This window comes from Zychaea mexicana (genome assembly GCF_025766255.1).
Source record: "Zychaea mexicana strain RSA 1403 chromosome Unknown BDB00scaffold_117, whole genome shotgun sequence".
Classification (NCBI taxonomy): domain Eukaryota; kingdom Fungi; phylum Mucoromycota; class Mucoromycetes; order Mucorales; family Lichtheimiaceae; genus Zychaea; species Zychaea mexicana.
Window position 1 is genome coordinate 245 of NW_026516780.1, and position 133,557 is coordinate 133,801.

The 133,557-nt window shown below is 41.4% G+C and overlaps 32 protein-coding genes across 32 annotated transcripts; 19 read left to right on the top strand and 13 right to left on the bottom strand.

Moving 5' to 3' along the window:
* The first annotated feature begins 1,056 nt into the window (after positions 1–1,056).
* On the top strand, positions 1,057–1,791 carry BDB00DRAFT_849915 (uncharacterized protein). Its single transcript, XM_053125397.1, has 2 exons — positions 1,057–1,119; positions 1,264–1,791. The coding sequence occupies exon 2, from the start codon at positions 1,385–1,387 to the stop codon at positions 1,652–1,654; it is 270 nt and encodes an 89-aa protein (XP_052974351.1). The 5' UTR covers positions 1,057–1,119; positions 1,264–1,384; the 3' UTR covers positions 1,655–1,791.
* Positions 1,792–2,509: 718 nt separating this feature from the next.
* On the top strand, positions 2,510–3,388 carry BDB00DRAFT_849930 (uncharacterized protein). Its single transcript, XM_053125398.1, has 4 exons — positions 2,510–2,613; positions 2,681–2,729; positions 2,836–3,065; positions 3,120–3,388. Exons 1-3 carry the CDS (start codon positions 2,520–2,522, stop codon positions 2,897–2,899), a joined length of 207 nt encoding a protein of 68 aa, XP_052974352.1. The 5' UTR covers positions 2,510–2,519; the 3' UTR covers positions 2,900–3,065; positions 3,120–3,388.
* Positions 3,234–6,784, top strand: BDB00DRAFT_884959 (uncharacterized protein; the record flags this gene model as incomplete). The annotated part of the gene is given in 10 exon segments (XM_053128373.1): positions 3,234–3,394; positions 4,701–4,977; positions 5,171–5,544; positions 5,637–5,698; positions 5,790–5,846; positions 5,954–6,009; positions 6,087–6,233; positions 6,353–6,382; positions 6,492–6,644; positions 6,662–6,784. 10 exon segments carry the CDS (start codon positions 3,234–3,236, stop codon positions 6,782–6,784), a joined length of 1,440 nt encoding a protein of 479 aa, XP_052974353.1.
* A 4,310-nt stretch (positions 6,785–11,094) lies between these two features.
* Positions 11,095–12,675, bottom strand: BDB00DRAFT_849943 (uncharacterized protein). The gene is made up of 5 exons (XM_053125399.1): positions 12,555–12,675; positions 12,197–12,452; positions 11,912–12,116; positions 11,691–11,842; positions 11,095–11,635 (listed from the first exon to the last, which is right to left on the bottom strand). Exons 1-5 carry the CDS (start codon positions 12,597–12,599, stop codon positions 11,415–11,417), a joined length of 879 nt encoding a protein of 292 aa, XP_052974354.1. The 5' UTR covers positions 12,600–12,675; the 3' UTR covers positions 11,095–11,414.
* BDB00DRAFT_849944 (uncharacterized protein) lies at positions 12,670–13,846 on the bottom strand. The gene is made up of 5 exons (XM_053125400.1): positions 13,790–13,846; positions 13,679–13,721; positions 13,565–13,591; positions 13,011–13,448; positions 12,670–12,937 (listed from the first exon to the last, which is right to left on the bottom strand). Exon 4 carries the CDS (start codon positions 13,375–13,377, stop codon positions 13,144–13,146), a length of 234 nt encoding a protein of 77 aa, XP_052974355.1. The 5' UTR covers positions 13,378–13,448; positions 13,565–13,591; positions 13,679–13,721; positions 13,790–13,846; the 3' UTR covers positions 12,670–12,937; positions 13,011–13,143.
* Positions 13,847–17,400: 3,554 nt separating this feature from the next.
* On the top strand, positions 17,401–19,386 carry BDB00DRAFT_849955 (uncharacterized protein). The gene is made up of 6 exons (XM_053125401.1): positions 17,401–17,609; positions 17,677–17,725; positions 17,778–17,814; positions 17,885–18,061; positions 18,116–18,612; positions 18,673–19,386. Exons 1-6 carry the CDS (start codon positions 17,516–17,518, stop codon positions 19,166–19,168), a joined length of 1,350 nt encoding a protein of 449 aa, XP_052974356.1. The 5' UTR covers positions 17,401–17,515; the 3' UTR covers positions 19,169–19,386.
* Positions 19,387–26,455: 7,069 nt separating this feature from the next.
* Positions 26,456–28,383, top strand: BDB00DRAFT_849973 (uncharacterized protein). The gene is made up of 6 exons (XM_053125402.1): positions 26,456–26,606; positions 26,674–26,722; positions 26,775–26,811; positions 26,882–27,058; positions 27,113–27,609; positions 27,670–28,383. The coding sequence occupies exons 1-6, from the start codon at positions 26,513–26,515 to the stop codon at positions 28,163–28,165; spliced, it is 1,350 nt and encodes a 449-aa protein (XP_052974357.1). The 5' UTR covers positions 26,456–26,512; the 3' UTR covers positions 28,166–28,383.
* Positions 28,384–37,308: 8,925 nt separating this feature from the next.
* Positions 37,309–39,992, bottom strand: BDB00DRAFT_792133 (Presenilin-domain-containing protein; the record flags this gene model as incomplete). The annotated part of the gene is made up of 8 exons (XM_053121099.1): positions 37,309–37,586; positions 37,666–38,370; positions 38,451–38,517; positions 38,605–38,755; positions 38,840–38,907; positions 38,997–39,186; positions 39,256–39,493; positions 39,560–39,992. 8 exons carry the CDS (start codon positions 39,990–39,992, stop codon positions 37,309–37,311), a joined length of 2,130 nt encoding a protein of 709 aa, XP_052974358.1.
* Positions 39,993–40,703: 711 nt separating this feature from the next.
* Positions 40,704–44,253, bottom strand: BDB00DRAFT_877796 (potassium/sodium efflux P-type ATPase; the record flags this gene model as incomplete). Its single annotated transcript, XM_053127659.1, has 6 exons — positions 40,704–41,304; positions 41,394–41,976; positions 42,057–43,130; positions 43,210–43,364; positions 43,445–43,701; positions 43,786–44,253. The coding sequence occupies 6 exons, from the start codon at positions 44,251–44,253 to the stop codon at positions 40,704–40,706; spliced, it is 3,138 nt and encodes a 1,045-aa protein (XP_052974359.1).
* A 4,544-nt stretch (positions 44,254–48,797) lies between these two features.
* Positions 48,798–51,856, top strand: BDB00DRAFT_849999 (uncharacterized protein). Its single transcript, XM_053125403.1, has 9 exons — positions 48,798–48,834; positions 48,933–49,058; positions 49,397–49,582; positions 49,684–49,753; positions 49,911–50,352; positions 50,472–50,861; positions 50,953–51,279; positions 51,351–51,401; positions 51,481–51,856. Exons 1-9 carry the CDS (start codon positions 48,819–48,821, stop codon positions 51,571–51,573), a joined length of 1,701 nt encoding a protein of 566 aa, XP_052974360.1. The 5' UTR covers positions 48,798–48,818; the 3' UTR covers positions 51,574–51,856.
* A 1,439-nt stretch (positions 51,857–53,295) lies between these two features.
* BDB00DRAFT_748812 (uncharacterized protein) lies at positions 53,296–54,015 on the top strand (the record flags this gene model as incomplete). The annotated part of the gene is made up of 2 exons (XM_053118581.1): positions 53,296–53,729; positions 53,829–54,015. Coding segments are annotated over 2 exons (621 nt in total), but the record flags the coding sequence as incomplete, so codon positions are not given.
* A 1,671-nt stretch (positions 54,016–55,686) lies between these two features.
* On the bottom strand, positions 55,687–57,147 carry BDB00DRAFT_942507 (sister chromatid cohesion protein Dcc1; the record flags this gene model as incomplete). Its single annotated transcript, XM_053129403.1, has 4 exons — positions 55,687–56,431; positions 56,498–56,594; positions 56,679–56,940; positions 57,044–57,147. 4 exons carry the CDS (start codon positions 57,142–57,144, stop codon positions 55,779–55,781), a joined length of 1,113 nt encoding a protein of 370 aa, XP_052974362.1. The 3' UTR covers positions 55,687–55,778.
* A 3,599-nt stretch (positions 57,148–60,746) lies between these two features.
* BDB00DRAFT_850019 (pyridoxine biosynthesis protein pyroA) lies at positions 60,747–62,440 on the top strand. The gene is made up of 5 exons (XM_053125404.1): positions 60,747–60,895; positions 61,002–61,113; positions 61,243–61,751; positions 61,869–61,947; positions 62,026–62,440. The coding sequence occupies exons 1-5, from the start codon at positions 60,797–60,799 to the stop codon at positions 62,154–62,156; spliced, it is 930 nt and encodes a 309-aa protein (XP_052974363.1). The 5' UTR covers positions 60,747–60,796; the 3' UTR covers positions 62,157–62,440.
* A 208-nt stretch (positions 62,441–62,648) lies between these two features.
* Positions 62,649–65,222, top strand: BDB00DRAFT_850022 (thiolase-like protein). Its single transcript, XM_053125405.1, has 8 exons — positions 62,649–63,170; positions 63,248–63,355; positions 63,430–63,501; positions 63,574–63,660; positions 63,729–63,880; positions 63,965–64,284; positions 64,356–64,504; positions 64,583–65,222. The coding sequence occupies exons 1-8, from the start codon at positions 62,952–62,954 to the stop codon at positions 64,745–64,747; spliced, it is 1,272 nt and encodes a 423-aa protein (XP_052974364.1). The 5' UTR covers positions 62,649–62,951; the 3' UTR covers positions 64,748–65,222.
* On the bottom strand, positions 64,708–66,687 carry BDB00DRAFT_66798 (uncharacterized protein). Its single transcript, XM_053118159.1, has 9 exons — positions 66,277–66,687; positions 66,134–66,179; positions 65,950–66,044; positions 65,769–65,836; positions 65,532–65,669; positions 65,388–65,419; positions 65,200–65,301; positions 65,032–65,108; positions 64,708–64,912 (listed from the first exon to the last, which is right to left on the bottom strand). Exons 1-9 carry the CDS (start codon positions 66,587–66,589, stop codon positions 64,848–64,850), a joined length of 936 nt encoding a protein of 311 aa, XP_052974365.1. The 5' UTR covers positions 66,590–66,687; the 3' UTR covers positions 64,708–64,847.
* Positions 66,688–69,038: 2,351 nt separating this feature from the next.
* On the bottom strand, positions 69,039–70,534 carry BDB00DRAFT_850026 (uncharacterized protein). The gene is made up of 3 exons (XM_053125406.1): positions 70,402–70,534; positions 70,114–70,310; positions 69,039–70,047 (listed from the first exon to the last, which is right to left on the bottom strand). Exons 1-3 carry the CDS (start codon positions 70,477–70,479, stop codon positions 69,255–69,257), a joined length of 1,068 nt encoding a protein of 355 aa, XP_052974366.1. The 5' UTR covers positions 70,480–70,534; the 3' UTR covers positions 69,039–69,254.
* Positions 70,535–71,648: 1,114 nt separating this feature from the next.
* BDB00DRAFT_932974 (histone-fold-containing protein) lies at positions 71,649–72,471 on the top strand. The gene is made up of 3 exons (XM_053129104.1): positions 71,649–71,881; positions 71,967–72,051; positions 72,155–72,471. Exons 1-3 carry the CDS (start codon positions 71,711–71,713, stop codon positions 72,451–72,453), a joined length of 555 nt encoding a protein of 184 aa, XP_052974367.1. The 5' UTR covers positions 71,649–71,710; the 3' UTR covers positions 72,454–72,471.
* A 49-nt stretch (positions 72,472–72,520) lies between these two features.
* Positions 72,521–75,417, bottom strand: BDB00DRAFT_773163 (U3 small nucleolar RNA-associated protein 6-domain-containing protein; the record flags this gene model as incomplete). The annotated part of the gene is made up of 12 exons (XM_053120081.1): positions 72,521–72,636; positions 72,723–73,005; positions 73,092–73,243; positions 73,338–73,427; positions 73,498–73,618; positions 73,696–73,776; positions 73,872–74,143; positions 74,242–74,610; positions 74,692–74,783; positions 74,853–75,033; positions 75,123–75,261; positions 75,337–75,417. The coding sequence occupies 12 exons, from the start codon at positions 75,415–75,417 to the stop codon at positions 72,521–72,523; spliced, it is 1,977 nt and encodes a 658-aa protein (XP_052974368.1).
* Positions 75,418–75,959: 542 nt separating this feature from the next.
* BDB00DRAFT_66965 (uncharacterized protein) lies at positions 75,960–76,571 on the top strand. The gene is made up of 2 exons (XM_053118160.1): positions 75,960–76,215; positions 76,382–76,571. The coding sequence occupies exons 1-2, from the start codon at positions 76,031–76,033 to the stop codon at positions 76,452–76,454; spliced, it is 258 nt and encodes an 85-aa protein (XP_052974369.1). The 5' UTR covers positions 75,960–76,030; the 3' UTR covers positions 76,455–76,571.
* BDB00DRAFT_850036 (uncharacterized protein) lies at positions 76,193–79,447 on the top strand. The gene is made up of 14 exons (XM_053125407.1): positions 76,193–76,509; positions 76,582–76,770; positions 76,854–77,031; positions 77,109–77,212; positions 77,281–77,415; positions 77,499–77,680; positions 77,784–77,886; positions 77,962–78,173; positions 78,260–78,374; positions 78,443–78,495; positions 78,560–78,638; positions 78,751–78,866; positions 78,965–79,056; positions 79,125–79,447. Exons 2-14 carry the CDS (start codon positions 76,689–76,691, stop codon positions 79,300–79,302), a joined length of 1,629 nt encoding a protein of 542 aa, XP_052974370.1. The 5' UTR covers positions 76,193–76,509; positions 76,582–76,688; the 3' UTR covers positions 79,303–79,447.
* A 341-nt stretch (positions 79,448–79,788) lies between these two features.
* BDB00DRAFT_773196 (isocitrate dehydrogenase [NADP]) lies at positions 79,789–81,543 on the top strand (the record flags this gene model as incomplete). Its single annotated transcript, XM_053120082.1, has 6 exons — positions 79,789–79,947; positions 80,050–80,149; positions 80,239–80,399; positions 80,495–81,043; positions 81,172–81,362; positions 81,456–81,543. 6 exons carry the CDS (start codon positions 79,789–79,791, stop codon positions 81,541–81,543), a joined length of 1,248 nt encoding a protein of 415 aa, XP_052974371.1.
* Positions 81,544–83,912: 2,369 nt separating this feature from the next.
* On the top strand, positions 83,913–85,994 carry BDB00DRAFT_67212 (immunoglobulin E-set). Its single transcript, XM_053118161.1, has 8 exons — positions 83,913–83,981; positions 84,078–84,548; positions 84,687–84,715; positions 84,900–84,969; positions 85,098–85,173; positions 85,310–85,374; positions 85,463–85,581; positions 85,669–85,994. Exons 2-8 carry the CDS (start codon positions 84,398–84,400, stop codon positions 85,741–85,743), a joined length of 585 nt encoding a protein of 194 aa, XP_052974372.1. The 5' UTR covers positions 83,913–83,981; positions 84,078–84,397; the 3' UTR covers positions 85,744–85,994.
* Positions 85,995–86,051: 57 nt separating this feature from the next.
* BDB00DRAFT_67339 (ribosomal protein L7/L12 C-terminal domain-containing protein) lies at positions 86,052–87,238 on the bottom strand. Its single transcript, XM_053118162.1, has 4 exons — positions 87,139–87,238; positions 86,966–87,030; positions 86,689–86,857; positions 86,052–86,569 (listed from the first exon to the last, which is right to left on the bottom strand). Exons 1-4 carry the CDS (start codon positions 87,139–87,141, stop codon positions 86,246–86,248), a joined length of 561 nt encoding a protein of 186 aa, XP_052974373.1. The 5' UTR covers positions 87,142–87,238; the 3' UTR covers positions 86,052–86,245.
* A 322-nt stretch (positions 87,239–87,560) lies between these two features.
* Positions 87,561–90,633, bottom strand: BDB00DRAFT_877809 (Not1 N-terminal domain, CCR4-Not complex component-domain-containing protein; the record flags this gene model as incomplete). Its single annotated transcript, XM_053127660.1, has 13 exons — positions 87,561–87,591; positions 87,701–87,874; positions 87,948–88,185; positions 88,260–88,377; positions 88,473–88,636; positions 88,727–88,894; positions 88,978–89,013; positions 89,092–89,149; positions 89,229–89,338; positions 89,440–89,545; positions 89,633–89,680; positions 89,801–90,372; positions 90,612–90,633. 13 exons carry the CDS (start codon positions 90,631–90,633, stop codon positions 87,561–87,563), a joined length of 1,845 nt encoding a protein of 614 aa, XP_052974374.1.
* A 2,089-nt stretch (positions 90,634–92,722) lies between these two features.
* BDB00DRAFT_773208 (P-loop containing nucleoside triphosphate hydrolase protein) lies at positions 92,723–94,698 on the top strand (the record flags this gene model as incomplete). Its single annotated transcript, XM_053120083.1, has 6 exons — positions 92,723–92,951; positions 93,096–93,253; positions 93,356–93,645; positions 93,725–94,040; positions 94,114–94,218; positions 94,315–94,698. Coding segments are annotated over 6 exons (1,482 nt in total), but the record flags the coding sequence as incomplete, so codon positions are not given.
* A 619-nt stretch (positions 94,699–95,317) lies between these two features.
* On the top strand, positions 95,318–97,134 carry BDB00DRAFT_889298 (ras-related protein rab-4B-like protein; the record flags this gene model as incomplete). Its single annotated transcript, XM_053128460.1, has 8 exons — positions 95,318–95,336; positions 95,404–95,449; positions 95,581–95,615; positions 95,711–95,834; positions 96,021–96,083; positions 96,164–96,318; positions 96,421–96,516; positions 96,604–97,134. 8 exons carry the CDS (start codon positions 95,318–95,320, stop codon positions 96,714–96,716), a joined length of 651 nt encoding a protein of 216 aa, XP_052974376.1. The 3' UTR covers positions 96,717–97,134.
* On the bottom strand, positions 96,939–99,791 carry BDB00DRAFT_850094 (uncharacterized protein). The gene is made up of 4 exons (XM_053125408.1): positions 99,101–99,791; positions 98,206–98,952; positions 97,979–98,101; positions 96,939–97,811 (listed from the first exon to the last, which is right to left on the bottom strand). The coding sequence occupies exons 1-4, from the start codon at positions 99,519–99,521 to the stop codon at positions 97,261–97,263; spliced, it is 1,842 nt and encodes a 613-aa protein (XP_052974377.1). The 5' UTR covers positions 99,522–99,791; the 3' UTR covers positions 96,939–97,260.
* A 673-nt stretch (positions 99,792–100,464) lies between these two features.
* Positions 100,465–102,672, top strand: BDB00DRAFT_942520 (uncharacterized protein; the record flags this gene model as incomplete). Its single annotated transcript, XM_053129404.1, has 2 exons — positions 100,465–100,517; positions 100,833–102,672. A coding segment is annotated over exon 2 (1,782 nt), but the record flags the coding sequence as incomplete, so codon positions are not given.
* Positions 102,673–102,980: 308 nt separating this feature from the next.
* BDB00DRAFT_850100 (uncharacterized protein) lies at positions 102,981–104,014 on the top strand. The gene has a single exon (XM_053125409.1). The coding sequence runs from the start codon at positions 103,086–103,088 to the stop codon at positions 103,818–103,820; it is 735 nt and encodes a 244-aa protein (XP_052974379.1). The 5' UTR covers positions 102,981–103,085; the 3' UTR covers positions 103,821–104,014.
* Positions 104,015–104,488: 474 nt separating this feature from the next.
* BDB00DRAFT_850102 (COPI associated protein-domain-containing protein) lies at positions 104,489–105,798 on the bottom strand. Its single transcript, XM_053125410.1, has 6 exons — positions 105,655–105,798; positions 105,490–105,523; positions 105,266–105,397; positions 105,135–105,144; positions 105,005–105,059; positions 104,489–104,876 (listed from the first exon to the last, which is right to left on the bottom strand). The coding sequence occupies exons 1-6, from the start codon at positions 105,736–105,738 to the stop codon at positions 104,631–104,633; spliced, it is 561 nt and encodes a 186-aa protein (XP_052974380.1). The 5' UTR covers positions 105,739–105,798; the 3' UTR covers positions 104,489–104,630.
* A 117-nt stretch (positions 105,799–105,915) lies between these two features.
* Positions 105,916–107,938, bottom strand: BDB00DRAFT_850103 (uncharacterized protein). Its single transcript, XM_053125411.1, has 4 exons — positions 107,656–107,938; positions 107,283–107,546; positions 106,659–107,183; positions 105,916–106,547 (listed from the first exon to the last, which is right to left on the bottom strand). Exons 1-4 carry the CDS (start codon positions 107,849–107,851, stop codon positions 106,126–106,128), a joined length of 1,407 nt encoding a protein of 468 aa, XP_052974381.1. The 5' UTR covers positions 107,852–107,938; the 3' UTR covers positions 105,916–106,125.
* Positions 107,939–115,944: 8,006 nt separating this feature from the next.
* BDB00DRAFT_850108 (component of IIS longevity pathway SMK-1-domain-containing protein) lies at positions 115,945–120,955 on the top strand (the record flags this gene model as incomplete). Its single annotated transcript, XM_053125412.1, has 15 exons — positions 115,945–116,176; positions 116,265–116,349; positions 116,468–116,544; positions 116,621–116,796; positions 116,883–116,979; positions 117,079–117,156; positions 117,255–117,325; positions 117,419–117,738; positions 117,796–118,081; positions 118,176–118,293; positions 118,375–118,554; positions 118,643–118,809; positions 118,921–119,075; positions 119,176–119,719; positions 120,760–120,955. The coding sequence occupies 15 exons, from the start codon at positions 115,945–115,947 to the stop codon at positions 120,859–120,861; spliced, it is 2,688 nt and encodes an 895-aa protein (XP_052974382.1). The 3' UTR covers positions 120,862–120,955.
* Between the last annotated feature and the right edge of the window lie 12,602 nt (positions 120,956–133,557).

Genomic DNA, 133,557 nt, shown 5'->3' on the forward strand with positions numbered 1-133,557 from the left:
GATCAAAACTACTCTGTCAACAGCCGATATGAAGAAAAAAAGAGATGAAGCTCGTTCTGCCCTTGGTGCTTTGATGAATTGCAAAACTGTCGTTGAATTTGTGCATGCATGAGATTAATTTGGTAAAAAATGGCGAGATACATATGAGCATTTTAAACTTTATGGCTATGTGTTGGACTATTGGTATCCTAAGCATCATCTTTGGTGCAAGGCTTGGAGAGAGGTACATTTTGGGCTCGTTTTAGCTTTATTTTGCGCTTCAATATTATTTAAGGTTGTATGTTAGAATGCGTCCTTTCATACAAATAATCTGATCGAAAGCTGGCATTCCAAACTTAAACGCAAATATCTTCCATACAGTCGCAATCATCGTGCTGATCGTATGATCTATGTGTTGACGCAGTTAGTCGAAAATGATTACCGTGCTCAAGTACTGCGTGTTTTTGCTGGTGTTGAAGAAACAACAGCGACTAGAGAAGCTCAACAAAGGAAAAAAGAAGCTTGCAAAAAATCACCAGATGAAGCTGACCGTATGATAACTATCTATGATGATCGTGTATGTATCATTTCTGTATGTGTGCGTTTACTTTTACAATTGCTGATTGTACTATGGCAATAGGTTACCTGTCAATCTTTTACTAGTTCTGCTTTGTATACTTTAAAATTTGAAGAAACCGATAGCAATGGCGTTATTGGTTCTTGTAGTTGTGAGGACTTTAAAAAGCGTAACCAGCCATGCAAGCATATATATCTTATCGCATATCACACCACCATTCCAGTAATCATAATTTAAAGTTTGAGAATTAGTACGCGGGCTGAAAAATCGAGACCAATCGGACTGAAAAATTTCCGGCATTTTAGTAGTATTCAGCCCGCTTTGTTAATGTGAAGGGCTCGAGCACTACACGGGCTGAATAGTTTGGTACTCTACTCACATCCATTTCTGTGACATATTCCATATTTAATAGTAGAATATGTAGCACCTATTCACGCTTACTCAAAGTGTGTGTCCTATGTCCAGCAACTCTGATTTGATAGTACATCTCTTATTATCCAATAATTCTCAATGGAATGCACAGCCAGAACGCTCAATAATATATGTTACGCTAGATAAATAATGTATGTTTAGAGATAAATCTGATAGCTCGTAAAGTACTGGCATCGGGTAACACCACAGTAGGTTCAAATCAATGGATGTAATCATACACCAGCACCTAACGTCTCCTTCATTACTGTTCTTTCGCATGTCCCTTTTCAATTAAGTCTTGATAGACCGCTAAACGCTCATTACATATTGGCATTTTTCTTTTCTCTGATGAACTTGATCACTGTTGATACGATCAAATTGCTCCAGTTAGAAGTGCAGTGGCTAAGTATATACTGGATGCATTCACTGCCAAGTGTCACATTCAGCTGGTCATCGCAATGCTTCTTTATTAAAAGATTGCTCTCATTACTAAAATTACATTGGCCAAGTAGAATTACTGTTGGCCATCCACTACTTTTTTTTATAAGCTTGCTCTCATTGCTATTACGGTGGCCCAGACCAGAATCGCCTTGGCCACATAAATTTGTCCTTTGCATGACTGTAAGCTATAAGTTTATTTTCATTGAGATATATATCTGTATCACATATCAAGGTGGGGTAGCTTGAAGACAATACATCATATATAAGATCCTTCAGCCCGCGTATAAGTGCTCGAGCCCTTCACATTAACAAAGCGGGCTGAATACTACTAAAATGCCGGAAATTTTTCAGTCCGATTGGTCTCGATTTTTCAGCCCGCGTACATAAATCTCTAAAGTTTTCCTCGCCATTCAACAACAACAACAGCATCATCATCATAAATACCAGCATCGTCATTACCAGCATCACCATTATCATCTACGTTGTCAACAACATTAACAGCATCAGTACAACTACCACCACCATCCTTACAGCAGCAGCAGCAGCGTAGAAACGATCTGCTCGCTGAATATGAACGCTCGAAAAATCAACTTGATAATTTATTTGCAAAAAACAAATACAACACAAATAGAGAATATGCTTGTTCTACAAAAAAGGCTATGCACAGACATAGAAAAAAACATTAGTCGAATAAAGATTATAACAAATATTTAGCAGAGATACTTATCACATGTATTCTGTTTGGTTGGACTTCGCATATTTTTTTTTGGATACAGTTGTGCAGTTGTTGGACTTGCAATATGGGACTTGGAATTTCTCCATGCTTGTGACTGACTATCCTCTGACGTAATTTTTCTTGATGAATAGAGCGACTCGCCCAAAAACTGGAAGTGCACATAATGTCGACAAGACCATTTGGACGATGGAAGGTGTAGACGAAAGCGAGTTGGAAGACGTATCACATCGTACGGGTGAACTGGAGAAAACAAGGTTGATTTGCTGCCAAGGTCAATACGTTGTTTGAACGTAAACTCATGGCAAAATTGGAAGAACGTCGTGATGCTGTCAAGTTCTTGAGCAAGGAAAAGTCTCGCAACCTGCACACATATCCATGGAAAACGCCAACATGGTTCATGCCTGTCACTCGTGTCAAAAGGAATTGTCTTCCTGTCGCAGCCTACGCGATCATCTTATAAAAGTCCACAGTATGTTCTTTTGTTTTATTGAGGTTTACTTTAAAAAGAAATATGTTGAATTAACCATCTCCTGTAGAGCTCAACTTTGAAATCGAACAAATTTATCAAAAGCGTGGCAAGAACTTGTAAGTAGCTGGTAATGCTGAGAAATTCCTTTGTACTAACCACGTTTTACAGTGACAATTTCATTTCAAAAAAGTATATTGATACTCACGTAAGTCTTATTTAAAGTGTTTCTCGCACACATACGTTCTTTTTCGATATTGAACTAACACTACTTCTAGCCAGAACTTGAGTATACTCGCCGCTTTGAGTGTTCCAGTTGTCGGGAACTATTTGGTTGTATCGAAGAACTGGGAGAACACTTTTGCAAACATATCCAACCAAAAAATCCCAAGAAAAGACCGGTTAAAGAAGGCACAAGTAGCAACAGCAGTAGCAGCAACAGCAGCAAAAAAAAGGTAAGCTTGATTGAATCAACACATAGGCTGTTCGTGCTAAAATGTGAATCATAGGTTTCTTTGAACAAGGGCAAAAAGTTGCACACGTTTGACTGCCAGTTAATTTCAAAAATAAATATACAAAACGGCCCAAAATTCACATTGGAGGATATGAAAAGACTATCACCAATGTACTCGTTTCGATTCCAAGGCGCACGTTATCCCGCGAGCGGTGATGTTGATGTAGTCGGCTACTGCCGTTCCACCCATGCAGCCATTCCAACGCCGCCCATGATGTCTCTGGATGCAGCAGTTATCAAGCCGGACAATCACAAAGCCAAAAACACAAGGTAAACGAAAACAAGCTCATTTATCGCCATCTTTTTTTTTTTTTGGGGGGGGGGGGTTTCTTGACAGATTTTACAACTATTGCCATGTTTTATATATAGTGGCGGCATGCAAATCAGAGTGCTCGGTGTACCTCAACAGGGCGCAAAATCACGTGTCGAGACACAAATCAAGCTATGCATCCAGCTTGTAACCGATGACGGCGATAAGGCACAATGGTGGTCACACCTTAAACTTCCCGAGCACAAGGTCGCGAAGGATAAACTCAAGCGCCAGATCATGCTGTCAACCGCTCCCAATGGCACCTGGATCGCCAACGTCGCCGGCCTTGATAGCAACAACATGCCGATGAGTCCAGAGAAGATACTCTTTTTGAGTGCTCGTGTGATCTGCGCTAGTGATACATCCAGGAAAATCGTTACTTGTTTGGGATGCATTCACCGAGAGGTAAGAGCTCTTGATAGCCGTTTAAAAGGGGGACTATGACCCGATTAACTTGCCAATAACCAACAAGAACAGCGCCTTCTAACGTCTTTGAATCTACACCTTGAATCTTTACGCATCCTCCGCCTGGCCCTTAATTGCAAAGATGTCGATGAACTAGAGGATTTTCATTTTCATTTTGGGAAAGTGCCCGTTACTGCAAGTAAGGAAGAAAGAGGTTTATTCCTCTGTATCCGTCACACACTGCAAGACTTTGTATCCAAGTGCAGACGTAAGGCGGCTACTGTCCCTACCAACCACGAACGCACCTTTTTTTTCGACCGAGTCATGCCTATCATCAATTATTTTGCAGACAACAGCGGTGCTGTTTATTTCGAATGGTGAGAATAATCACGTAGCATATTGAATATGAAGAATCATAATTAACTACTCTTACTTAGGGGTGAAAAAAAAATTATTAGTCGCCAAGCTGTAACGCTATCTGTGGCTCTATCACAAACCTCAAGTCCCAATTACGCTGATGGTATTGGATACTCGACGACTGTTGATGTCTTGGATGAGGAACGCATAATGATCGAGTGTTCATCTGGTGGCCGAGAAGAAAATATCCAGCATACCTACGGCGATAGCTTGAAGCTCGTCGAATCTCTTACCAGTATGCTGGTTCTAAAAGCATACAGACGATGTAATGCAAATTTCGAGACATTTATCAAGTTCAAGACCGTTGGCATCCAGTGTGTCAAAAGAACGTTGACGCTGTTCATTTGGAACTTTGGTTGCTGGTACGTACTATGAAGTACATTTTTAGAGTATCATAGAAATCATGTTATATTGTTTCCCCTGAATTGCAGGTGGAACTGTGAGTCCTGCGAATCCATCATATACCAAGGACGAACTGGCGCATCAGCTCCGTGAAACGAAAGCCAAGGTTCTTGTGGCTCACTCGTCCAACGTGGACACGGCTTTTGAAGCGGCCGACATTGTCGGCTTGGCCCGGTCAAGCATTTTTGTATTTGGAAAGGGGATAGTCAAGGGTGTGCGGCCATACGTTAAGATATTGCTTGGTGGCCGTCTTGCCAGAACGGTCGAATTCAAGTTCGAGAAAAGCTTGCGTTCCTTTGCTTTTCCTCAGGAACAACAGGTACACATTGCTGCACGGCTAATTATTACTAAGAGATATAAAACTAGCGTTTAAGCAAGTACAAAACAAATAACTAATAATTCCACAAACGCTTTTTTTGTAAATCTCGTAGGCAAAAGTAAAGGTGTTATGACGACGTACGTAATAACAGACGGACAAAGGAAGGCAAACCCGTACTCTGTGGATATCTCAGAATACTGCAATACGAAATAATATCACGGCAATATGGTCTCCAACATCTGAAAGCGAAGCAGCACGTATTTTGGCAGTACTCCCCTTTTTCCACATTTATGGCTTGATGGTGGTTTTGCATGCACCCTTCTATATGCAGCGCCCTGTGTACATTCTGCCGCGTTTCGACCTGGAGCAATTCTGTACCACGGTCCAAAAGTACAAGATCTCCTTCGGATGTGTTGTGCCACCAATTTTGCTTTTATTAGCAAAATCGCCTGCTATTGACAAATATGACCTGTCGTCGCTAAAGGTGGTTGTGTCTGGCGCAGCTCCTTTGGACGCAGCTTTGGCAGACGAGGTACAAAAGCGGTTGAATTTGAAGGTGAAGCAAGCGTAAGGATCCAATATCTAGAGGGTTACAGGGATCTTGTGAGGGTAATGTTCGTAAAAGTGTAGAGCTTCTTTAAACAAAATGTATTTTTTAGGTATGGCCTCACCGAGACAACTCCAGTCGTTTGTATCCAGCCTAATAATAACATCGTTCCAGGTATGATATGAAAATTTCTTATACACAAATTTGAGAGAAAAGGAACGGTAGTATTAGACTTGATGGTTAATAATTCATCTTTGTGAATAAGGCTCATCGGGTGTACCTGACATGTTTGCCAAGGTCGTGGATGCCGAAAATGGAAAAGGTTAGCTATAAACGCGAAATCTTTTAACTCATAGGCGGGGAGGAACTGGAAAATAGGTAAAATAATCGTGGTGCTGACTACTGGGCGGTTGCTACTGCTCATGCTAGAAATGGGGGTCGGTGAACGTGGCGAGTTGTGGCTGAAAGGACCGAATATCATGAAGGTTTGTTGTTATGCCTATCTGTGCTTCATATTTTTTAGTTACTGATGAATAACGATTCTCGATAAATTAATTAACAGGGCTACCTTAACCGTCCGAAAGAAACTGCCAATTGTATTGACTCTGAAGGCTACTTCCACACTGGGGATGTCGCTATAATCGATTCAGCCGGTCATATTTATATCGTTGATCGTATAAAGGAGCTAATCAAATATAAAGGTTTTCAGGTATGTACTTACTGAGTTTTAGTCAGTACAGTGACACGGCGTGTGCTGAGGAAAGAGGCTTTTTCAATAACAATCATGAACATATGTCTTATTTTTTTTGCTTGTAAAATATTGTGTAGGTTGCACCTGCTGAATTGGAAGGCATACTGGTAAGTAGGTTATCATTCACAAAACCAAAGGGATGAAAAATTGTTTTTTTTTCTCACTACATACTCTCGATGTGCAAGCTAACCTAAAGATCATGTATCTATATAATAGCTTAAGTACGCAGACGTTGCTGATTGTGCCGTCATTGGCGTATACGATCATGAACAAGTCACTGAAATACCACGTGCCTATATCGTTCTCAGACCAGGTGTACAGCAGGGCGAAAAGGTCGCGGAGGATCTTAAAAAGTTTGTGGCAGACAAGGTGATTCTAGCTACAAGCAAATCCAATCCGTGATTTTCCGTGATCAAATCCCCAAGAGTGCTACTGTAAAAATTCTGCGAAATGTTCTGAGAAATGAGGTCAAGGCCGAAGAGGACGCGAAGCGAGCATCCAAGTTATGATAGAAAGACACAAGCAAAGCATATATGATATATTATAGATAATGCAGTAATTGTCTAGAATCTTTACGCAGATCACAACATCTGCATATGAATAGACCTATCCATCATGAGGCAAAGATTTAGTCAGTAGGAAACTTGATCAAAAATACACATCTCATTTGGATTATAACAAAGTAAAAGGATGACAAAAACCAATACTTTTCGGTTACACCTTAGGTAGAAGAGTTATAGCATCATTGAGGAGAATCCGTCGTTTAGCTCTTTTCTATTTTGGGGTGCGAACCTTGATATTACTTCTCGGTTATACTAGTCAGAACTTGATAGTCATAATTTTGCTCTTTTGCGACCGTTGAATGATACCGAAAGTTCACCAATATGTGTTTTCCGCGGCCACGACCACTAGTTACTGTCAGCATCCCCGCAACAGCAGCAGGAACCGAGGCTCGGCGTCATTATCGTTGCAATCAACATAACATGTAGCAGACAAATATGGAGGCCAGCATTGTAGCAACTGTTGTTCCTATTCTACAAAAACCTTCATTTCGCACTCGCAGATGACGCATGTAGTGTTAGGTTACACCATTGCTCCGGATCAAAAACACAACCACGCCTATTACGCCTGTTCCCTGCTGCATAAAACCCAGTTACGAGAAGTGGCGTGTGAGTCCTACAAAATAAGGGTGGGTTAATGAACACAAAAGAACAAGTTTTGCAAATTACACTCATCCTCATCCGTTAATACCCCACTGTGTATGATTTTTCAGGCACATAATTATTGTTGTTACGGTGTGTGGGAGCAATGGGTTTCGATGCGTATCCATGTATAAGAAGAAATAAGTTGTGAGAGAGAGAAAGAAATATGTGGTTGATTTACTATAAAATTGAAAAGAAAAGTATAATGAGTTAAACTATATGTGGCAAAAGAAAAAGACTTATACAAAGACCAAATAATCAATAACAACATCGACTTACCAGCTTCTCTTCCTTAAGGCCATCTCTCAAGAAGGTGAAGTAGGGGTGACACCATCCTCACGGAAGTTCAACAAGGCAACCATGCCTTCGGGATCCATGGACTCGGATGACCAAAAGTTTTGCTTGATGTGCATATTGAGTCCGACTTCATCAACAAATACGCACTTGTAGTAGTTGATACCGCTGGATTCGAATGCTTTGGGCCAGTTGATCCTGGCGCCGATCGTTTCGTCAGAGTTTCGATACTGGAAAATATGCTCCAGTTCTTCATTGTAAGCCAACATTTCTCGGCGAGGCTCTCGAAATTCATGGCGTCAGACTTGGTATCATAGTATCATTGAAGGAACTGGGAATGTTCGGCGGTCAGGGTAGAAGGACAACCAGGGGACTTGCCCATGGTACTCGGATTTACGCTTCACCGTTGACAAAGCGTTCCAGTAACGTTGGGAAGCTTGTTCAGGGATCAGTAGGTCGCATTTAGCTTCTGCTGCATTCAATGTGACGTTTTGGATTCTGTCAATCAGTTGGATAATTTTTACTTCTCGGTACACTAAATGTGCCCATAGAGCAATTAGCAATTTTATGTTGGATAGCAAAAGATCGGAAAAGTGTTTTATTACGACGGATACAGTGAACGGATATCAAAAGCTATTGAAGGGTATGACAACATTGGATAACATACTTTTTCGAACAATGGTTTCTTGCTGAGGACTTTTGCGAGGCCTTCCCCTGCCCTTTTCCACTGGTACTGTCGCATTTTAAGTGGCCACGGTCGCAGTACAGTGCCCGCTCGCTATAACGATACACCCTGTGGACCGAAAAACCGATCGTTACATCGAATTATCGTTATATCGAATTAGCTCTCAGAGTAGATGAGCTCGGAATAACATTTATCCATAGTCTACTTAGATATCCTCTGCAAAAGAAGAAGGAAAAGAATGTGCTGGAAACATAATTCAGCTAGCATCCATCATTAGCTTAGCAATAATCAATGAAAAGAGAGGAAAACATCACTTCTTTATCCCCAAAACGTCCTCTCACTTACCACTGCTGACAGAATCGCAACTGCCTCCTCTCGCATTATCAGTGAATTGAAGGAGAGTTGGGTACATTATTTATTTTTTTTATCAAATACTAAAGTTATGCTGGCTAATTGTTCCTGATATGTAAAGGTAGTTGAAGATCCTGAAGAAGACAAGTAGTAGAGAAAACAACATGAAGAACAAGAGCAACAACATTCTTTGTTCTCCATAAGAGAGCATATATAAGTGTCATATGGTCGAATTCCTAAAAGATATGGTAGTAGCTGATTATGAAAGTGACGCTGGAATTATCTCTCATCTAAGAAAAAAGTTGAAAACGCTGGGTGCTGAAGAGCTAAAACAGCTAAACAAGCAGATATTCTATCTTAATATGAAAAATAGAGTGCATTATTTACCGCTCGATAAACCGATATTCTCGAAAATTGTATCGTTCATCGTTATATAAAAATACCGATATTTTACTAAGTAATCGGCCTTGCACCTGAGAATCCTATCGTTATATCGAATTATCGTTATATCGAATATCGTTATAGCGAGCAGGCACTGTAGTCGAGGTCGAGGTGGAGGTTGGAGGATCGGTTACCTAGGGTGTGGAAGCAGCCTGATACATATTATGAACTAGCAATTAGTAAAAAGTCTGGAATACAAGTCAAATATTATAAATTACCCTTGGTGTAATTTTTATTTTGGCCATTTGACACAAGTGATTGCACGTCAACTGTAAATCCACTACATTTGTGGGATACAATTTATACATATCACCGACTTCTACAGTATAGTATCCCATCTTCACACATAGCAACGTCGGTATCGTACATAATCAAACATCATTGTTTAATTGAACCAGCAACCAGCAAAAAAAGATTTACTAAAAATAAAAAAAGCTATCGCCTTAAAGCAACTTTCAGAACATCACTGTGCACTCTAGTGATCCTGCTTGGCTGAGGAGGGGCACGAGATCGTCTGGGTCTCGGAGGTGGTGCTGGCATCCCGGTCGGTAGGTGCGCATTAATTTTCGAGGCCGTTGCCTCGGGCATATCCACGGTTCGGCCAGCATCCTCGACAGTACGCCCTTCAAAGAAGTACACCTTAACACCGTAACGATTTCCTCAACGATATATCGACGGCTTGTCCTTGTTTATTGCTGTTGCTTTTAAGGTCCCCGTTCCCGTTCTGGTTCCGGTTGCAGTTCCCTTTGTTGTTGTTGTTGTGGAGGTGAATATGGTGGTGGAGGGGAGGGGGCATATGGAAGACCATCGTCAAAATAATCCGTGGTTCCTGGTGCGTCTCCTCAATTTGTTACTAGCGACTGAAATACGGCCACAGCCTTTTAAATATATTTTCGTAGACATATGATTTGAGTAAGATCGATCGAATAGGCAATAAAGGTCTCATGTAATAGTTGATGATCCGTCACGTTGTACAGAGCCGCTGCATAAGGAAAGCACATTATAGTAAAAGTCTACAGTCAAGGACCATAAGCTAGAGTCGCACAGGACAGCTGCAAAGTAAAAGTCCACAGTGGAGGTCTATAACCTACGATCATATTGACCAGTCACTTATGGAGAATACTCAACCCACAGTGGAATAGAGCCAATCCGCAATGGGACTTTTTCGTTTGACCACCAGTGTCAAACACCATGGGAAATTTTCTGAACAATCTGAACAAATATTGTCACACAAATCTCCACATTGGGACATTTTCTGAACAATCTGAACAAAATAATCTGAACAATCTGAACATTTCCTGCAACACAAGGCTTCTATATTCGTACAGTAGAGGATAAACATCTGAACAACCTGAACAAACTGAACAATCTGAACATTTCCTGCAACACAAGGCTTCTATATTCGTACAATAGAGGATAAAACATCTGAACAAACTGAACACTTCCAGTAACACAAGGCTTCCATATTTGTGCAGAAGAGGATAAAACATTTAAGAGAAAATATTTATTTACAAGAAACCTTTTTTAAACTCTTGCAAGATCTGTAAGACTAATGTCTCCCGGAACTATCGAAGGATGAATCAAGTAGTATCTATCATCGACCAGCGATGATTTGATCATTCCAGCAGGATTCAAGATGTTCTCTATTTCAGTAACATACAACTTATCGGAAGGCGTGGAACCATCTAGTCTACGATGTACATGTGGAATTCCGTTGTATTGTCGTTTTACTCGTCTTGCACCTGGTCTTGTGGTTACTGGACCATATTGATCAACAGTAACACCACCATAAAGTTTCACCGAGCAAAGCGGACGTTCATCACCTGTTGAAACATAATTAGCATTCGTGTAAGTATAGCACTCAAGGGGAACAGATAAATTATTATACTCAAAACCGTACCTTCAAATTTGTGTGCGAAAAATAAAATGACCTCACGAAAATAAGTACCGGTTACGCCAGGCGTCCGTGTGGGAAGAGATAATGCTACCAACGTGTCAAGTTTCGAAGAAGTGGATGGATATGCCACACACCTGTATATGGTATGTCCAAAGGTGAACAACCGTTTTCCAATCACAATTTCGTCGGTCATTGGAGAAGAAATTGCATGGTCATCTTCGAATTGATTGTTCCAGAACCTCCTCAGGTAGTGCTCCATATTGTATTGTTCACCGAAATTGGCTATGGATCCTGGATGACATTCCCAAAGCTCTATAATCGGATAGCTTGGGACTGTCGGTATAGTAGGAGCTTTCTTGTGGCTGGTCCTGCAAAAAGTCTTCCGGGTTGTACACGCGCTCAAAGTTTCGCATAAGGAGTTGTCGTTTTATAATATTGCCTGCGTTGGCACCAGGAGAAACTCTCGATTTTACGTGTTTTTCGAAGAAACCTAAAAAAAATGGTAAGTTGATTGTACTTTCATCATACGTTATTTTGGATATTACCAATTGCGCGTTCGGCAGACCTTGTGCTATACCCTCTGAGAGGTCCGAGAGCTTCTATGGTCGCAGGAATATGACGAAGGAGATGAAAATTGACAGTGTACATATTATGCGTGACTTTGGTCTTCAAATGCATATGCCAAGTGTCCAAGTTTCTATCGTGAACATCTTGTTAGTGATATCTCCTTCCGCATTCAGGGTATGTTTAATAATGTATAACTTACGATCTAATTCTATCTAGATCATCCTGATCAATTTCCCAGCGAAGAGCTAAAGAGCATCCAATCACATACGACATAATGGCAACAACCTGTGAGGAATCGGCACCATATGTTGATACTAACTGCTCGAATACAAGTGTTGGCAGAACAAATTGCATAAATACCACCCAGTCGACTGCTCGCATGAACTTCCCCTTTTTGTCGACATCTGATAAACCAAAAAAAACTGTGAGTTAATGTTATATAAATGATGGCCTTATGTAATAAGTAATGTTAATGTATACTGACTAGAGAAGCTACCCTCAAATTCAGATGATGGTATTGTGGATAGCGAATTGACAATGGAATCACCAGCAATGGCCGAACACGCTTGCTTGGATAGTTCAATAGTACAATCAACGTTTGCATATTCACGCGAAATCATTGACCATATTTTTCTTGTGCAATTTGCTCCAATAAGATGCAGTTCGTCCAAGCCGAAAAATGTATGTCCATGGAAAGACTTTAACAAGCTAAACTCGGTTGCTTTTATGATTCCAAAGCCCTGTAAGTGGAAGAGGATATGAATTGAAATGGGCAGTAAGAAAAGGTTTTGTGAGAAACAAATTGCCTGGTTTTTTTGCATAAAAAATAGAATCCAATATACCTTATCACCCTCAGTGAATTCCTCGATCTCTCTTGGGGTAGGCATCTCATCATTATCGATATCTCCAGGGTAATAACGACCATTTCCTCTACCAGCTGGGCTGACTTGCGATATAGTTGTTATCCGGCATTGACGGCAGCCATACAAAGCACTGTGTCCCGCATGATGACAAATCTCTTCGACCCCAATGATATCACCACTGGTTAACATCAGATGTACGTTGAGCTCGAACACGCCACTTGGACAAGTAACCCTCATTCCAGCGTCTTGAAGGATTCGAAGCTCGTTTAACAAAGGCCTGAGAAAACTGTACAAGTTTCCAGTGTGATCGGCCGGGATGATTGCAACTTGCAGCATATTTTTTGTTTTGTACCTATAGTTAAGTACTCATGAATAACAGATATAGAAGTATATACACGTTTGATTCTAATTATATAAACATTTACCTTTCTAGAGGCGGTAAGCTCATGATGACAATATGTAATATTGTCATTTTCGAGTTATTACTGCCTTTGAATGCGGAAACCCCATCTATGAACATTGAAATAGCAATGTCATTTGCATTTGGGAATAGCTCTTGTTTGCGATCTTAGTACACTGATCCGTCAAAGATGTCAGTTGACACGCCTTCCTCAGTTTCTTGTGGAGTTTCTGACAGAAGTGCGCGGGTACGATCATCTGCAACAAATGCTGATAGTTGCTTCGCGAACGGGAAATACGACATAGTCTTGATAGGGGATCCATTACTTTTAAATTGTGTGGCTTCGCATGAACAAGGATCCCTTGAGCCTAGTGGAAAAAGTCGACAGCCTTTCGGGCACATATGATACTTGATTTCTTGGAGGGTAAACAAGTTACCTAACCGCGATTCACTCTTCTGGGGGGAAAACAAAGGTTCAGTACCTATTTTATTCTATTAGTAATGATTGCTTGTAAATAACTATGAATTGTCGTCATTCGAATAACTTACCAAGTCCATCACCATCTGTACAACATTTAAGAATCAACAGGAGGTTGGATGCCATCTATTTGCACATGTAAGAAACTAAAATATTTTTATGCATAGTAATATGTAACTCAACTTACTACATCTTCGAACATGGTTATCAATGTCTTTACGATAGTATGAGAGAAAGCACTTGGGGCTAGTTTGTAACTTAAGCAAAGGCATGGTGGAAATAAATGAAATTGGATGAAGAAAATACAAAGGATAATGAACTGATAGACTGTAATAGTGTCGGCCCAGATACCTACAATCGGGAACGTGAATGGGTAGACAGTGTCAATCAATAAATAAGGTGAGACTCGGATATATCAAAGGATAAAACGATAGGGATCCATATAACTCAGGATCCCGTCTTTATATATACGTTGAGTAATAGGGGGCTAGCTATCGTCTAAGTATTGATCTACATCATACTGTTGTATCCAACATGATCAATAACACATATTCTTTAATCGGTCATTAACGATTGCTGTTATTTCCCTCATAACCTCACGCAAGCCTTGAATTGTTCGCCCATAAACCTCAAATTTTATTGGCCAGATATTTTGCCTAGTTAAAAATACCACTTGGACTGCTATTTCCTGATTTGAGTTCATTATTTTGAAGTTTTTGTTGGCACTTGTTTTTATTTGTTGTCCCTGGATCTTGTATCTTATACCATGGAAAATTATCTTACCACTACCTTTATCACTCGCCCAGCAAATGATGATGCGCCTGCAACATTATTTATTTCGAGATCAGAATATCGCAACTGGATCGAAGCTCAAGAGACGCAATACAACTGCAAGTTTTATAATAAAACGAAAACTGAACGTGGACGCAAAGAGAAGAACGAAGAGTATCTTCAAAATGGATACACATCTCCTCCACCCGGTCAAAAGCGCAGCAGAGGAAGAGAAGCATTCTACTTCAATGAAGTAAACCTTTCGGAAAATTTTATTGTAAACATAAAAAACATTTGTGTGATACTTATTAGATGACTTCTACTTCTGCTTTGTGTATAATCCATCTGCGATAGTACTACACGTGCCAACGGGCTGGTCCTCCTCGTGGAACGAACTCATTTTGTTGCAATTGCCAAGCAGGATTTACTGCCTTTGTCAACCAAGACAGTGAAAACAAGGACATGATCACGGTACAATACCGGCGTAAGCATACTGGTCATGAACCTGGCAGCAACATAGATACAACATCCGGTACACTTCCTCGCTTTGTGATGCAATTCATTCAAGAGCAAGTGGAGAAAAGTCTTACCTGGAGAAATATCAAACATATGCTTCGTCTCGACAAAGATGTTCTTGATAAAATCTTGGTTGACGAAACATATGATAACATACCTCAATCCATTCGAGTCAATTATCACCATGTCTATTATGCAATGAAAGTGCATCTTCGACGTCAATCCCAACTTGATCCTTCGATGGCAATCAGTCTTGGTAAATGGGGTGACAAAATAGAACAAGAGAAAGGACATTTTACTTCAAAAAATCTTGATAGATATGAAGAGGGAATGTTCTTTTTCGCGTTCATGTCACAATGGCAATTAAAGGTACAACAATCGATCCAAATGGATATACATTATACACGTACGTAATCATATATATATTCCTTGTTATATAGCAATTGAAAGAGGACGGAGACCTTGTTTGTCTTGATTCAACCCATAAGACTTGTGTGGATGGTGCCAATCATGACTGTTATCTCTATACACTTGTAGCAAGATGCAGGACTACCGCAAAGGGCAAGCCATTGGCGTGGATGATCACAAATTCACAAGCTCAATATCCTATTTTGTATTGGCTTCAATGGCTGAAGGATGAGCATGAATATATACCACCCCGTGTTATAATCGACGATTCTGATACAGAAATTATTGCTATTAATAAGGCGTATAACTATGTAAATGATGATCCGTCCACTAACACATTTACTGACAAAGTGAAGATACTTATCTGCCACTGGCATGTCCTTAGAGCATGGAAGAAGAACATTCTTTCCAAACTCACCGCAAAACCGTCCACTCCATCGAAGACTCTGAAGGAGAAGAAAGACATGCGTGAACATGCACTTTCCCTAATGATGAATATGATGAAAGCTGAGGTACCAACGGATTTCGATCTTGAACATGAACGATTCGAAACTTGGTCCATTGATAGTGAGGATGAATGGGAAAGTGCTCGTTTGTATTTGTACTTTGAGAGGGAGTTTCTTCCTAAACGTGAGAAATGGAGCCAAGCATGGCGCAGTGTAAGTTTTTGCTTCATCTTATATTTTCATGTCATTTTTCGACGAATTCTGTTACTAACCACGAATAAAAGCACCATCATCACATAAACACAAACAACTACATAGAGAGCTGGCATCGTCACCTCAAAGAAGTTTACCTACCAAGCTTGCGAAGACAACGTGTTGACGTGCTTGTCTATATCCTTTAGAGCCATGTTCTTCCAGATATAATGCAAGATCATGTTTGTACGGTAGCCAACTTTAGGCTTCGTACAATGAACAAGGCAGAAAGAATGAGACTTGCAAGAGTCAATGAATTGAACGGTAAGTATCTCTTTCGCCATTTAATATAATATTATTTCATATATACTATTATACAAACCTTTTTGCGCACATCATAGATGAAGAAGCCGCTGCCAAAATTGTTGGTCAAGAAGGGAACGTTTACAAAGTACTTTCTTTCACTGACCCGGAAGAAAGTACTACATATGATGTTTCGGTCAATATCGACGAAGATTATCTTGTGTCGTGCACTTGTGTCGATCACCAGACAAACGGTTCACCATGCAAACATATGTATTTGGTATGTAAATACATGAAGGACTTGAGCGATCATTAACCTTTGTTTATATAAAGATCAATCATGTCCTTGGAATCAGTTTGATCCGTCCACTATCACCACCACCATCATCATCATCATCATCGTCACAGCAAGAGCAACAGCCAATACAACAACCACAACATAGCATCATGGAAACTGATGAAGCTGCATCCACAGCATCCGAAACTCTTTCTGAAGAAGCTATGGATAGGTAAAATATAAAAAAAAAATTATCAGATTAATAATAGTACTTGAAATAATGCTTATGTTTTTGTAGATTTATGGATTCTTTTGAACGACTGAAGATTGAAGTCGAAAAAACAAAAACAAAAAAACGCGTATCTGTTCCTGTTCTTGGCCGACTTGCAACAATGTTCAACGATCAAACAAACGAGTTGAAAAGCTGGAACAGCTCAAGAACCGGTCCTTCAAAAAATCAGCCTCGCCATTAAAAGTATTTCATAATTATCAACGTTAATATTAAGATGTTAGATGTGTGGCATGGTCGTGAAGGTTTTTGTTTTGGTGAGATATGTGAGAGACGGAAAGAAGAAAAAAACAATCGGCAAAAGAAATTACGTCACAAGATTTTGTTAGATTTAAATGGGGTTGATTGGTTGCTGAGAAAGAATGAGCGGCAGCCAATGGAAACTAAGGTTTATGGGCGAACAATTCAAGTTTTCGTCGATTCTGATGCAGATCCAGTAGGCCTGGTCAAAGGCCGCTGAAGCTTCAAATCTGAAGGTCGTACAATAAAAACATTCTAGCCAATTATCACACTGATTACTTAAAAAGGTAGCTTCAGCTGTGATCATTCAACTCCAAGGCCAAAGGACCTTCAGCCTCGCGCTCTTTACTTTTTAGGTAAAGAAATATTTGTACGACCTTCAGATTTGAAGCTTCAGCGGCCTTCGATTGTGAAATTTTGCCCACGCAACCGATTACCCGCTATATGAGGAAGGCAATCGGCTGTGAAATTTTGCCTACGCAACCGATCACTTGCTATATAAGGAAGGCAATCGGTTGTCAACGCAACCGATTACCTGCTATATGAGGAAGGCAATCGGTTGTTTACCTGCTATATAAGGACAGCCTTAGCAACTGTGACAGCCTTCGCAACACATAACCATGGAAAACGTTAACATAGTTTATGCCTGTCACTCCTGTCAAAAGGAATTGTCTTCCTGTCGCAGCCTACGCGATCATCTTATAAAAGTCCACAGTATGTTCTTTTGTTTTATTGAGGTTTACTTTAAAAAGAAATATGTTGAATTAACCATCTCCTGTAGAGCTCAACTTTGAATTCGAACAAATTTATCAAAAGCGTGGCAAGAACTTGTAAGTAGCTGGTAATGCTGAGAAATTCCTTTGTACTAACCACGTTTTACAGTGACAATTTCATTTCAAAAAAGTATATTGATACTCACGTAAGTCTTATTTAAAGTGTTTCTCGCACACATACGTTCTTTTTCGATATTGAACTAACACTACTTCTAGCCAGAACTTGAGTATACTCGCCGCTTTGAGTGTTCCAGTTGTCGGGAACTATTTGGTTGTATCGAAGAACTGGGAGAACACTTTTGCAAACATATCCAACCAAAAAATCCCAAGAAAAGACCGGTTAAAGAAGGCACAAGTAGCAACAGCAGTAGCAGCAACAGCAGCAAAAAAAAGGTAAGCTTGATTGAATCAACACATAGGCTGTTCGTGCTAAAATGTGAATCATAGGTTTCTTTGAACAAGGGCAAAAAGTTGCACACGTTTGACTGCCAGTTAATTTCAAAAATAAATATACAAAACGGCCCAAAATTCACATTGGAGGATATGAAAAGACTATCACCAATGTACTCGTTTCGATTCCAAGGCGCACGTTATCCAGCGAGCAGTGATATTGATGTCGTCATTGCCAATAACCAGCAAGAACAGCGCCGTTTGACTTCTCTAAATCGACATCCTGAATCCTTGCGCATCCTCCGCCTGGCCCTAAATTGCAAAGATGTCGATGAGCTAGAGGATTTCCATTTTGGGAAAGTGCCCGTTACTGCAAGTAAGGAAGAAAGAGGTTTATTCCTCTGTATCCGTCACACACTGCAAGACTTTGTATCCAAGTGCAGACGTAAGGCGGCTACTGTCCCTACCAACCACGAACGCACCTTTTTTTTCGACCGAGTCATGCCTATCATCAATTATTTTGCAGACAACAGCGGTGCTGTTTATTTCGAATGGTGAGAATAATCACGTAGCATATTGAATATGAAGAATCATAATTAACTACTCTTACTTAGGGGTGAGAAAAAAATTATGAGTCGCCAAGCTGTAACGCTATCTGTGGCTCTATCACAAACCTCAAGTCCCAATTACGCTGATGGTATTGGATACTCGACGACTGTTGATGTCTTGGATGAGGAACGCATAATGATCGAGTGTTCATCTGGTGGCCGAGAAGAAAATATCCAGCATACCTACGGCGATAGCTTGAAGCTCGTCGAATCTCTTACCAGTATGCTGGTTCTAAAAGCATACAGACGATGTAATGCAAATTTCGAGACATTTATCAAGTTCAAGACCGTTGGCATCCAGTGTGTCAAAAGAACGCTGACGCTATTCATCTTATCGATGAATGAGCAGAAAAAGCTAGTGGTTGAGGAGCGTAGAAGTGCAAACGTACCGATCAGCTTTAACGAGATATTCGACTGGATGCAAGTTTTCGAACTAGTGGCCCATTTGCAGGTTAGTATTTTCCCTATTCATTGGGCGGAAAGAAAACTAACTTTTCTTTAATTTACTCAGGAGTTGGTGTTGGAGCAGCAGCATGTCGATCAAGAATTGCATGCAGAACATGCGGGAATCACGGCAGTCGAGAACGAAGACACAATAGGAAAAGCATTCGAAGACTGCGAAATGGATTTTGATGTTGACCTCGAAGCTACCGAACCAGAATGCGTTGAAGAGCAATAGTGCCCTTGTTATTGTATACCGTTACCCTTTAGCCAACCTTTGTTTTATCCAGTTGTATTTGACGAGTCATGACCCTTTGCCCCTCTACCATTTTCAAAATAATTATTAAATACAGTATGTCGTTGTGCAAGGCGATTATCAACTTGTTTCTTTGATCTGCGGCGTCACGTATTAAATATTTGTCATATTTATCTACTTTATACCTTACACTTTGATTTCCCTTGCTCCAATAGCAACTTTGATATGTGATGATTTTTTTTTACCGAACTACATGATAAAAGCGATAGCCTCTTTTTATACACTATATCGAAGATATCACAGGTTAGTTAACATCTCTTCAATATAATAATCTGCAACAATACAGTGCCAACGCGATAACTTGATACGTGATCACTCTTTCATATTTATATTGAGTTATCAAGTACTGCTATAACTGAAAACTTGATTGGCTAAAAAAATTGGTAATTGGAGCTTATCGAGAGTTTTCTAGCTATTTTGTAGTGAGCATTCTGATGCGCCTTTTAGTGCACCCGAGTATTACAGCATCTTGCTCATCTACAACTACTAGACCGTCAATAAAATTTTGACAATAGCATTTCCGATGGCTGATGGAGAGCAAAGGCGATACTTGCTCGTCAAGTTTATCGCTATATATTCTGTTTTCATCGGCGTGATCGACATCAGATGAGCTGTTGGAAGCTTGTTGCAAAACTCCTTTTCCTATAGGAAATAACAGTGGTTAGTTTATTGTTATCCACACTGCCAATACCGGCTCAAATATATACTCACCTTTGTCCTTTCCTATGTCTTCCAGCGCGCGTTGAGACACATCCGCTTCTACGACTTTCTGTACACATATTTCGAATTTTTGTTGGTGGGAAAGTTGGACTGGAGGAGATTTAGTTATAACGAAAAGTAAGCACGCACCAATAACTCTGGTAAATTCTTCTCTTCATATATTCTCTTAACTCTCGGTCAAATGTTTGCAATAACTGTAAGCAAATTTGTTAAAGGGTAAATACTAGCGTTACACAAGGCTACAACTCGATAATTCGATAACTCGATCACATTTGGGCGTCACCGAGGTTATCGAGTTATCGCGTGGGCACTGTACATTTCTATCGAAGATATAGTTGTGAGGTTATATAGTCCGAAAGTCTAACCGAATCTGAGCCGATAGAAAGCTGCCTCACACAAAGAGCAGCGACAAGGAGCAAAGAGAAAGAAGACATTTAAAGTTTGCAAAGAAGCAGAGCCTCTGGAGCACGCGTTGAGTGAAATATATTCGCCTTGCACAACGACATACTGTATTTAATCATTTTAATAATGGTAGAGGGGCAAAAGGTCACGACTCGTCAAATACAGCTGGATAAAAAAAGGTTGGCTAAAGGGTAACGGTATACAATAACAAGGGCACTATTGCTCTTCAACGCATTCTGGTTCGGTAGCTTCGAAACAGCTCATGATGTCTGGATGGATGCACAATGGCCCAGCCTGGGTATGAAAATCAGACAGATGTACAGCATAAGCGGTTCGTTGGTAGTGCTTAAACTTCAGCGTGTGCCAAAGACAGAAAGTTAATGAGATCGTCAACCACAAAGCTGTTGATATCCACATTGATGTGCTGGCACAAGGCAACAAAGCGGATTCCACCAGGTAAATATGTTTGAATTGTGCGCGTTCTGGCCAACAAAGGCGCACAAAGAGCTCTGATAGAGAAGACGAGAGGCCGCGTCCGACAAAGTGGCGCCTGATAGCGTTCATACGGAGAGTTGCCAATGCGGGTTCGTCCATGGCGACGTCGCGTAAGGTGAAGTCGTCTCGATGTGAAGAGCGGGGTCTAGCAGAAGAGGCGCAGCTGTGGCCATCCGAAAAAGCATAATGGATACCAAAGGGCTGACGGCCAATGTGGAATTATCAGAATGGCGTTCACCTTCTCTTGCTGAATCTTGTGTAGGCATTGTAAAATTAATGGCCAGGGCGAATGGATCCAGGCCAACGAAAGGAGCCCCAACATAGACTCATCGCGTCGGTGGCTAGAGCATGAAGGTCTATCCTCGAAGAGACATACTGCAGAAGGAAATGGGTCATTCGGTCTGCGAACAGATACATGTCGTGCTTGCCGATCGCCTGTTAGATGTGCCGAAACGTCGATCGTTTGTGCAAACAATAGCCGATCTAATGTGGGCATCCACTCGAGAAGAGCAGGGAGGTTTTCCACTCAAATTGGGGGGCGAGTAGGAAGGTCGTGCAGTGAGAACGGTAACCTTGGGTTTGACCACCTGCCGGCGTTGAATTAGGTTTGCAAGAGCGCCTGTTGCTGAGCAATTTGTTCTGCTAGATCCTGTGGTTTTGTATCGTAGTATTAAATAAGCAACAGTAATTTTAATGATCATTGCTCTTCTGTGGAAAATACAGCCCATGTGCATCATTCACTTTAAAAAAATAATATTTTCTAGTATCAAGAATGCTGAACAGATCATATCATTTTATACACCTGTTGTGTGAAATTGCCTTCCTTATATGGCAGGTATCATATACGGTTGCGTTGGGAAGATGCACCATATACATTCAGATTCTATAGTCACCACCATAAAAACCCCATAGCAGGTATGATGACTACTGCTAAACACTGTAAAGTTACATTGATCACTCTCAAATGCACTTTCGTACAACGTGTCTTAACATGGATAGAATATAACACATAGTAGACATAGTTTATATGGTGCAAGACAGCTCAAACCGTCCAAATTAAAAAAGTATCCAGTCACCAAAAGTTGACGATATGAAACGAAATAGCATTGCTAATGCAATTTCACTGAGAGGTATTGGGGGTGCCGCTAAGTGAGAGGTGCGGAAATGATGTGATTACTCGTTCAAAAGCTTGCAAGTAACTGTCCCGAAAGTCCTTGATGAGATCCCGTTGACTATAATACGTAACTTTGAGGAAAAGTCTTGGCGCTACATCGACGCGTATACCCAAGGGTACCAAAATCGTGAGGCTCTGCAAATTATGAGAAAGTACAAGTCTCAACGTAGGGTTGGAGTACATGATTAGGGCTCGGTGGCCATCTATCGGTCACAAGAAACAATTTTAAGAAAGGAAAAAAATACGTAGACGCCATTTTGACAAGTCTGGGAATACTTTTGTCGTTTTTTTGGTGGTAGGTTTTTAAAACCTCCGTACAGCTTATGCTGCTTGATGGTGATGATGCTCTAGGTTGCGTTTGCCGTATGTATTGCTGTTGGCGTTGTGGGTGGATTGCTTGTTGCTGAGGTGTAGGACTATAGAGCATATGCTGTTGTTATTGTTGCTGCTTCAATGAATGTGGCTGCACTTGGAATGCTGGATATAATTGCGGCGGAGGCAGTTGTGGCTGTAGTGTAGATGTAGTAGGCGGTGGCAGTAATGCTAACATGGGTGGGCGTACAAAGGAATACAAATCAGATTGGCTTTGAACTTGTTGCTGTTGCAGTGGTCGTGGAGCAAGCGGTTGGTAGACAGAAGATCTAGATTGCAAACGTCTGGATGTACTACGTTGTATTGAGGATGGCAGTGTCGGTGCTGGCAGAATCGATCGAGGCTCCAAAACTTGAGCAGTACCATCAGAGTTATCACGTATTTGGGATCGTGGGCGAGCTGTACCTTCCAAGCTGTTCGTTCCTTATCACCGCGTTCAGACTCCATTTGAAAAATGTGCGCAGATACTGTGGGTACTTATAGAAAATATATTGCGCCCGTCAGTATGTGTCGAGTTCCATGACTTGGCAAAAACGGTCCACCTCGTTGAGTTCGGTTGCTGACTGTTGTAGAATTGAGATATCTGTCGGTTGAACAAAGCTACCTCTTCTTTAGTATGTACAGATAGTATTGGATACCGGGTGCCTTGACGAGATGCTAAATATGCTGCTCTCACAGCTGCACTGTCTCCTTAGTTGGCCTGTTCAATTGATAGTCTGTAACGCTGCATGCCATATGTATCCAAGCTTTCGTCGCTCGTCTTGCAAATGTCGAACTTTTCTTCAGTCGAGGCTAACAGATCCGTGTTCTGCCAATCAAGCCAATGTTTTGGTAGCTGCAATTCGCGTCGCAAGTATGCAAGCTGGATTCTGTTTTTCATCCAAATATCGTAATGTCCCTTGTACTGCTTGCCTGTGCGATCAGCGTATCAACCTGCCACACAAAAAAATGTATTGAGTTGTTCAGTAAATTGGTCACTTTTTTCATGCTATGAGATACAAATTATGTTGAGTTCGATATTCGAAAGCAAACTAACCGCAAATCTCGGACTCGCATTTAAAGCTCCAAAATGCCTCTTTATATTCTGGTGCACACCGCCCTCAAGAGAGTCTGTTACCCTCAGGCATTGGTATACTGCCAAACCATTTTCATCCCGTCGTCGAAACAAGTACAATGATGTTCCAGGTGGATCGCTCAAATATCCTTTGCCAATAAGCTGTAGCAATTTTCGTGCATCTTTCCAGGCCTGTTTGTCAAATAATGGTCGACCACTTGAGGCGCATTTTAGAAGTCCAAACGTCATGAATAAATCGTACTATTTTGAAGGGTGGTGGGACAACGCGGCGAATTCGCTCGTTAATCAAGATTTGCGACGCCAACGAACTAAAGTAACATGGTTTTGATAAATCAAATTAAGCTTGTTGTCGCCCACAATAAAAGAGAATCATATAGATATATACCCATTTCAAATCTCTCTCCTTTTTCATGCAAACCCGGGTAACAGCTGCAACATCTCCAAAATCCATCCACAAAATTGCGTCAGTTAATTTACGCTAAATTCTATGTGTAACCCATGCTCCTTTGGTATTGAGATTCTCTTGAGCGCATGCCAAGCATTTTGGACGATTCTGGTGTGGTAGGCGTTATCTTGCTCCAAGCGTTGCGGTCGATACTTTTGTAAATTAAAATCGAGGAGGCGACTTTCATAAATCTTGGGGCTCTCGTCGATAGCTAAAGTGTTTGGCGCTGGTACCGGTATATCATCGTCACTGTCGTCTTCCGAGTCAGTTTCATATTTATCCCATGCTTGCACGTCATTGTCGCTGCTATGATCAGTTTGACCAGCTTGCAATTCCGGATGATCCACGCTCTGCGATATGTTTAGTGTTTCCTCATCGTGCACGGTGGCGACAGGCTCAATAAGTTGATAACAAGGACGAGGTGACAACAAACGCACTAATATACAAAACGGAGCAGCACCAAATGACGAAAGTGGCTGGCTATCACATAATGGCAACTTTGCCACAGGGACCAAGACATTAGTAACTTCAACCAGAGCACGATTTTCCGTTATCGTCCGCTTATTGAAGACTCTAGAAAAAAGTCAGGGTTAGCTTAATATTAGTAATATGATTTGACTTATTAAGTCATTCCTACTACGAAATGGAGCAAGCAAGGAATAAGTAAGGGAGCGAATATGCACATACCCGCTTTCTCTAGCATCGCTAATTTTCCCGCGCGCCACCTCCACAATATCATCGTCGCTAAGTACTGTTACAAGTACACCAGCTCGTCGACTTATGATGTCGTTTCTAGGCGATGTCGCTTGGAGATAAATTTGCCGACTACTCCAGGCATCCAAAGCTGCATAGTGTGCTTGCTCGTCAGTAAGTCGACCTTCCTAGTTGCCTTGTTGTCAACCCTTGGATAGACGATGTTGTAGAAATATCTGCCAGACTTGATCCAGTAATTGGTTTGCATTTGTACTCGTTGCATCTTGTCAACAGGTTCACGACTTGGATGCTTGAATCTTATCGGATTGTTGAGGAAAAGATCGTGAAAGCCGAGTGATATCATTTGCGTTGTTACGTCCAAACCTTGATGATATCTTTGCGATTAAGCAGCGTCCAGATAGCGTGTGGCAATGATATAACTTCTCCAGCTTTAATATTTATACTCAGTCGTCGTATACAAATTGTATTATTGATATATATACACAAAAAGCAAATAGATCAAACTCACCTTATGGCTGTGGTCAATGTTGATTATGGTGGCTGGTGGAGAGCTCATGTGGTTGTAGTGGTCGTTTATATGCATTTCAGCAAATGCACTGTACATTTTTGGGAGATACTTAGGACCAGGTGTCGAACCACCATATCCATCTCGATCATCGAATGATGGGAAATTCTTGAACTGCCTTGATGCCGAGTGCACTGGTTTATAGAACGAATTGATCGCCGATTGTCTAGTGGGTGATGGATTTTGCTGCTCGTAAGAATGTTCTTGTTGCTCTAATCTTCCTTCCGCATACTGCCATTCAACTTTGTCGTGTCGCAGGTGGTGTCTAGTGCTCAGTGCTTTTGCAAATGGACCGGGCCCCATTCTGTTACCAAAGCAGAGCCGCATATTTGTCATCAAATACTTGGATACACCACTTTTACGTGGAAGAGTGGCCGGCTATTCGAGCGCAAGTTGTATGGGTAGCGATTTTTCTGTCAAGTTCTCGTCCGTGCCCATAATTGAGTTGACGTCGCATCCGTCGTTTTTGCATTGATAGCGATAGGATAGGATGTAAATAAAGTCGTCGTCGTCTGCGATGCGTCTGGCAAGTGGGTTTGCATTTGGGACACTTGAGCTCTTCTACCAAAAGGTGGACGAGCCAAACGTACACACGTGGAAATATAAGTCGGTTGGTTCAAGGTAGTTCTCCTGGTACATAGCGAAAAAGGGGGCTGGTGGCAAAACCTAAAAGATCTTGTTTCTGTAGCAGGTACTGCTCAAATACTTCAGGCGTTATCAACGTTTCTACATCGCGTCCCACCAACGGTGTCACTAAATCGTTAAACTGATGAGAAACAAATGAGCACAATTGAGAAAATGCCCCTCAATTAAGTGAGAGTAGAGTAGTGGAAGCTTACTTCACTGTGTGTAGATATGTCAAACGTAAAAAATTACGTCGTGGGCCACGCAACGGTTAACCTGCCTTATAAGGAAGGCAATCGGTTGTGAATTTCTGGCCACGCAACGGTTAACCTGCCTTATAAGGAAGGCAATCGGTTGTGAATTTCTGGCCACGCAACGGTTAACCTGCCGTATAAGGAAGGCAATCGGTTGTAACCTGCCGTATAAGGAAGGCAATCGGTAACCGATTACCTGCTATATAAGGACAGCCTTAGCAACTGTGACAGCCTTCGCAACACATAACCATGGAAAACGTTAACATAGTTCATGCCTGTCACTTTTGTCAAAAGGAATTGTCTTCCTGTCGCAGCCTACGCGATCATCTTATAAAAGTCCACAGTATGTTCTTTTGTTTTATTGAGGTTTACTTTAAAAAGAAATATGTTGAATTAACCATCTCCTGTAGAGCTCAACTTTGAAATCGAACAAATTTATCAAAAGCGTGGCAAGAACTTGTAAGTAGCTGGTAATGCTGAGAAATTCCTTTGTACTAACCACGTTTTACAGTGACAATTTCATTTCAAAAAAGTATATTGATACTCACGTAAGTCTTATTTAAAGTGTTTCTCGCACACATACGTTCTTTTTCGATATTGAACTAACACTACTTCTAGCCAGAACTTGAGTATACTCGCCGCTTTGAGTGTTCCAGTTGTCGGGAACTATTTGGTTGTATCGAAGAACTGGGAGAACACTTTTGCAAACATATCCAACCAAAAAATCCCAAGAAAAGACCGGTTAAAGAAGGCACAAGTAGCAACAGCAGTAGCAGCAACAGCAGCAAAAAAAAGGTAAGCTTGATTGAATCAACACATAGGCTGTTCGTGCTAAAATGTGAATCATAGGTTTCTTTGAACAAGGGCAAAAAGTTGCACACGTTTGACTGCCAGTTGATTTCAAAAATAAATATACAAAACGGCCCAAAATTCACATTGGAGGATATGAAAAGACTATCACCAATGTACTCGTTTCGATTCCAAGGCGCACGTTATCCAGCGAGCAGTGATATTGATGTCGTCATTGCCAATAACCAGCAAGAACAGCGCCGTTTGACTTCTCTAAATCGACATCCTGAATCCTTGCGCATCCTCCGCCTGGCCCTAAATTGCAAAGATGTCGATGAGCTAGAGGATTTCCATTTTGGGAAAGTGCCCGTTACTGCAAGTAAGGAAGAAAGAGGTTTATTCCTCTGTATCCGTCACACACTGCAAGACTTTGTATCCAAGTGCAGACGTAAGGCGGCTACTGTCCCTACCAACCACGAACGCACCTTTTTTTTCGACCGAGTCATGCCTATCATCAATTATTTTGCAGACAACAGCGGTGCTGTTTATTTCGAATGGTGAGAATAATCACGTAGCATATTGAATATGAAGAATCATAATTAACTACTCTTACTTAGGGGTGAAAAAAAAATTATGAGTCGCCAAGCTGTAACGCTATCTGTGGCTCTATCACAAACCTCAAGTCCCAATTACGCTGATGGTATTGGATACTCGACGACTGTTGGTGTCTTGGATGAGGAACGCATAATGATCGAGTGTTCATCTGGTGGCCGAGAAGAAAATATCCAGCATACCTACGGCGATAGCTTGAAGCTCGTCGAATCTCTTACCAGTATGCTGGTTCTAAAAGCATACAGACGATGTAATGCAAATTTCGAGACATTTACCAAGTTCAAGACCGTTGGCATCCAGTGTGTTAAAAGAACGCTGACGCTATTCATCTTATCGATGAATGAGCAGAAAAAGCTAGTGGTTGAGGAGCGTAGAAGTGCAAACGTACCGATCAGCTTTAACGAGATATTCGACTGGATGCAAGTTTTCGAACTAGTGGCCCATCTGCAGGTTAGTATTTTCCCTATTCATTGGGCGGAAAGAAAACTAACTTTTCTTTAATTTACTCAGGAGTTGGTGTTGGAGCAGCAGCATGTCGATCAAGAATTGCATGCAGAACATGCGGGAATCACGGCAGTCGAGAACGAAGACACAATAGGAAAAGCATTCGAAGACTGCGAAATGGATTTTGATGTTGACCTCGAAGCTACCGAACCAGAATGCGTTGAAGAGCAATAGTGCCCTTGTTATTGTATACCGTTACCCTTTAGCCAACCTTTGTTATATCCAGTTGTATTTGACGAGTCATGACCCTTTGCCCCTCTACCATTTTCAAAATAATCATTAAATACAGTATGTCGTTGTGCAAGGCGATTATCAACTTGTTTCTTTGATCTGCGGCGTCACGTATTAAATATTTGTCATATTTATCTACTTTATACCTTACACTTTGATTTCCCTTGCTCCAATAGCAACTTTGATATGTGATGATTTTTTTTACCGAACTACATGATAAAAGCGATAGCCTCTTTTTATACACTATATCGAAGATATCACAGGTTAGTTAACATCTCTTCAATATAATAATCTGCAACAATACAGTGCCAACGCGATAACTTGATACGTGATCACTCTTTCATATTTATATTGAGTTATCAAGTACTGCTATAACTGAAAACTTGATTGGCTAAAAAAATTGGTAATTGGAGCTTATCGAGAGTTTTCTAGCTATTTTGTAGTGAGCATTCTGATGCGCCTTTTAGTGCACCCGAGTATTACAGCATCTTGCTCATCTACAACTACTAGACCGTCAATAAAATTTTGACAATAGCATTTCCGATGGCTGATGGAGAGCAAAGGCGATACTTGCTCGTCAAGTTTATCGCTATATATTCTGTTTTCATCGGCGTGATCGACATCAGATGAGCTGTTGGAAGCTTGTTGCAAAACTCCTTTTCCTATAGGAAATAACAGTGGTTAGTTTATTGTTATCCACACTGCCAATACCGGCTCAAATATATACTCACCTTTGTCCTTTCCTATGTCTTCCAGCGCGCGTTGAGACACATCCGCTTCTACGACTTTCTGTACACATATTTCGAATTTTTGTTGGTGGGAAAGTTGGACTGGAGGAGATTTAGTTATAACGAAAAGTAAGCACGCACCAATAACTCTGGTAAATTCTTCTCTTCATATATTCTCTTAACTCTCGGTCAAATGTTTGCAATAACTGTAAGCAAATTTGTTAAAGGGTAAATACTAGCGTTACACAAGGCTACAACTCGATAATTCGATAACTCGATCACATTTGGGCGTCACCGAGGTTATCGAGTTATCGCGTGGGCACTGTACATTTCTATCGAAGATATAGTTGTGAGGTTATATAGTCCGAAAGTCTAACCGAATCTGAGCCGATAGAAAGCTGCCTCACACAAAGAGCAGCGACAAGGAGCAAAGAGAAAGAAGACATTTAAAGTTTGCAAAGAAGCAGAGCCTCTGGAGCACGCGTTGAGTGAAATATAGTCGCCTTGCACAACGACATACTGTATTTAATCATTTTAATAATGGTAGAGGGGCAAAAGGTCACGACTCGTCAAATACAGCTGGATAAAAAAAGGTTGGCTAAAGGGTAACGGTATACAATAACAAGGGCACTATTGCTCTTCAACGCATTCTGGTTCGGTAGCTTCGAAACAGCTCATGATGTCTGGATGGATGCACAATGGCCCAGCCTGGGTATGAAAATCAGACAGATGTACAGCATAAGCGGTTCGTTGGTAGTGCTTAAACTTCAGCGTGTGCCAAAGACAGAAAGTTAATGAGATCGTCAACCACAAAGCTGTTGATATCCACATTGATGTGCTGGCACAAGGCAACAAAGCGGATTCCACCAGGTAAATATGTTTGAATTGCGCGCGTTCTGGCCAACAAAGGCGCACAAAGAGCTCTAATAGAGAAGACGAGAGGCCGCGTCCGACAAAGTGGCGCCTGATAGCGTTCATACGGAGAGTTGCCAATGCGGGTTCGTCCATGGCGACGTCGCGTAAGGTGAAGTCGTCTCGATGTGAAGAGCGGGGTCTAGCAGAAGAGGCGCAGCTGTGGCCATCCGAAAAAGCATAATGGATACCAAAGGGCTGACGGCCAATGTGGAATTATCAGAATGGCGTTCACCTTCTCTTGCTGAATCTTGTGTAGGCATTGTAAAATTAATGGCCAGGGCGAATGGATCCAGGCCAACGAAAGGAGCCCCAACATAGACTCATCGCGTCGGTGGCTAGAGCATGAAGGTCTATCCTCGAAGAGACATACTGCAGAAGGAAATGGGTCATTCGGTCTGCGAACAGATACATGTCGTGCTTGCCGATCGCCTGTTAGATGTGCCGAAACGTCGATCGTTTGTGCAAACAATAGCCGATCTAATGTGGGCATCCACTCGAGAAGAGCAGGAGAGGTTTTCCACTCAAATTGGGGGGCGAGTAGGAAGGTCGTGCAGTGAGAACGGTAAACCTTGGGTTTGACCACCTGCCGGCGTTGAATTAGGTTTGCAAGAGCGCCTGTTGCTGAGCAATTTGTTCTGCTAGATCCTGTGGTTTTGTATCGTAGTATTAAATAAGCAACAGTAATTTTAATGATCATTGCTCTTCTGTGGAAAATACAGCCCATGTGCATCATTCACTTTAAAAAAATAATATTTTCTAGTATCAAGAATGCTGAACAGATCATATCATTTTATACACCTGTTGTGTGAAATTGCCTTCCTTATATGGCAGGTATCATATACGGTTGCGTTGGGAAGATGCACCATATACATTCAGATTCTATAGTCACCACCATAAAAACCCCATAGCAGGTATGATGACTACTGCTAAACACTGTAAAGTTACATTGATCACTCTCAAATGCACTTTCGTACAACGTGTCTTAACATGGATAGAATATAACACATAGTAGACATAGTTTATATGGTGCAAGACAGCTCAAACCGTCCAAATTAAAAAAGTATCCAGTCACCAAAAGTTGACGATATGAAACGAAATAGCATTGCTAATGCAATTTCACTGAGAGGTATTGGGGGTGCCGCTAAGTGAGAGGTGCGGAAATGATGTGATTACTCGTTCAAAAGCTTGCAAGTAACTGTCCCGAAAGTCCTTGATGAGATCCCGTTGACTATAATACGTAACTTTGAGGAAAAGTCTTGGCGCTACATCGACGCGTATACCCAAGGGTACCAAAATCGTGAGGCTCTGCAAATTATGAGAAAGTACAAGTCTCAACGTAGGGTTGGAGTACATGATTAGGGCTCGGTGGCCATCTATCGGTCACAAGAAACAATTTTAAGAAAGGAAAAAAATACGTAGACGCCATTTTGACAAGTCTGGGAATACTTTTGTCGTTTTTTTGGTGGTAGGTTTTTAAAACCTCCGTACAGCTTATGCTGCTTGATGGTGATGATGCTCTAGGTTGCGTTTGCCGTATGTATTGCTGTTGGCGTTGTGGGTGGATTGCTTGTTGCTGAGGTGTAGGACTATAGAGCATATGCTGTTGTTATTGTTGCTGCTTCAATGAATGTGGCTGCACTTGGAATGCTGGATATAATTGCGGCGGAGGCAGTTGTGGCTGTAGTGTAGATGTAGTAGGCGGTGGCAGTAATGCTAACATGGGTGGGCGTACAAAGGAATACAAATCAGATTGGCTTTGAACTTGTTGCTGTTGCAGTGGTCGTGGAGCAAGCGGTTGGTAGACAGAAGATCTAGATTGCAAACGTCTGGATGTACTACGTTGTATTGAGGATGGCAGTGTCGGTGCTGGCAGAATCGATCGAGGCTCCAAAACTTGAGCAGTACATCAGAGTTATCACGTATTTGGGATCGTGGGCGAGCTGTACCTTCCAAGCTGTTCCTTATCACCGCGTTCAGACTCCATTTGAAAAATGTGCGCAGATACTGTGGGTACTTATAGAAAATATATTGCGCCCGTCAGTATGTGTCGAGTTCCATGACTTGGCAAAAACGGTCCACCTCGTTGAGTTCGGTTGCTGACTGTTGTAGAATTGAGATATCTGTCGGTTGAACAAAGCTACCTCTTCTTTAGTATGTACAGATAGTATTGGATACCGGGTGCCTTGACGAGATGCTAAATATGCTGCTCTCACAGCTGCACTGTCTCCTTTGTTGGCCTGTTCAATTGATGGTCTGTAACGCTGCATGCCATATGTATCCAAGCTTTCGTCGCTCGTCTTGCAAATGTCAAACTTTTCTTCAGTCGAGGCCAACAGATCCGTGTTCTGCCAATCAGCCAATGTTTTGGTAGCTGCAATTCGCGTCGCAAGTATGCAAGCTGGATTCTGTTTTTCATCCAAATATCGTAATGTCCCTTGTACTGCTTGCCTGTGCGATCAGCGTACCAACCTGCCACACAAAAAAATGTATTGAGTTGTTCAGTAAATTGGTCACTTTTTTCATGCTATGAGATACAAATTATGTTGAGTTCGATATTCGAAAGCAAACTAACCGCAAATCTCGGAATCGCATTTAAAGCTCCAAAATGCCTCTTTAAATTCTGGTGCACACCGCCCTCAAGAGAGTTTGTTCCCTCAGGCATTGGTATACTGCCAAACCATTTTCATCCCGTCGTCGAAACAAGTACAATGATGTTCCAGGTGGATCGCTCAAATATCCTTTGCCAATAAGCTGTAGCAAATTTCGTGCATCTTTTCAGGCCTGTTTGTCAAATAATGGTCGACCACTTGAGGCGCATTTTAAAAGTCCAAACGTCATGAATAAATCGTACTATTTTGAAGGGTGGTGGGACAACGCGGCGAATTCGCTCGTTAATCAAGATTTGCGACGCCAACGAACTAAAGTAACATGGTTTTGATAAATCAAATTAAGCTTGTTGTCGCCCACAATAAAAGAGAATCATATAGATATATACCCATTTCAAATCTCTCTCCTTTTTCATGCAAACCCGGGTAACAGCTGCAACATCTCCAAAATCCATCCACAAAATTGCGTCAGTTAATTTACGCTAAATTCTATGTGTAACCCATGCTCCTTTGGTATTGAGATTCTCTTGAGCGCATGCCAAGCATTTTGGACGATTCTGGTGTGGTAGGCGTTATCTTGCTCCAAGCGTTGCGGTCGATACTTTTGTAAATTAAAATCGAGGAGGCGACTTTCATAAATCTTGGGGCTCTCGTCGATAGCTAAAGTGTTTGGCGCTGGTACCGGTATATCATCGTCACTGTCGTCTTCCGAGTCAGTTTCATATTTATTCCATGCTTGCACGTCATTGTCGCTGCTATGATCAGTTTGACCAGCTTGCAATTCCGGATGATCCACGCTCTGCGATATGTTTAGTGTTTCCTCATCGTGCACGGTGGCGACAGGCTCAATAAGTTGATAACAAGGACGAGGTGACAACAAACGCACTAATATACAAAACGGAGCAGCACCAAATGACGAAAGTGGCTGGCTATCACATAATGGCAACTTTGCCACAGGGACCAAGACATTAGTAACTTCAACCAGAGCACGATTTTCCGTTATCGTCCGCTTATTGAAGACTCTAGAAAAAAGTCAGGGTTAGCTTAATATTAGTAATATGATTTGACTTATTAAGTCATTCCTACTACGAAATGGAGCAAGCAAGGAATAAGTAAGGGAGCGAATATGCACATACCCGCTTTCTCTAGCATCGCTAATTTTCCCGCGCGCCACCTCCACAATATCATCGTCGCTAAGTACTGTTACAAGTACACCAGCTCGTCGACTTATGATGTCGTTTCTAGGCGATGTCGCTTGGAGATAAATTTGCCGACTACTCCAGGCATCCAAAGCTGCATAGTGTGCTTGCTCGTCAGTAAGTCGACCTTCCTAGTTGCCTTGTTGTCAACCCTTGGATAGACGATGTTGTAGAAATATCTGCCAGACTTGATCCAGTAATTGGTTTGCATTTGTACTCGTTGCATCTTGTCAACAGGTTCACGACTTGGATGCTTGAATCTTATTGGATTGTTGAGGAAAAGATCGTGAAAGCCGAGTGATATCATTTGCGTTGTTACGTCCAAACCTTGATGATATCTTTGCGATTAAGCAGCGTCCAGATAGCGTGTGGCAATGATATAACTTCTCCAGCTTTAATATTTATACTCAGTCGTCGTATACAAATTGTATTATTGATACTAAATGCCACGTTGGATCATTTTCATAATATGTCCACTCTGCGTCAAGACCAACGACGGTCGGTTGCTGTTCAGTGCCATATTGTTCGAGTAGCGGTGTCAAAGCAGCTTCGATTTGCAAAGGTGAGCTGTGGATTGTTACTGAAATTGTCGGTGGCAGCTGTAGCTGCGGCAGATGACATCATAATATGTTTCAGCGACTTATACGTGGATGAACGTCAGTACGAAGAAATTCGATTTGTGTTTCGAAAAACTGTTCATCGGCCTCCACTTTGTCAGTAAATAGGATTTTTGGATGACGATGACCATGGTCAGTAAGACTTTGTAGCATGGCTAATCGCAAAATTAGTTTCGGTTACTGTAATGCAATCAGCCGGAAATTATATGAAAAAAGTGTAGTATACCTTGTATTCCTTGTTCTATGTGATCCATGGATGTAGTAGGCACAAAAGCTTGATACCGGATCTCTCCGTATTCCTTTGTCATTGATACCAACCCTTCAAAAATTTTGCAAGAATCTAGTTTGCAAAGATGCTTTGTCACCTATTATACTACAGACAAAGCACTTGTCAGAATATATATACACAAAAAGCAAATAGATCAAACTCACCTTATGGCTGTGGTCAATGTTGATTATGGTGGCTGGTGGAGAGCTCATGTGGTTGTAGTGGTCGTTTATATGCATTTCAGCAAATGCACTGTACATTTTTGGGAGATACTTAGGACCAGGTGTCGAACCACCATATCCATCTCGATCATCGAATGATGGGAAATTCTTGAACTGCCTTGATGCCGAGTGCACTGGTTTATAGAACGAATTGATCGCCGATTGTCTAGTGGGTGATGGATTTTGCTGCTCGTAAGAATGTTCTTGTTGCTCTAATCTTCCTTCCGCATACTGCCATTCAACTTTGTCGTGTCGCAGGTGGTGTCTAGTGCTCAGTGCTTTTGCAAATGGACCGGGCCCCATTCTGTTACCAAAGCAGAGCCGCATATTTGTCATCAAATACTTGGATACACCACTTTTACGTGGAAGAGTGGCCGGCTATTCGAGCGCAAGTTGTATGGGTAGCGATTTTTCTGTCAAGTTCTCGTCCGTGCCCATAATTGAGTTGACGTCGCATCCGTCGTTTTTGCATTGATAGCGATAGGATAGGATGTAAATAAAGTCGTCGTCGTCTGCGATGCGTCTGGCAAGTGGGTTTGCATTTGGGACACTTGAGCTCTTCTACCAAAAGGTGGACGAGCCAAACGTACACACGTGGAAATATAAGTCGGTTGGTTCAAGGTAGTTCTCCTGGTACATAGCGAAAAAGGGGGCTGTGGCAAAACCTAAAAGATCTTGTTTCTGTAGCAGGTACTGCTCAAATACTTCAGGCGTTACCAACGTTTCTACATCGCGTCCCACCAACGGTGTCACTAAATCGTTAAACTGATGAGAAACAAATGAGCACAATTGAGAAAATGCCCCTCAATTAAGTGAGAGTAGAGTAGTGGAAACTTACTTCACTGTGTGTAGATATGTCAAACGTAAAAAATTACGTCGTAGGCCACGCAACGGTTAACCTGCCTTATAAGGAAGGCAATCGGTCCACGAAATTGAACTGTTTACTACAGTGAACCCCCGCTTTTTGCAACAGCGGGAATACCGTCAAAAAAGTTGCAAAATCTGAGGAACTGCAAAATGTGAATATGTTACACAAGTGGGATCGATAAGCTGGCAATCACATCTTTCCTTATTTGGTTTAAAAGCTCTTAAATAATAGAATACAATAGTGTATCTCTTTTGTCACTGGTTCGAGTCTCACTGTCTCTGAAGTTTGAGATTAATATACAATATATAAGGCTGAAGCGGGAAATTGCAGGTCCCGATTTCCAAGTTGCAATCTGCAAAAACCGAGGAATCTGCAATTTTACTAAGTGTTGAGCGGGAATCTGCTCAAAAAAGTTGCAATAAGTGGGGATCTGCAATAAACGGGGGTGCAAAAAGCGGGGGTTCACTGTACCACTATTTAATGTCTTGTTATCCGAGACGCGGCTATTCTATATGTGCTCGGCTTTAATATTTCTTTAAGAGCAATCGCATATACTATATGTGTATTATTGATTAAGACTGCATGGTGTGCCTGCACACACACACACACAAAGCATTTTTGTTGTTAACAGGGTTTTATGTATCATCAAAGGGCGTTTTTCTTATTAAAATATCACAATAAATTATGTAAAAAGGAACACTATCATTAAAAGTTACTAATGCATGCTACTGCAACAGTTGTCGCCGCACCTTTACCGCCATGCACATCTGATATTAAATACCGGAAGAGAAACCGTTTATTTAAAACGTAAGGGGAGTGTTGGAAGATGCTACAAAGTTGTATTGGATCGCTTTTTTGCCAGGTTTTGGCTTTATTTTCTACTATTTTGCAACGTAGTATAAAGCTCCAAAATTCTTCATTTCGTCCATAGACGGTAAGAATCAACTTTCTAAAGAAATAATATGCTGACATCGTCCTTTGTTGTATAGATAATGTAGACAAATTAGTACGTAACATTTCATAAACAAGGCCCCCCGCCCTAACTTATGCACTCTGTCGAAATAAATTTCATCCATCTACTGTTATCTTACGCGCATAGGCATATAATGCATAACTCTGTATTACATCGCAACGACGGCCAGTAGCAAGATTTACAAGACAGCAATACTGTTCTTCTTACTGGCGGAACTATGTGGTCGACGCAGTAAGAGACACAACGACGTATACTATACTATGGTGTACCCGCTGCGTAGTATATAATTGAATGAGACGTAAAGGAAGGTTATACACAATCTTGTCCCTGTTATTGTGAGTAACGACAAAAAAAAACAATACGAGCGGGGAGGACTTGTAGTAGTATGTGGAGCAAAAAAAAAGATTACTTTTCTGGTATGGTATGGTGGTGGAGGTGGGGGGAGAATGTTGTTATTGCAAACGATTAACAATGGGATATATAAAAATATAAATAATATGTGTGCTGTATTATACTACAAACCAACCATGCCAAAGACACATAATACCCCAATATAGGGAACAAGCACGGTTTTGGCGACAAAATAGAAAAGTATGCCAAATGCAATTGAAATGGGCAATGCTGGAAGGGCCTTTTTGTAAATGGCCAGTAAGAAAATGGTCGTCGTCAGACCTGTCAGCACTGCAATCGTACAACACACTGTAGTGATCCAGTCATACAAGGCTGCACGTGCAATAAGTACACTATAAAATACAAAATCGCCTAATCCGAGTTTCAGGCCGCTTCTTTCCACTATATAAAAAATAAGTGTTTATAACAAACATCAGGAGGGAATGGGGACATACATATTCCTTTTTTCTGTCAAACTTACCATCTTCTTCATCTCTTTCTTCAGAATCATTTTCAATTCCTTGGGTATCATTACTACTCCTCCGTCTTGGCTCGTCGTCATCTGGTTGACCTGTGCTGGTCCTCCGACTACTATCATCAGTATGCGTTGCTTTGTTCGCAGCTTCTTCTGTATTGGATTGTGCAGCGACTGTAGTACTTGATATACTTTCTGCACGCAGACGCATAAACCCATTCGGCTGCAGATTGGTCATGCTTGCAGGACCTGTTGATGAGGCGAGTGTGGAGGAAGAAGGTTGCTGCTGTTGTCGTTGTCTGCCTGGTGCAGCGGCATTGGGATGTAATGGTGCAGTGGATGAAGTGGATGCTTCGTATTCTGAAGAACTAGTAAGACTATGTATGGTATCGGTGATGGAGGATAAGGTAACAGTTCGTTTTCGTCCATTCGCTGCTAAATCATCAACTTGCTGTTTTTGTTGTTGTTGCTGTGCTGCTGCTGTTTTTTCGTTGAGCGAGGATGTATCGTTGTTGTTGTTGTTGTTGTCTTTATGGGAGGAAGAAGAAAAGGGTATAATGTTCTTTGATAATCGAACATGATCGGTTGCTGCTAGCATGAACCATACTGCGTTGACGGAATACAGCAAGGCTGGGACTTCACGCTGTTGCTTTCGTGAACTCTCGATTAGTAATCGTAGCGGACCAAATGGACACAAGACAGCAATTAGATCTGAAAAATACAATATAGCTCTTTTGTTAAAGAAAAAACAAAACCTTCATCAAATATACAATTCCCTTTCCCTTTATTACCCCACACTGCAAGTAAGCCCAGTAAGATCCAAGTCGTCCATTCTTCGAGTCCGGTCAATGAAAAGGCCTGTTTAATAGCAGATATTAGCGATTAAAAGTACTGGAAACTGAATGCATGTCGTTCTCTCCTCTCGAAATCCATATGTGTACTAACCATCAATGAGCTCATAACTGTGAGATAGCCTTGTTGAAGCCAAAGCGGACCTTTCCAAAATATAGACACTAAACCGACGACAGCAAAGTTCCATAAAGCAAACACCATTGTAATGTAATCCATTGGTATGGAGAAGACTTGTATCAAATTCCTATTATCGACATGTATATATCCGCGCATGTTAACAAATGCCAAATCTATACGTCAGTCGTCCTTCTCCAGAAAGAATACTTACAGTAATAATAAATAAGTCATGAAACCAAGGAGCATCAGGACGACAATCATAAAAAATCCGACAAGAACCTATATTTTTTTTTTCAAAAAATACTTAGATTGCAGGGCACCATCGTCATATGCAACTTTTCACAATGAAAAGTAAAAGGAAAATTTACCTTGATCCAGCCCTTACGAAACAAAAATACAATCACTACAGTGACGACAATGATTTGACCGATGATAATGAATGCATTCGTGAGCGATTGCGTGATGCCTGACCCGCCACCATCTCCACTACTGTCATCACCGTTGCTTGTCGACGTTGAATCATCGCTCGGAAGTATGACATAAGATGAACGTGTAGGACTACGAAAAAGAACAAACTCGTTAATGCCTACATACTTCCTATAAAGTCATCTTTATTTTACATTATACCTGTAGTCGCTACCGCCACTGTATGCCACCTTGACCCAGAATATGCTGAGAATAATGCATGCAACGACGGGCTTGATGATGAAATAGATCTGTTGCATATAGAACTTTAATTCGTCTGCAAATTCTTCATCGTCTTCTCGTAGTCGTCGTCGTTGATTGTTTTCGTCGATGTCTTGCGATGTGCCCAAATCAGCCATTGCAATATCCGTATTACCATCACCGTCTTGTTCTTGTGATCCTGTTTATTCGTATATATGCATGAGTTATTTTTACCCGGGGGATTTCGTTCGTTAATGATAGCTACCTGCTGTGTTACGACGCGAATTGACAGCGAGTGCAGCATTTAACCGAGATGTTCTTTGTTCTCCTTCAGCAGCATTAGCATTAGCCAAACCTGTAGCACGCCTTGAACGACGAGCTGCCAATGTCGCCTCGCAAACTTTATAATGGCTTTCCTTCCAATCGGTCTTTTGACATTCCATAGAACAATAACGGGGCCCATTCAAACCGCACGATGAACACATGAACGTAGCTGATTTTTGGCATAGGGTGCATATAACAGGTTCTTGTTGTAACGGCGACTGCCGCTGTTGTTGTTGTTGCTCGTTCAATGTTAATGGGTCTGCTTCTGCTGTATCAATGGTAGTACTAGCAGCTGTGGTTGTGGCCGCTACCGTAGCTTCATCGTCGACAATACTTTCATCACCATTTTGTAAAGTGAGCGAGCTTCTAGACATAACAGCTTTTTGCCCAACCCAGCTGCTTTTAGGTCTATCGCTTTATAGCTTTTTGTTAAAATATTCCCGAGGGACAAAGAGATTGTGGGCTTAAGGAAGGGAAGGGGTTGGTGTGAGTGAGAGACAATAAAGAGAGAAAGGGCAATTTATTCTATCTGTGGTCAGATGCACTTTTTTTTTGTTCCTCTGCTTACGTTGTGGTACCTGCGGCAATTGTTGGACGTGCCAATTCCACAGTGTTTCCTTAAATGAAACGTGCCAATCAAGTCCGGCTAATAAGGGGATGCGGCATGCAGCTTATATATAGCAATGGCACTACTTCTTACCACAAACGACAAGGAACGTAAGTAGCACATATAACTACGTAGTATATGATACCGAGATGTTTAACAGCTCAAAAAAGCCTATCAGTATATTTCATGAGAAATACAACACTTTTGGAATGCTTTTGATTATTTTTCATGCCAATAATAGCTGGCTAAATATACTTTTCTTTTCAAAGTATTACAACAGGAAAGATGATAAGGATGATAGGCGAGAGGTAAGTAGATGAGGAAGGAGACTGGAAAAAAAAGAAATACTACTACTAAGCTATTTATATATTTACAAATATGAGGTATGGTTTGCAATAAGTATTATACGAGCCTGCTCTAGGTCCAAACGTATGTATAAGTTATGTTTTGTGTGTGTGTGCGTGTGTGCGTTTCCACTTTAGAATGGAGGCACGATCTTGCGTTTGAAGTACTTGTAGATCTCGGCAAAGCACATGTAGACGAGACAGGATGCAGCGACCATACCCCATTCCCAAGTAATGTAATGTTGCTTGAACACACTTTCAGCCAAGACGGGGACGTAGACGGTGATGATCAACAAGGCGAGGGTAAAAGCCAAAGCATAGTAGAGATACCGGTTCTGCTTGCATGTGAAAGCGCGAGGGACCCAAGCCAAGTACCATCTACGTTCGCCTGCAAAGTAAGATGGGATCCACACAGGGTTGAGGAGGTCACGGCAAGTAAAGCTGTGCAACATGAGAACACAGCATGAAGTAACGAAGAGTGCACCACGACCACGGAATGTATAATGACACGTATCGTTGTAATACTTGTTACAGTCACTACCAAAGTCGCCACCGGCATAGGCATACATGGAGACGGAAAAGTTGCACAAGCCAATGATGGCAATTATAATGCCGTAAGCGAACATATCACACAAGTTGGAGGCACGGAACAAGCCGTGTTCACGTTTACGGGGAGGAACCTGCATCTGCAATGGGTTAACAGGTTCAAGACCAAGAGCAATGGCAGGTGGAGTACTATTTATATAGAATGAACCAACCAAGTCAGTATCATACTCAAATATACACATAATCGATTTGGTAGTGTTTTTTATACGAGTACTTACGTAGTCAAGCAGTTTGCGAACAAAATCTGAAGAGGCGCCATGGGGAAGACAGACTTGTTGTCAGCGCCTTGGAAACCGAGACCAGCAATCAACATGATAGAAAGACTAACGTTGCCAGTAATCAAATGGACACAGAAGCGGCAAATGTTGGCAAAGACACGACGACCTTCTTCAATGGCAGAGACAATGGTGGCAAAGTTGTCATCGACGAGAATGATATCCGAAGCTTGCTTGGCGACATCCGAGCCAGTTTCACCCATGGCGATACCAACATCGGATTCTTTCAAACTGGGCGAGTCGTTGACACCATCACCAGTCATACCAGAGATCTTCTTGCGACGATGTAATGCTTCAATCATCTTCACCTTGGTTTCAGGTGAACAACGGGCAATCACCAAGGGGAGCTCTTCCAAAGCGTCGACTTGTTCTTCGGTAAGCTTGTCGAACTTTTGAGCAGACATGACGAGTTCCTTCTCAACTGGTTTTTCAGTCAATCCATAGTCAGAGGGGATGATGGAAACTTCACGGGCGATGGCGGTGGCGGTGGCAATGTGATCACCAGTAAGCATGTGAACAAGAATACCTATTATAATGAACGGCGCATTTTAAGTCAGTTATAAGAAACAAAGTCGGTTATAAGAAACGTTGTAGCTATAAACTTACCAGCTTCGTGGCATCTTTCGACAGCAATCTTGGATTCGACACGGGGAGGATCATAGATACCGACCAAACCCAAAAAGATCATTTCTTCTTCAATCTGTTCGCGCTTGAACGTTTCATGGTTAACAGGACCTTCAGCCTTGATAACACGGGTCGTCAAGGTAAGCACACGAAGACCGCCACGGGCCAATGCTTCGACTTGAGGAAGAATCAGATCTTGCATTTCATCAACACTCATGTACTGAATTTCATCACCGTTCTTGATACCGGCACAGATAGGCAAGACACGTTCGGTAGCACCTTTACCATAAGCGACATAGGTGCCATCAGGACCCTGGGTCAATACGCTCATGCGCTTGATGCTAGAATCAAACGGATATTCGGCAACCAATTTCCAACCATCTTGCTGCAACGCGGGTTTACCCATTTGAAGCTTGTGGGCAAAGACTTGCATGGCAATTTCCGTAGGGTCACCCATAACCGAGATTTCGCCTTCTTCATCCTTCTTCACCTCACTCATGTTACAGAGGGCAGCGGTTTGAACAAACTGACGCATGTGGGGCGTCATGTTGGTATCCTTGTTGATCGATTCCTTCGTCTCTTCGTTAGTCACATCACCATGCACATCGAAACCAAGACCTTCGACTGAATAAAATCCTGTAGAGGGTTGCCATAACCGAGTAAGCACCATTTTGGATTGGGTCAAGGTACCAGTCTTGTCAGAACAGATGTTGGTGACAGAGCCAAGCAGTTCGAGCGAGACGAGACGACGGACGAGGGCGTTGGATTTGGCCATGGCGTTGACACCAAATGCCTGGGTCAAGGTCAAAACGGCAAGCAAGCCTTCGGGAACGGCGGCAATGGCAGTAGTGATGGCATAAAGAATTTCAGAGTCGCCGATTTCGAATTTCGTGGTGGCGAAAATGACAATGACGACAAGAACAGCGAAACCAAACAAGAACAATGCCAAGTGGTCGATGGAGCGTTGAAGGGGCGTGCGTGAGTTATCGTCACTATCCATAAGACGCTGTGCGATCTTGCCAATTTCGGTATCCATGGAAATAGCGGTAATCATAGCTAATTAGATCAGAAAAAGAAACATTTAAGTATGACGCAAATTATGGTAGACACAAAAAAGGTGAAAGTGAGTTATTACCTTTACCACGGCCTTTAGCCAAAGTGGTGCTGGAGTAACCCATGTTCACACGATCACCCAAAGGCACATCAGCGGTTTGAAGGGTGTCATTAACCTTGTTTACAGGGACGGATTCACCAGTCAATAGTGCTTCGTCAACATCCATATTGAATGATCTGTAATTTTCAATGTTATAATCAAAGTTTTAAAAATATCAATATATGGCGTAAAAGCCATGTATACACAGAAAACTTACTCAATAACACGACAGTCGGCACCAACGACATCACCGCTCTTGAGGACAATGACATCGCCAGGTAAAAGTTCGCGAGTGGGAATATGCTTTTCATGTCCGGATCGAATAACCAAACTGGTAGGCGAAGCCATCTTTCGTAGCGATTCCATAGTCTTTTCAGCATTGTATTCTTGCAAGAAACCAATTACGGCGTTCAAGAACATGATGAAGGTGATGACACCAGCTTCAATCCAATCGTGATAGACGAACGATACAATCTACGTTTTCAAGTCACAGCAATAATTTGTTTAACATACATGAACTATAGAAAATTCGAAAGAAGCAAAAAAATATAAACTTACAGCCGCGATAAGCAGAATCATCACCAATAAATTGATGAACTGCTTGATGAAAAGCTTGACAGGGTTGATACCACCGCTGCCTTGCAATTCGTTGAAGCCGTTTTCCTTGCGACGAGTTTCGATTTCGTTATCATGAATACCCATTTCAAAATCTGATTTGAGAAGTCGAGATACTGTTTCGAGGTCCATTGTGTGATAGGGTGGACCTTCGACTCGTTCAATCTTCTGACGACGCTTCATGAGACCCACTTTACGCATGAGCATACTACGGACTGATTTGCCGTCGGTTGCAGTACTTTGCATGGTCGAAGATCGTGTCAATGGCTTTTGAACACCATCTGCCTGCTTCTTTCCTTCTTGCACAGCATGATCAGCAAAAGTGATGGTAGCTGATTGTTGCTGTTGCTGTTGTTGTTGTTGTTGTTGCTGCTGCTGGCCGGCGTTCTGCTGGTCAACGATTTCAGTCATATGATGATATGTAATTAAGTATGATACAAGAAAGAGAAGGAGAGAAAACCTTGTCAACTCAAAGAATCGATACACAGATTATATATGTTTTTCTTTAGCGTGGCACTTTTTACAATATAATTCGCTGAGTCTTCAATAGAATTTTCGGAAGCGTATTGTGTCTAACAACTAAACCCAGCTTGTTGCGTTGGCCTATGGAATAAAAGGCGCATGTCGTTGGGCCGCACGAGTGGGTAAATCCTCCACTGTTACTGGCGGAGAGCATTTTCTCTGCTCTGTTCGACTTGATGGGGTTTCTTTTTTCTGACTACCGATAATAGTATCGTCTGTGTCACCTAATGCCGTTCAGATCCGTCCCACAGATTTCCTTTGCTCGGATACGGTAATTCTGATCGCCTGGTACACGGTGCACTCTCTCGCTGGATAGAGCTCTGTTCTGTTATACACATATAATGCACCATCAATTGATCATTCTTGCTTCTCTGAACCAATGAACAATGCTATATCAATTTGAGCGAGAATATGGTGGATATGGACGTGAGAAACAATAAGCCTCTCACACAATACCCGCGCTGATGTGTTGTAAAAATACGTTTTTGATTGCCCGTGCGCGTCACTCTTACCGATGAGCCGTTGTGTAACTCAGACATACCCTAAGGCAGACCGCTGAAGGCTCACATGGATATAGTCATGCGCGAATTATGCCATTTGATATCTACTGACGGATAAATCAAAAACCAATCTCCGCCACGTCGCAGATTGTGCTACTATATCAACCGCACACACGCTTAAGCTTTCCTGGAAATCATAACAGGTTAGATCGAAATGAAACCAAGCACAACAATTCTTCTTTCTGTACAGGTCATAAGAAACCATGAGAGAGAAGAGAGAAAGAATACAGAAAAACCCCGGGTTTCGTACAATTACATATGTTTCTTTTCACTTTTTTTCCCCTTGCAAATGCCTGATTATCACACTCGGAGTTTTGCATCTCTGTTAAAGCAAGCAGTTTGAGTTTGCCATTGTGTTCGATTCATCTTCCCAAAAAAAAGGGGGGTGGCTTAAGATAACGACCCGGTGCAACGGACAGTAGGCATGATATCACAGATAGCCGTTCGATTTCGTTACCGTTCTACAAAAGGCGTTATTACGAGTGTATTCTTTTATCGGTGCTGCTGTGATTTAACAGCAATGTTGGGGGAATAAGTTCGAGTTTCGCATTTTCGTTTCGTTATTGACAAATGTACGTATCCCCGGATTTTCTTGGTCGGTCGCCATGTGTGAGAAAAATAAAGCGCCTCGTTTAATAGCGCGTGGTATCGGTTTACTTTAGTTGGTAAACGCCTGGGCCTAGAGCTTCATGCACCATGTGACTATTGCCTATTTTCCTATCCTCAAGAACTGGTTTGCCAATTTTTCTCGGCTAAACCTTTATTGGCTCGTTCAACCCGAGTACCAGGCGTAATCAAGTGTATGCCTCAACTTACTATGTCATATCTATGATCTATATCGACCTTTTGCGTTTGTTGCTCCTTATATATTCTCGTTTACACTAATAATTACACCGAAACGATATAAAAATACTACTAATGTAGTATCATTGTGTTCCTGCATTTGCTGATATATCAGTAAAGTGTCACTAACCACCACCGCGCCAGATCATGCAGCAGTATAAAGTGTAGTGACAAATCATTACATTCTACTAACCAATTTTGAATAGTTAGTTATTAACTTACACTTTCGGAGAAGCTGTTACTATAACGTGGGTATTCTTCTTTCTATTACCTGTATATCTTATGATACATTGAAATTTGTCCATGCCAAGCAACAACTAAGGATATTGAGCTGGACAGCAACCTGTTCAACGTTAACCATTCGAGCGCAAAAAAAAAGAAGGAACCACCAATATAAAGGCTCGAAAAAGCTTGAACTTCCAGTAGTATATACAAAGAGTTTATGCATAAAAAAGGATATACTTTTCATTACCCAAATAGGCGTTAGTGTACAGCTTTTAATCCCATGGAATAACGCTTGTGCTCGTCTACTTAAACTCACACAAATGCGTATATGTAAATTTGGCGAATTTGAAAACAAAAAGTATTTGTAACCAAGATCATGCGTTTGATCTAGGAAACTTAATCTGTATCTGGGGCGGATTTGAGTAACAAGGAAACCGGTGGTCCAATGTACGACGCGGTACGATCAAATCCTCAGAGTATGAACGATATCGTAATTGGTACAACTTATACTTTCAACTGTTCCCTTTTTGTCGTCTCTTTTCGTTACAGACAGGGATTGTGCTTTTAATATCTCATTTCTCTCCAGGTCACGGCGAGCGAATAATGGTCGGAGTAATCAAATGATATTTATTCGAGTCTGTGAACATCTCAAACTTGCTTGGTCTATTTGCTCTGTGATGTGGGAATGATGGGTGTGTTGCATGACCCTTGTGAGAGGCTGTCTCTTTTCTTTTTTCATATGTGACTTAGTACATAGGCCAGAACAACCCTCATGTTTCGTCGAATCATACTTTCGCTATCAAAGCAATGTATTCTTAGTTTGCTGCTATGAAGGAAACGAACAATAATATGGGTTTGCATAAAAACCCCATTATAGATTTCGTATTTCAAGCAGGATGTATGGTTGCGATTTCAAATATTAGATTAAAGGGCATCAAGTATCTTCTTGAAGCTCTCATGTGGTGACATCCTCAAAAACTTTAAAATCAAAGGGAAACACGCTCGTTCGATATAAAGCTCGAATTATTCACCAGCTATTTTATTAAAAACACAGTACATATTGGATGGATAGAGTACGTTTGTATCGTGCTATGATTGGTAGCATGTATATAGAAAGGTCAAGTAATGACCTCGCGATTTACTTATTCTAGTGTTCTCTGGACCACACACGTAAAGCACCAAGCAGGTTGTGAGGTATATGAAGCAATACAGGCGTTAGTAAAAAGCAAACCACGTTACAGTAATAAGTAATGCTGGAGTGTACGTAGTATGACGACCTAATGGATCGTATATAAGAACAAGCGAAACCATCCGTTATTTCCGGCCATCCAGGATAGTTGACGCTATACTCTATTGTGGTTGCTTTTCCAAGAGACCGTCGTCGCCTCGTCAGATGGAGCATGCATCGATTTCCATCCTAGCCACTTGAGGGTTGTCGCTGCGAAGCACCACGTGCGAAACAGGTACACTACGCCAGCTTCTCATCCCTCACACCACTGCTCCAGTAGTTGTACACGGCTTTTTGCACTACATCAAATAAGTACGACAACGAGCCACACACCTTCGACCATATCATGAATTATCTACCACGTTCGGATATAGAATTGTTTCGCGGCAAATGGTCAACAACCTGGCCAGCATTACTTCGCGTGCTGCATGAAATCGGCAAGTTGAGCAACTCGGGACACTGATTACGACACGAATGGACCAGTGCCCAAAGAAGGGTTAGACATGGGCGATGTGGCATCATCAACAATATCTTGATATCTCCCCACTATACTCATGGCACCTATAGACACCTCTTCTTTTCGCCCTCCACCCACATCTTCCTTTCCTATTTTTACTACGTAACCTCTCCTCCCCCAGCATGTTAATCGAGCTTGACTATTTCTCTCTCTGAGAAGGCTTCATTTTTCAGTTGAAGCACCACCTCTCTTCTTACCTGCCTACTTTCTTAATCACCGCACCGCAAGGAAGCGCTACAAGCGTACCATTTAGCCTTCCATTTGATATAAATTTTAAAAAATATGATCGGCGTCGCCCATGACGGCACCTTTCCCTTCACTTTAAACATGGCTACATATACAATTTTTGAGTGGTTGTTGGTCGGTGGCGGGGGAAGCTTAGAAAATAGTTTTCATATTCAAATGTGATGATTATGGCTACTCTATTTCACACAACAATATAGAATCAATTTTTTTATACTAAATAGAATTTGGTGAGCTCATCGTATGTCATTAGAGAACATGAAGATGTCGGGTTGGCTTATGCAACGGCGTCGCAAATATTTGTTGTGATTCCACGGTCTGCCTTGTAGCTCTCCGGGAAACAAAAGCAACAGCCAACAGGTGAATTATGGCGAGAAAATATCTAATTGAAGAGTGATAAGGATAGTGAGATATAAGAGGATGTAACTCATACTCGCTAGTAAACGGATTCCGTGGCAGGTCTCCTACTACCCTCGCCATCCTCGCATCAAAAGAGGGCACAACAAGAAGAGATAACATAACATCTGGTATAGTAACCGACCAGAATGAGCTTTGGTTTCGTCAAACACCGAAATATAACATCATATTGTAATCTGCTCTACATAATAAAATCGTTATTCTTCATTCTGACAGCAGTTTACCAAACTACCCTAAAGAAGTGTCTTGATATATCAGCGTATATTTTGTAGACATCATCAAGAGCTTGAGTGACATCGATCATGCCACACTACAGAAACAGGGCAACCAATCATTTCTTTTTATTAAAAAAAAGAGTCTCCGCTGAATATAAAAAAAAAATAAACCTGTCTTTTTCAGAAATACTTCATTATCTTTAGCCATGTGGAAACCAACGGGTAAATTAAAAAGAGGATTACGAAACAACCAATGATTAAGGAATATAGAAAAAAAGACGTTAAAGCTCTTAATCTTGATTTTTTACGTTTTGCAATAGGTACCAACGTTGTTCCTTTGGGCGTCAAGCGACGTTTCGGTGAAGGTTCTCCTGAACCCGCGTCCCCTTCTTCAGCAACAGGAAGCGGTACATACCAAAGCGCAGGCAACAGAACACCACCAGCAGGTAAAAATTAAATGATTCATGAATTTTTTTCTGTTTTTCTCCATTAGTTTTGTGCATGTGTGTGTGTGTGTGTGCTTGATGATTTTGCCATCACCTTTTCATGGTTCGGCAAAATGAAATCCATCATTAGATCTATACAGCGTTTCCCCACCACCTTCCCCTTCCCTAACATTTTCTTGAAAATCTCATGACGTGGGCCAAGAAAAAAGTACGAGGGAAATCCGTTACAGCCAATGTTTCCCTCTACTGCACAAAATCGAAAAATATAGGAGTTCAGTGATGGAATTAACAAAATGAAAAAGAAAGAAAAAGCCTAACCAATGTAACCCAAAAATTAGCAGTAGAAGCGTTTAGATCAAACGGAAATCAAGGTAGTGGTGGTAGTGGTGCCGGTGCAGATGCTTCTTCTGAAGGACGACGAAAGCGAAGGAGCCGCTGGGGAGACAGTGATAAAAAAATTAACGTACCTGGTCTGCCTACGACGTTGCCAAAGCTTAGTCAGGAACAAACGGATAATTATGTTTGTAAGTGTATTCCAGAAAATCTCTCTTTCTCTAATAACTATATATGTATGTTAGATTCTTTCTTATTAACTGACGAATATGATAATAATAATTAATTATAGTACAAATTCGTTTGGAAGAAATTAATCGCAAGCTGCGAATGGGAGATTATGTTCCTGCTGAACGCCTAAGGTAAGATTATACAATAAAGATGAAACAAACAATGTGTGTGTTTGATGATAGAGTGGTTTTATTTATTTACGGAGAGGGAAATGGAGAGCTAGACGCAATGTGTTTTTGATAAGTAAGCAATGCTAAATCAAACAAAATAATATATCTTTTCTTGCAGATCGCCATCGCCTGAGCCTATTTACAACGCAGAAGGCAAGCGTGTGAATACACGAGAAGCTCGCTATCGCAAAAAGCTCGAAGACGAGCGCCACAAGTTGGTCGAAACCGCCATCAAGACGATTCCCAACTACAGACCGCCTGCCGACTACAAACGACCCTCGCGCCTTCATGAAAAAGTGTATATTCCTGCAAAAGAGTTTCCCGAGATCAATTTCATTGGCCAGTTGATCGGCCCCCGTGGCAATACATTGAAAAACATGGAGCAGCAATCCGGTGCAAAGATCAGTATCCGTGGTCGAGGTTCAGTCAAAGAGGGCAAGGCACGCACTGATGCTGCTAGCAACTCGGCACAAGAAGAGGATTTGCATTGTCTTGTTATGGCGGATACAGAGGACAAGGTCAAGAAGGCAGTCAAGTTAATTGAGAAGATCATTGAAACGGTAAGCATTGGGACCTATCAAGAGAGGGGAGAGAGAGAAAGAGAAATTTAGGGAAGATTTAAAAGAAAAGCAATTTGATGTGGTTTATGTTTGGTTAACTAATAAAAAATGAAATATAGTCTGCTACGCTTCCAGAAGGTCAGAACGAGCTGAAGCGAAACCAGCTGCGTGAATTGGCTGCTCTTAACGGTACTTTGCGAGACGACGAAAATCAAACGTGTATCAACTGTGGTGGTATCGGGCATCGACGTTACGAATGTCCTGAACGACAAAATTACACCGTCAGTCTTACGTGTCGTATTTGTGGTGGTCGTGGTCACACAGCACGCGACTGTCTCCACCGTAACGATCCCGAATTTATGGCTCAAGCCAAAGAACGCGATCAGCATCTCGATAGCGAATATATGAACTTGATGGCTGAACTTGGCGAGAAGGTTCCTGAAGAAGGTGGCAGCGGCGGCGCTGGTCACCCTGCCGGCGGTGGCTATGATGGTGGCCATAGACGATCGGTAAGTAACATGTTGGAAATATTGACTTTGTGAGAAAGATTGGCTGTATCTCAGGGATCACTTGACTGACAATCTCTTTGGATATATGTAGTACGGTGACAGAGCACCTTGGCAGCGACCACCTGCTCCTACTGGAGCTGCACCTCCATGGCAACGGGATCACAGTTCTGGCCCTCCCCACTCGTCTGGGGGCGGAGGAGGAAGCGGAGGCCCTGCTCCTTGGCAGCAAAGAAACAACTACGGTCCACCACAAGGTGGCTCATCCTATGGCCCACCACCTACATCTTCTGGCTACTATCAGGCTTATGGCGGCAATCAAGGTGGTTACGGCGGCGGCTATGGCGGCAGCGGTTATCAGCCATACGATCCATCGCAAGCCGCACCTCCCCCACCCTCTAATGCACCGCCACCATGGGCAGTAAGTGTTCTGTTCTTTACCCAAATCACTCTATGCATAAAATAGCTCCCTTATTGATGACTCTTCTTTAGCAACAGCAAGCTCCACCTCCACCACCGCCACCATCTGGAGACGGAGGATATGTAAGTTCAAAACCTAATCTCCGTTGTTTCACTGTTACTGTGAGAGAACCGGATACTGACTGATACATGATAATGATAGGATGCTCCACCACCTCCACCTCCACCTTCCGAGCCCGCACCTCCCCCACCTCCATCATCGGCACCGCCACCACCACCCCCGCCTGAGGAGTAAATAACAAAGTTTGACTGGGCTTTCTCTCACTAACTAACCCACTCACAGACAGAATAACAAAAAAGATCTCTTCATCGTTTTTCATTATATATACTGTATTAAAATACGAAACACAGTTTTTTAGGTCTATTGTGAATTAACTGCGAAATGTCATATTCTTTTTTTTGACTTTTCTTACGCCAGTAATAAAAAAATTAATGATGCGCCCGCGTGAAGTTTGTTTTGATATATAGGACCCCCTCCCCCCCCCACTGTCAATACTAGCTCTATCAACAGAGTCCCTTGCTTATATTTTGTGCCAAGTGTGTATGTGAACCAAGACCGCCCTTTCTCCGCTTGTCACTAGTATGTGTGCCATGGATGATGCCATGCAAGTGGGATGGCACCATTTATTTGTACCCGGTACTCCTGAAAGTCACTCTATTGTAGCAATGACAAAGAAGATAGGGTGCTCGAGGAAGTCTGCTGATCAGCGCGCGCCGTATGCAGTTAAATTAGCTTTTTGCAACATAAGCGTTCCTTTCCGAGACCCGATCATAATGTTCCAGGCACACTCACACACGCATATCGCCAAGTCACCAATGTGTAAACGTGTGTGTGTCCCTTGAACGTGAAAAAACAGGGTTCAATAGCTATGATTGACATACAAGATCTACCTAGTGATACAGTTTATGAGAAAGCTTTTTTCTCTTTACATCGGATCTCATCGTTTATAGTGCGTACATAATGAACAGCGCGCTGCTTTAATGCGTTATCATCATCATCATCATCAACATCATCATCAGAGAGGCAACAGGCGGGTACTGTAAAGCGAGAGAAAGTAAAGAGCCATTCAGTATTGTCGTCATCGCCCTTCCGGGAGGGGTAAATGGCCGTGTGACCTCCACAGGGGGTGTGATCACAGGACCCTCTCTCCTCTCTCTTTCTCTTCAGACATCAGAAGTTGAGGTAAATCCCGCCCTCTCCCTTTCGCTCTTTTCCTTCCAATTTATCAAAAATAATCACCCACTATCATATTTATTTAGCACAAAATAAAAAGAAATCGGCAAAACGAGTATAACATAGCCTCTCTTATTCGACGTACACACCATTTGGCAAAGGCAGAGCAGTAACAAAACGCAGCAGCAAACATATTTGATCTCCCAAAAAGAAAGAAAGAAAGAAAGCAAGAACATGCTTATCTTGTCTTGTCGGACAACAACAAGAACGTCAACAACACAAGATTTGTATGCATATATGCCAGCCAAAACAACAACAACAACAACAAGCACCAATACAAACCCAACTCATTACTTTTGTTTATACTACTACTAGTGCGGAAAAGAAGAAAGTACAAAAACAGCAAAAACAACAGGAGCAGCAGTAGCCAAGAAGTGCAGCAACAGTAGCCGAAGAAGAAGAAGAAGCAGAAGAAACAAACCATAACTTAATTATTACATGCCACAACAACAACAACATATCGTCAGCACCAGCAAACCAAAGCGCATACTTAACTATTTTCTGTCTCTAATCGGACTCGACCGATTTCTTATCGACAATGACGGTTATCCTCCTTATGATGAGCAACTACGACCAGCATCGAAAGAACAGCCATCTTCTTGCAGTTTCTTGACCGCCTCAACCTTATTTGTCAGTCATCACTCCCTGACTGATGGTGACGACGATCTCAAGAAGCAGCATCATGCACCACCACCGCCACCCGACATTTGGACACTGCAATCCTGGATAAGTGGCCTTTCCAAAACAGTCCTGTGTCAAATCGTATGGATGGCAATGATGCAGTATCATGACAGCACGCTGTGGCCCGAGCTTGAAGACGAAGAAGAAGAAGAAAGAGGAGAAGGAATAAAGCAACAAGAAGATGGTTTACTTCAAGAGCTCAAGACGATCCAGGAGCAAGCCAATCAACTCGCCCATCGACTTGATGCTATGCGACCCAGCGAACAGTTTGTCCATGCAGCTCAGGTTGCACAAGAGTTTCAGCAACTCATCCGACTGTGCGTTCATCTGTTGCATAAGAACCCACTTGCTGCCACATTGGGCATCATGTTGATCGTTCAACAGAGCTTTGGTGCGCCGCCCGAGGTACGACAGCATGTCTATTACCAGGCCAAGCTCGGTCGATTGGTGGTGCTGGAACTGGAAAGCATTTTAAAGTACCATCAAGAGGAAGGACAACAACGACAACGACAACGGATGCAGCTACGAGAAGAAGAAGAAGAGGTAGACCGAAAGAGTGGTCGTACGACAACAAGTCATCATGCCGATTATTTGGTGTCATGTGTCCTCAAGGATTTGGATGCAAGTACTATGAGTAACAGTGCTAACGATGACTGGTTGGAACAATTGGAGCAACTTTGTACTAAATTGTCACGCTACGACACCACTTGGGAGTTTCGACAGGAATACCAAAACGTTGTGCGGTTGGCAGAGCAGTTTTATGCTGCTTGATCATCTCTTTTACTATGTTTCTTTTCTTTTTCCCCATTTTGTGCCTATGTACTGCAGTCTTTAATTTCTACAACCCCTACCCTTTCTTCGTTGTCGAAATGAAGTTTGGTATTATATTGTTCAGCCTTGATATTCACAACATGGACTATGTTGTCTATTTTCAAAGAATTATTTGTGTGCATGTGTGTGCATTGGTTGAAAGGTAAAAGGAATACAAAGTTACGTACAGACGCCGGAGAATAGTAGACATATGCAGTAAAGCTCATCTCTAGTTAGTAAGCGTATACCTTTATCTACGAGAATTACAATGATAGAGGAGAAGGATGCATGCTTATTTACCACCTAAATTAAACAGACCGCATAAAAGATATAGAATGCCAGTATCAAGCTAACAAACTCTCTCTTCGAAAAGGCACTCTCAAAATGTAATAGAATCTTGATTACTAACAGTGACACGCTGCCACCGCTGGCCTATAGAGCCATCGCAATAAAGAGTGTTAAGCACAGAAACCGCCACAAGGCTCTTTTGACTCTGCATAAAAGTATGTGATAATCTAGCCACACCCATACCCGTATGCGACAAGCAGCGAAATCGCTACTGTAGTGCGGTCTCTAAGCTAGTGTTGGCTTCGTACGAAATATCTCTGATAAATACTGAAGGCCGCGTCGTCGAATCGATCGCCCGCGTGCAAACCGATGATGGTCGTAAATCCAAAACACAGCGAACGAGTTATTCCGAGGTAAATGAGTGCGGCGGATTTAGCAACAAGTGTCGATTTCGTAAACTGTCGTCTCCTATCGTATTTCACCAAAAACAAGTTCATCACTGTTGACCATAAAAACATGCTTCATGTTGATCCTCTGTTATATGCGTTATTATCACCGTTATACTTAATATCAAACATCTGCTGGTTTGCTGGCAACAAGGCATTACTTGATTTCTTGTTAGCATCTATCCGTGATTAACGTTCCTAGTTGAACTTTTTTGGAGTTTTGTCTTACTCTGTACTTACAAGTTATTTAGCCGCAAGTCCATCAAATCACTCGTTCAGGTCCTAATGGAAGTGTTGTCCTGGCCTAAAGAGAAGATTTCGACCTTTATAGTTATGAAAATAGTATTTAAATGAATAGTATTGCACTGAGCCTATTGATATTATGTAGGATGAAATACTGTATATACAGTATCAACGCCGTCAAAAGTTGGAAGGGTAACTGAATATAAACATGGCGCAAAAATGTAAGAACACGAAAAGCACATCAGGAATGGATGATGTATAGGATGCAGAAATCTTTCTCCACTACTTGTACATCGATGTACAAGCAAACGTCTGGACCATGCAGCTAATCAGAAATTGTAGACCCAAAAACAACGTATATGGAAAATGGTGACTCTAAGGTGACTTGGGCTCATTTTAGCAGGAAAATCCAAGCAAGGAAGGATTGGCTTGCAATATTTGTAATTGTATCGAAAGCTTTTACACGAAAGAATTTTTAACTTCTTTTTCTAGCAACAGCTCACGTTCATCACACAGGGCCGCAAACCATAAAGCAACCGGGGCAGGGTGTTAGAAGAGTTATTAATTGAAATTACTTTCTTGGTATTCCTGCCTACTAATAGTTCATTACGTGCAAGAAGCAGAAGAAGGCCGGATAGTCTAGGGTTAGCAAATATTGATTTTATTCCATTGTACAAAATACTTTCTTTTCTCCAAAAGTCCAAAGACGAGCGCTTAGAGTTATAGGAAAAAAGGTAATTATTTTATTCTGCTGCCGTAAAGAATCTGGCCGTTGCTTCTTAGAGTGCGAGTAAATCTTAATAACAAAGCATCTCGAGCCTTTTGATCTGGAGCAAGGTCTTGAATGTATGGCAGTATCTGTTCCGGTGTCCACTGCTTTTTCTCTGCAAATAAACTAGCAAACCGTTGTGTTGGGTCGACGGATAATTCAGATAATGGGAAATACGAAATATAAGTTTGTGTTCGTTGTTGATGAAAAACAGCCGTGGTAGCTGCTCGTTCTGTCACCACATATAATCCTTGAAGCATCTCCATTGTTGGCGAGAACACATCCGGGACCAATTTGCGCCACACTTGAGTGAAATCATCCAACGCCCATTCTTTACCCCGTGCACTGGCCAGGATCACTTCACCCATAAATCGACATACTTTTTCTTGATCCATTTTATAAGTGTTGTCTAGTTGTTTGTCGCAAAATGCTTCCAAACACGCCATTGCTACTTCTTCGGGAACAACATCATCTTCTCCATTCTCGTCATGGTATTGTCGGATGCAATCTATGGCTGTTTCTACAGGCATTGCATCCAGATTCAGTTCCACAATGGTGGCGTTTGTGACAAGTGCGTCTAGTAGGCCGTGCATAAATGATCGTTCGAGTATTCGGTATTTGCCTGAATTATTTTTCTTCCTTGGATCAATACAAATCTTAACAGGGATATTCCCTTTGGTTGAATTACCATTTAGACAAAAAGCGTTCCGCTCAACTAATCCTCGCAGTAGTTCTGCTTCGCTTGCTTGAACCATAGATAGTAGATCATTATAGCTATACAGTTTCTGAGAAAATACAATTATTTGTTAGCATCTCATGGAGCCTCCACGGACCCGCAAAAGATTACACCCCTATCTATATAGAATTACCTTCTTTGTATTTATTTGTTCAGAAGCTTGTCCTGAATACCGCGTTGGTTGCAACAATTCGTCGAGTCGTGTTAATCGTGCCAAACAAGGAACAACTTCAACTGTATGAGAAAGATCGTCAATAACGTGCAGATCTGGATCGTTTGGCATTTCTTGACGTGCCAGTAATAATGAGTTCGATGTGTTGACTTGTCGTAAACCAAATGTTTGGTCGTGTGTACATAATACTGCTTCGTCTTCCGGTAGGCCTTTAATCACCAATCTTTTACAAATGGTATTAAAGATTAAAAATAGAAGCGTTCATTAGATACGGGGTTCGAGAACATAAACTACATAAAAGAGACTTGGTGTTATTTTTTACTTACTCACCACTCGATTCGATCGCTTCTGCAATTTGTTCGTTACTCAGCTCAATCAAACTGTATGCGCCTTTGTGAAATGCGTTCGAGTAGATAAGTTCGGGCATAGTAATTGCAGGAAAAAGTGAGAATTGGTCGTAACACGAAAAAAAAAACCAGTTATACGCGATTCGGAGTTCAGCATATTACACGCGACGACACCAGTTGGCTGTTTGTCGCGAATTCAGTGCGCCTATGTATCGTCAAGGAAGTAGATATGAAAACAAAAAGCTATACGATCATCACTCGAACAGAAACACAAAGGGCTACATTATATTATGTTACATTTGAATGTGAAATAACCGATTTTTTGAGAAGGCTAATATTTGACAAAAGGAAGTATACAAAACACATACTACGACCTCAGTTCTATATGATATCTGCGGTAGTGCATCGAACCCGCTCCTCATGGAAACACATATCTAGGTGTCTTTTAGACAAGCACACTTTTTGCATTTTGGACGATGATTGACGTCGAAATTGTTCCAGGATATTTCAAACACCCGTAATTAGATGGATGCTTTATTTATTAAGGCTTGCTGGAAAGAATAATAAAGCAGATTATCGTTTTAAAGCATGACCGGGCCTACCAGCCGTACACCTCACACATAATCACCACGATTGCTACGTAATTTATGAGCCAGTAGGTTGAAATTTGCTAACCTAAAGCAATGGTGTGCTGGAGATGAGAGAGAAGAAGAAGGAAATATACAAAGTAAAAAAAAGGGGAGAGGAGAGCGATGGCTATCGATTTATTATGATTGGCAGTGATTTTGCAAATGAATATGTAAGAGAAAAAAACCAGGCTCGATACAAAGCACTCTACCCTACCAAAATTTATACCTTGTCTAGGATATATACGTAGATTTAAGGTCAAGAAAGATGATTAACTGACACGACGCTTGGTGTTACAGCAGCCTACATTTTCCTTGATTGCAATAGTGGGATCGATCACTGTATCATATCATATCTTGTAATTGATCGCGAGAGAGAGGATGGTACTCAAGAGTCATCTGGGTATGCGTTGGGTTTCATCCCGTATATTTTTGTTTCAGGTTGTGGATGATAATATCATACGTATAAAGTAGTATTAATAATAGCAAGTTCCGTGTAAATTATAACCTGCTTGGAAGTAAGGGTTATGAATCAATGTCTAAATGGGCAATTGTGAATACATACATTGAACTTGAGATGTATCGATATCTCTTACACGATCAATACAGAATGAAAGGCTGAAGATCAGAGGCTTTTACAACAGCGTAGATGTGCCATTATTCTGTGAACAGCTTGGTTTGTCACTAGTAGCTGATAAACCGCTTTTCTTCTGTCGTGTCCATTCCGCAATATATGAGCTCCAAACAGATAGTATAAAGACGACTTATTAATAACAGTAGCTTAATATTGAGTTCACGGAGCAGAGTTTTAAGTGTTGCGATCATATCTTGGCATATATATCCATATTGATATTTTTATATGTAATCCCAAGTGTGGGAGACTTTTCTAGCAGAGTATCAACAAGATACCTTGATTTCTTTTTTCACCAGACGGTTCACTTAAAAGCGGTCCTTGTTCTTGGACACCGTCTGCATGATTCTTGAGTTTTCTACGACGGTTTTGTAAATGAATAGCAATCGAGGGTGCTGCAGAGGCATTTTCATCACTTTGTCTCAGGCCATAATTCGCAGTACTAGTTCTTGTAGACATCTGGTTTCTTTTTTGACTAACGCGGATGGCTAATGCTGTGGGCTGAGGAGACTCGTCGTTATTTAATCCTACTTCTTCTTCATTGGACACATTTGAATCTATTTGTTTCTGTTGATAGGGAACAGTCCCCTTCAATCAACTTTGAAAAAAAATGGTGATCGTAATACTTGGGTCGATTTCTGCTTCACGACCACTTCCTGTACAAGTCCGGGATGTCAAGAAGTTTCGCAGTAGGGGGAATATAGCCTGCACACGCGTTCTGGGCTTAGGATTGCCAAGATTATAGAATGTTTATACGACGGATCGCTCCTTCTTTAACCAACAGAAAAAGCTTTTTTTAGTTACTGTATTCCACATGTGCAACAGCTCCTCTATGTATAACTTTCTGCCTGTTTAATTGAGTGCATGGTTCTTTACACATTAGTATAGTCGAAATGATCGTAATTTTTTGTATATGGTCATAAGCCAAATAGCTAATATCGGATGTACATCTAACTCTTCATTAACCAGATTTTATGCATAATATAACAGGTATTTAGATTACCGACACCTCGAATCTTTTCTTTTCCTGCTTTCCATTTCTTCTCAAAATCCATATCTTGCTTACTCAAACATGAGACTTTTGAAATGGTGCTGTTTATAAGGAATTTTTGGATACTGAAGCAGCCAAAAACATAAAAGAAGTCGGTGCACAGCACGATCCACACATTTTGTTTCCGTCTGTTTCTCTCCTGGTGGTACAACAACAGTGACAGTAATCAGCAGAAGGAAGGCACACACGATCCGAGGTGTATAGGCATACTGAGGATTCATGCTTGTTTGATTTTGTTGGTAAACAAGAGAAAAAAAGCAACACGAGATAGAGTATATACGTGACAGAGAGGAACAAAGTGGGAGATAGGGGTAAATTTCTCACGGTTCTGTCTTTACGGGAACGTTAAAGAGTGATGACCATGGATGACAAACTTTGGCCAATCAACGAGTTCCGCTTCTACCCCGTCTTTGATGCCGGCAAGGGGGCCGCGATCCTTGCAGGGTCCAGTGACAACTTTTCAAGCCAAGGGCGTACGTACATAGCACGGCTATACGGATCCTTGTCGACCGTTAGAAAGATGGCTTTGAAGTGCTATACGATGACAAAATAGCATATTACGGGGTGTACATGAATGCTGCAATGGGCTAATCCAAAAGAGAAGATTGCGTGTTTTTACGCGTATTGCAGTCATCGTTGGTCTATGATAGAGTCCGCCCGAGAAGGTTTTCGACCCCACAATCGCTGTAGAGGAGATACACTGCAAGCATCTCCGACCAAAAAGCGCCATCTTGAGCTTCCGAGGAATCATTCTCCCTGTAAAATATAGCCAAGAAGAAATCATATGTGTGATACCTGTACATAGCAGACGGTTAGTCATCTTTGTTTTTTTTCGATAGTAATGCTATAAAATAAGCATAGTATCTGCTTATAAGCATGTTAAACCTGGAGATATGATATTAGAATGCAGTTACTAAGTAAAATTTCCGCTTGACGATCCGTTTAAAACCGAGACAGCTTGTCAAAATGTCAAAAGAGAAGAAGGTTTATGCGCGATCACCCTCGTACATAACATAATCAGTGCACGGATTGTATCTTAAACGCTATCGCTATGACTTGTATTGTCTCAGTCTCAAACCACGAAAAACCCGGCCTGCGATCAATCAAGAGATGCTGCGGTATAGTAAAAAAAAAAGAAAATGCATTTGCATAGCCGTTCAATGTAATGATTGGCTGAAAAAAAAAATCTGACACAGTGAAATGCCGGTTCAAAGATTGTTTTATAATCGCACCACTGACATGTGAGCCATGCCAATCGGAGCCAGGTAAACTGTGCCGTGAATGGTTGTGGCTGGCGCGAATTACTCACGGTTTCCCGTAGTTTATATAACTCCGCACTAAAACTACTTGTTAGGTCAAAAAGAAGAAGAAGCTTTTTTTTCTCCCTTTCTTTCTCTTACTACCACACATACCTCTTCTACACAATGAGCTACACTGCCCCTGCTAACCTTCACACCAAGAACGCCGAGAACGGTGAAGCCAACAACTTTGGCATCAAGACCGGCTTGGCTCAAATGTTCAAGGTAAAGAGGAAAACCTCTATAAACAAGTCAATCTTTATGCCCTGGCGATCGAGTTGTTTGTAAAGAGGGAAACGAAGGCTAAGTATCCACATGTGTCGATTTATAGGGTGGTGTCATCATGGACGTTGTCAACGCTGAGCAGGCCCGCATTGCTGAAGAAGCTGGTGCTTGTGCCGTCATGGCTTTGGAGCGTGTTCCCGCTGATATCCGCAAGAATGGTACGTTGTTAATAACGATTCTTTTGAAAGGGTTTATGACAAACACTCATGATTGAGCTATGAAGATGGAGTGTGAGAGATCTACTGGTTTAGATACTAATTGTATATATTGGGAATCAATTGCTATAGGCGGTGTTGCCCGTATGTCCGATCCCCAGATGATCAAGGGTATCCAAGAAGCCGTGACCATCCCTGTTATGGCCAAGGTCCGTATCGGCCACTTTGTCGAAGCCCAGATCATTGAATCCATTGGTGTCGACTACATTGACGAGTCCGAGGTCTTGACTCCTGCCGACGAGGCCAACCACATCAACAAGAAGAACTACAAGGTTCCTTTCGTCTGTGGCGCCAAGAACTTGGGCGAAGCTCTCCGTCGTATCAACGAGGGTGCTGCCATGATCCGCACCAAGGGTGAAGCTGGTACCGGTAACGTTGTTGAGGCCGTCCGCCACATGCGCACCGTCAGCGGTGAGATCCGTCGCGCTGCTTCCATGACCGACGAGGAATTGTACGCTTACGCTAAGGACATCCAGGCCCCCTACGAACTGCTTAAGGAAACTGCTCGTTTGGGCCGTCTTCCCGTCGTCAATTTTGCCGCTGGTGGTGTTGCTACTCCTGCTGATGCTGCTCTTATGATGGTACGTTTTCTATAGATGGATATTGAGGATGCACTTGCTGTGCATATATCGGTCTATGCATAGGGATGCAGATCCAGTATGACTCACAAATGTGTTGATTCTTAAACGATCAATCAGCAATTGGGATGTGATGGTGTGTTCGTCGGCTCGGGTATTTTCAAGTCCGGTGATCCTGCCAAGCGCGCCCGTGCCATTGGTAAGTTTTTAACTAACCGAACGCTAGATGCATCTTGTTTAGAGAGCTGCAATCACTCATACTTTTCGTTTTTTTTAGTCCAAGCTGTGACCCACTACAACGACGCCAAGGTCCTCGCTGAGGTCTCTGAAAACCTTGGTGAAGCAATGGTTGGCATCAACTTGGATGAGCTTTCCGAGGACCAGAGATTGGCCAAGCGTGGTTGGTAAACAGCCCACTGGTTGTTATCTTCCCAGTCAATCTTCCCAAAAATTTTTCATTTCTTTCCTCCATACTGTATAAAAATCCCCCCACCATTACCACTCTAACACTCACGACGAAACGAGAGAATAACTTGATAGTAGTGTAGATGATTTGGCATTTTGTTAATAACTTATTCATCAGTAAAATTCCCCCGATCAACATTCATGAGAAAAATACATATTCATTTTCTCTGGAAGAAAAACCACATTTTCTATCTTTTTTCTCATTTCACTTTGGAAGGGTATCTTGAGGAGAAGACCGGGCGTGCGGGGGGAACGAGTGAAATCATTTTCGCACTACGCTTCATATTGGACTCAGTTCACGGAACAACGCGTAAGATTGCGTGTTTTTTCCTGGTTCAGTAATATCTTCAGTATCAGACGTGAAGTTTGACCCGTAATAAATTTGATATAAAAGCATCACTAAATGGGGAAAAGGGTATATTCCTCCGCTACGGATCAAGTTAAAAGTTGGTGCTTTCCTGCAGAGCCCTATTCGAAGGATGAGCATAACAACAACATATTGATGCTAGTTTGTCACTGTTACCGCAAACCATTAATCGCGTTCGCCAAAAAGCTCAATAGATGTTGTATAGAAGGCAATTCTTTGATCTAGGCAAAGTAGCGATCAACAGCTTTAAGCTGTAATTATGACTGGCAGTATAGTTGGCACGTCCCATTTCAAGTGACAATATACTGCATTTTCTCCCCGAGAATTTTTTTGCATAAACCCATTTCCCGCTTCTCTTTTTTCTATTTAGTATGGCACGTCGCGTCGTAGTAACAGGCCTCGGCCTAGTGTCTCCTGTAGGCGTTGGTGTCAAGCACGCATGGACAAACTTACTGAACGGCCACTGTGGTGTTACTTCACTTGCTAACAAGCAGGGTTTTGAGCAACTGCCTGTACAAATCGCAGCATTAGTCCCGCAAGGTCCAAAAGAAAAGGGCGAATTCACGTCCAAAGAATGGCTCGATCGTGGAGTACGTTCTCTTTCGTCTTTCCAAATGTGTATGTCCATGTGGCTCATTAGCTCCTACACTTTTTTTAAACATATTAGGACGAGAGAATCATGGCACCATTCACTCAATTTGCCATTGCAGCGGCTCGACAGGCACTGACCGATGCAGAATGGATCCCTGAAGGCGATGCTGACAAAGAACGAACGGTAATATTAGTTTCACACTCGGCAATAGCAAAACATAATATATAGAAGATAGCTCACATGAATGTATGATATAGGGTGTCTGTATCGGATCTGGTATGGGTAGTTTTGAAGATATCGTGTCAACATCTGTTTCCTATTCAGCTGGGGTAAGCATAACCTTATTTTGGGAGGGAAGTGATAAACTCTATATAAACTAAATACAATCTGTACGCATACAGGGTTATCGTAAAGTATCGCCAATGTTTGTTCCCCGTATTTTGATTAATATGGCTGCTGGACATCTTACGATGAAATACGGCTTCCAGGTAAACGCACGCACCTAACAAACAAACTGAGCCAAAGATGCTATTAATGTTTTTTCTACATGTTCAAGGGACCAAATCATGCCGTATCCACAGCATGTACAACGGGTGCACACTCAATCGGCGATGCTATGCGATTTATCCAATATGGAGATGCTGATGTTATGGTTGCTGGCGGCACTGAATCGTGCGTGCATCCACTGGCCATTTCAGGATTCGCAAAGTAGGTTGTTGTTCGTGATTTTTTACTTGAGCAATTCCCACGCATATCACTCATCGACCTCAAATGGTATGGAAAATGTCATAGGGCAAAGTCACTTGCAGCACAATATAATGAGAATCCAACCGAAGCTTCTCGACCCTTTGATGGGGATCGTAGCGGTTTTGTTATGGGTGAAGGTGCTGGTATTGTGGTTTTGGAAGAATTGGAGCATGCGAAAAAACGCGGTGCACGGATCTATGCCGAGATTGCTGGATACGGCTTATCTGGAGATGCCCATCATATGACTGCACCTCCAGCAGATGGTACCGGTGCTGTCAAATCCATGCGCCGCGCGCTCAAGGTGGCCAACCTCTCTCCTGCAGATATCGGCTATGTCAACGCACATGCAACCAGTACACCCGTCGGTAAGTAACTCTCACTGCCCGTTCAAAGAAAACCAGCATCTTTTTAACCACCCGGTATATATACATGATAGGTGACGCTGCAGAGAATTGTGCTATCAAGACCGTTTTCGATGGTCATTGGGACAAGATCAACGTATCTTCAACTAAGGGCGCGACTGGACATTTGCTCGGGGCAGCTGGTTCTGTCGAAGCAATTTTCACCATCTTATCGCTGTACAATGTAAGCACTTGCCTTCCATCCCTGCATCCTTTCCTTTTTCTTTTTATTTTTCTGACCAATTGACACATCTGGTTATAGAGCACCTTGCCACCCACATTGAATCTGCACCGACCCGATGAAGACTTCAACCTCAACTACGTGCCACTGGTTGCTCAGGAACATAAGGAAATCAAAGCAGCGTTGACTAATAGTTTTGGATTTGGTGGTACAAATGCATCCTTGTGTTTTACCAAGTTTGACTAAACTTTATTTGTACGCTTGTTTGTTTCTTGTTGTTATTGCCAATGATCCTCTATTTTGTTCGTTCTTTTGCTGTTGTACAAAGCATTGCGTTGATGGATTTTTATCGTAGAGGACTATAGGTCAAAGGCTTCAGGATGTAGGATGACATGTTGTCAACCAACCGTACTATAATGATTTATACATTATTAGTGAAAAAGAAACCCACATTACACACTCGCGTCCCACAGCAATCCTTATATTCTTCCTCTTATTTTCACCCAGTTAAAAATATAGAGATGACATACCTGTCTTGTACACAGTCTCTGCCCATCCATCCACATTCCATGCATCTTCACGCGTCGTTTTACGTGTTTGCAAATCACTAAGCGGTTTGTACAGTTGACAGTAGTAGGTAATATGTGAGTAACGGAGTAAACGATTATCAAATGTGAAAGGAGGGGTGAAGAACTTACGGATAAGTCCACATGTGATGGACGCTATGGAGTTCACCAAGCTGGCTAAACCATGCACCGACTGGTGCACAATATTGACGTCGGCACTCGAGACCCTTTCGCCTAGTAAAAATCATGCACATGCAATTTGTTAGCTTATCGGGCTGGTCCGGGCTCTGTGTTGGGTGGTTCTTGATTGGCTTACTTACCATTCGGTTTCCCATTCCAGCAAACGACCAGGCTATTTATAATGCGTGCACGCGCACCGATGCGAAAGAGAAAGACAATGATATAAAAGCATTAACACTCCTAAACCCCACTGCTGATTAATGAATAACGACAGATGTTCATACCTTTAGCTGATAGTGACGCAGCTCATAGATCCCGTTGGTTTCCATAGGAGGAGACGTCTTCCAAAAGGAAAATTCAAGCATCACATTGTTCTCACGCGAAATGAGAAGCGGGCGGAGTTGCTTCAAGAAGGCGTTATACTCCTTTTTGCAAAGAAAGGTCAATGACGTTTAGTTAGGTTTCAATTCCACGATAATGGCGACCCTGATATTGTTGCCGGTACATATTATCTTACTAACCGGGTCTTCAGCCAAGCGAGCCATGGTATTGCGATGACCTGGATATCCCTTGTACTCCCAGATATGCACTATAATCACATATAGCGTTTTTGTTTTGTTCACCCCGAGGTCAGCCACAAAGAAACGCATACGTGTTTTCACCCTCACTCTTTCTCCTCAAACCAAAAAAAAACCCCCCTACCAAATGTATCCAGTTCGCCAATCACAACCTCCCAACTACCACAGAGATGAAGCTCGTTTCGTGGATTATTGGCAATCTTGGGCAAGTAAGACGTTCTAAAAATGGTCACAGCAGCAACCGTCTAATGTTTTTAGCTTCTCCTGAAGTGTTTGAGAGCTTATAGACGCGTAATAAATTCACTTACACAAGGTTGATGTATTCCTCGACTTTGTCAGGCCTGACTTTATGCTCTATATTGAAACAGGAAAGCGTACAGCTGTTAGCTTATGCTCTTCTGTGCTGTGGTCATGCATATAGAAACTGCAAAAAAAGGTATTGTCTACATACTCTGCAACTCATGAACGTATTTTCCTCGTGCCAGCATCTTAGAATGAGTCTGATTATCCTCTTCCTTGGTCTTCTTGGAACCATAAAGAACAGCCTCAATGAACTCGTTGGCGATGTTTTGCTGCCGTTTCTTTTCGTCCACATCAGTAGAATCTTCAACCTTTCCCGGTGTCAGTACACTTGGAGTCTTCTCTAGAGCCGTAGTAGGCGTTGTGCTAAAAGTTCTCTGGCAGTTGTATAAAGCAGCTCGGGATAGTAAATTACTACTCCTACTAGCAGAAATACCACGAGAGGAACGTAATAACCAGGACATGATTTCTTTGTGTGTGCGTTTGTTGGGAAGATAAGAAAAGTATGTGGGTGGGCGTGTGAGAAAAAAAAAAGAGAAAGTGAGAGAAGAAGGGTGCAAACGTAAAAAGCAGCCGGTTCAATTTATGTTAATAAGGGGCCGTAGATGTACCCGATTTAGGGTTCGTGAGTGGGTGACACAAGGTTCTTTTCGGCTGCATAAACCAGTCTAAGTTGCGGTTTTACGTTTACACCGTTGCCCGCTACGTCATTTTCTCCCAAAAGAGCAGAACGTTGTTTTACTAGGCATGATAACAGAAAGGCCTTCTCACACACTTGAGAAAGTCACAAGCTGTAATTTTTCTACAGATGATTGATATACAGGCAACAAAGAGCCAGGAACAAGAAAATTTTAAACGAGTGGGGAAGTCTAAATGAAAAGATGGGTTGATATGATGAAAAAGCGCATCAGCAATCTATCATCTAGGGAACACTAAATAAGGAAAAGTTTAACTCGATTCAATACGACTGTCTCAGAAGATTGCAAGCTTGTTATCCAAAGCTTAATTACGCGTTATGTGTTTTCAGTAACTAAAGGCTCGCATGATTAAAGATATTTCCATCTTCCCGTAAAAATGCTATTTATCAAACTTGCAAAAGGAAAGTCACCATGTCATTTCCCGTCAGGATACAACCCTAGGAATGTCATGACAAGCCACGACACTCGCGGCTTGCCATCTGAGCACGTCCCATCCGTACAGCTTTTCTTCTCCACTGTGCATTGTTAAATACTTAGGGCGTTGGCTCGCCGTAAAAAATCAACTCTATGTCGAGTGGACCCAAAGATTCTTAAAAGTCGGTCCACCATCGCTGGTGCCCAAGGCTTCCCATCGGGAGTAGTTTTTACGCCAGCGTCTTTAATATACTTTGCCTTGCACACGACATCGACAAGAAATTCGCCTGACTTGCTCATGGTTCTTCGGTCGATGTTCGTGCACAAGAGCGGCGACAAGAAGGGTCTCCCGGCATCAAGATATGGGGTAGCTCTTGAACCTTACTCTCTGTAGCGTTACAGACCGCTTTGCAACCTAAGCTCCCATGTCTTAAAAATACGATGACATTCTGAACACAATATGATTGAATACATATAGCAAACGAGCGATTGAGAGAACGTAATCTAAAGAAGATAGTATTGTTGACAACTCTCACTAGGATGTCGTACATATCGAGAATAAAAATTATTATACTAAAGAAGGTCCAATCGGGGCAAATTAATAATAGCTGCCCTGAGAAAGGAACTGAAATATCGTGAAGGTGGGACTCGTAGCTACTTCCAATCCAAACAAGTCAACGAGCGCTACAAACTTGACTTCTTTAGCATAAGTTACATCAGCTTTGATAACACCGGCTAAGCCCCTGAGCTTATTGAATTTGAATGATCTCTTCCAGCCATCGTCGTCAAAGGCTCTGTTGAGCTTGTCAATGGTTTCGTTAGGATCTATACAATGCTTTTAGTGTTCGACCTTTTTAAACAAAAAGCTATCTCAAGTAAAATGTATGTTGAAACGACGTAACCTATAGTAATACGACTGTGATCATAGTGATGTTTGCTTAAAGTTCGTATAGTTTTTATCTTCAACATTTGTGTTAAATGACTTGACAAGCTGATAGGTATGATAGTAATTAGTGCTACTTTTTTCGTCGAGCTCTTCCATTTTAAACACTGTATGTTGCACTATTGGATCTCGTTGTGCGGCGTAATACGAAAGCGGTAGGCTTGTATGATGACACCTCAAGTTTTTGTTTCTCGCTTCGTTGGAAGGGGTTTACAGCAGCTTTGTGTAAGAACTAAGCGTTATTGATAAAGATAATGCCCATCGGCACCGGTTCATTTAGTCTTCCACAATAAAACATAAACTTTAACCTATTGATGACAAGGACTTCAACTTCTATCGTTGCTATTCGACTAATAGCTATGCAAAAGCTGTCAACAGGATGTAGCATCTAACAGTATATTTTAGAAGCGCTTCCTGCCTCGCTTCGCTCAGCCGAAATAGAACCTCTATTTGGAGGACAAGCCCAAAAACCCTCAGGTAGTGACAGCGTCTTGGATTATATCTGTAATCTACATTACAGTTGTATCATAGCTGCTCCAATTCTTGCAACTGAGGGTTTCCGATTTCTTTTTGCAAGAAAAATTGGGGATTTGCGAAACAATTCTGCTTGAAATATACCTGAGATAAATCATCCTACTATATAAAAATCACTACTTTGTTGTTCATCTGTCAGAGCCGATGTACGATACGTCGCGAGGGATTATTCTCATAGGTCTCGATGTATCCCCGCTGTATATGTTGGAAACGTCATGACCTCATTTCTACATGTTTCATCTAAATAACTTAACAGTAGATTTGTTGATGGAAAAAGCCTAGAAAAAGAGGCAGTTTACATGTACGTCAAGAGGTAGATGACATCGGCATTAGAATCTGCAATTACAACATCGAGAGTTTTGTCTATGTACAGTATGCAATAAGAAAACTACAGATTGCTCAAGTACATAGCTGATATGATTTCCAAAGGGATATGACTTTTTCACATTACGTATTATAATCGAGTGGGCTATTTATTTTCTTTGGGAAATAGAGGCATCGATAGAAACTATGTATGGTGTTGTGTTGCATACAACAATATTAAAACATGACAGTATCACGCAAGGCAAATCGAGGTATTTTGCGATAATCGCCTTCTTTGCCCAGTCGCCAGAGATATACATCCAAATGACCTTCATTCATATGCGTCACAGCCGAGACAGACGCGTTCTGCTTTACTAATTCCACAATGTCTTCACAAGCCACGATAGACGCAGCACGTAACGTTGTCGCCCGAATCTCTCCAAGATCTTGACCATCCGTTATATCCGCTTGCCAACTCTCTGGAATCTCCAGTACGCCCAAATGCACCAGAAGGGTAGGAACCACATTATCAGCAAACACGGTGAGGTTATCAATGTCTGCAAAATCGAATCGGTCAGGTTCCTGGTCACGGAAGAACATCCACAGGTGGTACACGAGGATCTGAGCCTTCTTCAAAACATATACTGGCCGCCCATTAATTTCAGAAATATCACGCAGTCCCGGTAAAGCCTTGGTAAGGTGCTCGACGAGTTTGGACGCCGATGGTTTTTGATTTGCGACAGGTTTGGTTAGATCCAGGATAAATGCTGCTAAATCGTTATACTTGTGTTGTTCCAAAAACTCGCCCGTAGTATTCAAGACAGTGGTGATACCGTCTGCAAGCTGTTTTAATTCAGTAGGCTCGGTCATAGTGATGAATGGCATGTCCTTTGGCTTGACTTCTCGGTCGATAGGGAATTGGAATATCTCGGATACTTTGAAGGCAGTCATTGATTTGAATGTTGCTGCATCCATGGGTGTGCCACCAATATGGAATGACATGGCGCCAAAACGGATCGTATCAAAAGCACTTTATTTTTGTTAGGTTATCAGAAATTATATGCATGTATGATTTGTACGGCGTGTTATTGCTTACCCTCTTCCAGCAAGTTCGTGTAAAGGAACGCGATATCCGCTTCCAAAGTTCAGCAAATCAATCAGTGCGACAAAATTCAACTCTTCAGCAAGTGTATCGAATTTCAAAGGCATACGTATGGGCGTGTCCACTGACAACTCTTCAAAACGATGCTTGTCAAGATTCTTAAGAAATGATCTTATGCCATCGGCGGAGACCTGTTGTATAATTCGTGACGGGAGAGATCAGTTAAACAAATATCTAGTAGTTGGCAGAGTTCCTCCCTAGACAATATTTAATATTACTTACCTTGACTGGACCGTTTTCTGTTAGTGCTCGACACGATGATCGCACTGCTTCGAGGTAATCGCCTTGTGGGGGTGACATTTTATGTAAAAACGTTTGCGTGTATGCCAAAACCTCCGCTTATTTGTTAAACTTTGCAAACCCTTTACTGCGGTTTATGCTTCACACGCTTTACAGTAAGGTCCGCTCAAAAGCACTGCGCCGCATATTAACGCGTCATCGACAACACCACAATCACCATGCGAATACCATAACGGCTCAACAGGCAGCAACGGTATGAATATCACTAGACGTTTAACTTTTCTTTCATCGACGTCTGGCTGTTATCTGCAGTATCCATTATTATATGCATATGTGCTAATATCACTTAAACTGCAGTAATTGAGGCACCAATTGTCCTTGTTTAGGTACCATGGCCACGAAGTATACCTTCTATATTTCTTCACATCCATTTCTCTCAGGTTGATCAATTTAATGATATAGTGTGTATCAAAACCATGATTTGTTAAAGTACTAGTCATTTAGTCACAATTTTGGAATGCTACACGTGATGGCAAGGATTTCTTGTTGATATCTACTGTAGCCATGAGAGCCACCCATTTACCCGCACTCTTCTCATTCTTCCTTTAACTCGTGAGTGCAAAACCCGAGAAGGATGACCAACAGTAAAGGATATAGTAATTTATTAGCTTCTATTAACTCATAAATTTTTCCCAGGAAATGACAATGTTATATGGAGTGGTGCTTTATCGAACATAAAGAAAAAAGCTTGAATATTCCTTTGCTTCCGAAGAAGCTTGGTGTTCATTACATTGAACAAGCATAACTGCATTTGCCACAACAATCTACACGCTACCTATTATATGGGCTTGTAACTGAGACAAGTGCCGAAACTCATACCCTTAGCAGCTTCAAATCTTTTTCAAGCAAATCCAAACTTATAATGACACCAACCTGACAAGAGTGGTATAATAATATACAGAAAAGCGTTGCAAAACGGTTTTTAGGCACGCTGTACCAGTGTCGCGATTTATTTTGTACGTCATGAAGAGACGTCTCTAATCCACCCTTTTTTATTGCTGCTTGCGTCGGGTAGGGTGAAGAGAGTGAGAGACATGGGTGGAAATGTAGAAGGTAACCTTTGTGCATGGCGAAGCACTTTCACGTTCTTTTCAGATTATGCAGGACTTTGATAATATAACGCGACTTTTCGCGCCTGTGTCACGCGTCAAAAAAAAAGAGGGGGGTTTCTTGGTGGTAGACTAAAATTTAAACTTCCTACAAATTCTTTCGTCTTTACATACAACCAAGAATGGCATCTGAAGAGTCAAACACGCAACAATCACAACAACAACAGCAAAAACCAGAACGCGCTCTAGGTTCCACAACCCTACCAATAGCTCGAGTCAAACGCGTCATTAAAGAAGACAAGGAAGTGTCTTTGATTAATGCAGAAGCCACATTTTGTGTTGCTTATGCAACAGTAAGTAGTTGATGATCGATCGTCAACAACACACTAAAAAAACCAGATTGAGAGAGAAAGAAAGAAAAATAATATATTGCAATAGGAATTATTTATGGAATATCTTGTCAAAGAGGGTTTCACACGGGCACGAAAAGAAAAGCGAAAAACGATCTTTTATAAAGACCTTGGTATGTGGTGGGATGGATATATAAGGGCATAAACACAACGCAAATCAAGCAAAGCACACGAAGAAATTCTTACCTTATCATGAGTTTTTGTTTCTAATGTCAGCATCTGCTGTAAGCGAGGTTGAGCAGTTTGAATTCCTCGAAGACGTTATCCCACACACAATGACTCTCAAAGCAGCCCTGGAACGACGAAAAGACACATTAAATGAAGACGAATCACTTGAACCTTCACGAAAGAAATCCAAGACGACCCATTCCGAAGAAGAAGCAAACAACAACAACACTAGTAATGAATTACGGCAAGAAGATGAAGAAGTAGAAGAAGAAGAAAGAGACGAGGATGATGAAGAAGAAGAAGAGGAAGAAGACGATGAACAGCAAGAAGAGACAGATCAACAGTAGCAACATCATTTTTGTCCCATCAGCAAAAACAAGATACATTTCTTTTCTTTATAAAAAGAGATTTGTTTTATTGATTGTCAATTTGGAACTCGGGTACTTCTTTGGTCGCTTTCCACAGAACATGATCAGCCTTTTTGAACTTCTTTTGCTCTCGAAGATAGGAGATATACATTTGGTAGATTTCTATAGTACAAATAGAGTTTATTCGTTGGTTAAATTCAATGAATCAACATTGTTTTCTCTCCAACAACAAGCGACTAAAAAGTTACCTTCTTTGTGGTTGTCCAGACGCGTAGCCATTTCATACAGGTACTCAACTGGCTCGCTGTCTTGTTCTTCTTTCTCAATCGCAAGACATGTCTGGTAAAAACCATATGTCGGGTACAGGCTTTGGATGATTCTTTTATAGACGGCTCTTGCGCCAACAACGCCCTTGGCTTCCTTTGACCAGCGTACATAACTGCACAAAACCAAATCTTTGATCCGGTTGCGGTCGTCAGGAGCAGCAGTGGAAAGCGAAGGTAGCAGCATAGTGACTTGTTCAGCAGCGCGCTATATATATCATACGTCAACAATCATATAAAACTTCTTGGGTAGAGAGCTATACACCCAGAATATCATTTAAGACGCGTCCATACCATGTATAACTTGTCGAGTTCTTCCCCAGCGTCCTGTTGTTTCTTCATTGCAACCGCCGTGTTCCATCGGTTGCCCAGACACGTTGTGAAAAAATCCCACAAACCATATGATTCAGGGCAATTCTTCAAAGCTTGCTGGAACAGCTCATCTTCTGAATCTGTCGAGGACAATAAACACGTCGTTATCATTCTAGTCAGTAAAGGCTTATTCATACAAGAAGCCGTATCCCTATATGTTTCTTTTACCATCATCTTTGCTGCAAAGGGTGATCTTCATTAGCCACAAGTCGGAAGAGTTGGGATATTGTTGAACGGATTTTGTTACGACGGATTGTGCTAAGAAAAGAGTATTAAAATACAGGCTCGTTTCCTCCCTCTCACTTAGTGGATACTATGATATGCTTACCTTTATCCTCGTCGTATTCTAATAAGGAATCTATGTGATTTTTACATAAAGTAGCGGATGAAACGTCCATTTTCCGTGCCACTTTGAATGCTCGTTGTAAAACTTTAGAGAGATAGAGTTTCTATTTCCTCCCATTAAACGTTAATAAGTGAAAAGACCATACAAACACAGCTTTTATACCATATCATCAGCACTTACAAGGTTTTCTTCAAAAGTGAAATTATGCTGTTCGAGCAGAAATTGGGTGTAGCGTTCAAACATCTCAGCAGTAGGAACCTCCTAGATGGGGGTAAACAACAAGCTATTGAGTTAGGAGAAAATACATTCTGTTGCCTTGGAAAAAAAACATCCAGTGTCCAAAAAAAGGGTCATACCTGAACTGCTTGATTGAAATCTTCTACACAAGCTTTAATGGCAGGAATGAATTCAGGTTCACCCGTGCCAATGTATCTTGAGGTATCGTTCTCTGATGTTTGCTTGACTTTAGAGAATAAGTGTCGCTGAGCAAGGTAGGATCGAGCAGCTGGATTGGATTGCATGTCACGCAAGATCGTCTCAAGCACATGATCAATGCCTAGCTCTGATTCTGAAAACATACGATAAATATCGACGAACTTGGTTCGAAAATCCAGCTCTTTTGGTATAGCTAACAAGCAGTTCCCCACAATACAATGTAACGGTTTAGTAAATAATCCTCGTTTCTCTTAATCAAACAAGCTGTACTACGTATATGCTGCTCTTTACCTTCAATGGCATTATCATATATAATTTTCGCAAGTAAACCGTTCAAAATGGGGTTCACGCCCTCTTTTAATGCTTCGGCGGTCGACGCTTCCATCTTTTTAACCGTTTTACGTTCGTCGCTCTCTTCGTTCCAATTCTCCATATCTTCGCCTGTAATCGTGGGAAGTCGGATCGTGTTTTCATCACTCTCGTCGACTTCCATAGCCCGCTGCTCTTCTTCCTTCTTTTGTTGTTCTAATGACTTTTCATCCACACCGAGAAGACGTCGTCGCATTTTGATCTTTTCAACATAGAGTAATTCGAGACGGAAATATTCGTGCCACAACGATTCGCTGTCAGGATTAAGTCGTAAGGCGCGTTGCATTAATACTTTCAAGGAAAAAGAGGTAATAAGTCAGTTTCATGCTCTTTTTTTTTCTCATACACAGTTTCTAAAAACTTTTGATTTACCTCGTGCCGCGGCAGGGTTTGCATTATCTTCAAACTCCCAAGATGCTGCCAAGATCCACAATTCGGGTTTCCGTGGATGATATTGTAAAGCACTAGATACAGGGTATAAACATACATCCTCCTTTTCGTACGATCGTTTTCTATTGGTAGAGAAATCTCACCTAACGAAAATGCCACTTAGCACATTATTTGCTTTGCTTCGCTTTGCATGATCAATGTACTGCATCCACAAGGATACGTCGCCATTGAATTTGATAAGAGCACGTTTAAATAGACCGTTGATTCGTTGTTTAATCGAGTATTCAGATACGCGTGTTTTATCGTCGTCATTGTTAGGAAGAACTGGCCAATGTTTTTTTTAAATGTGTTAACAAATTATTCTTCTACAAGCTATTATACATGATGGATATAATTTTCTTTACCTGTCATACGCGCTTTCCGCTTTTTGCGTAACATGTCGAGATTCATTTCATATTCGATATAACGTAGAAAGTCAATCTTTTTGACAATGCGTCGAGCAATGGCGTATTCGAAATTGGTGCGTTTCTTAATGATCGCCTTGATCTCGGTCTAATAATATGTGTGTGTAAGTTTGATAGATCAATCAAAGCGAATTGGGAAAAAAAAGATCCCCTAGTCCATTACCTTACTAAATAGTCCCTTACGCTCGAATTCCTCGAGCTCCGGAACCATACGTTCCAAGCGATATTGTACTGTTTCCGCCATTTGTTAATTGTACTGTGGAAACGATCAAAATCGGTATTTTACAAAAAGGTTGTCAAAAAAAAAACTTAAATTTTTTCAGGCCTTTTTTTTTTGTTGTTCAGCCGCACTACCCGAAGGTACCGTTGTTTCACAAACAGATAAAAAAAATATAATAATGCAGTGAGCATACTGCCTACTTTTATAACATCGACAACCCTTTCATGTAGATAGGATTGCTAATCAAAACATATCTTTCAAGGTGGTTTGTCTCGAAGACTCACATATGCTCAAGTAACGTACACCGGGTAAACTTGATGAAGGAAAAGAAAAACCCTTGCCATCCGTTATAACGTCCTTATGAGCATCACAACAGCAGAGATCTGGAGTGAGAAAGAGCAAAGTTCAACTAGTAGCACTACTCCTGCAGAAGCCAAAGAGAAGGTCTTAGCATTGATATCATCTCTATAACCACTCCAGGAGAGATGTACTTGTGAGCTTGGTTCCATGTACTGTTTAAACAAAATACTCGATCTGGTTACTGGCAATTGCCCACCTTGCTTTCTCTCAATTTACACAGCTTCTATCCCTTATCTTCTCCGACACCCACCTTGTTCCCTTCCCAAACCCCACAAGCATGCTAAAGAATGTTGCTGCACTGATTTTATGCATTGCAACCGTAGCTCTTGGACAAAGCAACAATTTTCAATTTGCCACACGATTCCCACAAAACAAATTATACAACTTGTCACCGAGTTCCACTGGTCTTGACAGCATCGATGGAACAGTAGCAGCCTTTGGCGACTTTAATAATGACAAGTTGTAAGAAAGTCTTTTTTTCCTTTTCTTTTGAACAGTGTGTGTGTGTGTGTGTGTGTCGCAATGTGCAGTTTCTTTATCGAACCGCCTTACTATTTTTTCTCCAGTAAAAAGACAATAGAGCAACCTTTAGTTTTTCGTTTTCGCTAATCTCTACATATCGTTTTAGTACCGACTTGTTCATTCTTGGCGCCGACCAGCATTCTTTATCTGTATATACTTGGCATCACCGTACGTCATGAATATCGAGTGATAACAGCCAGTAACCAGCACCATGCAAAAGACACCCCGGCTTGTCCTTCTTATATATCATAGTGAGTCGCTAAAATCTTATTGTTATCACTTTTTTTTTGTATATAGAAAACTTTACCTTTATTCCAGCGAGCAAAACACCACAAATTGTAGAAAAAGACTTTATTATCACGAGTGTCGTACCGGGCGATTACAACTATGACGGAAAACTCGACGTATTATTGATGGGACAAAAGAACCCGAGCAGTAGCTCAGATTCTGAGATATTCATGCGGATATATCGAGGAAACGGAAATGATACCTTTGGTATGAAATTAAAGGAAGGAAGGCCGCCCGTTGTGTTGCATATAATGGGCAGTTAGAAATTAACTTGTTTTTACAACTACCAGAATCTGAGCACATTAACGTGCCATCGGCAAAGGGAAGGCATCCTATGGTATTGGATCTTACGGGTGACATGAAACTCGATTTGCTTGGATATTCGAATGAAGGTGATAGTAGCAAATTGAGTATGTGGATTAATACCGTCGATAAAGATAATATGAACACCACTTCCATATACAACGTGTAAGTGCCCAAAGTCGGGAAAAGCCCCTCTTCCGAAAAAAGGACGTTTGGAAAAGTCTTCTTATACTTTTGTATAGAACCTCTGCATCATCGATTTTGGATGAGAACGAAACAACAAAGTGTATATGGACCCATCCGCATTCGAACGCAGTCGTCGATTTGGATGGAGACTGCTTAGCAGGTAATACAGAAGTTACTTTTTTTCTGATAGTTATTAATATATGTATATTAAAATTTTTACTGTCTCAGATCTTGTGTTTGTATGTCAACACACAGGATATCAAAGCTTGCAGATATGGACCAACCAACGAGATGAAGGTTTTCAGAAAGCCCGTGAGTTGAACTTACCCGCAGGTGCCGGTCCTATCAGTTACGCGGATATTGGTAAAACTTTAAAAAAAAACAGAAATTATGCAGAAAACATAAAGTGTGTAATTTGTCTCTAATATTTTTTCTGTAATATCAAGATGGTGATGGTTCGATTGATCTCATATTCCCCGTCAAGCAACAGATCCATGTCGTTTATAATCAACAGATGGATCTTTGCTCCAAGAACGATAACAGTGATAACCCAGACTGTCGTAAAGCTGGAGATCTGTGTCGTGCTGATCCGAATTTCAATTTTGATATGAGCTCACCTGACAGCAAGGTAATACTTTTTTGTTTTCGTTGGTTTGTTTGTATTATGATTTTCATGAGCATCCTATGTGAAAATTGAACCAACTTTTTTCTATCTAAATGCATTACATTAGGGCTATGTGATTTTTGATCTGGAAGGCTATATTGATTCCAAAGGATCCATTCAAACTCAAGATCCTGATTTCAAGGGAGTATGGCCTATTGCTGTACATCCTGGTTAGTAGCATGATTGTCATATGTAAAAATAAGGAAACGCTGACTTAATAGGTGATCACATATGTCTTTCAAAAGGTGATTACAATTTGGATGGATACCCTGATTTATTGGTCACAACAAACAACAAAGTGTTCCTACTCGACAATATCTTGTGCACGTACAAATTATGCTCCTCTGGCGCAACGGATGTGTCAAGAAGATCATTTTCGGTGGTTCAACAAGGCGCCGAAGCGCTTGCAAAGATATCCAATCCCAGACAAGCTGTCTTTTTTGACATTGATGAAGATGTGAGTTCCTAAAATAATAAACCCAGCGGCTGTCCCCAATATCCCATATTCATCTACCTTCCTTTTTCCGTTGTTGCGGAGAATAGGGGTCGCTCGATATGCTCGTGCTTTCAAAAACGAATACACGATCCGATGCAAATCGTACACCGAATTTCATCATCAACAACTTCTTTAATGATGCATTTTTCTTAAAAGGCTTAGGTAAAAAAAGTTAGATTTCAGGTACCCTGTTGCACAAAGAGGCTGATAATCTTATCTTTTTTTTGCAGTATCAAACGGCGTATGCGGTAATAATTGTCCTACTGAGAGTGGATACGCAAAGGTAAAACGAAGGATACATTGCTGCTAGTGTTCTTTTGTAACTAAGATTAAGAATGTGTTACTAGCCATATGGCGTCAATTACCCCGGAGCTACTTTAAAGTTCACTGTGTTGGATACGTCGGGCACCAAAAGAGCGCATCAAGGTAAGCATTTAGAAACGCTAGAGACAGAGAGGGTGAGAGCAATTAGGAGAATTAATCCGGAGGATGGTCATCCTGGAAAAAGTACTGAGATCTTTTTTTCATTTTAATTTAGTCTCTCAGCTTCCGCAGACCTCATATCTCTCGTTACATACGCCATACTGTTTGATCGGGTTAGGAAGAACGAATAACTATGTGGAGGAAATGTTTGCGGGGGTTTCGCGCCATCAGGTAAAGTTGCCAAGTTTGTAATCAAACAGAAACAGAAAGCACACACTGCTCGCCTATCTGTCTAACAAGTGACATACTACTATGATCGTTATGAATAGGAGCAAAACTACCTTTTCTACGAAGGTGTGATCCCCAACTCACAGTTAATCTTCATTCCATATCAACCTAATGACGTACACGACAGTTCCACGTAAGTTGTTCATAAAAGGAAAAGAGAGACATCAAATAATAACACACATATAATTTATCATTCCATAGGTGGAAGGTTGAACTATATATCCAACCGGGTGATTATGTTCCGTGGGTTCTGGTAGTGCTGGTAGTGGCAGCAATCATTCTGGGCGTCGTGGTAGGCGTACTATATTGGATGGAGAAGCGAGAAGATGAAACGGAACGACGAAAGGCACTGCATATCATTAACTTTGATGCGTTGTAATCCAAAAAAAAGCATCATCATCATCATCATCTATGTAAAATAAAAGACATGACATTACTACACGTACTATACAAACAAACTCCTTCTATATGTGTATCCAATCTTTAAAGAGAATAACAGCAGCACAAAGGATTTTGAGTTTGGGGTTCAAGCGATGGGCCATGTTCTCGTCCTGCGGCTAATACTATAGCCAATTCTGCGATTGTCTTGTTTCTGGGATTTGTCATCAGCTGTTCGGAACCAACGCAAAAAGAAAATGCGGGGTCTTTGGGCGGTCGAACTACGGAAAATATTGTGATTTTGCAACTCAGGGCACGGGACGGATCGAATTCCGTCATTCGTGTAATTTTTCGTATCCGCTCCACACACACACTCTCTCTCGCGCTCTCGGTCTAATTAAGGCATATAAAAACCCTTTGGTTCGTTGGTTGCATATCTTCTCTTTTTCCTTCTCTTTCCCTTACATTCACAGAAACAAAAGAAAAAATGGCTGCTGGCAAGATTGTCGTAAAGAACCCCGTTGTCGACCTCGATGGTGATGAAATGACCAGAATTATCTGGCAGTTCATCAAGGAGAAGCTTATTCTCCCTTACCTCGACCTTGATATCAAGTACTATGATCTTAGCGTCACCTACCGTGATGAGGTAATATATATAAAGAAAAGGATCGGCATTTGCTACAGACTATTGCATAACAGTCGATCAAAAATTAAACATCTTTTTGTTTTCTACGTATGGTTGTCATAGACCAACGACCAGGTGACCGTTGATGCTGCCGAAGCCATCAAGAAGTACAACGTCGGTATCAAGTGTGCCACCATCACCCCTGATGAAGCTCGTGTTGAAGGTAAAGAAAAGATCCTCGGACATGGATGAGCCCTGCCCCTCTTCCTCCACCACAAATCCTTACGCTAGGTATCTTTTATCATTGAATAGAATTCAAGCTCAAGAAGATGTGGAAGTCGCCCAATGGTACTCTTCGTAACATTTTGAACGGAACTGTTTTCCGTGAGCCCATTGTGCTCCAAAGTTTGCCTCGTCTCGTTCCCGGCTGGACTGAGCCCGTGATCATTGGCAGACACGCTTTCGGTGACCAGGTAAAAGAGAGTTGTGTGGAATGATAGATATATACAAAAAGGAACCAATGTATGTGAATGTACACTGACGTAAACATGTGCTTAATCTGTAATAGTACCGTGCCACTGACTTTGTCACTGGCGGCGCTGGTAAGCTCGAGATGACCTTCACTCCTGCTGATGGCTCTGAGCCCAAAAAGTACCAGGTCTACGAATTCGAGGGCACTGGTGGTGTTGCCATGTCCATGTACAACACTGACGAATCCATCGAAGGTTTCGGCCACGCCTGTTTCCGTATGGCCATTGACCGCAAGATGCCCATGTACTTGAGCACCAAGAACACCATCTTGAAGGCCTACGACGGTCGCTTCAAGGATATCTTCCAAGAAATCTACGAAAAGGAATACCAGTCCCAGTTCGAGGCCCTTGGCATCTGGTACGAGCACAGACTCATCGACGACATGGTCGCTCAGATGCTCAAGTCCAAGGGCGGTTTCGTTTGGGCTTGCAAGAACTACGATGGTGATGTCCAGTCTGATATCCTCGCCCAGGGCTACGGTTCCCTTGGTCTCATGACCTCTGTCCTTTACACCCCCGATGGCAAGACCGTTGAGGCTGAAGCTGCCCACGGTACTGTCACCAGACATTACAGAGAGCACCAAAAGGTAAAAAAAAACAATGAATGGGTTGTTCAATCTCTTTGATAGAAACCAGACATGGCGGAGGGTGATGTGCTTCTTTGAGTGAGAGAGAGAGAGGGATTGCTGACATGGTTACCGTCTTTTGTTACCAGGGTAACGCTACCTCGACCAACCCCATCGCCTCTATCTTTGCCTGGACCCGTGGTTTGGCCCACCGTGCCAAGCTTGACGAAAACGCTGAGCTGGCTCAGTTCTGCAAGGACCTTGAGCAGGCCTGCATTGATGTCATTGAGGTTGACAAGAAGATGACCAAGGATTTGGCTTTGTCGCTTTACGGCAAGGAGTAAGTGATTCGTTCCGGAGTGGGGGTATGGGGTTGACAATCAGTTTGATATGTCGCGGGCCTTTACTAACGTTCTTCTCATGATGACAATAGCATGAAGCGCGAGCACTACTCTACCACCGAAGAATTCTTGCAGCAGATCTCTGACAAGTTGGCATCCATCCGCAGCAGCTCGGCGTGAGTACCTTCATCTCGCTCTCTCTCTCTATCTCATAGAGTAGATCTTTGAAAAAAAAAAGAAAGTCCAAAATATCCTACAGTTTCTTAACTTTGTGTCTTCTCTTCTTCGTATTTAACTCTCCTCCCTTTCTGTGCCATCTCTGTTATCTCTCTTTCCGACGCTTGTATACAACCCACACACACACACACAAACACACATATACAAAACTAGGCTCGCGCAACAAAAGCAAAAGCTCTAAAATAAACGTACTGCACTGTTGCTACAACAGCCAACTATATCATCATCACCAAACAACCGATTTATTTTCCATCAATTCTTTCGCACGGTCAGCAAGCATAATACAGCGCACCAAAAACTGAACACAACACATTCCCCACGCTTCTTTCTTTGGAGTTTCAATGGATCTTTGAAATGCCGAACCGTCTTCTTCCGCCATTTTCACATGTCCTGCCGGGAAGAGGGGATCAAGTGCTTCCTCTGATAATGATCGTAATCAATCATCTTTAAAAAGATAACCCTTTTCAGTAGCGGTATCTTTAACTCCATCTGACTCTCGGAAATATATACTAATTCGATGTTTTTTTTATCTAATGTGCCTGCCGATCCAATCTTTCTGAGTGGGGTGTGTGTATGTTTCTCTTTCAATCCGTCGGCCCGACGAATTGTCCACCTTTTTCCATATCATCCATTATCATCATCCAAACCCCAATGTCTGGTGCATGGACCTTGAAAAAAAGAACGCGGGAATGTCTGACAAAGCTGCTGGGACCTGTCACCGGGGGATTTGGGTTATACTAGCTACTTTATATAAGATCCTTTTCTTTTGCAGTTTTTTGGACATATGCTCTTGAATAGTGTACCAAGCTACAAGAGCTGTTATGGATATATGTATATGGGTCCAATAGCCCTTTCCAAAAACGAGTATGTGTGGGGTCAGTGTAGCACACTAAATCAACATGTTGCGCATAATATTTGAGCCATCTACAACGGAGGCGTGGAGAGGAAAAGGTTTCATAAGTGTCCCCTTTCCACTGAAACAGGTTGGTGTTATAACTTTTGTCAATCCATATTGGGGACGTAACACTCCGCTCAGCTTTTTTGACAGGCTGCGATGATTTTTGACAGGTGTTTGTTTGCTTGATACAGAATCTGACCACCACGTCGTCCCCCACTTCGTACAACCTTTCCGTTGCCACCCAAAACGAAACGCTGCAACCCTTGTTCCTCCCCTCTCCCCCTTGACCCAAAGACTTTGCAATAAGCCCTAGAATAGGCCATTGTTGAGGACGAAATAATCAAACGAATCTAAGAAAGAACAGCTCTTATCGTTCACTTGACATATAATAGTGACAACAGTAAATCAACTGAAAAGAAGATCAGGCCTGCTTGTGTTGTTTTATGATCGGACCATTGTCTTTAGTGATGTGTTTATTGTAATGATTGGATTACAACGGTAAGAGAGTGTACAGCTAGCCTGCTACTGTCAGCATTGTCATTTGTGCCGATAGTAGTAATATATGTTGAATCAGAATATAGCGTGCTCATCTTGGCAGCCATACAAAACAGATAGCCCTTTAATTATTTCGATTCGGCATTATTTATAACTGGTCCTCCGCAGAAGTACAAGGCACAGGTTTGTGCTTGACTACATAGTAACTCTATGACTAGTAGCAAAATAAAGGCTCAAGAATAAAAGGACAAGAAGCGATTCTGCAGTTTTATCTTAAAGAGCAACGTTACCAATGTCGTTACGTAGAAATAACCGCAAAAGGTCATCTACTACGTTCCATGGTAGTGATACTATGTCACGATCTCTTCTTCTACATAGTGGTAAATACTACACACATCATAATAATAGCACCAATCATCACACAATTCATTTTTTAACATATGTACACTGATAAGCAGACATGCTTTTCAACAGAATATGACAGTTGGACATTTGTTTTGTGACAGCTGCCATCATGCTGTATTAGCAGCAGCCAGCAGGCCTTCGTGACATTACATATCTGCTTATTTCCTAGACAGATTTCTACCAACGTGGAATGCGAAAGGGCTCAAATCATAGTGTGTGTAGTACATTGGCGGTCTAGCAAAACAAGTCGGTGGAATGTCAAATGGAAACGAATGGATGGATGCCACCACTGCTACTACGCCACGTAGAACAAAAAGCCGATGAGGCTGACCGCCCTTGCTACTGAACCAGCCCTACTTGTTGTTACTATTAATAACAACTCATTAAAAAAAGCATATTCGTTGGACATTTCTATTCCCTATTGTTTATCTACGAATAATAATAGTCTATACTAATAGCATTGACTACATATGCTGGCCTTGTGATGATCTGATCTGACGACTAACCCTTTCCTCTTTTTCAACTATTACTATCGAGTCTTTGCCCTGTCGCTTATTACTTCTTGCAGCTGTTTTTAGATTCCGTATGTTAAAATTGTAAGAAACAGGGTGCAACATACATCAGACTATTTCCACCTGAAAGACTATGGCTGTCAGCATATACTAATGTAAATTTCAAGTGTTGTGACATTGAATACACGAATAGGCACCCCACACTACCTCCTTCCCACCTCTATTGCTTCTGTGTGCATGGGAAGAGGAGCAGGAGCAAAAGCAGGATGACAGGCCCGCCCGGCAAAGGGAACCAACTGATATTTTTTTAGAATACTGGAAACTCCGCCAAACTCAGCGCAATGAAGCGAGCTCTCCTTCCTTTTCGTGTTCTTCTTCTGCCGAGTTCGCTCTTGTTCTTTTTTTTCTCTCATCATCTCCAACCAACCCCCATAAATCCGTTCATCTACTCTCTCTTTGGAACTTTTTCTTCTATTCAATACTCGAAATGGCTGACCATCACGAAGACGATTTTGCTCCTACCCAAACTGCTGGCTACAAGGTCGGTGAAAAGAAGACCATGGAGGAATATCAAAACCTGGACGCGCAGGACGAGTCCTTGAACAAGTGGAAGGAGTCTCTCGGTTTGAAGGGTGGTGGTAAGTAAAAGCCAACAAGCTTCCCTTGTATTTCTTGTTATAATATCAAACAAGATCCCCTTTTTTCTCGCTCTGCAGTCTTCGTTCTCGAGAGCTTAACCACTTGTCTAATCGAACGACTTGTTTACGTATAATAAGCCGCTGCTCCCAGTGACGATCCTCGCCGAGTAAGTAAAACCTCTTTCCAGTTGCTTTATTGTCACCCTACTGTCGTGATACATCTTTTCTATTAATGCCGAGAAATGGGGGAAAGGGGTGGGGGCGCGACTCGACCTGATTTTTGGAAAAGCGAAAAGAAGAATAAAGCTAATGTTTAATGTGTTATAAAACCCAAAACACAACAATGATTAGGTTGTTGTCGAATATATTGCCCTTGAAGTCGAGGGCCGTGAAGATGTCCGGGTCGACTTGTCCACGGCTGGTAAGGAGGGACAGATGGGGGTTGGGTGGAAGCGGTTAATTGGGAGAAACACATACACAGGGTTTCATGATTTGGTTACTGCGAACGAACCTGATCGCTAATTACGATATGCCTTTTTGTCCCTACAGAGGCTCTTGAAAAATCAAAGTCCACGCCTTTCACCATCAAGGAAGGTGTCGAGTACCGTATGAAGGTCAAGTTCCGGTAAGTCATCTCTCTTCCCTTTTCGCCCCCCCCCCTCCTGCTCTCCGCTTCTCCCCTTTGCTTTTTTCTTCCCCTTTACACATACATATTGATTGTCTTGGTTGTTACTCCGGTATACATAATGCACATAACACAGAGTTCAGCATGAAGTTGTCTCGGGTCTGAAGTATTTGCAAGTCGTCAAGCGCAAGGGTGTCCGAGGTAAAGAAAAAGGGAATCTGCTATGTGTACCCACCACTCTCTCCACACACACACAAGACACTGAAACCAACTTTATCTTTAAAACTAGTTGACAAGACCGAGGAAATGATCGGTAGTTACGGTCCTGCTGCCGAGGCCTATGAAAAGAAGTTCCAGCTCGAAGAAGCTCCTTCTGGTATGCTTGCCCGTGGCCACTATGAGGCTAAGGTAAGAAAACAGGGGAACGTTTAGCTCATTATGTGTATAACAGTTTGGCAGAATGCATTTTTTTCTAAACACACTTTATTTGTATAGAGCAAGTTCATTGACGATGACAACGCTACCCACATGGAGTGGAGCTGGTCCTTCGATATCAAGAAGGATTGGTAAACGGGCATAGTCTTCTCTCTCTCTCTCTCTCTTCCTTTTTTTATATCTCATTGCCCAACCCCCCTTTGTCATACCAATGTCTTTTACAACACACACGCACAGTCCCACACACATTCCTGCCTATTTCCTCTTTCTTGTTTGTACAAGTTTTTCCAAATCCCAAATAAAAAGTGATATCCTCTAACTAACCCGCACCTCGCCATTGAAAAGCTAATCTGGATCTGTCAATTCGATTGCTATTTGTAGGTGTGTGCGTGCGTGTGAATAATCTTTTCATATATTTTTTTTCTAATTATAAAAAAAAAAGCTTGAGAGAAAGAGTTGTGGAATGTACATGCGATGAAAAAAAAAGAGAGACTTATCTATATAGAAGAAAAGAAAAAAAAGAGGGGGTGGCTGTTCTCCAACGATAACAAACAACAACAACAACAGGTCTATATTGGACTTATTGTTCTTGTTGATGTTGTATAACTTTTTTTGTTGTAAATGATGGATTTTTTCTTTACTCCAATTGAACAGTGGCACCAAGAGCTTCAAGGGCCTTCTTCAACTTCTCGGCTTCTTCCTTGGGCACAGTTTCCTTCAGCACCTTTGGTACGCTCTCGACAAACTTCTTGGCATCTACCAAGCTTAAACCAGCCAAGTTCTTGACCTCACGGATCACCTTGGCCTTTGCACTTGCATCCACCTTTTCAATCTTGACATTGAACTCGGTCTTTTCAGCAGGCTTCTCCTCCTCAGCTGGTGCAGCAGCAGCACCACCAGCAGGCATACCACCCATAGGCATACCGACGGGCATGGCAATGTCTTGGATGTTTAAGCGCGTCTGAACAATATACATATAACATTTTGTATTTAGTTATCTCCAGATACACTTACAACATTCAAAGGAGACAGTGTATTCCTGTCATTTCCCCCCCCACCACCCGCCCGTTTTCCAATTACCTTCAACTGCGAGACCAATTCAGAAGTCTGCAACAAAGTCAGGGTCTCGATTTGATCGACAATGTTTGCGATTTTGGGGTCGACGGCGGCGGCAGAGCCAGGGGTGGGCAAAGGTTGTTCACCACCCTCGGTAGCATAGCAGCGTCGTGCAAAGGCAGTGGCACAAACACTAAAACATTAATTCATTAATATTGAAGAATGAGTCTTTTTTGCTACATTGTTGGGTAGTGCCGTTTTGTTGTTGTTGTTGTTGTATTCTAAATGAGAGCTGTCATACCGAGCGGTTTGGCGGGTGGTGGCGTGGGCAGTTGTGCGCGTCAACAAGGAGGAAGAAAACCGAAGCTAAAAAGAAAAATAACGTTGACATGGTTTTTTAGTTTGGCTTTACATGAAAACATTCTCGTTTTCCTCTCTCTGTGAAATGTATCCTCCCTGTCTCTTTTCTCGTACCATTTTGTTGTATAAAAAAATAAGTTGGAGTGGGTCAAAGAGGAAAGGGCGGAACTCGATTATTTTGGTGTTGTAAACAGCACCTTGACAGGAGAGAGGACCGTCACGCTAAATCAACAGCCACCAACATAACACACACCTTTTCCGGATTTGAGCGGGAAATTTTGTTGTCATGAGCACCACCCAAAATTTACCACCATGGTAAGTACGTTGCTATGCGCATTTGTTGCCATGGCAACTTTACCACAATTTATATACTTCTCACGCAAGCAGTCAATCCAGAGTGCTATAACCACTATCTACTTAAAAACGAAAGACTCATTTCAATCTAAAACAACGCGGAGAAGTTTGTGATATTTGTAATATTGTTATCGTGTGATATCCATGACAAAAGAACAACAGCAATGATAGTTAGGTTATATTTATGCTTCTTCGAGATAACGGTACTCGAATCTATTCGACCAAAGAAAAGTAACATACATAGTTTTTTTTAGCAAAAAAAAAACGCCTTTATAGATATGTGTCTCTTGATGTTATAAACCACACACAACAATAAACTCACCTAAACTCGGTCTTCTTGCGTTGACACCATGCTCCCTCGTAATCAAAGTAGATATAAGTTCCTTGCTCATAATCATCCGTGATTACCTTTGGTTCTTCATGTCGTTGGAACCAAGTGAGATACTTTTTGTGGAATCGCCATGATTGTTTTTTCAACTCTTTTGCTGCTAGATACCTAAAAAGATACAAATAGCCCCGAACCAATAAATAATTCATGATCGTCAAAGATGACAAAGAAGGTTACTTACTGTTGATAAGTGCCTTGCTGGTAGTAGAAAATGAAAAACAATGCATCCATATCGAATTTTTCGAATAATGCTGGATTGTCAAACATGGGTAATGGCTGTTGAGGATAATAGCTTGGGGTCGGATAGGGTGTTCTTGGCTGATATATTTTCGGTCGTTCAGAATCAATCAGATCAGGTACATGTTGTAAACTTGCGTCCAACATTTGATGGGTGTATAACATGTCGCCCTTATCCGTTCCTTTTTTTTTATTTTCAAGCAATATTCATGTCAGCATCCATGTCGACAAAAAAAATTGGAGTGCTCTTTCTCACCTTTCGCTTTGACCGCTTCAAAGGCTGGTGCCAGATCAGCAAGAGATGCCGGTAATCGCGAATCATTCATATCTGCTGAGACTTGTTGTTGTTGATTGGAAGCAGCACCAGGTGGTGACTAATGAAATAACCCAATCATTGAGTTATCTACAACTCTTGTTTGCCCCACCACCCTCCTCTTTTCAACTTTATATTTTTAGAGAAAATTCATACCGTCTTGCCAGGATACTGTGAAGCCAACAGCGATTGTGCACCGGGCACACTCTGCTGTTCCACTGGTGACTGTAACCGAGGATGTTGTTTTGTTGCATCAGAGGATGAAGTCCCGCTTTGTTTGGATTGATCAATGATTTTGGGAGGTTCAGCCCAGGCGTTCTCTATTGGTTTTTCATGTGCTGCTTGGGCAGCAACAACTTTAATAGGGAACCCTTTTTTTAATATACAAACCGTCCCTTATCCAATCATACCTTCGCTCTTCTTTGATGATAACGGATTTTCCTGTGATGATAAAGAAGTTGTAGCACCAGCAGCCGCTGCTTGTGCATATTTCAATCCTGAAGATAATGGTGCAGTACTGCTTTCGATAGATTTGCTGGTACTTGATGGCGTTTTTAGTGGGCTAGTTGAAGGTTTAGCTATATGTTTTGATATGCCGAAAAAGAAAAACAGTTAGTAAAATCTACCAGTATGTATCACACACTGCTCTCTCAATTCGTACCTTCTTCAACCGATGATGATGCAAGGGAAGAATCTTCTGTTGATGGTTATCAAGCACGATGAGTACACTAGCTTTATTTTTTGCTTGATAGCCTTCATAAACAAAACCACTTACTTGTTGCTTTTGGACTCTGTAGTTTATGTGCGCGTAATGATGAAGATGGAGAAAATGCCTAATGTGTATATAAAATATGCTTAGCATTTGGTATAAAACAAAGCAATGAAAAATGACTACTTTCAACTGTTTCTTACCTCTTCTTCTCTTTCCTTTTCTTTTTCCTTTTCTTCCTTCTTCTCCTTTTCTTTATTTGCTCGTCTAGATAAAGGCTTTTCTTCCTCCTTTTGTTCTAATGCTGCGTCCGCTTTTTTTTTAAAAAAAAACGAGAGGGAGAGAGAAGGGGGGGGAAGAGAAGAGTTAGTAAAAGATAATATTTATAAAAACATGAGTGAGCAACGAACACACCTTCATGTTGTGCAACATAATCGTCCATACCAATAGCATATTGTTCCTCTTCCTCTTCGAGATTCAAATCATCGTAGACAAATTCGTCTTCTTCAAAATCCGGTTCCTGAGAAAAGAAAAGAGCAGCATAACTGACGTGAGAGGATGCTTCTGCAGAAGATAGGGTGTGGATTATTTGGGAGGGTTTATATACCTGATTACATTCAATATAATACTGGATGTTGTCTTTGATAGCGATAACCTTTTTCAAAATGAAAAGGAAATCAATAGTTAATATGTGATAACCAGAGATGGGAGAGAGTCTATAACGCGTTTGTAAAAAACCTAGCCTCCCTTTCCTGGTCGATAGATTGTATATTACCTTATCTGTTGCAAGATGATCATTTTCTAGCAGTCGCAGAACCAATTCTAACCGATTGATATGCCACTTGTTCCGTTCAAAAAGATGTTCCAGTTCACCGATTCGTTCCTGCTTAGCATGATCTCTTTTGCCACGTTTTGTAGTGCCTTGCAACGTCTCGAGCTCTGCCTCTGCCGTTTCAATCTGCCTTGAAAGTTCATCGACCGTAGTAGTAATCCAATCGCACGTGTCTAGCTTTTCTTTTTCTCTTGGGTCCATCTTTTCCTTTTGTAAAAGACCTTCTTTGGAATAGGCTTTGGTTTTCATTTCTTTTTCAATTGCCTTGAATCGTTCCATTTGGGATTCAATCAGTTTTCGGTTGTCCAACAATGACCGTTTGTCTTTAATTTCATTCGACGAGAGCCATGTCTTGATTTGATCACGTAACCGTTGTAGCTTTTTAATCTCCTTTTTGAGGTCTTGTTCGTATTTCTCTTTTTGATTCGTATTGTTCGTTGACTGGATCTTGTCGAATATCGTCTCAAACGTTTCGACGCCTTCGCTCACTTTTTTCAGTACCCGGTCAATCTCGGCTATAGATAGATATTGGTGATTTCCATAGAGAGAGAGGTTACGAAGGATGAATTGGGAAGGAAGGAATATCAGTTTTTTTTTTTGAATTCAACGTTTTGAACAGCAACAGATTAAAAAAGCATAATATATCAACACTCGTCAATGTTGAAGATTCCTTCTTTTTGGAACGAAAGACGCGGTATATTGAACAAGATGTCGCAATAGGAGAGACAAATAAAAAAGTGTTGTTTCAACTCACTCTGCAACTTTTTCATTGACATTGCGAATTATTTCTTTTTTGTTTCCGAAAAAAAGAGAGGAGAAGAAGAAGGGAAAAGCTGGATTGGGAAAGCAGGGCCTATAGAAAACGCCTCTCTAAATTGTATAGGCTCACGTGACTACGTCAAGAACAATCACCATCATCCTTTATTTAGAACCATCTCGAACAAAAGACCACATGTTAGCATGTAATATATTACATGATTTATAAAACAACTATACACTTTATGACCTCTTAGGTTGATTATTAGATGATTTCTGTAGCTCAGTGCTTAGGAATTTCCTTTACTACTACTTGTGATGTATGTTTTGCATTAGTTATCGTCAGAAGAGATTGTGTCTCAAAATCGGATTATGCTGCTGTTAATCAAAAGTGAAGAATAGCCTACCGACACTTCAGTGGTATAACTCATTGCTTGAGCAATAAGCCTTGCTTTTGCTTGATTAAAGTGCTATATACAGAAAACGACTAGTAACAAAGAAAACAGTTTGACTTTTTAAGGACAATGCATACTTGTGCTTGTTGTTAGCCGATGATGGTTACAACAGGATGGGAAATTATAAGCGTCGTCAGCATCAAAGCTGCTGTTGTGGCCCATTACTGACAAATTGAGAACATTATTCTGAGTGCTCCCCCTCCCCTTGCTACTTCGGGAGCTCCTCGATGCTTTCGGGTTACTCCCAGAGTTACTACTACCCGACGATGTGCAACCATTGAACTACATCCTGGACCATCGATTACATACACTCGCAGCTTTTCTCAATCCTCACTTCTTTCCCATCACAGGGTTTTTCTCAGTTGGGGTATCACTCATTTGTACATGCATGCTCTCTCCCTGTAATTGTACCGTAAGGAAGAAGCGGCCAATACGCAAGATCACTAAGGCTTCCATAACACATTTGACTATATGCATTGTCAGATACTATTTATTCATTACAGCAACAGTGACTGGCGTGAAACACACTGTATCAATAAATATCCGGAAGTTATAATACATGCTATGTGCCTAATTTGCCACTCACTATTGGACAAGAATGGAAAACTTTCATGTGGAATATCTTAGAAATAAATGATGGTTTGAGAAGAAAAGACGACACGACGATTAATGCAGCAGTAGTTAAAGCATGACGAGGAAGTATACACAATTAATTTACGTATCTCATGGAAAATGTGTATTAGAATGGAGAGTTTATATGTATGAAACCAGAGAAAGAGAGAGAGAGAGATATCTTTGGAATTTTTACGTTTGAATCTAATTGATAAGCTCGGTTTCAAGAACGAATGTTCTAGTATGTTATTACTAACGACTATACTACCAGTATTCTGTTCCTGCTGCTAGCGCTCACGTGACCTGACTCATGACGTAGTAAACCGATTCGCCGCTATAAACTTTTTTTTCGACAGGTTTATTTCTCTCTTTCCCTTTTTCTCTGTTTTTTTTTCTTCCAAACTAAATTGGAGCTACCAATGAGCCAGGACAACAACCTTTCCCAGGCCACATCGAAGCTGTCGTTGAATCCACAGGCATCGGAATGGAAGCCTAGCTTTACAGCCAAGGAATTCGTTCCTGGAGGTTTCTCTGCTCCAGCACCCGTTGCTGCTCCTGCGCCTGCACCAGCCGCCGCCGCCGCCGCCACTACTCCTGCTCCAGGTAATAATACACTTTACTTTAAAAAAAATATAAAATCCTTGTCAACAAGGCCCTTTACCAAATTGTATATTTCATTGGAAAACTTGATATGCTCATCGTAATGTTGTTGCTGTCGCTTTTGCTTCAAAGCAGCCGCACCACGTGTTATGAAGCTTTCCACTGGATCTACTCCTGGTAGGACTAGTTTACATCATTGGATTTTATTTTTTTTTCTTCTATAGATCGATTTCCCCCTCTTTATTTTTTTGTTTTCTGTCTGATGTGACGGGGGACGTTTTCGCCGGACGCTTGACAAAATGAACAACGACGACGAAACCCCGTTTAAACAACCTTTGAATTAAAAAGATAGATTGACTAACATAACTTGCCCTTTCCCTCCTTCTCTCCAATATCGTTGAAAACAGCAAAGAAGGCCGAGCCCGAGACGAAGGCAGAGCAACCCGTCAAGAAGGAACAACCTGCTGCTCCTGCTCCTGCCAAGAAGGCCGCCGAACCTAAACCAAAAGCCGCTGCTTCCAAGGCAGCAAAGAAGGATGCTGCTCAAGCTGCTGAAAAGGCTGCTGAAAAGGCCGAGGCTGTCAACAACGATATCCAAGCCATTGATGATGAAATTGTTCAGGATTTGTACGGCAAGGAACATCTTAATATTGTTTTCATGGGTCACGTCGGTAGGTCTCATGCCACATTTATTTTTGTGAGAAATAGAGGAGGAGGAGGAGGGGAGAGTTAGTAGTAGTAGTAGTAAGTAGATCAAACGGTATCATAGTGGTGGGTTTGAATTAATTGATCTATATGTATATATATACTATCAGATGCCGGCAAGTCTACCATGGGTGGTAACATTTTGTACTTGACTGGTATGGTTGATAAGCGTACCATGGATAAGTACGAAAAAGAAGCCAAGGATGCTGGTCGTGAATCGTGGTACCTTTCCTGGGTGATGGATACCGGTAACGAAGAAAGAGCAAAGGTAATAGAGGGGGAATTCTTATGCTGCCAACATCAAATTGCGTGTGTATAATATATGGTGGATCTAAAACCAAATATCTCTGTGTCTTGATATTTACAACAGGGCAAAACCGTTGAATGTGGTCGCGCTTACTTTGAGACTGACAAGCGTCGTTACACTATCTTGGATGCTCCTGGTCACAAGAACTACGTGCCTAGCATGATTACGGGTGCCTCGCAAGCCGATGTGGGTGTCATGGTCATTTCTGCCCGTAAGGGTGAATTCGAAACTGGTTTTGAACGTGGAGGTCAAACGCGTGAGCATACCATGTTGGCAAAGACTTCTGGTATCAACAAGATGATCATTGCTGTTAACAAGATGGATGATCCTACTGTCGAGTGGGATAAGGAACGGTAAGAAACGCATTCTTAATTAGGCTATTTTAGTAGGGAGGTACATACTCTTCTTCCTAACTTTTCTTTTTCAAAATAGATATGACGAGATCTTGGGCAAGCTCACGCCCTTTTTGAAGCAAACTGGCTACAATCCCAAGACCGATGTCTACTTTATCCCATTAAGCGGCTACACTGGCGCTAACCTCAAGGATCGTTCCGACGCTTGCACCTGGTACAACGGCCCTTCGCTTCTTGAATACCTCGATGACATGAAGACATTGGACAGAAAGTTCAATGCTCCTCTCATGTTGCCTGTTGCTGAAAAGTACAAGGACATGGGTACCATCGTTGTTGGTAAGATCGAGTTTGGTCATATCAAGAAGAACCAGTCGATTATGCTCATGCCCAACAAGGTACCGTATTCTCCTGCTCAACAAGTGTCATTACTATGACTTGCAATAACTCATTCTTTGCTGATTCATACAGCATATCTGCGAAATCACCGCCATTTACAACGAGACTGAAGATGAAGTTGACCATGCTATTTGCGGTGATAACGTCCGTGTCCGTTTGAAGGGTGTTGAAGAAGATGTAAGTTTGAATGATCACACTTTGCTGTGTATATATATGTTATATACGGTACATATAAAGAAAGCAAAAACTAATCAGTCTTTAAACAACTGTTAGGATGTGATGCCTGGTTTCTTGCTCTGCGACAAGAAGAAGCCTGTCCAAACATCGACGGTCTACGAAGCGCAGCTTGCCATTCTCGACCACAAGAACATTATCTGTGCTGGCTACACTGCAGTGATGCACGTCCACTCTGCGGTCGAAGAAATTACGATCAGCTCCTTGCTTCACCTGCTCGACAAGAAGACCGGTAGAAGATCCAAGCGTCCTCCTCAGTTTGTCAAGCAGGGCCAAAAGGTGATTGCTCGCATTGAGACGGCGGGTCCCATCTGTATCGAGACGTTTGAAGACTATCCTCAGTTGGGTCGTTTCACGCTCCGTGACGAAGGCAAGACAGTTGCGATCGGTAGAATTACAAAGGTCTTGGATCCAACGGTCTGACGGGCCGCTCGAACCCCTGCTCACGCGCACACCACCACCAAGGAAAAAACGAGTAGCAGGAGTTCAGCAGGAAAGGAAGACGGGGGGTGTTCGTCCTCCTTCACATAAGGATTAGAAATAAAAATCACACTATAAAAATAGCCCCCCCCCCTCCTTATATTTTCTGAGGAATTTCCTCTCTCTTTTTTTCTTCTCTCTTCTTCTCTCTCTCTCTCATTCCCCATCTTCTTTCTCGTATAAAAAATCCCTTTCCTTTTCTTTCTTTATATTAAAAAAACACAATGAACTTGATTCTTTTTTAGTTGCTGAATCTTCTCCCCCACATGCTGTTGCAAAGAAAATAAGATCAATTTGTCAATAAAAAGTACCGATATTTATGACCCGGAACGTGCATGCTGTGCAAATGCACCCGATCGTTCAAATTTCCCTTTTCGGTGCAAAGTTGCCCTTTCCATTCTAGTTCCGCGCGCTTTACTTTCGATTTCTTTACCTTTACTGCTATTACTTACTACTACTACTACTACTATTGCCCTCACTCTCTCTCTCTCCAGAGTTGGGAAGAGTAAATTTACACACACATACGCACCTACTACCTACACACATAAGAAACGAAAACCTCATGTTGGCCGATGCTTACGGTAAGAAAACAACGTGTCCCTTTTATTTTCTTTCCTACAAGCTGACAAAAACGGTCGTTCGAATTAGATTTCCTCTTAAAATTACTTCTCGTTGGCGATTCCGGCACGGGCAAGTAAGTAGTTGGCTATTTGAATTCTTGTAGGCGAGAGTGTTGCTTAGTGTTGGATAGAGAGGAATAGAGAGAAAGCTTCCATATAGATAACTCACAAACCCCCCTTTTTATACTACACCACAAAAAAAAAGATCATGTTTATTACACCATTTCTTAGAGAATCAATGTACGTCGAAACTAATAGCCTCGCTGTTGTGTCGATAAGTGGGACGCGGTCGTTGTTACAAAATGGTTTAATGAACGCAAAACCGTGTATTCTAGTCAAGAAGGATTCCGTCAACACTATAGGAATGGAATTTGGAACGCGAATCATACATTTAGCAGACAAGTCAATCAAGTTACAAATATGGGACACAGCTGGTCAAGTACGTTTGATGAAAAGTGTGTGTTTGTGTGTGATTGATGGTCTCAAAGTTGTGTCTAATATATGCTTTGCTTTTGTTCTTTAAAATTTCTATCCAGGAACGGTTTCGGTAAAGACAGTTTTCTCGATTTCCCATCAATGTATAGAGAGGAAGCGAAGAAGACTCATCCACCTTTTGATGTGTGCGTGGCTTGGGAGGATATTTAGATCATTAACACGGAGCTATTTTCGAGGTGCTGCTGGTGCTTTAATTGTTTATGACATATGCAAGTAGGTATGGTGTTTTAGGTCAAGTGGAGAGAAAAAGGATGGGAGCGATCCGCGGTTTTATCTCATAATCTGCTATACAGTAGAGAGACGTTTTTGGGTGTCGATTCATGGCTAGCAGATGTTCGTTCGCATGCAAACCCGGAACTGGTGATTATATTAGTAGGGAACAAAAGCGATCGAGCAGATGAGCGAGAAGTATCTTATCTAGAAGCAAGTCGATATGCTCAAGACAATGGTAAATGTTGTTGTTGTTGTTATTTGGGTAACAAGTTAAAGGAGAGAGCGGGAATCCTTTTGCTAACTGAGGGGAGAGCGGTATGATTTTTCTTTTTGGTAGAGATGATGTTTTTAGAAGCCAGTGCACTTACTGGAGATGCCGTCGAAGAAATGTTTTTCAAATGCGCTCGATCGATTCTAAGCAAAATCGAAATAGGTAATAATACCTCAAGTAGCTATCTTCTCATAGTATTTGCTTGCGTGTTATGTATCTTCTGACATAGGTTGAGATATCTTCTTTAAGGGCAAATCGATCCAGAGCGTAGTGGGAGTGGTGTACAATTTGGCGATTCAAGTTTAAGACGCATGACACAACGAACACGGACGAGGAAAAAAGAACGCTCTTGTTGTTTTTAGTATATTGTATACACACAAACACACACACATGCATATTACAACTACCTACGACTATATTACCACCGTCATTATCACCACTACCACCACCACTTACCACCTGCTTATTACCTACAACAACGACAACCACCATCTTCAATACATACATACATATATATATATATGATAACAGGAAATGCAAGCAATATATTACATACCTTCTTTTTGTCTCTTTCTGTATATTTTATATGTTTATATGATATATCATATATATTTATATATATATTTACTTATATAATTAGTAGTAATGGATTTCGTTTACAAATTGTACTATCTCATACAAAAGGTAGACAACAAACACAGACATGTATTATCGTCGTCTGTCATTCACATGGGAAAAGAAGAAGAAAGAAGGGGAGGTACGAGGGCTAGTAAATGAGGGTGGTGCTATTGATTGGTAGTGAATGAAGAAAAAGAAGGAACAGGAGGAGGGGTTGGTACGAGGTGAAGGAAGATAGAGGAGTGCTTTTTTTTAGGTTGTCCTTGTCATTGTTCGTCATTCGTCGTGCTATATTCGCTGTGCATAAACCGTCAACTTGCCCAACTTGATAGCCGAAGCAAACGCCTCTTCCATATCTAATTCATCCTCTAATGGAAGACTATCCCCTGTTGCCTCATCCTTGTATCTCAAGGACACATCAAATCCAAGCCGGTCATGTACTTTGGCACACAATTGATCCAATGTAATGTCTGTCGGTACTTTGATGGCAAAAATATCGTCCTTGTGTACTATCTTGAGTTTGACTGTGCTTTTTGTAGCACTGGTACCAGCACCAGCACCAGCACTAGCAGATGTAGCAGAGACACCCATCCCGCTGTGTGTCGTTGTTGGTGTCATGGCAGGAGAGGTCGAGGCCATTGCTACCGGTACTGGTGTTGTTGTTGTTGTTTCTTCTCCTTCCACAGGTTGATTTGTTCCGGTTCGAGGATCACAGTCCGTTTCTATGTCACCTTCATGTATACCAAAGAGTTGACTCTGAACAATAGGGCTTTCAGCCAAGTATCGAGGCAAGCTTAGCAATTCGCGACAGTATTTGTCAAGGTCTCGCTGTCGTTCAGCTAGAAAAAGAGGTACATGGGTGATAAATACTACTAAGACTCTGAAACATGCGCACAAAAAAATGAACAATAGATGGGAAGAAGAGGGGAGCTAACTCCCCTCCTCCCTCTTTCCCAGGTTAAGGGGATGGGATGAGAGAGGAAGAGAGATTTTGTGAATTTCTTACCAGTAATTTCTTCATCCACATCAGTTAGAGGACCAGGCATGTATGGTAATATCCGTTCTCGATCAGCTTTTCCAGCTTCCAACGGATACTCCGAAAGAAGGCTGATCTGGAAATCGTAAAAATCTAGACCGAGCCAAAACGACAACGACGATAATAATAGTTTGTTTAACTAGGATCTTTTTTTCAAGACATTCTCTATTTCTCCCAAAGTCAGGTTCTTTTTATACCTTCATATAAGCGGTATAGTACCCGATGCCGTCCGTTCGTTAATCGTGCGTATACAATAAACCAGTATTGATCGCCTTCCAAGATGTATGAATCGATGTTGGCCGCCTCGACCATGGGACGGTCTGTACGTGTACTGCGACTTTCGCGTGGTGATGGTCCATTTGCATACGATGATGATAATCTATCAGTAGCTGGATCCAATGTAGATGCTTGCGCCAAATGTTGCATGCCATAACTATCCAAAATAGCATCCGCATCCGTTGTTGTTGCATTGTTGTTGTTATTGTGACCAGCATGATGATGATGATTATCGTATCCGTTCTGTTGTGATCTCACAAGTCGATCCGAAGTTGCAGAAGAGATGGATGAAGAAGGCGATTCGCTAAATCCGGACCGTAACATTTGTTGTTTTTCGATGGATCCCAAAGAAATGCTAGATGCTTCGTATCCTTGTGTCATTTTCTTCCATTCTTCCACGCGCGGTATCGGTGTTGATGTGTTATGCATCATGTCAGCGACATTGGTGATGGGTTTTCCTGTAACTGCGTCTCGTACTTCGACAAAGGATACCGGAATCAGGCCAGGTCCGCCTAGACGGCCAATGGGTTTTGCAACAAACCATTCTTGATTCGATTGGGCAATCACAATGATCGGTTCGCCCGCTTTTGCGTCCAATTCGTCGGATCGTTCTGCTTGAAAGTCATATAACACAACACCGTACAATGGTTGCATCTTTTTCGCGCCAGCTTCAGGATAGAAATGTTGGTGATATAAGTTAGTCAGGGAAGAAAAAAACACCCCATCATCACACACATGAATATTAAGATAATTAGATGCAATAAGCCGAAAACAACCGAGAAAATAAGGACATGGTAATAATATAATAAAACATACGTTGAATATTCACAGCTTCGTTAGCAAGTGGTGATTCATGGTCAATGAATCCCGAATCGGCTTTTTGTGGTTGCTGTGGTTGAGCGACTGTCAAATTCCGTTCGGATTTGTCCAAGACCTGAAAATAGCTGACAGGGACGATACCCTTTAAATTCGTTGCTGGATTGCATGCCTCAAACCACTGGTCGTCGTTTTCTCGAGCAGTAACGTGAAAAAAGTCGCCTTGTTTGAAAGAAAGCTCATGTGGACCCTGTGCCTGATAATCGTAGAGGGCCTTGATGATCTTTTTCGGTGCAGTTATGGAAGAATGGAAGGTCGTGGGGAAGCTGAGAGGGGTTGAAATCTTGTTTTTGACAAGGGAACGTCGAGCGGATCGTAAGTTGCGTGGAGGTTTGACTTTATCTTTTGAATGATGCAGCATTATGAAAAAGTGTAGGTTTCCTCTTCCCCAAAAGAAGAAAAGAAGATCCGAGAATGTAAAGGAAAGGGCCCTTCTTTGGCGGGTGTGTATGTGCTTGTTTCGGTCGGTGGAATGAAAAAGTAGTATGGAACAGAGAAAAGAGCAGCAGAGGAAAGAGGGAAAGCAGCCGCAAAAAAAATTAAAGAAAGAGCGTAAACCTTTTTTTTTTGTGGTGAGCTCGAGTTACGCAAAGGTTTAGAGTGTGGTAGGTCAAAGCTTGCCAAGCTAAAAAGTTATTAGTAGAAACACAAAGCGCATTTGCTCCTGAAGAAGTCTATAATTTGTCACGCATCGTGCATTGTCCGCTCTCTAATACGCGCTGATGCCAGACACACTATGCTTCTACTCACTCACTGACTCTCCCTTCGTGTGCCTTTGAGAGCTTCAATCAAACGTAGTAAGAGCAAAACGAGGCCCTTCTTCTTGACTTGAATCTGCGTGTGGTGGGTTACACAGAATTTTGGATGACCCAATCAAAGCAACCGCAAAGATGGTGAAACGAAGGGTTGTTTGATTCAAATCACCAACAATGCGATGGCGCCAAAGTCGTTTAATGAAAAAGAAGCTTTTCTTCAGATTTCGGAGAACACCACCACAAATGCACCTTCTTTTTTCGTCTCTTTTATATGCAAGCAACAACGACTGGCGGTTTGTTACTGCACCACACCACACAAACAAACATGTGTCTTTCACTATGGCATACATCGAAGCCGACTCGAATGCCTTGAACGATAAGTTTCATCAAAAGCAAGCACTTTGTCGTCCAGGCACGGGATTCTTCGGGATCCATGTTCATTAAATACACGAACAAGGGCAATTCATTACCGGATGCTTGGGTTAGCGTGCCAAAGGAAATCTCTTATTTTTTTGCGTTCAACATTTCAATCTCAACCGCAGCATTTCTCGCTTTCTCTTTCCTCTTCTTTACACAAAAATTCTTATCGACGCACACACAAGGTAAAAAGAGCAAAGAATAAAGAGTGAACTTGAGCTATTGTACCTATACTTCTTGGAACCGTTCGCCTTGATCCAATCTTTTCTTTTTTTTTCTGTTATATATCGCATACATCACTCCCTTATCTATGCATGCGTCGTATCATACAACCAACACTTTATCCTGTGGACATATGCTACCTCGCACACTCCCGACAAAACGCCTCCACCCTTATAATTTTGTTTTCTGTGATAACACACACTCTGTCTGTCTGTCTGTCTGTCTGTTTCTTTCTCTCTCTGGTATAAAAACAACCAATTTGTGTGCGTTGAAAATAGTCGAACACTCTCTCTCTCTCTCTTTTCCTCTTTTTTTTTTGAACTTGAAGAAGAAATATGCTGCGGATACCATCATCAGTCCCTGACGACGACGAAAGGAAACATGGCGATAACTACCATAGCAACAAGAACGATAACAACAACAATGTACTACCCAGTGCGACATTTGCATCGCAATCAGCAATTACCCACTCCCACGATGCACCCACTACCGGAACGACTCGACGTAATAGACCCCATCGCATGTCGCAAAGCAGTAGACAATTTGCTTCTACTTCTACTACCACTATTGCTGCTGCTGCTGCTGTTACACCAACACCAACAACAACATTCCCTTATACCGCCGTTGCTGCTAATGTGTCTGCAGCTAGTCTTCCACGCTCATACACCAAAGCAGACGGATTATACAGACTTGCCCGTTCACAAGATTCTCAAATTATGCATACCAACGTTGACCATCAATCGCTCATGGACGCTCTATTCTCTGATTCTGACGAAGCGTTAGAGAGAAGAAGCATAAGAAGAGCAAGAACGACAAGACCAGATTCGCAAGTGTCGTCGTCGTCGTCAACCTCGGATTCCTTTGGTAGAGGATCTATTGAATTGGCAATCAGCAGCAACAGCAACAGTAGTAGCGACGAAGGGCGACAACAACGAGCATTAGTAGCAGACGACGATATTGTTGCACATGCTGGGTCAGAGACATTGATGGATCTCTTTGGCGCACAAAAGGACCTTGAACAGCAAATGCATGCTATAGAACAACAAGAAAAGGATGCTTATGCTGCTGTTGCTGCTGCTGCTGCTGCAACAAGAACGGAAAGGGAAGACTTGTTGGATGTTGATGAAATGGAAAAAGAAGAGGAAGAACACGGGGAGAAAACAACAACACATGAACAAGAATTCGAAATGCCAAGCTTCATACGAGTACTGTATATGGGTGCGGCATCAGAAAAGGACAAGCGCAATTTCATGAAAAAGCTGTCTCAAGCATTTGCTACATTATTTCATTATGATTCACCATCCTGGCTGCAAAATCCCAAGATGTTCAAGGAAAGGAAGCACCATTTGTTGCTGATGGATCTTGTGCCTCCTGATCAAGGTGGAGAGGATCAATATGACAATATCATTGAGACGTGTGAAGATAACGGCTTGTCCATCATTGAAGCAGATTTCACCTGGTCTTCATTATCGTCGTCGTCGTCGTCGTCGTCCAACGAAAAGACAACAGCAGAAGACAAGAACAACCTTACTTTTATGATCGAGCAATACGTTTGGCTACAGTGCGATTCTGCAAGACAATATCCAAGCGATTGGCAGCAACAGCAGCAACAACAAGTTCCTGTCTATGCTCGCCAGAAGTTTGATGGATTTGTTTACCCGGATAAAGCACCCAATGGAATTGATCTTTGCGTATATTTCTACGATAACAACTATGACGAACATAATGTCAAGGACCGGTTAAGAACCGACGAGGACATGGTCATCTTGTGGCGACTTAAAAAGTTGGGCATTCCCATCATGCCCATTCTATCAAGTGGAAACACTGCTACCACTACTACTACTACTACGACAAGACCTCGATCTCAACACCATCATCATTATCAATACCCAAGATCTACTGTCTCTTCTTCTTCTAGTGCCTCCAATCCACCACCTCTTCCTGCTTCTAGTGTTATTAATACTGGCGCCGCTGTCAACACCATTCCAACCATTGACGAACGACGTACACAATTTGCGGACTTGCTTGCTCAATACAAGATCAGATGCGTCGATATCTCATTGTCCAAACTTGACGTGGGCCTTGCACCATCATTTCAAAAAAATGCGAAAAAGAAAGGTTATCGCAGCAGCACCAGCAGCACCGCCACCACAACAACGACGACGACAACGGCAATGATGATGAGCAGCACTAACAACGATAGTAGTCGTTGCACCAATCATAGCAGCGCAATTCCGAGTGGGCTCGTACAACGATTAGGAAAAGACTGGGCAGCATCAAGCATGACGACGCCTGCACCTTATCAAATCCTCACGATTGATCAATTCGCTGCATTGGACCGCCAGACCGTCTTTAGCATACTCAGGCAATCACGTCAAAAGGCGCTCAAGCGGGAAAAAGTGCTCGATGTCATACGTACCAAAGAACAGTATAATATCGACAACAAAAGCAACAACAACAAAAATAATAATTATAATGTCGCTACTACTACTGCTGCTGCTGCTACTGCTGCTACGTCGGATGTTTATTGGATGGGTACAGCGAACAGCAACAAGAATACCTTATACCCGAACGCAATGATACAACCCCGTCTGTTCGCTCGTCTGGTTTTCGTGTTGATATTGATTGGCATAATACTCTTATACTGTTATGGATCTTCACAACAGCAAAGACAAGCCATTGTTCCAACAGCAAACAAGTCATTGAATTTGACGGCAGTCATTGGCATGTCAACAAGTCAAACGGATACACAATTTCTATCGTTTACTGTCAAACTTGGTGATGATGTTGATAACGCGGAACAACAACAACAACAACAACAACGAGAACCAGCCGAAGAAGAAGAGAACAGCAGTCGCTACTATTATCAATGTGTGATGCCATTACCACCTAGTACCTCTCTGTCTCGTTATCAGCATCATCAAGTAACGCCCTTGGCAAAACTGGATATTCAATTTCCATACCCGGTCAACTTTACCCATTTTGATTTCAAATGCCCGTTGATGAACCTTTCTGGATGGCAGGACTCTTTGGAAGAAAGTGAAGAAGAAAAACTCGATAGCAAATCTCCTCTTCCTGCTTCTGCTTCCAACAACAACAACAAAGCAAGTAGTAGTAGCAGCAGCAATCGAGAACGTAACAACAACTCAAGCCCACCGCCATTGTCACCAAAGGTCCGAGGTTATTGGGAACGATTATACCACACTACTAATTATTTATTTGATCACCAGTCAAAGATATTGAAATTAATGTTCAAAGGCAAATAAAAAGAACAAAAAAGAATCCAAAGTTAGTTTCTTTAGATAGGTATATAGCTTTTTCCTTGTATTTACATTAAGGAAGGAAACAATCCTTCTTGTAAAATATCAAAACTATCATAATAGTAGCAGTAGTTATTGTACTTTAGTTTATTCTTTCTTATTGTAACAAATTAAAATAAACGACGTATGATACATATATACATAGAGCAGTGCTTAATTTGATACGACAGAGGGACTGAGTATGTAAGTGGAAAGTGTGTTATAGTTCTCATCTGAAGAAGCTACACGGGGAGCGCTGAAAGAATATATACCTTTTCAAATTTAGCAGTTAAAGATTTTGCCTATTCCCCCGGTGGTCGTCAACCCTCGATATGGTCGACACTTTTGCTGGTGCCCTGAGGGTTGACGTTAACGGGGGTCGACTGTAATGCAGAGCTTGCTCTGGCCGCATGCTTTTGAATCATACCAATTGTAGCCTACATAGCCTATTCGAGGGTATCTTTAATGCCAAACATGAAAGACCGGGATTTTAATAATTTATACGTGATACTTTGCTACTGCAGTAGGTACCATTACAATATCTTACTGCTCCTGTAAGTTGTTAAATGAGTTTTCTTTACCGTCGTCTGCTCTATTGAATTATACTTTGGAACTACCCGAGATGGGTATCCCGATTTTCATTTCTCGCGTGGTTTTTCTTACATTTATTGTATAAGTAAATAACTGAGGAAGATTATTAAATACATAGAGTATGGGGGAGAGTTAAATGCCAACATCACTATTACATGCATACGATTATCGTTACTAATATTGTAGTTATACAACGCTAGTACTGTTATGGCTCACGTTGGCAGTATATCCTGTGTCGGCTGCGCTTGGGCCATAATTCGTAGGTGAGCCATAAGGCTGATCATTGGCTGCGGCCCATTGAGCGGCTCGGCCTCCGGATGATCCTCCTCCGCCATCCATGGAATCGTCAAGTGCTTGGCGCTTCATATTACTAGGCGCCTCGATGCCTGGGATGAATTGTAGTATAACGTACGCTACACCGAACACGGCCACCTATGCATGATTCACGCTCTCAATTTAATCCACCTGCCCCTTCTTTATCATGATCTCTTTGGCAATCTCTTCCTCCTCTCTTGCTCTGTTCCTGCCTGTCTATCAATGTTTTACTCAACACCACTTACAATGACGCCAGATGCGATTGCCAATGGTAGGTAGTTTAGAATAATACATCCAATGCTAAGGAAAACAAGTTGTAACAGTTAAATTCTTATAGCTCTTTGTAAGCATTATCGTGCCAAGCTTGTCACTTACAATATGTAGACTATGGGTACGCCGCAATGAATAAAAATTATCGCCGCCACCATGTTAGTTTAATATACATACAAACAAAAGATGCCCACGTATACTTCTTTATGCATAATGCTCCCCAGGGTGATACGTACAGATTCCGCGGCCGATAAAAGAAAAGAGGAAGGAAGCGTGCTGCGTGATGATGGATGGTAATCGAAATTCAAACAAAAACACAACGACGCCAAACACAATACAGTAAATGCCTCGAATGAATTGCGGGAAACCTAAAGTTGTTCACCATCCATCATTGTTTGTTAAGAGTCCGTAACTTTGCAAGTCCCACAATCCAAGATAGAACCTGTCGTTGCCACTTTACCTCCTGTGATGATCGTACAGACACCCCCGATAATCTATCGTTTGGCGATGTATAGGAAAAGAGAGAGCAATTATAATTGTAAGCAGTCTTGCCCATTACTATGTATCGCGGCTGTCGAGTCTTGGCGGTGAGCATCTTTTCTCGGCGTGGGTAGGGTAGCCTTACCATAAAGCACGCTACAATGATATTGATGATGCGAAAAACCAGGCTATGGTTCACGTTTCTTATACTATCCATTACTCGGTCCATGGTCGAAGAGAAAAAAAAAGGTTTTTAAAGTAATGAAAGGTTGGGGAAGAAGAGGGAAACAGAAGCCGGCAGATGCACCCATTTTGTTTCGAGAGCGTCTTATTGTTCCGCGGGAATTTTTTTGTTCGGGTTCAACTTCCTTGATCGAAACTCACATGACCTCAAACATGTGCTTTTTTTTTCTGTATCATCATCTTGCTGCGTACAAGAACTACAATAATCCTTGCTGTTTCACATAGAATTGCATGCATTTATGCACTCTAACGCTGCGCAATATCCCAGCAATGATGTATATCGCATATATGTAATGGATGTGTCAAATGTTATAGTACAATCAAGTATTAATAAAAAGGAAATTACAAGAAAAGTAGAGGAGACGATCCCCCTTTAGCGCATGGTCACCAACTCCTCGGCAGCGGTAGGATGGATAGCTACGCAGTTATCGAAATCGGCCTTGGTGGCTCCCATGCGAACAGCAACGCCGAAGCCTTGAAGGATTTCATCACTTTCACGGCCAAACAGATGCACACCAACAACCTTCTCCTCAGGGCCCGTCACCACAAGCTTGTAAGCAGTGGGCTCCTTGTGATCCAGCATGGAAAAGTACATGTTGACGAACTTGGAGGTGTAAGTCTTGACATTGGCATCGCCAAACTTGGCACGGGCTTCGTCTTCGGTCAAACCAATGGTACCGGCAGTAGGATGCGAGAACACAACGGTAGGAATGTTGTCGTAATCAATCTTTGCGTTCTTGAATTGCTCGCCGCCAAAGAGACGGTCCGAAAGACGACGACCAGCAGCAATGGCAACTAATTATTCTTATGTAAGCATCACGTAGTATTCATAGAGATGAAACACCACTCTCTTAAAAACCAACGTCCCATGCTTTATATTACACCACTATACGAAATTAGACATACCAGGCGTCAATTCAAAGTTACCACAGGCATCACCCAATGCAAGCACATTAGCGGTCGAGGTGTTCTGGTATTCATCAACAACGATATAACCCTTCTCGTCGGTCTTGACGTCAGCAGCATCCAAGTTGAGCTTCTTTACGTTGGGTGCACGGCCGATAGCCCAGAGGACGCAATCGACTTCCACGGAACTCGACTCACCAGCCGATTCGTAATCGACACGGATACCGCTGTCAGAGCGCGACAAGGACTTGACCTGCGACTCGTAAGCAAACTTGACACCGGTCGCTTCCATCTCCTTCAACACGTTGTCGCGAATAATGCTGTCAAAGTGTCGCAGAATGTGCTTGGTGCGCGAGAATACGGTGGTCTCTGAGCCCAAAGCATTAAAAATACCAGCAATCTCGATACCAATGTAACCAGTGCCAATTACAGCCACACGCTTGGGCTGCGTTTCCAAATCAAAGAAGCCATCCGAATCAATGCCGAGTTCAGCACCGGGAATGTTGGGAATAATAGGGTGGCCACCTATACACACATCCCGACTTGTTGGTCAATAACCCCCTCCTTTTCCAATACTTTTACACGCTCCATGAAATATGGTATCTTTTCAGTTTTGCAACATACCAGTGGCAATTAGAATATTTTTTGCTTGCACTTCGTACGACTCGGTCTCGGAGTGCTGAACACGAACGGTGTTGGGTCCAACAAAGCTAGCAAAACCTTGCAAATGCTCGACATTATCGTTGCCCAAGTTACGTTCGTAAATTCCGTTCAAACGCTTCACATAAGCATCGCGCTTAGCCTTCAAAGCGCCCCAGTTGAATGCTGGCATGGCCTTCAATTCGAAACCGTAACTAGGAGCATCGCGCAAAGTCTCGGCCACCGCAGCTTTATTCCCGAGTTTGACACTGGTTAGCTTATCACTTCCACCTTGTACCATCTCCCCCTACTCCCATGCCCGGCGTCATTCAAAATCCTAGTTTTATTATTCGCTTACCTGTATTCCACATGACTTTCTTAGGTACGCAGCCGACATTGACACAAGTACCACCGAGACGATGTTGTGCTTCTATAAGGGCCACGCTAGCCTTGTGGATACCGCTGGCTCGGCGAGCAGAGGCCAAACCCCCAGAGCCGCCACCAATCACAAGGTAATCGTAGATTTGCTTTGTAGGCTTCGGGACCGGAACCATTTCAATGTTCTATAATATGAAATAAACAGGAACAAAAAGAAAGAGTTTCTGGTGTATATTTTTATATTTTTGAACCGGAGCTGTCTCTACACTGCGGGATTAGTAATACATGGCTGAACTGTCGTGCTTTTACTTCCTGAGCATTTGCAAAGCATGACTAATTGAGCATAGATACGTCACCTCACAGATCGAGAAAAAAAAGATTAATCGATCAATGACTCTCATGCAACAGTTGAACTTTGCCGAGATACGGTTCTTACATAATTCAGCATCCAATTGATAGCTTTGTCAATGCGTTGTTTGCGTGCGCAGCAATTTAGGAAATGAAAAACACGGCTTTGGTACCTATGAAATTTTATTGGTCCAATCGTGGTTAATCTCCAACTCATCTCTCGACGGTTTTCTATCTTGGAAGAGACAAAAGGATGTTTCTGACCAACAGATTTCAATTAAACGCTTGCGTTATTTGAGTATTATGAAGCTTTAAACAAGCATTTCTTTGAGCATACCATAGACACTTTCTTCTGCTGTTAAGCAATGATGTTTCACAAGCTTACGTAGATCATCGTCAACCAGCAAAACTCTGTATGTTGCGCATTCATGTATATAAAAGGTCTTCTCACACAAGATTTATTTGTGGACCAAACGGCTTGATGCTTCTGGGAATAATATAATATTCAAGAGACTAAAAACCACATCCGACAGTAACAAGAATTGATGCTCGCTTGTAACTATTGTAAGTAGTTATAAAAAGGCTGCTTTATAAGTTTATTCTAATTGATTACATACTGTATGGTAGCATGCATAAAAAAGTGCTGGGAAACAATACATACATAGTAACAGAACCTTGTCATTGCCCAGGCATAACACTAACGTGAAACTATATACACGCTATCTTGCTATATATACTGAAACGCTGTAACTCTGGTTACGTCTCTAAGTCAACGCCGCGATTGTGCTGAACGTATATACTAATTCTTCACGGAAAAAAGATTTCGACATACTGACGCTCTTATTAAGGAGTATCGTACTCGGTCACATATAGAGGGTGATAGACCCTTGGAAAGGGTTGATATTTTTACCATGATCTATGCCGGTTTTTTACATAGCTTGTTGAGGATACATTATAAGAAGGTATACGATTGTGAAGTGTAAGCGGAAGTAGTAAAAGGAAGCCATGGCTGACGGACAATGAGATGGAATTTTGCCAACGACTTTCATTCTTTTGCGTTAGCAATCCACCAGGAGGACAAAGTATTGGAGAGTTTCAGACTGTATGATTCTTAATAAAATATATACAACGCGAACTATAGTGATCATCATTTCTATAGCGATCTTAAAGAAGCTCAGAAAAACCTGCCGAGGATTGAATGTATGAGACACAAGCATACAGCATAGAGCATAAAAATATAAGCTTCTTATATCCATCCTTTACATGGGCAATGGCAGCAAGAGAAAATGGGCAAACAGAATTTTCAAAAATGAGTGATGGCCAATTAAAATCCGTACACTCACTCGTCTACATCACGAGCATATGTAGGCTGACATTCTAAATGTGTACCTTAAATCAAAATGTTTTAGAAAGCTTTTGTTGATACATGTTCACCTTTTCTAGATATCAGGAGCAAGTCCAGCGGACCAGCTAAACCACTTATTCTACCATTTCTAGCAGAGAAAAAAGGCGTTTAAAATTCATTTGACAGGGTATGATAAACTCGCGATCTTTTTGCTCTCTCTGCCAACTCATTGAAGATGGGCTACTCCAACACCAACACTCTCTCGTTTCCCTTGTTTCCTTCCTCATCTGAAGATTCTTTTTCTTCCTCCACTTCTTCGGCAGGTTCCGCCCCAACCGCAATCCCAGGGCTTGTTTGGCAGCCCTAATTAGCGATTACCTGAAAACGTGAACTTGTCAATAAAAAAAACAATTTAGCCTTGTTTGTCAAACAGGACAAAATGCAATCTTGACTGGTATGACAGCCGTGTTGTCAAGTTGTTATTCTATATCAATAGAACTGCTCATCACTATTGCCTAAAGCGTCGTCTCTGTTCTGCTACAGTATCAGCATCAGTTTAACCCAACAGACCAGAAAAGAAATGGATGTATATATCATGTGATAGGGCACTGCTAGTAGGGTGCACGAAAGCAAATTTACTTTTTGAGAGCACTTTAATAGCCCTTCATACATTACATTTAACAAGCTTTTCACTAATAGCAAAAGAATGTACACCCAGGAGTAATGCTATGTTGTTGTATCATGCGATCGCTTACACAGTCACTCCTTTACTATGAATTTCTATCATATTGCAGAGAGAAGTAGTATATTTTGGTTGTTTCTTATGCAATAGAGACGATGTATGCCGCCGAGATTTTTTGACGATTCGGCATAAGGGTAGATAAAATTAGCGTTACAAGCCAAGAAGAACAAGGCGAAATGCGATTTTGTCAGTACAGGTAAAAGTAACGATATTTTGAGGGTCCAAATCATAGTTATTTGGGCTGGTTGCCAATCAAGCCCTGACGTCTTTGTAACATGGCTTACCTCAATTTGAATCAGTCGAAATGTTGCAGCCGGAAAATAAATAAAGTCAGACGCGCATAGCTGCCCCTCGTCACCCACAATTCTTTAATCGTTTGGCAGGTTAGAGTTGGTAAAAGTACCATATGGAACATAGCTTAGATTTTCTTAAACAGCTGTTTCTGTTAATATCTTAGCAAATTGAAGCGTACAGCAGCAAGGCCTGCACAAATTGCGGGACCATTAACAAACAGTAAGGAGAAATAAAATAGTCCTGTAATTTCGCAACAAGTCGAAGCATACTCGGCCATTGTTTCTCTCAAGGAACAATAAACTTTGTCTAATCGACCAACACTTTATACGGTCTTTTTACGACGTGCTGCTCTCAGTAGTAGGACGTTTTCGTTGCTAAGCGAATCTACTCGATCGAGAATACTCTCTTTCGGGATACGTTGTCGCTATCTCTGGGGTATCTTGCGCTATCCGATGATCGTCCTTAACCTGAAGGACCCCCCTATCCCCGTGTCCGCTATGCCGCCTGTAACGCCAATTAGCCAGATGTCGTCCAATTTCGCTGACTATCTGCGAAAAAAACTGTCACCAGCCCATTGTCCTGCTGCTCGAATACAGTTTGATATTGTTAAACGGCTACCTTATCTTGATGTCTTAGGTGGTGTAATAACGTTGCTCACCAAACTAATAATACTGTCAGGTAGCTTACTAGGAAATTCTGCGTTTCCATTCATTTGGTGGTGACATCCATACCATGCAAATGTAACACAGCACAATTGTAGCTCCTTCCTAATTTCGCAACTCATAAACCAGCCGCAGTGCATGTAATATGCATCCGTGAATGGCTATGAAGGAATATATACTAGATATGCATTACGATATCATGATGCACCATGTAGCTAGGCTTCTCTTTGTTAGATACGCATAGCACAGAGACGGTATCTATGGTAACGAACATTGTCATGACGACTGGATCAAGGTTTTGGCATCAAATGGCAAAGACAAGAAAGACATAGTGGCTCTAAGAAATAGCCACCTTCAGCGTAGTGCAGCCATCAACATCCCTAGCCAACAATGATCGTTATTTAGGCCTAAGGCACGGACAAGTAGGTATCTTTATCAAAGCTATTGATTCTGCACGCACTCACGAGCGGGTCTCCAGCAAAAGGATTTGAGTAGTAAAAGTAGCACAGCAAGTCAAAATGCTATTGCAACAGACACAGTCTGACACAAAGCCAATCAGACGCTGTGTTACTTCCTCGGCGTCTGTACGCGTGATGTGAATGATACTTGTGAAAACCAAAAAAAAACAGGATGTTGGCTCGTAGCCTCCGAGCAATTTTTTTCCTTTCGATTATTTTTGCGAACAGAATTACGCGCGAACACAGAAATTAAAACAAAGGAAGGTGAAAAACGCGTTCCAAAGTGTGATAAAGCGCGTTGTGATCGTGCTACTGTCGGCTACGTTATAAAAGATCTGCCATTGTTTCCTGCGTTGTTAGCACGGACCTGTGGATGGGGGTGCGGGTATTATTACCTAATTTAGTTTTTTGTTCTTTAATGGGTCCCAACCCTATTCTGAGTCTAATTTTGGACTTTTTATTATTCAACGACAAAGAAAAAAAAAATAAACTGATCTAATCCAGCTTTACAGGAGCATAGACTTACTGTCCTCTAGTATTTACGAAAAATATTTGAAGTCTCGATATTATTTTTTTGGTTATTTAATACCCATTTTAACTTTCCTTGATTATGAAGAAGTTCTTTAAGTCCAATTTTGGACTATTATAAATTGTATATTAGTTGGTTTAAAATACAGGCTAATTGCCACTTGCTACATATCCAAGATGTACTGCTCGAGCTTATATAAACTATATGTATAACAGGTTGCTATATGTTACAAATGACGAGATATTAACGTTTTGCAAACACCATGTAAAAAATTCATTGATTTTTTTTTCTGTATGCCCGACCATACGTAATTTACTATATACGCTGTCAGTTCCACAAATACATCTCAAAGAAGATCGTATTGAGCAGCCATTATAGGTACAAAGCCTTTTTAAGCGATCGGTTCCAGCACCTTCTTTGGTTAAACCAATTGTTTTGCTTTATGCTTAAGTCCTGTTTGCCGTACAACGTTTGTTATGTCTTGAAGGCTCCGAACTACATCGTCGTCAGTTTTCATTCCGAAAGATTGTGCATGTTGCAATAGTGTCTGTGCAAGACAAGTCCGAAAACTGGTATGTAGTGTATTTTTTGTGTCATTTGCGAAATATTTGAATGCTGAATACGCGTTAGCCTCGGCTATAGCCAGAAAAAAAGCTAAGCATCGCATCTCCCAACGGTACGTCTTCATTACATCATGGAACGAGACTAAATAATTCCTCCGGTAATTAGCAATATCGACTGCACCTAATACAAGGGCTTTAAATAAGTAGACTCGTCATTCTTTACGAATTTCTCTACTCTATATATTCATACGCACCCTTGTGTGCTTCATATTCATCAGATACTTTAGGACGACGCATCGTTTCAACGGTACCAGTGTCCTTTAAGTATCGCTTAATTTCTTTGTCGCTTTTAGTTGTAGTGCTGCAGTTCGCGATAACCATTTTCGGTTTGATATCACGTAAAGCTGCTACATAGACTTCGTCACTAGTTGATTGCATGCAGATGCTATCGCCAAATTCTTCTCCCATCGCTTGGATCGGATCTTGCTGTGGCATGCCCACTGGATAATAGCGCCGCTTCTTCACTTGCATTATTGAATATAACCCATTATCACTTTTCATCGTACGGACCATATTTGGAGAGCCAAAAAGCGAATCGGCAATTATCGTTCGCCCAGAATGAAACCAAGGTTGCGTTAATCGTGATACTGTAGCCACCAACTTCTTCTCGTATTTATTTTCAAATTGCCTTTGAACCCATTTGTCGCCAGTCATGTCAAGACGTATAATACAGCAAGTATTCGTGTCTGCCGTAGTCTTGTACTCCTGGCCGATAGGATGTGGCTTTCGAGGTATTTTGATCAAGTTCGGCATTCCAGCGCCTAGCCATTGGTTCATTGATTCATCCACACAGAGATACTGGCCTGGTATCAGCGCTTCTGCTAAGTTATCGTTGTAAGCTTGCAGAAACCCTCGTATTTGATACAATGGATCATCATTTCTCCTTGAACATGACAAGCACAAATATATTAGTTAGCCAAATAAAGTTGGAGCATCATCTATAGTGAATGTACCTTGCAACATCCGGTTTAGTGAAGATATGCATTCGTGTTATTTCCTTGAACCGGTCTTTGGCCATGTAATCAGAGAAGCTCATTGTTAGTTGGAACGGAAAACTTCCTTGGTGCCAATAGGCGTCATGATCGTCGATGCGTACGGTCGTCATAATTATAAAAAGTGCAATCCAGATGAGATATTCAGAATAGGTGATGTCATGGAAACGAGTCAAGTTGGAACGCGCGTTTTCATTAATGGCAGCTATCACAACATTTTTGATGTATGATTCAGGAAGAAACCGTAGAAAGTATCGTGCAGGTGATGCTGTTTCTTTTTCGTGCAAATTTAACATCTTTTTTTTTCTCTATATGAAGATACAGGGTTGACGACACGGGTATCGATATCCACCTCTTTAATTTGCCAGCAAAGATCTGCTTCTGCATTTTCAGGCGCCTCATTCTCTGAATCGTCGTCGACCGCGTCATCCAAAAAATCGTGTGAGACATCATCTTCTTGCTGATGGCTATTACTGCTCCCTGGAGGTCTTGTGTTTGTTGCTGGCTGTCTTGTTGCAGTCCTAGGTTTCACACCTTCGTAACGTATGCTTGTTGCCGCGATGACGCATGGTTCATCTGGCAGTATATCCAGTACAACGGCCCATGCTGGTTTTCCTTCGATATCTGACGCCGACCTTACAATTTTCCCCTTAGAGCGATAACCGGGAGAGTCGACTGGTGCTATCCTTCCAATCCGCTGGTACACTGTTGTTTTCTGTAAAAAGCGCGGTGCTATAGATATAGGTGCGTTGTCTTTAAGATATAGTGAAGCTCTTGGCATTTTAAACCATTGGATTGCAGTAAGAGGCAGCATATTGCGGTGTTTCAGGAATAACGCTAAGTAAAATAAATACATGAGTTGGAAAGAACCCAATAGTTTAAACCGGTATATGCATGCCAACCTTACTTCTCGACGCCAAAAACAATGCATGAACAAAAACTACACGCGTGAGATTGCCCAACAGTTTCGAAAAAAGTCCAAAATTGGACTCAAAGTCCAATTTTGGACTCCGTCTTTATAATCCATTAAAGAAAAACAAAGGGCGGAATCTGAACGTGTGCCTGTGGTAAACACCTGATTACACTGCCTATAAAGACATCATCAGACTAAGATAAGCGGTTAAACTTCAAAGCGTACACAGCAATTACCACGACACGCAGCTAAGCACTGTAGCATATAAACAACCCATCCGAATTGTGTAAAGCAAGGAAACATTATACTTGGATGATCCACTTATGCGAGCAGTAGCAGTACGATTGTCAGTAAATCATGGATGTGAAAGATTTTACAGTGTACGGCTATAACCCGATATGGACTGACGCGATATGAGGTATAGGCGTATGTCGTTTGTATTTTCTTGGTAAAGAATGGATGTCTTGCCGCGGATATCTTATCAGCAGGATGACTGGGCGTGTATATGTACAGTATTTGATATGGTTAGCGCAAAGTTCCAGTCAGGGATCAAAGGGTCTTTGTACAGGGCTCGGGTCAATCTTGTTTATATTGAAAAAGATGTTTGTTTGGGTTTGTACCGCGTCGATATTGACCGGTGAACGATATTTTTGGAAATAATGGTATATTCGCGCAAGGCGTTGATAGGATACACATCAGTTTTTGATTTGGAGTAAATATGTGCTAAATGTCGTAGTTAACGTCTTCACTAAAATCAGTGAGACATTGTAGGTAGTCTCGGCCGTTGTGATGTGGTGTAACAAAAATAAAAAACGCTCTCTTATAGAAGCTATACCCACGGCAATTATCGATTGCCTATCCCTCAATCCCGCATTGATGGATGTGGCTAGCTTAAAGTAGATTGTCAAGAGCAGCATGGCTGTTTCAACATAGTATGCGCGTCCTCCTGGAACTACTATAAATCTATACAAACTGCTTTTTCAGGTTGATATTGTTGCCACCTCCATCCGCAGCAGCGACACAAAGTCAATCTGACGTTGTGTTACTTCCTCGGCGTATGTGTGGGTGATTTATTATTCATGTGAAAAAAAAACAGGATGTTGGCTCGTAGCCTCCGAGCAATTTTTTTCCCTTTCGTTGTGATCGTGTTACTATCGCTACGATACAAAAGATCTGTGCATTGTTAGAACGGACCTGTGAATGGGGGGAGTATTTTTCCTTTCGCAGATAAAAACGGTTTGCGCGAGCTGAACACAATTTTGAGTTTTTCTCTTACTCTCACAACATATTTCTTTTCCTTGCCCTCGATCCGGTGTGCATTCTACAATCTTTGTCAAAAACAAGAACAAATTACGAACTCAACATGTCAACTAGCACCCCCACTACTACAACATCTCGGTCGGTCCTCTGCAATGTATATAAATACATCGGTGAAGATCTTTGGTACGATCAAGGAACTGGTTTTTGTGTCTACAAAACGATACACGAAGACAATGGCGACGAACACGACGAAATACTTGTCGAAGATTTGATAGATCAGTCCCGCCTTTTGATATCGCAGGTTTCTGAACACAAAGATTATGAGCAACTTGAAGGTATAGATATACAAAGTACGGGGCGAAATGATGACTGGAACCACCATGACTGAATTTGATCTTGATTTGTAAAAAATGGTGCATTTAGAAACTAAGATTCTTTGGACTGAGGATACAGGAGCAAATATACTAGCACTGAGTTTTTTATCGCGCGAGGATTGTGACTATATATGGCACGTTATCGGGATAGAGAGAGGGAAAGAGGGAAAGGAAGAATGTAAAAAGAGTGTGCGAGCGTATGTGGGTCAGTGATGTACAAGAAGCTTATTTTTATCGCTCAAATGATTACAGGAACATTATACATGAACGACGTGACACTGCCACCGATAATCGCCTCAGAACAGGTATGGGACAACTGCAAAAGTCGTGTAAAAATTGAAATTTCGTGTGTCTAAACATGTTGTTCTATCTGTATCTTGCACAATGGTTTACGAAACAAAAAAGCTGTTGATGAGAAGCTGGAAACTGGAGATAGAACACCACCGATGACGAATGATTTCCAAGACGTAGCTACGCTTCCCATGCCTGAACTATACAACTTGGACGAAATTACAAGAAGTCTTAGCAGTGCAAAAACAGCACAAGATAAGCATCGACTAGCATTTTTTATTGTACTACATGTAAGTACCTTTATTATGCGGATTGATCTCAGGGTGCTGCTGGGTGCAATGTATGTAACCTTTTGATTGACTTGTTTTATTGGAAGAACTACATTGATAAGCTGTTGTCCGTATTTGAGTCATGCAAAAATAAGAAAAGCAAAAGAGGTCCGCGTAAGCTGTACACTATCATGAAGTCCATCAGTAAGTTTTCCTTCGTTCTAAGCCTTGTATCGTTCGTGGCGGCAACAACAACATCATTAGTTTTATACATGCTGACCTTATGTACTTTTTATGATGTAGTTTTGTTGAATGACGAAGTCATTATTGAGCTCGTAGTTCGTGATGAGTATATAATGGAGGTTTTGGGCATACTTGAATGTAAGCTTTGACAGTCCCCTGGTCTTTCATTGTTGTGCTCTGTATGTATAGACGTGTGGCTGAGCTTAACCTGTCTTGTCATGTGCATACGTTATTAGATGATCCGCAGATACCAGATAAGAAGGCAACACATCGAAGAAATCTAGCAAAACTCTCCCAAATGAAACCAGTACGTGTTGTATATCCAAGCAGTCAAATAGTTCCCAACAAGAGAAGAGAAACACAGCATAAACCCTTTCTATACTTCTCAATCACTTTTTAGATCGTCCCAATTCATGATGAATGGGTCAATTCCAAGATACAGCAAACTTTGCGGCTACAATATCTCAACGATGTCATTTTGTGCAACACTACCGACGACTCAGAAAAATCAACCCTGCGTTCGCTGATAAATTTCAACAACCTTGCTCTTGTCAATTATTTTAAAGACGAAGAGAACCAGGAGTATTTGCACGAGCTGTTTTATATTTTTAGAGACGAGAAGTCGAGCGATGAAATGAAGAAGGAAGCTTCCAAGTTCGTAATACAGCTCTGGATTATGGCAAAGGAGGATCAGACCGCTGCGCGTGCAGCTCTAGCCAGGTTCGTTTTTTGTTTGTGCGTTCAAACGATTGATTTTATCTTACCTTTACTTCTTAGAACGCTGGCCAAACATGGCATTTTCGATATGTTTCCGTTTGCCCTGTGTGCAGATGATGAGCTTTTGCGTACCCATGCTGCAAACGTCCTTGATTCCATTGTAAAGCTTGACGTATGCCTTTTACGTAAATACACCATTGAACAAACGAGAACAAAAAACGCTGAAGATACTACCTTGGGCACGGTCCTTAAGCGATTTGCACTCGATAACACGGATCCCGGTCTAAAGATACAATACGCAGAAATTATCAAGGCGTCGATGAACTTGGGCAATGGCAAATTGGTGGTAACAAGATAGTGGCCTACTTGACCCGAAAAGAACGTTTCAGGAGCTTTGTAAACTCATCTACAATGCTACTAAATCTATCTTAAATGCTTAGATGCTACGTAAACAAGATCGTGATACTCAAATGTATCTCACTGTATTCTACGAAAGTTATTGTAACCTACTACTGCGTCCGTTTGAACAAGTAGATGTCAAACCGATCAAGCTAGATGGTAAGTTCTTATCTACTTGTCAATTATCAGTAAAGAAGCAGGATAGTTATCAAAAACTCATCGTGACGGAATGGTTACTAGGTCCAATAGAAGAACTCAAACTCACTCCAGATCAGTCAGATATATGCTTATACCTATGCGACCTCATTTGCTTGGCTATACGACAACACAGCTTCCTTAGCAGAATTTTAATGCGTTCCACCGACTGTTTTGTCAAAATTGCACAACTGTATCGATGCAAACAATCTCACCTGAAGCTTGGTAAGGAAAAGAGGAAGAGGATACAGCGGCAAAAAAAAACGTTGTCAATGTGAAATCCAACGACTCACACGTTTATTTGATTAAATAGCGGCGTTGCGCGTATTCCGCACTTGTATCGGCCTAAGCGACAAGTTTACCCGACTTCTTATAAAATTCAATGTATTCGAACCGACAATACGAGTGCTTTTGGATACTGATGGCCGCTACAATGCGCTCAACTCTGCGTGTCTTGAGATGTTGGAGTATATAAGAAGAGTAAGTCCAGTAGTGGGGCAGCAAATTTAGCTTTTCAGTGTGTATATCCTCTCATACCACGCTCTTGCAAATGACACAAATCGAATCATGTCTTATTTTTTGGTAACACAGGAAAACATCAAATTATTGGTCGAACACTTAATAGCAAACTACGGTTCGGTGCTGGACACCATCAGCTATGTAACGACCTGCGAAATGTTACGGTTACGACACGAGCAAAATATCGAGCCAAATGACTCAAATGAAGCTGGAGATGAGGCAGCAAGGTGAGTCGACTCTGTGTTCAACATTAACATAGTACTGAAGCGTGATGCATTGTTGGTTGCTAACGAAGGCAATGAAACTTTACTATGGCAACATAAACAGAGATAACTTGTTACGTGGCAATGGTCAAGACGCTAGTGCAATAGATGATGCAGCGGCCGAAGAAGAGTATTTTAATAACCAATCGTCGGACGAAGAAGAGGATCAGCCAAACAAAGCATTAGCAGAAAGCGCATCGCCGAATGCAACGTCTTCAATTGAACCATCAAGAGGAGGACCGCTTGTCAATTATAATGATTCAGATTTATCAGACGAGGAGATGGATAATAATGAAGAAGAACAACAAACAATAGCGGTATCGTCATCATCATCATCACCGCCATCTGGTGATAAGCACCGCCGGTCATTCTCACCCGATCACAATAAAGACAGCAACAGCAACAATATTCACACTAATAATAATGAGAGCACACTTACTACAGCTGAAATCGAAGAATCGGCGGTATCGAAATCAAAATCGCCGTCTCCTTCGCCACCTACAGCACTTGGCACAACAGCAACAACAGAAGAACAGCAAGCAGAACGTGCATTGTCACCACCACCTTTACCCAAACGACGCATGGATGATGAGGATGACGAGGACGACGTCTTAGCAGCACGTGCGGGGGGAGAAAACAAGAGAAGGAAACGCACACCGTCACCATTGGCATCACCGCCATCTGGTGATAAGCACCGCCGGTCATTCTCACCCGATCACAATAAAGACAGCAACAGCAACAATATTCACACTAATAATAATGAGAGCACACTTACTACAGCTGAAATCGAAGAATCGGCGGTATCGAAATCAGAATCGCCGTCTCCTTCGCCACCTACAGCACTTGGCACAACAGCAACAACAGAAGAACAGCAAGCAGAACGTGCATTGTCACCACCACCTTTACCCAAACGACGCATGGATGATGAGGATGACGAGGACGACGTCTTAGCAGCACGTGCGGGGGGAGAAAACAAGAGAAGGAAACGCACACCGTCACCATTGGCATCACCGCCATCTGGTGATAAGCACCGCCAGTCATTCTCACCCGATCACAATAAAGACAGCAACAGCAACAATATTGACACTAATAATAATGAGAGCACACTTACTACAGCTGAAATCGAAGAATCGGCGGTATCGAAATCAGAATCGCCGTCTCCTTCGCCACCTACAGCACTTGGCACAACAGCAACAACAGAAGAACAGCAAGCAGAACGTGCATTGTCACCACCACCTTTACCCAAACGACGCATGGATGATGAGGATGACGAGGACGACGTCTTAGTAGCACGTGCGGGGGGAGAAAACAAGAGAAGGAAACGCACACCGTCACCATTGGCATCACCGCCATCTGGTGATAAGCACCGCCGGTCATTCTCACCCGATCACAATAAAGACAGCAACAGCAACAATATTGACACTAATAATAATGAGAGCACACTTACTACAGCTGAAATCGAAGAATCGGCGGTATCGAAATCAAAATCGCCGTCTCCTTCGCCACCTACAGCACTTGGCACAACAGCAACAACAGAAGAACAGCAAGCAGAACGTGCATTGTCACCACCACCTTTACCCAAACGACGCATGGATGATGAGGATGACGAGGACGACGTCTTAGTAGCACGTGCGGGGGGAGAAACAAGAGAAGGAAACGCACACCGTCACCATTGGCATCATCAAAAGCGTCTCCAAAAAAGATCATCATCAAACCTCAAATCCGAAAACTGCGGTCAAACAGTAAATGAAAAGACTCCTTGTTGAAAAAAGAACTTTGTACATATAACAATAAAAAAGAGAATATCCACGTTGCGACAATAACGTGTAAGATGATGTTGAAGGATCGTGTATTGACGTTGCACAATCTTTCTCGAGCGGGTGCTGTGGGAAGAGAGGCCACATGCGTGTGCGATAGGACAATATGTCCTAACCCACAGACATCCCAAAATTCTATGTTATCATTAGCAGAGAATCTTACTCAGGCATTATGCATTTTCTAATATTTGCTCATCGAGAAACGCTGTAATAGCAGAAACGAGGTACGTCCTACATGAGGCACGTGGTAGAACGACACTTTCATTTACTGTACTGTGTTTCCAGCAAGTAATGTCAATAGCGAGTGAAAACTAATGTCGTCTGGCTTGCTTAGAAATCATGTCGCACGACTGGACAAAAATTTTATTCACTTTGCAGTCCAACATGAGTGTACACTTTTTGTATGATGGCCAAGGAAATGTCGTTGATGAGCATGGCAATCCTGAACCTATGGTTTAGACCAGCAACAATATGTTTCTTTTTCTAGACGCGCAACAACGCAAAGTCACGTGCATATAAGATATGAGAGGTGAGGAGAAGGAACTAGGTAGCGTTGGACTAGTTTGCGATAGAAGGGAGGTTTTTCTTGGGTGCGGGTTAACAAAAGAGAATGGATTTGCGCGATAATGTTATCGGGAACGAAGGGAGAGTTGTTTAGAACAAAGCGCCAGTGGGCGTTCCAAAGACATTCTAATATACAACTGAAAATAATATCTGAAAGGAGACGAGGAGGATTTTGGGGAAAGTACAGGTGAAAGATAACGTTGTGTACAGCAGACTCTGTAACAGATTGTAATAAGAGGTCGGGCCACACGGAGCACCAAATCGACCATTTCCGAGGGCATTGGTACAGGAAATGAGACAAATCATCTTCAAATTGGACAAGTAGCGGTGGTGAATTTCGAAGGCATAATCGAATGTAGACTTTTTCGGCTTGAGATTTTATTGTGAAGCGCTCGATACCAGACATTTCTTGCCGTTGGCGATATCTTCAAACGCCAGAAGGTATTTAATTGTCTAGGCGATAAGAGCGTGTGTTCTCGGGCTTCGACGTAGACCAGACTTGTCAATGATGGCTTGCCTGAATTCTTTTGCTGTGATCGTGTTCAACAGCAACAATTTATTGTGTATGATAATCAATCGCCTTGCAATCGGAGTATATGTAAAAGGCAGCATTCTCGGAATCTTCCCAAAGCAAGCCAATGGAGTTATATAAGCTAGGTGATGAGGACACGCGTGTGAGAAAAGTGGCTGAAAAGCGCCAATATGTTGGGTACACTGCTAAGATAAGGCTCGTTTTTTAAGCTGAAAATTGACAAGTGTTTGAGTGCATATCCTACAGCAAAGCAGTGGAGATCAATTTTCGTACTGCACAGAGATGGTTAAGCAATATAATGAGCGGCCCAATAGTATTTTTGAGAATGGAGATAAGCAAGGCCGTAAATCGATTTAGGCTTGATGATGATCCCTCTGCTACAGTCAGCGAAGTAGCTTCTGTGGCTGCCACATGTCTTGGTGAACAAACTGTATTGGCCGCGACGAATGCTGCATAAACAAAGTGTCGCTACTTACTGATAAAGGCTTTCTACAAAGATCCTTGTTCGCGTAGAGTTGTGGACATGCACAGGGACATATACTTTCAAAGCAACAATAAGTGAATAAGTAATGGAATAATTAAGCTAATATACACGATTGATATACAAGGTCCTTTTATATAATATCACGACGATACGAGTGCTTCGTGTGCAAAAAGTCATTAGGCGCCCATGATGAAAATATCCTGCCGCAACTTCTGGAGCAGCTAACAGCAGAGTTTCCGGCCGTTCTGACTTACCGATGCGCTGTATCAAAAGAATTATTCGACATACTGCGACCTTGCATGCAACATGCTATGGAAATCGAAAATTTTCATGACATGTTACAAGAGCTTCATACCAAACAACATATCCGACTTCATATCTTATATATTCTAAATCAACTGGATCATCAGCAAAATCAGCGTACTTTGGTCGAGACATGGAATGCGACCAAAACATATGCAGAATTTTCGACATTTGACAATCCTCAAGGCTACGCCGGCTATATCCCATCCATTCCGTATTTTCGCTTAATTTACAACGCTGTTCTGGATATACTACGCCCGTTTATGGATAAGCAAATGGCAGCAGTCGATGGCGAGATATTCAAGGGTGATCATACCTTCAAGTTCATCAAGAAAATTGCTAAAATAGGCGACGCACCGACCTTTGTGGCCTTATACACAGTATGTAACGAATATGAAGAAGCTGCTAGTCCCGAAAAAATCTCTATCGCACATGAAGACTCCCCTTGAAGAAATGATGAAGACATACAACCAATATGGCTTTTTAACCGCCTCGTTTGTTCTTCACTGGCAATATGCGAGGGGATAAGACGCTTTTGTTGAAAACGATCAAATTAATAAACGACGGACCAAAGCAAACACACCAATCTGCAAGTCAACCTGTTAAAATATAAACACCTTTCCTACGACTACCAAACAACATCAAAACCCACTATGTTCGAGACGCTATAGAAGCAAACGACGTGATAAACCAAAACATTATGGAAGACTCTAAAACGAGTACTATTGTCATCAGCATGGATTGTGAATGGAATTACATAATAAAATGCGAAACCAGGGCATGTCAGCATTACCTGTATATATCACAACCCATTATTCTTTTTATTAACTAATTTTACTTAGTTTAACATATTACCTATTATTTTACCTAAATTAATTGTACTACCACTACAGATGTAAACTTTTTTTGGTTTTATTTTTATTTTTCTAATTTTTTTTATGTCTTTTTTTCTTTTATAATCACTTTTTTCTATAATCACATCTTCAATGTTTATTTTTTTATTTCTTTTTCTTTTTTGGGGAATATGCTTTTTGCTATGAACACAGCATAGATAATCTGGTTTTTCACCATTAAGATTAGTTCTAATTTTCGTTTGACACATATAACCTTCTTTCTTACCCCTTTTGTGAACATAAGTACATACACTAGCACTACTATTAATATACCAAAAGTAATTGGATTTAGTGTCATCTACTTTATTTTTGATAATATCACCCATTATTTTTTTTTTACTTTCAATTTTTTCAACCAACATTTCTCTATCAAAATATTCTTCCATAACTTACTGCATAATGTTCTCAATTGAATTAATCATAAACACTTTGCATATAAGAATCTCCTTATTGAGAATAACCATTTTTGTTTTTTTATAAAATAACTTTATTAAAATTATTTGGTATTATATTTTTTCTAAATAAAAAATTCAATTTTTTTATTTTTCAAAAATTAAAGTAATGGAGTTTAAAATTAATTTAATTTTAAAATCTATCTTTTATTTAGGTAATAATTTTATATTATAAAACTATTCAATTTTTTTTATAAATAAAACTTAATAGTATGCATAATTTCAAACTCAGAATGAATTAAAATCTTATTATTTTGATAAAAATTTATAAATTATTTTAGTTTTACTACTATGGGTGTACCTGTAGTGAAGAAAAATGATAGAATATATAATAATGAACATGATCTTATAAAAAAATATGTTACAATATATAAATTTAATATAAAAAATATAGCTTATGATCCGTTTTATTTATGAATATAGTTAAAAAGATATTTTATGAAAAAGAATATATTGAAATTATTAATAATGGCGGAAATAGAGATAATGAACATAAAAATATAATTGAATAATTATGTATCTTCATATAATCTTATTATTCTTTGTATTAATATAAAATAATTAAAAAATATTATGTTCAGGATTGTTAATAAAATATAGAAAATACAAAAGTATTTTATTTATTATATCAATGTTAAAAATAACCTTACAGGCTAAAGGTTTTGATAAATCAAAACTTATTTTTTAACATTATAATACAAAAGAAAATAAAAAATAATATTTTTATTTTTCCTACTAGTAGATATATTGACAAATAAAAATAAAATAAATGATCATATGATCATTTTATTTTACCAATGAAATTTTTAATTTCATTTTTTTATTGGTCAAATATTAAAATATAAATTAAGAAATAAATAAAATTTATTTCTACTAGTAGAAATGGGATTAACCCATTTCTTTCTTTTAAACTTTTAGAAAATATAAAAAACTAATAATTAATTATTGGATTTTTTAATTTTCAGAATTATATTTAGTTATATATTTTGAATAACCAATGAAAAATAAAAATAAAAAATTGATTGGTTAATCATTTTTTTAATTTATTTTTATTGAGTTATTCTACCAGTAGGAAAAATAAAAATACAATTTTTTCTTTTTTTTTAATTGTTTTGAAATAATGTGCCAAGAAAATATTTGTGGTTACACAAATATCTTAGCATTAATTATTTCTAGAAGTAATAGATAAATAATTTTGTAAACATTTATGTTTACTAACAATTATATTTCTTTTTATTTAAACATTGAAAAACAATTATTTTTAATAAAAATAATTATGTTTTTGTAACCAACAAGGTAATGCAGTACCCACTGTATTGATCTACAAGGTTCATAATAAACCTTTAGGTTTATTATAGAATGTATATGGTGCAACCGATTTTAAATAGACAAAAATGAAATTTATAACAAAATTTGATTTCAAATCCCGCTACTATAAAAGGAAATTATTACATGCGACTAGGGCGACGATGGGAGGTGAAGACAGTTTTTGCTTTTTTGTAAAGCTCATCTACTACGCGGCCATCAACATTCCCTCCAGCATAAATCTCTATATAAAGCCATGATTTGGCAGCGAAGCGCCGGATCATTGGTAAAGAAACAGAATTTAGAATTCCTGGAAGACGTCGCTCAAGCGATCTATAAGAATAGTCGCACTGCAAACATGCTTCACACTTTGCTCTGCCCCAATAGCGTTCTATGAAGTTTGTCTCGCAATGGAATTTTGGATAGAGCTCAAACTTGTGGTGTCTTTTTTTCACAGCTTCCTCTAGAGCGGATTTCTGATTTTTAAAATCAGGCTCGTTTGCAAGAATATGGCGAGCACAACATTGAACATTAGTTGCTGATTCAGTGCCACAACTTGCACGTACTCCACCTTCAGGCCATTTGCCCCTTTCTTTCAAAATCTATAATATCATGTTTTGTAGAGTATATGTTCTGAGTACTTACCTACTTTATGAAAAATGTGATGGTTTAATCTTACCGTTTGAATCCCTTTGAAGTATCTTTGCTTATAGCGGGCTCTGTTACGGCGTCTTGTATACTGCTTGTCCTCGTAGTAAAAGTCGTAGAGCTTTGCTGATCCATTCTCATTCAAAGTGTAGCCTTGAGCTTTGAATGGGTACTTCAAGTCTTCTACCTTTTGGTCCTTGAGGATCATCTGGCTTAGGCGCAAGGCGTTTGCAGCATAGGCATTGTGGTTTGAGCTTTGGTCAAAACAGAAGACACCTAACAATTGCATACATTCAAGTCATTTTGAAGATAACTTCCTTCTGTATGACATACCAATGCAACTAGGGTGGAGTGCCTCGAAAATCGGCAATGCCTTTTTTGTTAACTGTTCGAGCATATGCTCATTCTTCCAATAACCTTCGTTATTTTTACCGGCCTTGAAATATTCTCGGGCTTCAAATGGAATATTATGCTGTTCGGCAAATCCAGGATCAAGGCGCATTAGACCATGGCACTCGCAAAGAAAATCGCTGACCATGATCGAGCCTCCTAAACCCTTTTTTCGCAGCACCGTATCCCCTTCTTCAACCCAAATATCAGCCTTGGCATCATTTGAATAGAAGGTGGATTCATCGTGAGTGACGAGGACATGGCGGAGACGTCCGTTTGTTAGATCTGGCATGATCTCTTGTTCCATATCATCACCTGTATACTGAATCATCAGCTTTCGGTAATCCAACATTCTTTTTGCCCATTCAATGCGGTATGCTACAACGTCAGGTCTTTCATGTCCGTCATAGTAAATCTTATTATGGGGTTATAAGGATTAGTCAATATTTGACGTAATTACTGTATACATCATCATTGCTGCTTATTCCTTCTACTCACATTTTTCGTGTAGCGCTTATATCTGTAGCCCCATGCATGCAAATGGTTCAAAATCGTATCTTCAGCTACAGATCCTTGTACTCCAAGCGTTTCTGGAATTATTCGATTTTGCAGCTCACTTTTCAACAAAGCAGCTGAGCGCAGCTCTGGCTTGGTCTTCTTCCAGAAAGCAATACATGCTTTTTTCACATCCTCGTTGCTCAAAAATGATTTTCGCTTGGCATGCTTTCCTTGACGGTGCGATGGTAAGTGACCGTTTAAAGCGAGATACGTCTTTGTCCAATGGCCAATTGCACGGCTGCGGTAAATAGAGCCACCTTGCCAAAGCGTCGTTGCTACTTGCATGCATGCTTCACCTTTCTTCATGCCATTTTGGCGGCACTCAAAGTACTTGGAAATACTTAATAAGCGAAGGGATTCATAGGCTTTCAAACCACCTATTTCCGACTTGGAATTAGAGACGCGCTTAATTTTTTTTGATAGAGCTGGCATATGTTCGACAATTAGCTCGAGTTCTTGCTGACTTTTCGACAATGTTGGCGCCGCAATGATTGTTGGATCCGGTGTGGAGTCGGAGCTATCGCCAGCAACTGAAGGTGTTGTAGTGGCAGTAAGAGAGTAGAAGTCCGTCATCCGATGACACGTTTTTGCGATTTTTTTGGTTTCCTTATCATCTTTTTCCTTTCGCCAGACTGACATAACCGAAGTGCCTACATACAAATTTTGCTTATATCAGCATTTAAACTATCATGGTTTGTATTTCTCTCAATGCACCTCTCCTATGCGAGCTTCTAAGATAGCTGTCACTGTTGGGCTTCCAAGAGAGAAGACTACGCCACAAAATTGCCTTCAGTTCATCTTCTGAAAAGCCACACAGCATCCAATCGTCGACATCTTCTTCATAGGTCAAAATGGATGACTGCACGTCATCCAGCTGATTAACCTCTTCGATGGTATTTTCTGCAGCCATAGCTGGGACACTTTCGGGTTCAGGTACATCAGGTACTGTAGCTACGATAGTAACGACACTCTACATATAATGAATATATCTAATTCAGCAAATGATGATGTGTAGTACAGCATATATAATCTAACCTCAGGAGCAAATTTTCCATTTAAGCGCGCCTTTTTCATGGCAGCAGTAGCTTTTCCTTTACGCTTAGGCATGATAAATGATACAAAAGAAGGCAGAGGAAGAACAAGGAACAATCATGAATATAATTAGCTATGTATATCAGAATACCATGAAGCTTGTGTAACATTGCTGATATTTTAGGTGACACAAACGGCTTAACGGTCTTTGAAAATATAACAAAATTTCAGCCTTCCCTGCTTAAAGTCCCCAAAAGTCCCCAACTGCAAATGCTATCTGCTCCTCGAGATCTACTTTTAAAAAGAATCTAAAACACAAGTTTTAAACTACATATGTCACTCTATTAGACTTGTGAATTGGTTTTGTTCCCATTGATTGACTAGATAGATTCCAAAAAAATCTAAAAATTTTGTCTATTTAAAATCGGTTGCACCATATAATAAAAGAAACAAAGGTTCTTTTAGATCCTAACAAGGAATACTTGGATGATGGTTGCTTGATAATGAAATTTAAAGATGCAAGAGATGCACTGAGGTGGTCCTCCATCCTTATATGTAGGGTTAGTTGAATCTAACAACTTTAGCTGTTAAGGATTAACACCCTATATGTGACCCTCATTAGTACTGCCAATTAGCCTCACTGAAATGGGACTTGGTATATAGCACTTTGAGTAAGGAAATCCGCCATGCCCATGGCGACAAGCAAGGTCAAAAAAACAGCTTAATCACCTACAACATTGGATCTCACAGTGGAATTTTTTTTATTTTTTTAGATTTAATCTCATATGCGAAGACGGCTGTGCGTCCTATTAGGATCGTCGTGATCGACTATGCTGGGTTTACGACGTCACCACGAGACTTGTTTGAATTCATTGCGTAAGTCTTGGCTTATTATGACAATAGCATCATCCTCACGTCATTTTTTATGTTTATCTAGGTCCCTCTCCTTAATTTTCCAGGGAAGCAATGCTAAAAGGGGATGGCTGTAAGGCCTTCGCATGCCTCGTCGCACCAGTGCGACGATATCGACAAAGATTTTTCTATGAGCAACAACTACTAAAGCAACCACAGCCTCAGCAGCAGCAAACAATTGCAGCATTACAACCTCTTCCAGATTCCGTCACTTGTCACCTTTATTTTGTATAATGGTCAGCCCTGTATACTATCCCTCAGCAGATGACCCTTTTCTTTTTCCCCTCTCGTCTTCTAATAAACTATGATCTTGTAATCATTGACAGCGTTTATCACACAGAACAAGAAAAATGATTCAGTGAGCCTTTCCTTTTTTTTGCCGTGCTGCGTCATTGTGTCGCTTACCTGATTGCTGCTTAGGGGTCGCAATCTGACCCGCGGGTTGAGGACGGGTCAACGGGTCGGGTTGATGCTTTTCTGACCCGCGGGTCAACCCGTCTAACCCTTGACCCGACCCGTTGACCCGTTGTGACCCGTGTATACATATGATATCTATGAGGTACTTGTATTCAAGTAGTCAATCTTCTTGTTGGAAAGGATCATTATATTAAAGATGTAGTTGTCAATATGTCTGCTATAGAACTGTAACATAAAACGTACTTATATTCTTTTTCATTGTGGGATCATATTTTATATTCAAAAGTGTAAGATAAGTAAGCTATAAGCAATATATGTAATAGTAGTAAAGAAGTAGCAAAGTAAAGAAGTAGCAATAGTACAATGAGAATAGACAATAGAGAGTGGCAGTGAGAGACGAGATTTGACAAAAGACGTAGAAGGAATTAAGAAAAGAGAAATGAAAGAAGAAGGAAGAAATGAAAAGAAAAGGGAAAAGGGAAAAGGATTACGGGCATTTAAAGGAAGTCGATTTTTAACCACACTTTAACCATTATGCTTTCTTTAATGCATGTGAGCGCAAACGATTTCTTTTGTTATGGCACAAACCCTTTACCTTTAAGAATAATCACACAGAACGTAGATATTGCTAGCACTGCTAGGAATTTGCGTGCCATCATCTTAGAGAGCTGTGTATACATGTAGTTTTGCACTTCCAGTGCTCAAGCTCAGGTTGATTGACACCTCCTTTGTCACCAAATCAAAATCAGTAGTGACCCGTCAACCCGAGTTTTGACCCGTCGAGTTGAACGGGTCGGGTCGGGTCAGTGTTTTCTTGACCCGTGGGTCAACGGGTCAGACCCTTGACCCGACCCGACCCGTCCAATTGCGACCCCTATTGCTGCTTACCTGATTCTTACCGCTGTATTATTGTGGGCATTACATGGACTCTTTGTTTCGACATCTATCCCACCACGTGTAAGAATGCGAAACAAAGCTTTTGAAGGGACCTTTTTCCATGCTGTTGCAGGCTTCCGTAATTCTTTTTGATAACGAGTCTTCCTGTAAAAGCCTATGACGTCTTACCTTGCTCTTTGCCACTGCCCAGAATTGCTCTATTGGGTTAGCTCGAGAGAATAAGTAGGAAGGTACACACATTTATATCCACGATACTCAAATACTTCCTTACGCTTTCATGTGTATGAATGGGCGCATTATCCATGACTATATAATGGCCTTTCATATGTGGATGCTTTCATTTCATCTAGAGTCATTTTTTAAGAAACTGATGTAGTGGCCAGTTACAATTTCTGAGCTTATGTATCCCTCAGTCTTTCTCTTCATAGCCGGTCTTGGTTTCTTTTACGCCAACTGCGATCAACCCTGCAGCAGACGTTGTGTTTGCTCTCGTAGTTGGCCCAGTAACAATGACACGCGTACCTTTTTTGGACCAAGTGCTGGAGCGCTTCACATTGACATCGAAAGCGGATTCGTCAACAAACACGTAATTCGTCAAAAGTTCATATCAATATTTTGCCATTTACGAACCCAATCATGCCTCTCCTCAAGCTTTGCTTGACTGTTTCTATCGACAGAATGAAAATCAGCCTTCTTCAACGAAAGGTTGCATTCGCTTCTCATGAGTTTATAATCAGTGCTGCTTGAAACTTTAAGGTCACTGAATCGATTCAATACATGCTCGGTCACTTCAACAACAGATACAGAAGGATCAGTGTCAATAACGTTGATAACAGCCATATTATGCTCTTTGCTCAAGATGCATTTACAGCCAACTTGCTTACAGGTCTCGAAAATGCTATCAGGATCCATATTATATCGTTTAACCCATCTCTGTGCCATTCGAATGTGAATGCCCAACTGCTTCTCTGCAGCTGAAGCGCTCATACACTTTTCAATCTTTATATCAAAAAATTGAACCTTATCCTGGACGGTATAATCTTCGATCACTTGCCATTGGTAATGATACCTGATTATATCAACGGATTGCTGTCAATTCTTTCACAAAAAAGTAGCACTTTTCTTACGCGGTAGCTTTGTTACATTAGAATTTGAATGCACCCCAATGCCAAGTCAGGTGGGGCTCCTGGAGAGCGCTCGGCTATCACTGAAAAAGTTTTCTCTTACGAAAAATCACTTTGGTAAAAGTGTAAGGACAGCTAAGAACGTCTCTCTCGACCAAGTCTTTCATATCTGCGCGAATATTAAGAAACTGAACTATAACGAACGTTCTCGCTGCACGAATACGAGGGACGACACGCGTTGCACTCTCTGATTCAATTGCAATTAATTGCATACGAGGTTACAAGTGTAATCCTTAAGCGCATTCTACAAGATGCACCACAACTACAAAAATCTGCATCACAGGCTGTATCGATAACAACATTTTGGACGTGCTCCATGACTATGGCAACAGTCAGTATCTCCGTCATATCCAATTGAAAACGGACATCGTACTGTACATATCGACTGCAACAGATTTCCGGATTACGTTCGAGCATCAGATGTCGAAAGCCTTGACGGAGTCACCGCTGACATGCTTTTACAAGTGCTCGACAAGTAAAATTACAGAACAGAGGCTCTCTGAACGATTTACCAGCAGCGTGGACGGTATTCAGTCACTTTCATTGGTCACATCTACGATTCATACAGATAGCTTTCACACCTGAGATCGAAAGCATCTTTGCCTCAACAATTCGCCAATGTCCTGTTCTGGAGAAAATCGAAATTTTCGACACAGCATGACCCACACGCATCGTGTACAACGCCTTGCAATCGCTGTCCTTATTACGCTGTTTCATTCTCGATAACGCAGATTGGCGTGCAGACAAACGTGGTATAGCGACTGCTCCAGTCAGCAATCGCGACTTGCAGTCGTTTTGCATGTATCATCGATCCCTCGCAGACCGATCGACATTAGAAGAACTTCGATTGACCCATCTTACTGATCTCGCTACAACGACGTTCGAACAAATATTCCATATTGAAACGCTGCAGAAGATCGAGATTGAAGCCAGTCGAAATGTTTGAGCAAGACAATACACGATGCCCGATATAACTCGACAGTTGGCACTATCGTTATCATTGCAACAACTTCCTATGCTCAAAGAGATCGTTTTGCACGGGATTACATTTGCGGATACGCTGATTTGCAAGTTGGATTGTAATATTGTGGTACTGATATCCTGCAAAAGTCTTAGTACTTCAGGAATAATAAGACTAATCAAGAACTCTAAAAAGCTAAAGTATCTGAGAACATATGGATTTTATTTCGTGCGTGGTGACCTACTACAAGATTTCATTTCGATAGAGAATCATAGGAATCATTTCTCTTATTCTGCTACCGAATAGTATTGTACACACCACATAGCATCGTTCGCTTTAGCAACCCCTATCTCTATTTCGTTTTTCGTAGTAATGTAATCACCTAATACAAATGCTTATTTTGTGATACGTGTCTCACTATATGCCAACAATAATAACTTGCACTTGTAAGTACGGGGTTTTCATCTTTGTTATAGCCAGCTACTGTTTGCTTACACAAGACTTTATTTCGTGTGCAACAAAAACTGTTATTGACTCGCAGGCATTGTTGTGATGATGCTGTACATAAAAATTTGAAACATGAACGGCTCAGCCGCACTTTTATAAGATACGCATACAACAACAACAGCGATGATGATGCACTCATTCTTCCGCTATACCAATGAGCATTAGTATTATATACCACGTTCTTAGAATTGGCTCATTCTAGATTCTTCTTCTACTGTATGTTCCACTTGTATAGTGTGTACTAGTGAAGTATGATAAAAGGTAAACAATATGATCATCATGGATACATAACTTCTTGATACATAACAAGTTGGGCGGTGATGTTGTTGTTGTTGTTATTGATGATGCTGATCTAATTTGCCATCTTTGGTTGGTATGTCATGAGGATGTTCTAGAACCGCCTACGATCCACGAATTGAGTCCATCTTTAGCCGTATTGTGTCGCATAAGCAAACGGATGATGCTGTACCAGTTGTTGTCATGACAACAACGACTACGAAACATCATTCGTCGTTTGCGGTTACGACAGCATAAAAGATACAGCTCATGTACTATTCGAGCTGATGTAGATACCTGTCTTGTAGCAAATA

What these genes read in the sequence shown, in the direction of transcription:
- BDB00DRAFT_849915 (XM_053125397.1), top strand. Translation starts at nt 1,385, where the DNA reads ATGCATTCACTGCCAAGTGTCACATTCAGCTGGTCATCGCAATGCTTC.
- BDB00DRAFT_67339 (XM_053118162.1), bottom strand. An exon ending in ACCACCCGCCAAACCGCTCG is followed by an intron (nt 86,858 to 86,965) that starts GTATGACAGCTC and finishes TTAATGTTTTAG; the next exon opens with TGTTTGTGCCACTGCCTTTG. An exon ending in AATTGGTCTCGCAGTTGAAG is followed by an intron (nt 86,570 to 86,688) that starts GTAATTGGAAAA and finishes TATATTGTTCAG; the next exon opens with ACGCGCTTAAACATCCAAGA.
- BDB00DRAFT_849955 (XM_053125401.1), top strand. Translation starts at nt 17,516, where the DNA reads ATGGAAAACGTTAACATAGTTTATGCCTGTCACTCCTGTCAAAAGGAA. An exon ending in AAAAGTATATTGATACTCAC is followed by an intron (nt 17,815 to 17,884) that starts GTAAGTCTTATT and finishes CACTACTTCTAG; the next exon opens with CCAGAACTTGAGTATACTCG. An exon ending in GCAACAGCAGCAAAAAAAAG is followed by an intron (nt 18,062 to 18,115) that starts GTAAGCTTGATT and finishes TGTGAATCATAG; the next exon opens with GTTTCTTTGAACAAGGGCAA.
- BDB00DRAFT_849973 (XM_053125402.1), top strand. Translation starts at nt 26,513, where the DNA reads ATGGAAAACGTTAACATAGTTCATGCCTGTCACTTTTGTCAAAAGGAA. An exon ending in AAAAGTATATTGATACTCAC is followed by an intron (nt 26,812 to 26,881) that starts GTAAGTCTTATT and finishes CACTACTTCTAG; the next exon opens with CCAGAACTTGAGTATACTCG. An exon ending in GCAACAGCAGCAAAAAAAAG is followed by an intron (nt 27,059 to 27,112) that starts GTAAGCTTGATT and finishes TGTGAATCATAG; the next exon opens with GTTTCTTTGAACAAGGGCAA.
- BDB00DRAFT_850100 (XM_053125409.1), top strand. Translation starts at nt 103,086, where the DNA reads ATGGGTACAGCGAACAGCAACAAGAATACCTTATACCCGAACGCAATG.
- BDB00DRAFT_849943 (XM_053125399.1), bottom strand. Translation starts at nt 12,599, where the DNA reads ATGCCTACCCCAAGAGAGATCGAGGAATTCACTGAGGGTGATAAG. An exon ending in AATTCACTGAGGGTGATAAG is followed by an intron (nt 12,453 to 12,554) that starts GTATATTGGATT and finishes TTCCACTTACAG; the next exon opens with GGCTTTGGAATCATAAAAGC. An exon ending in ATTTGAGGGTAGCTTCTCTA is followed by an intron (nt 12,117 to 12,196) that starts GTCAGTATACAT and finishes TTGGTTTATCAG; the next exon opens with ATGTCGACAAAAAGGGGAAG.
- BDB00DRAFT_850094 (XM_053125408.1), bottom strand. Translation starts at nt 99,521, where the DNA reads ATGCTGCATCATTCAAAAGATAAAGTCAAACCTCCACGCAACTTACGA. An exon ending in CGAAGCTGTGAATATTCAAC is followed by an intron (nt 98,953 to 99,100) that starts GTATGTTTTATT and finishes TCTATCCTGAAG; the next exon opens with CTGGCGCGAAAAAGATGCAA. An exon ending in TGTGGATGAAGAAATTACTG is followed by an intron (nt 97,812 to 97,978) that starts GTAAGAAATTCA and finishes CTCTTTTTCTAG; the next exon opens with CTGAACGACAGCGAGACCTT.
- BDB00DRAFT_66965 (XM_053118160.1), top strand. Translation starts at nt 76,031, where the DNA reads ATGCTAAAGAATGTTGCTGCACTGATTTTATGCATTGCAACCGTAGCT. An exon ending in GACTTTAATAATGACAAGTT is followed by an intron (nt 76,216 to 76,381) that starts GTAAGAAAGTCT and finishes ATATCGTTTTAG; the next exon opens with TACCGACTTGTTCATTCTTG.
- BDB00DRAFT_850102 (XM_053125410.1), bottom strand. Translation starts at nt 105,738, where the DNA reads ATGGACCGAGTAATGGATAGTATAAGAAACGTGAACCATAGCCTGGTT. An exon ending in CTGTACGATCATCACAGGAG is followed by an intron (nt 105,398 to 105,489) that starts GTAAAGTGGCAA and finishes GAACAACTTTAG; the next exon opens with GTTTCCCGCAATTCATTCGA. An exon ending in CAATCGCATCTGGCGTCATT is followed by an intron (nt 104,877 to 105,004) that starts GTAAGTGGTGTT and finishes AATCATGCATAG; the next exon opens with GTGGCCGTGTTCGGTGTAGC.
- BDB00DRAFT_66798 (XM_053118159.1), bottom strand. Translation starts at nt 66,589, where the DNA reads ATGTCCTGGTTATTACGTTCCTCTCGTGGTATTTCTGCTAGTAGGAGT. An exon ending in CTCGCTTGGCTGAAGACCCG is followed by an intron (nt 65,670 to 65,768) that starts GTTAGTAAGATA and finishes TGCAAAAAGGAG; the next exon opens with TATAACGCCTTCTTGAAGCA. An exon ending in AGAGACTGTGTACAAGACAG is followed by an intron (nt 64,913 to 65,031) that starts GTATGTCATCTC and finishes AAATCATTATAG; the next exon opens with TACGGTTGGTTGACAACATG.
- BDB00DRAFT_850026 (XM_053125406.1), bottom strand. Translation starts at nt 70,479, where the DNA reads ATGTCACCCCCACAAGGCGATTACCTCGAAGCAGTGCGATCATCGTGT. An exon ending in CAGAAAACGGTCCAGTCAAG is followed by an intron (nt 70,311 to 70,401) that starts GTAAGTAATATT and finishes ATTATACAACAG; the next exon opens with GTCTCCGCCGATGGCATAAG. An exon ending in CACGAACTTGCTGGAAGAGG is followed by an intron (nt 70,048 to 70,113) that starts GTAAGCAATAAC and finishes ACAAAAATAAAG; the next exon opens with TGCTTTTGATACGATCCGTT.
- BDB00DRAFT_849944 (XM_053125400.1), bottom strand. Translation starts at nt 13,377, where the DNA reads ATGTGCCCGAAAGGCTGTCGACTTTTTCCACTAGGCTCAAGGGATCCT.
- BDB00DRAFT_850022 (XM_053125405.1), top strand. Translation starts at nt 62,952, where the DNA reads ATGGCACGTCGCGTCGTAGTAACAGGCCTCGGCCTAGTGTCTCCTGTA. An exon ending in ATGCTGACAAAGAACGAACG is followed by an intron (nt 63,356 to 63,429) that starts GTAATATTAGTT and finishes TGTATGATATAG; the next exon opens with GGTGTCTGTATCGGATCTGG. An exon ending in GCCATTTCAGGATTCGCAAA is followed by an intron (nt 63,881 to 63,964) that starts GTAGGTTGTTGT and finishes AAAATGTCATAG; the next exon opens with GGCAAAGTCACTTGCAGCAC.
- BDB00DRAFT_850103 (XM_053125411.1), bottom strand. Translation starts at nt 107,851, where the DNA reads ATGGTTCCGGTCCCGAAGCCTACAAAGCAAATCTACGATTACCTTGTG. An exon ending in GAAAGTCATGTGGAATACAG is followed by an intron (nt 107,547 to 107,655) that starts GTAAGCGAATAA and finishes TCGGGAATAAAG; the next exon opens with CTGCGGTGGCCGAGACTTTG. An exon ending in AAATATTCTAATTGCCACTG is followed by an intron (nt 107,184 to 107,282) that starts GTATGTTGCAAA and finishes ATGTGTGTATAG; the next exon opens with GTGGCCACCCTATTATTCCC.
- BDB00DRAFT_850036 (XM_053125407.1), top strand. Translation starts at nt 76,689, where the DNA reads ATGGGACAAAAGAACCCGAGCAGTAGCTCAGATTCTGAGATATTCATG. An exon ending in ATTTTTCTTAAAAGGCTTAG is followed by an intron (nt 78,375 to 78,442) that starts GTAAAAAAAGTT and finishes TTTTTTTTGCAG; the next exon opens with TATCAAACGGCGTATGCGGT. An exon ending in GACGTACACGACAGTTCCAC is followed by an intron (nt 79,057 to 79,124) that starts GTAAGTTGTTCA and finishes ATCATTCCATAG; the next exon opens with GTGGAAGGTTGAACTATATA.
- BDB00DRAFT_850019 (XM_053125404.1), top strand. Translation starts at nt 60,797, where the DNA reads ATGAGCTACACTGCCCCTGCTAACCTTCACACCAAGAACGCCGAGAAC. An exon ending in GCTTGGCTCAAATGTTCAAG is followed by an intron (nt 60,896 to 61,001) that starts GTAAAGAGGAAA and finishes GTCGATTTATAG; the next exon opens with GGTGGTGTCATCATGGACGT. An exon ending in CGCTGATATCCGCAAGAATG is followed by an intron (nt 61,114 to 61,242) that starts GTACGTTGTTAA and finishes CAATTGCTATAG; the next exon opens with GCGGTGTTGCCCGTATGTCC.
- BDB00DRAFT_932974 (XM_053129104.1), top strand. Translation starts at nt 71,711, where the DNA reads ATGGCATCTGAAGAGTCAAACACGCAACAATCACAACAACAACAGCAA. An exon ending in TTTGTGTTGCTTATGCAACA is followed by an intron (nt 71,882 to 71,966) that starts GTAAGTAGTTGA and finishes ATATTGCAATAG; the next exon opens with GAATTATTTATGGAATATCT. An exon ending in GATCTTTTATAAAGACCTTG is followed by an intron (nt 72,052 to 72,154) that starts GTATGTGGTGGG and finishes TTCTAATGTCAG; the next exon opens with CATCTGCTGTAAGCGAGGTT.
- BDB00DRAFT_67212 (XM_053118161.1), top strand. Translation starts at nt 84,398, where the DNA reads ATGGCTGACCATCACGAAGACGATTTTGCTCCTACCCAAACTGCTGGC. An exon ending in TCTCGGTTTGAAGGGTGGTG is followed by an intron (nt 84,549 to 84,686) that starts GTAAGTAAAAGC and finishes ACGTATAATAAG; the next exon opens with CCGCTGCTCCCAGTGACGAT. An exon ending in GGTCGACTTGTCCACGGCTG is followed by an intron (nt 84,970 to 85,097) that starts GTAAGGAGGGAC and finishes TTGTCCCTACAG; the next exon opens with AGGCTCTTGAAAAATCAAAG.
- BDB00DRAFT_849999 (XM_053125403.1), top strand. An exon ending in CAACAGAACACCACCAGCAG is followed by an intron (nt 49,059 to 49,396) that starts GTAAAAATTAAA and finishes CCCAAAAATTAG; the next exon opens with CAGTAGAAGCGTTTAGATCA. An exon ending in CATCTGGAGACGGAGGATAT is followed by an intron (nt 51,402 to 51,480) that starts GTAAGTTCAAAA and finishes TGATAATGATAG; the next exon opens with GATGCTCCACCACCTCCACC.
- BDB00DRAFT_849930 (XM_053125398.1), top strand. Translation starts at nt 2,520, where the DNA reads ATGGAAAACGCCAACATGGTTCATGCCTGTCACTCGTGTCAAAAGGAA. An exon ending in TCATCTTATAAAAGTCCACA is followed by an intron (nt 2,614 to 2,680) that starts GTATGTTCTTTT and finishes CATCTCCTGTAG; the next exon opens with AGCTCAACTTTGAAATCGAA. An exon ending in CAAAAGCGTGGCAAGAACTT is followed by an intron (nt 2,730 to 2,835) that starts GTAAGTAGCTGG and finishes TCTTATTTAAAG; the next exon opens with TGTTTCTCGCACACATACGT.